This window comes from Cynocephalus volans, chromosome 3, assembly GCF_027409185.1.
Source record: "Cynocephalus volans isolate mCynVol1 chromosome 3, mCynVol1.pri, whole genome shotgun sequence".
Lineage (NCBI taxonomy): Eukaryota > Metazoa > Chordata > Mammalia > Dermoptera > Cynocephalidae > Cynocephalus > Cynocephalus volans.
In genome coordinates, this window is record NC_084462.1 from 127,417,337 (window position 1) to 127,561,515 (window position 144,179).

The window sequence follows — 144,179 nt, forward strand, 5'->3', positions numbered from 1 at the left end:
GTTTTAATCTATTGTGATTACTATGCTCAGTGCAGCTCCTTTTATCAGGGGAAGTACCTTTGAGATGATATCTTAACAGTTCTGACATGACCCTAAAAATATTTCATATTTTTCTTTCTATCTGATATTTTAAGGTATTTAAGATGAATATTCCATATTTATACTTCTAGCTAAATTTATTACTATGGGAGTTTTTCTTATTTTTTTTGTAGTTTTTCTTTTCAAACTGAGTCTCTAATTTTTGAGACAATAAAATACCAGGATTAGAATATCCCACAATTATTATTTTGCTTTTCCTATGTTACACTCATAAGTGTCATGATATATCAATACTAATAGTAGCACTGATAATAATATCACTTAAAAGACATATTTTTGTATACCCCATGTTGTTTAAAAGTCTTGTACGTGTAAAATTCCATAGATAGTAGACATTGCATAATGTACTCTCTATTTTACCATCATTCATTTTTTTAATAAAATGTATAAATTTATTGAGCATTACCAGTTTGTATGCTGATTTTTTAAAAATAATTTTATCCACATTAAGCTCATTTTGGGCAAATTTATCAGGAATTATTCATATTAACGTGACTCCCCAAATATTTGCTTGTTGACATTTTTTCTGCCATTTTTACGTAAAAATCAACTTTCCTTACAAGTAATTTTTTTTCTTTTTTTCTTTTTCTTTTTTATATTGTAACATAGTATATTGTACATATCTGTGGGGCACACAGTTGAATATCAGTACCTGTGTGCAATATGTGATGCTCAAATCAGAATCACTAGTAGATTCAACAATATTCAATGTAATTGTTTTTCATGACCTTTACCAATTCCTCTCTTATCCTGGGCTTATTTCATTAACAAGATTTTCTCTAAGTTCATCCATGTTGCTGTGAATGGCAATATTTCATTCTTTTTTTAAGGCAGGGTAGTATTCCATTGAGTACATATATATCTCATTTTCCTTATCCAGTTGTCAGTCATCAAGTAAATTCTTAACTCACATTTTCATCTAGCACAGGATAATGTTCTTTAAAATTCTGACTGTGATCTAATTTTCTTTGTTTTATAAGAATTTGATCTTTTGGTCTAGATACATAAAGGATTTTTTATGTTTATTCTTTAATTTTCTGAACATGTTCTATAATATCTATTGCACAGTATCCTTAAAATGTGGTGCCATATTTTTCAAAAGTGTTTCTGGAATTATGGTTTTTAGGGTTTGTTCTATTTTATTCTTTCAGTTTTCTTCCTCAGAAGTTTCTAGTAAGTGTATGTTGGACCTTCCTTAACTCTCTTTGGTATATGTCACTGTCCTGAATTTTTGTATCTTTCTTCACTTTATTTTTAAAAATGATTCTCTTTTTTTTACCTCCCTTTCCTCTTAACTCTTCATTTTAGTCTTAATTTCTGATATTATTTCTTTTCTTTTCTTTCTAATTTTTTCCTGGATTCTGTAGCTTCACTTCTGAATTTTTGTAATTCTCATGTATTTGATTTTTCTTATTTTTTATCCTTTTTCTTAATAATTGTTTTGTGGGTATGTCTTTGTGGCAAGATTTCATTGTCTGGAGTGCAAAAGAGAAATGCAGTTTCTGACATTTGGAAACTGGGTTAGTACTACCAGCAAACCAATAGTGTTTTGAGAAATTAGCCTGGCACTCACAGATAAGTTTTAGTACCTATGTTGAACATAAATACTTTCACAGAGCCTCAATATCAGATAAGGCCAATTTTGGCCATGACAAATCAAGATAAAAATAAATGATAAATAAAAAAACCTTTCAGTAATTATGTATCTTAAACACACACACACACACACACACACACACACACACACACACACACACACTTTCAAAACCATAAAAATGATCAAACAGCCATCTATCTTGACTACTGTGAATTCTTGCTACTTCTTTATCAATTAGAACTTTAGGCTTGTTTTAGTTTTCTTTCTTCCTTACAAATTTATTAAGATACTCATCATAAAATTACCCATTTTCTGATAGCTACCCATCTAGAATAAAGCTCCCCTTTGATAAATGCTGCTCTAAAATCACCTAACAAGAATCTAAATACTATTAAGTTATTTATAACATGATCTTACTGAAACTCTACATAGTTTTCCATGGTATGTGGCCTCACTTATTGTAATGAGCAAGAAATCCAACTTGTTCAACTACAGGTGTACTCCTGGTGGTTTCTGGCTTGAAAGCATTGTCACTAAGGATACTATTATGTTCCACAGTCCTTGTTTTTCTTAGTAGGGTACAAGTTTTGGCCTCAATGATTTTCTGATGTTTATTTAAATGTAAAATTATTTTTATTAAACTTTTAGGTAGAAGTATAGTTCATAAACTTTTTAAAACTTAAAACAGTTTCATATTCCATTGTTTTCTTGGAGTGTTTGAAAATATGATGGTTTGTCTTGTGAGAGTTCTTGTCTATATTCCCATGACTTACCTTTATCTAGATTTACCCCTTCCTATATCCATATCATCTTGGTCATTCTAAATTTTGTGTCTACTTGCAGCAGTTTGTCTTACTATGGCACCATATTTTGGAAGGAGCCAAACTGGCTTATAAAAATTCAGAGTATGTAAGCTTTCCAATATAATGTTTAATAAAGGCAAATACTAGACCTCCTTGTCTCATTCTGTTTCAGATAAAAAAAAAAACTTTCCAATATTTTACCTCTGCTGTGGATTGATTGAATTGTGTCCCCCAAAGTTCATATATTAGAAGCTTAATTCCTACTGTAACTGTTGAAGGTGGGAAATCCTATTACAGTAATTGAAAGGTGGGGACTTGAAGAGGTAATTAGATTCTGAGAACCAGGCCCTAGTGAATGGATTATTAATGGTGGTCATGCTCATGGTTCTGAGAGCTTTAAAATGAGAGCATGTGAGAGTCTCTCTCTCTCTCTGCTCTGCCACTCTCGTCATGTGACACCCAGCATTTCTGTACAGTCAACTCACCAGATGTGTTCCCTGGACTGTGGACCTCCCACAGCCTCCAAAGCTGTAAGCAACAAATTTTGTTTTCTGAAGTTGCCTTTTTTTCACATTTTATCAAAGATGTTTTATCATCAATGAATTTTCAATTACATTGAATGATTTGTCTGCATCTGTCAAGATAATTATATGAACATTTTGTCTTTTACCTGTCAACTTTATGAGCAACAATGATAGGTTTTCAGGTATCAATCTCTATTTGCATTCATAGATCTTTCTTCTAAGTAATATATTGTTATTTTTATATATCACCAGATCCATTTGATGATATTTTTAAAATATAATATTTGTATCCATATTATAGCAATTGGTTTGTAAATTTTCTCTCCTTCTAATGTCCTTGTTCAGATTTGTTATCTAACATATGCTGGTAAATAATAAACAAAATTCTAAATAAACATTTAAGTTTTTTTCTTGCTGTTTTCCTTCACAGCATTGGAAACTATTCAGCTAAATACAAGAGGATTTGACTGGCAGGGAGAGACGAATATGTAAAGGAACATGGTAAATATTAGGAAATTATAGCAACTCTACAGCACAATGCATGGTACTAAGGAACCATGGATAAGTTGATCCAAATTGTCAAATGTTAAATTCACAATCACATAAACCCACCACAATCACAGAAAGCCACACGGGCACTTTGTCTACACTAATGCTCTCGAAGCCTTACTAATCACATCTCCATACTTAGCTGTGATAGCCTTTTAGTCTTTGCTTACCAGAAACGAGTTTAGAATAATTGCTGAACAAGACCATTAGCAGCATCAGCCAAAAGAGAGAACAAAGAAATAAACTTAATGATGCATCAGGAGCATCTAGATGGATATATAGAAGCAACATTAATTCTGATGAGAATGACAAAAAGTGTAATAGGTAAAAGCACAAAAAAATAAGATTAATTTTGAACATGTTGATAGTAGGATTCTTATGAAAAAAAATTGACATTTTGACATATAGCATTAACATATGATATAGACATATGATACGAATCCAGTTTTCAGAAAACTTTATATATACAAATAAGCCTTTGTAAGGTGAGAGATCATTGAGAGCGAGAGTGTCTAGATGGAGATAGGGAGGAGAGCATTGGGGAAATGCTTGCTGACTCAGTGTCCTGAAGTTACTTAGGGTAACTTCAGTCATAAAGGAGGAAAATCAGCATTAAAATATGGTGAATGCCCAGAGAAAATTATAAAATTATTTTTTTAAAAAATTTAAATTAGCAACTAATTCTAAATGTATGTGGAAATATAAAAGATGAAGAATAACAAAAAATGTGAAAATAAACAACAAAGTTGGGTGACTTACACTACAGGATTTCAAGTGTCATTATAAAGCAACTAGTTAGTAAGCCAATGAGATATTGGTGTAAAAAAAGACATATAGATTAATGGGAAACAATAGACCCTCAAAAGAAATAGACTCTTAAATGTATAGCCAATTACTTTTAAGAAAGACACAAAGACAATTGAAAAAGAAAAAAGAAATATTGTCAATTATTGGTGCTGAAAAAATTTAACATACATCCATAAGAAAAATGAAACTGTACTCTTGTCTAATACCACATACGAAAATTCAACCTAAGTAAATCATAGAGTTCATTGCAAGCATTAAACTTATAAAACTTTTAGAAAAAATTCTTGGAAGAAAATCTCTGTGACCTTGAGTTTAACAATGATTTTTTGAATATTATCATATAAATTATATAACTTAATCAAAATTAAAATTTGGCTCCTAAAAGATACTCATCAGAAAATAAAAATGCAAGATACAAGATAATAGAAAATATTTGCTAAACAAGTATCTGATAAGTAGTTTTATACAGAATATATTTTAATAACAAGACAAACAACCTAACAAAAATGGTCAAAAGTATTAATTAGATACCTCACAAAAGAAAATGTGCAAATAAATGGCAAATAAGAATATGAAAAGATGGCCAACCTTATTAGTCAACCGAGTAATGATGATAAAAACACAATGAAATACTACTGCTTACCCATTAAATGGCTAAAATTTTTAAAGCTAACAATAGAAAGCATTGGTGAGAAACAACTAAAATTCTCATTCATTCATTGTGAGGATGCAAAATAATATAACCCGTTTGGAATGCAATTTTGTAGCTTCTTATACATTTAAACATAAAATTACCATTGACCCAGCAATTTCTTTCTTTTCTAGGTAATTACCTAAGAAAAATAAGAAGATATATTCACAATAAAGATTTTTTTCTAGGATATTCATCGAAGCATTATTTATAGTTGCCTCAAACTGAAAACAACTCAAATGTCCATAAAACAGTGAATGAATAAAAAAGTCATGACTTAACATACAATGGCATACTGTTCCGTAAAATAGTAACTACTGATACATGCAGGAGTATCAGTAAATCACAATAGCATAATGCTGAGCAAAAGGAAATACATAAAAGATACCATACTACAAGATTCCATTTATTAAAAATGCTATAAAATACAAATTATAGTGAAAGAGAGCAGATCAGTATGTGCCATGGATCACATGGCAGAAGGAAGGGACTGATTGCCTAAAGGCAAAAGGGAACTTTGTGGGTTAACGGGAACAAGTTACATAATGAATATGTGGTGGTTATATGACTACACTTTTGTCAAAACTTATCAAATTGTGCACATAATATTGCTGACAAAAACAAGAAAAAATATTTGGGTAAATCATTAATGGCAAGATATACTGAAAAATCTATCATACCAGTATATCAAATTATATAGTATCCATTGGCATATATAGTTCAAAATATATTTTAACAAAGAGCAATGTAAACCTAGCCCTAATGAATTAGTGTGTAGTTTAAGATAGTAAAATGACGTTTGGTAAGGTTACAGAAATATCTACATAAAATGTACTCTCCAGATCACTCATAGACAAATTACTATGTGAAAGTTTAAAAACAATAATCCATGAAGACCAACAAGAAAACACTGAAGTGGTTAATCTTATGAAGTTCAAGACTGTTCTCATAGAGAGGATTTGTATATTACATAACAAAAAATGACCATAAAAACTTTCATTTCTACTAATCATAGAATACATAGTCTTTAAGCATTGATTTTTATAAAAAGGTATTTTAATTTTGCTATTCTTTTTTCTGAAAATAAATGTCTGTTTGTAGTAACCTACCAGCATATATTTGAGGGCGGAAAAGGCAATTGACACCTTCAAGTTATGGCAGCATTTAATAATGGATGGGAACATTCTGATGCTTTCTGAATCAAATGTTGGCTTTAAAGAGTATATTTTAAATGGTGTTGGGAATTATATTCATCATTTTAGGATTTTATTGTCAAATTTGTATATGGAAGTCACTTCTGATAGCTGTGCATTTAAAATCTTAAATACAAAAATTTTAAGTTGTTAAAAATCTTACAATAAAGATTTCCAACTTTTCTTTTAACCCCACCTGTAAACATTATAAAAAAGTTACTCTATCTGTAATCTAAAACATTGTGGCTGAATGTATTTTGAAATTAAGAATTTTGGGGTATTTGAGAAAGATAGTATATACATATATCATCTATTATGGAGCTCTCTGAGCAGCATCTGTCATAGCATCCAATAATTAAACACAGTAATTTTTCTGCAGCAAAGGATATGAATATGTATCCTAAATGAATTAACAAGGAAAACGTTTTAGTCTCATCTCACATGATATTAGATTTAGCCACCAAATGAACTATGAAAAACATATTGATTTTCAGTGTTTTATTTTTCTGAATTTGGGGCAAGAAACTGCAGATTAGTGGAAGACAGATTTATCTTTGTCTTTCAAGCACATAGCAAGATATTTAAATTATGCTGACATATCATGACCTATATGTAAAGTGATTTTATGATCAAATGATGTAATGGTAGTTTTATATATGAATCAGATAACATATTCCAAGGAGAAAATAAGTCTGAGACTATGATACCTAAAATAAGGACGTTATGTGTAATGCTTGTAATGCTTGTCCATATCACTTTCTTTTTTCGCTATTTAATGTAGGAAAATATTTGCCTAGAATTTTTTGCTCTGCCAATTTTCAGCCTATTTTATGAAGAAAATATCTCTAATATTGAAAGCTTTATGAGATTATTTTCGTCATCATACCGTGGTGACCTTTTCAATATTCTGTGTCTTGATTCAGTCATTCAGTTCATTCATTGAATGCTAGTGTAAACATGGGGGAACCAGTTAATCAGAATGTATTGTTTCAAAGTTCATGGAGCATTTCTCAATACATTGATTTACACTCATTTTTTAAAAAGTAAATAAGAAGGAAATGCTACTATTTATCTTGCTTTGATATAAAATTAGGAAGAAAACTTTAAAAACATTTGTATATATACACACACTAAATAGTAGTACAACCTTGCATATGTGTGCCTGTGTTTTCTATGTGTTGTCTAAATACATAAAACTGAATTAGAAATATAATTCAAAGTTCTATCGAGTATAAATCAAATAATATATAAACCAGAAACTTCTCAACATTTAAAATAAATATTTGAATATGTGATATACATTTAAAAATAGTGTAATGCTAATTCATACTTTATTATAAATTTCTCATTTGCTAAAGACATTTTATTATTCAGGAAAAAAAGGGGTTCTAGACCACTAATGAATGTCAGTTTCAAAATTAATGCATAAGTGGATAAGCCAAACTAGTAAACATTTTTAAGCATCCTGATGTTGCTAATAAGAATTGTGAAATGTGCTGATGATAAAAAATTAAACATAAAAAATCACATATTTTTTGTAGCATTTGTGATGCATTTTCAGGATACTGTCTTAAGGAAAATTGCCCATGAAATTCAGTGATTTGGAAATCTCAGAAAATTTCTTGAAAATTATAGGCAGGATTGGGAAAGGCATCGCATGGTGGGGCAGGTGTATAAAGCCATATTTATTTCTAATGTACCATGGCAAAGCTCATCACCTTTATGTAGGCTAGCTAACTATTGAAAGATTCTAGTGCTAGAAAAGAAAATACCTTCCAAAATATAAACTGCTTTCATAGGCTTTCATTGTATGATAATGTAGATTATCTCCATTAATGTTCCTTCAAGTATATGTTAATTTAGTGATGATTTGATATTCCAGATTCTCTAGACATACGTTCATACTGAATCCAGTTTACAATTAAGAAGATTAAAATATATAGCAAAGGGAAAATGTCAGTAGTAGAATAGTCACATACTTTTTGGAAAAAATGTCATTTAATTGTGATGATCTCTGTTAACATTGTGCTATATATAGAATGTGCACACTTTGGATATTTAAATTACACCAGTATTTCATGTGTTCTCAATGGGTTATTTGAATATATATGCATTCATTATATATCTATTGTTTTCCTTCGGGAGTTTTAGAATCTAATAAAACTGTCAAAGAATTTTCAGCTGAAATAAATAAATAAGTAGATGCTTGAGTTCTTTTTCATTCCATAAATAAGTTAAGAACATTATAACTTTTAAAAATTTCTCTTCACCTTCAAAATAAGCTGAAATTAATTGTAATCCTAATATGATGAGATGATAAAGTTTATGTCAAATCATTAAGACTTGATCTAGAATCACTGAACTATATATCTGCAATTTGTCTTATGTAAAAGAAATAAAACAGATGAGTAAATTAGTCCCAAATGCTTTTATTTCTGCTAAAATGACAATTGCAAAATTAAGACATGAGCCATTAAAGTTATCCGATTAAAGACAGTACCCAACTTTTGATGGCTTGACTTAGAATTTTCCAATGTTATGATAGGTTTATTGGGCTAAAACCCCTCTGTAAGTCAAGAAGTATCTGTACTTTACCTCTTCTTAACAACTTAAATATATCCAGATATAATCAACCGAGAAGCACTTTTGGAGTAGGAAAGTAAAATTTCTTAAAAATCTCCTTCATAAAAGCAAGGAGAACCCTTAGAAAATCTCTCCAAATTAACATTTTCAGAACTCCAGAAATTTCTCAAAGCCTTGCAACATTCCAAGAACCATTCATTTAAGAAAAACTGCTGATTTCCCTATTAGAACAGTGATCTTGGCAGTATTATAATAAGCCCTATCTTCTATCCTCCTTGTCCTCAGCTACATAGCAGCCTTATAAGCCAGCAGCCTAGCAAACACAAGTGGGGAGAAGACAAGTTTGGATTGCCCCCAAAGTGTCATCTTCACAGAATTGTTACTCTTTAATTTGTCTGTAATTTCCCTGGAAGAGCCCCATTCACTGGGCTTATATTTATCTTATCTAACCTCTGACAGAAAGGCCCTATCTTCAGAGCATTTTTCGAAAGCAGTCAGTGGCAAGTGTTTAACATTTCATCTGCCTGTGTTGGTGGTACCAAATGGGGCAAACAAGATGATAGTCAATAACTTAAAAAAAAAAAAAAATCCCAGGGATGAGATGTCATAGGGTCCTTGAAAAAGTTATAACATATTTTTAGGACTCTACAAGTCAATGAACATATGCAGAAAACACTTGGGAAGGCCCTAATCTCTCAACTCTGGTTAATCTTGTAGCTCCATGCAAGCAGACAGTAAAAGTCAAGGCAAAGTCATACATGTCCAGAGGGTTGAAGTTGTGCTCCAAAATACAGAACCCCCTGACAAAGTGTAGAGACAGGGCTAGGTCTCACAGACCCCTTGAGCCCATTGCTCAGACTGGGTCACAAACCCTTCACATGCAGGTCTACAAGCTAGGTAACAGGAAAAAGGTTCCTGGAGCCATAGGTGAAGAAACAATAAGCTTTATTCAGCACACACACATGTCTAAGAGCTAGGCAGTCCAAAGAGAAATTGAGCAGCTGTTGGCAAAGTAAACATGCTCTGTTTTTAGACGTGAGCTCGGCAACCAGCAGTTCAGAGTGGCTGCTTCACACACTGAAGGACACACAAGAATAGCAACAAGCTAAAAATACATGGCGTACATGCTGCTAACTCCACCACCACACAACTTGTTTACAAAGAATGTGCTGCACCACCCCCAACTGGACCTGAGGTGAGAGGGCCTGACTAAATTACTCTATTTTCCTCATACAAAGGTTGGATAATTATTGTTTCAACACATATAAAAAAATCTGCCAGTGTCTAGCTAACCATTAAGCTAATCACACAGAGACTCAAGTGGCCACATAAGACAAAGAATACAGACATCAAAGAATTATTTCAAATTATTCGATATGCAAACTGCAGCAGTACCAACAACAATAATATGCAGTAAAAATAAATCCTGAGAAGGCAGGTGATTTGATTTCCAGATTTGTCACATTATAATACTTAAAATAGAGAATATCAATAAAGAGACAGAATAATAAAAAAAAAAAATGAAGTTAAAAAGTAAAATTATTGGTATAAAAATTTTATTAGATGGACTCAAGAATAGGTTTAAGCTTTCAGAAGAATCAGTAAAGTTGAAGATAGGTCACTTGATATCACCCAGACTGAGGAACAAAAACAAAAAAAAGGTTGATAAATGGACAAAACCTTAGAAAATTGTAGAACACTGTCAACTTTGTCAATACACCCAAACGAGAGGGGACAAAGAAGAAATAGAAGTAATATTTGAAGAAATAATGACTAAAATCTTCTTGAATTTAATGAAAATCATGACTATACACATCCAAGAAGCTCACTGAACTCTAAGTAGGATAAACTCAGAGATCTGTCTAGACACGTTGTAGTCACACTATCAAAAGCCAAAGGCAAAGAGAAAATCTTGAAAGCAACAAGAGAAAACTCATACATAAAGGGATTCCTGAAACGATTAACAGTGGAATCAAATAAAAAAACATAGATGCCAGAAGTCAATGGCATAACATACTAAAAGTGCTGGGGGGGGGGGGAGAGGGGGAGACCATCCACCAAGAATTTTATAGTCATCAATAGTACCCTTTATAAATAAAGGAGAAATAAGACATTTCCAGATAAGCAAAACGTCTGAGAATTTGTTGCTGGCAGTCCTAACCATCACAAAATACTAAAGTTAACTCTTTCAGACTGAAATGAAAATATACTAGAGAGTAATTCAAATAAAGAAATAAATAAAAGGCATGGTACATCTAAATAAATAGGCAAATAAAAATAAAATATAAAAATATATTTTGTTTTTACCCTTGTCTTCCTTTATCTTATTTAAATAATGGCCACATAAAGCAGTAATTATAAGTCTATGTTTATGGGCTTACAATGTATAAAGATGCAATTTGTAGAAAGATAGTAACATGAAAAAGGGGGAGAGATTTGACCTATAATGTAGAAATTATTTTTATATATACTGTTGAAATTAAGTTGGTGTTAATATAAACGACACTGTTTTAAATTAGGATGTTATTTGTAATCCCCAGGGCAACAACTAAGCAAAAACCTAAAAAAATATAGTAAAACAGAGAAAAAGGAAACAAAATGATATACTGGAGAATATCTATTTAAAACAAAAGAAAGCAGTTAATGGTAGAATAGAACAAATATAAGCAATTGGTCAACCTGTTAACATCAATGTGGGGAAAATAGGATAATTTAGTCAGGCTCCTTCCACATTTCTTGTAAACAAGTTGTGTGTGGGTGGAGTTAGTGTGTATGTGCACCCATGTATCTTTCTAGGTAATTGCTTTTGTGTGTTCTGCAGTTTATGAAGCAGGCTGGCAGCAGACAGCTTGTGTCTAAAAATAGAGCATGTTTACTCTGCTGGCAGGTGCTCAGTTTCAGTTTTTCTTTGCACCTTATCCGTAGCACTTGAGTTTCTGAGTTTCTCCTGTGGACTGCTTAGCTCTTAGACGTGTGTGTGCTGAATAAAGACTATTCCTACTTCAACCAAGGCTCCAAGGACCTTTTTGCCAGTTACCTAGCTCGTAGTCCTGCGTGTGAAGGGTCTGCAAATGGCTTGAGGGGTATGTGAGCTCCAGACCCTAGCCTTAGCTCTACAATCCTCCATGTTGTATAAAAATATCTTTTCTTGCTTCACATTTATTAATATGTACTATTGAAAATTGTTTAAACACCTATATTAAGTAATTATAATGCCATGACCTTTGCCCATTCAATTTAAACTAATGTACTTTTTTCCACCTATACCTTAAAACACAATGTACATTTTAGTGATTTTATGATACTTATCCAATGTTTGTACATTTGTAGTATTTTCCTATAAGCAGAACTGAGGTTCAAGGTAAATTTCTAGAATTGAAATTACCGGAACATGGGGTTTGTGCATTTTCCATTTTGTATCTATTGCAATAATTATCCTATTTCAATCCTACTAAAATGTAAAAATGTGCTTTTTTACCAACCCACATTACATTTGGGTAATAAACAATATTGAATATTTTTTCTCTAGCTTATTACAGTCAAATTTAATTTATTAACTGTGTGTTTCTTCCATTATAAGAACTATTAAAATTCATCCAGATATTTAAATTTGTTTCCTTTAAATTCCTTATATTTTTTCATCATAAACCAAAAATATATTATATATAAAAGGTGTTAATATCATATGCATGCACAGTTTGAAAAATAATTTAATTGTGTAAACTCAAGCACCTGATAGAAACAGAGTTAATTAGTACTTCTGAAGATCCTAAGAACAACTATGCTGTTATTTTCCTCTTATATTGACTGCACTCCAGAGATGATCAAAATTTTACATACCGTATTAATAATGCCAGTTTTTCCGATGTACTTTTGCCAATGTTTGTACTGCTAAGTAATATATTGCTTATTATGATTTGTTTTTAATTTTTATATAAATTAAATTACCCTGCTGTATTAGTCTACAATTTACCTTTTTCTTCCAACACATTTTATGAGATCTATGTTGATTTGTATGGCTGTGATTATTTTTACTATTGAATACTGCACAATTATCTGAATATCACAGAATTATCCGTTCTTTTGACAATATTTTAAGTGATTTAAAAATATTTTTCTAGATAAGTTATATTTTTTATTGTAATTATGAAATGTGTTTTTTAATTTTTATGCTGATTTATAGAAATGCTATGGACTTTAATATATCGATTTCCTTTCAAGCAACAATAGTAAAAGCTGTTATTAAGCCAAATAATGTTTCTACTTATTTTTAAATTAGGACTTGGAAAATAATATATGTAAATAACAACATTTTATTTTATTTCCAACCCTTTTAACATTTTTAACATATTTTGCTAATGATGACACCAAAATAAAATTTACTAGGAATAGAACTGCCAAGCATCCTTCTTTTTACTAATTTTTAAAGGAATATCTGTACTGTTTGAATATGAATGTTAACAGTAGAAATATAACGTTTGTTGTAGGTATTTTATAGATGATATTTTTGAGGCAAATGATAAAAATTCCTAATTCAATTAGGTCAATGAGTTATTGCGAAATTTCATCAAAAAGTTTTATACATCTGTTCTGATAATTCTATGGATATACTCCCTTAGTCTCTTAAACAGGTAAAATTTACTAATACAAATTCTAATATGGGACCAATTTTGTATTCAAGGATTATATCCACGTATGTCATGACAGATTACATTCTCTATTGCTTTTTCGAATATCTTTCTCCTAAGTTTTTTTTTTTTCATTAATAAGGTTGACCAGTAATTTTTGTTTCTCATCTTGTTTTTGATGATTTTTAGTATCAAGGTTAAACTGTCTTCATAGCTGATGTTAGGAGCACTCATTTTATAATATATTAAAATTTTGAAATTTTAAAATTCTTAACATATTTTTCTTTCTGGAAAGTTGCTTTATTCTATATTTAGAAATTCGAGTTTCATGCTTCTTAAACAAATTTTATGTATCTATTTATCTGTTCATTTTGCTAAATTGGAATTTCAAATTGATTTACAAAAAGTTGTTTAATTTCCTATATTTATAATTGCTCATGAATCTTAATGTATGCCCTCTTTTCACATTTAAAAATGTATAAGTACAGAAAAACCCTAGTCTTGAAATTCAGCCACTGGGACCCCCACCTACAACTAGGAAAGCAACAGAACCAGCTGCCTGGGGTTCTGAGAGAGATGGGGCCTAGGGCCTCAAGCTTCACCCCTACCCACAACGAAGCAAGCACAAGAGCCAGCCACCCGGGATCCTGAGATGGGAGCCAAGGGCCAGCCCTGTCTCCCCCACAACCCACAAAAACATCTTAGAATGTACTTACTAGCCACATGTGTTTCTTTGGGGCATGTGACTTATCTGCTCATGTCCTTCACCAAATTTCTGCTTAGATTTTTCTAAAAAATTTTTAAGACTTCTTTTTGCATTAAGGATGTTACTCTGAGTGCTAAATTTGTTTCTCATCAATTTGACTTTAAATTTAATTTGTAATGTTTTCCTTCGTTTCTGTGTTGAGAAAATAATTTTCTATCTGAACATTGAATAAAAAGTAAATAAATAAATAAATTCAGCCACTGGAACGTAGTAATAGTGAGTCATCCAAATGCAAATTGACTCTGCCAGTAGAAAATAGCCAAAGGTAGAGATCAAAATTTCACCTAAATTTACTGAATGCAATACTGGCAAGCTCTGTATAACACACACTTTGTCTACCCAAGAGAAAATTGTTCATTAGAGACCAATTCAATCTTGTTCTAATGACAACTCAAGTTTAGACTAAATACAATGTTAAAATTTCATTCTATTATCATTTTCTTAAACTAATTATCTTTGGATGACAGAAGAGTTATGAAATATGACAGGGCATTTGTACTTAGTTGCTTATTGCTACTCTATCAACAGCAAGGTAAATTTCTACCATTCTTTTAGAATGATAGAACACAGAGGAGAAACTCAAGCTATTTTGACTTTAATGTTCTAATTGACTAAGTTATGATATGATGACATGAAGCCTCACTAATAGCTGAACTGCATACAATTTTAAAAAGAGGGTTCCTGAGAAATTACTATCAAGTGAAATGAAAATTAACTAATAAGAGATATAGAAAGGTGTTTAGTGGCTTTATTATTTTCATCTTAGTATTTTCCCAGACTACTTTCCTAATTTCCAGTTTCAGAATTCAATAATTGAACTTTCAGAAGGAGACAAGAAATCTCTGGTTACTAGAGGTGGGAGGTGTGGAGTAAGAGGGGGTTTGGGGAGAGACTAAGGAAAAAATAATTAAGTAATCAAAAAAAGAATTTAATAGTATTATTTAACATCAAAAAAACCCCTGAAATTTCAATAAGCTTTAGCTGGTATCTTAGGCATATTTTGACAATATTCTTTAAACCTTTGCTTTTTATTATATTGATTAGTTGACAAGTTTTTAGGTTACTCTCACTTTATATTATAATATAGAAGTAATATTTATGTAATTTAAAAAAGGTAATGTTATGCTGTTTCAATGCATAGCCTCTATCTGCTATTAGCATATATAACTGACATTTAATATTATTTTCTATATTGCACTCAATGTAGTCCTAGAGGCTAAAAAAGATACTATTCTGAACTACATAACTTTGTGTCACTTTCTGGATAAGGCTTATTTTGGATGTTTGGTGATTCATCCCTATATTATCCTTATTGTGCTTCATTTACTATCCTTAAGTATATAATTAGAGAGACTATAGAAAATCTTATCTTTAATAGAAAATTTTAAAATATTTTAGAAATTATCACAGTACTGTAAATATTTTTATATTGCTAATGCAAAACTTAGTTGATAACCTTGGGAGTCAAATCTCAAATAAGTTTAACTTCCATTTTAAATTAGTAAACTTAATTTTAATTAAATTGTTGAACACATCACTGAAACTAAAGACAGCATGTTGACAAACACATGTATCTTTGTCCCAGAATAAATTACATTATTTAAGTACCTTAATCAAACCTTTTCTTATAAAAAGCTTTCCTGTAAATCAAATATTTTGAAGGAGAAAAAAATAAAAGATTTGTTTACTGAATGTAACCTAAGTATAGAACTCAAAATGCCAAAACTGGATGTATACATGAATGACTTCGTGTATATGCAATGTAACATATTAAATAGTCAGAATTCTTTATATTTTTCCATCAGAAATATGATTTTTTCATTAATTTTTGGAGAATTTGTTTAAACTATTAATTATAAAAAATGTTTACATTTGCTTTTTACTCTGTATTATATTAATAGACTCTATTAACCAATTTTACACATTATATTTCACTTCCACAGCCATTTTAAAAAATATGAATATTTTATAGTAGTTTCATATTATTTACAAAAGCAATGATACTCCATGTATCTTCTCAGACCACAATGGATTAAAACTAGAAATTAATAACAAACAAAACTCTGGAAACTATACAAACACATGGAAATTAAACAGCATTCTACTTAATGACATATGGGTCCAAGAAGAAATCAAGCAGGAAATCAAAAAGTTTATTGAAACTAATGAAAACAATGATACATCATACCAAAACCTGTGGGATACTGCAAAAGCAGTATTGAGGGGAAAATTTATTGCATTAAATGCTCACTTCAGAAGAATGGAAAGATGGCAAGTGAACAACCTAACACTTCACCTTAAAGAACTAGAAAAACAAGAACAATCGAATTCTAAAGTTAGCAGACGGAAAGAAATCATTAAGATCAGAGCAGAACTGAATGAAATTGAAAACCAAAAAACAATTCAAAAGATCAATGAATCAAAAAGTTGGTTTTTTGAAACGATAAATAAAATTGACAAACCATTAGCATGGCTAACAAAAAAAAGAAGAGAGAAGACTCAAATAACAAAAATTAGAAATGAAAAAGGCGATATTACAACTGATTCATCTGAAATACAAGGAATCATTCGAGACTACTATAAACAACTATACGCCAACAAATTTGAAAATCTGGAGGAAATGGATAAATTTCTGGACACACACAAGCTCCCAAAACTGAACGGTGAAGACATAGAAAATTTGAACAGACCAATAACAATAAAGGAGATTGAAGCTATTATCAGAAGGCTCCCAACAAAGAAAAGCCCAGGACCAGATGGATTCACAGCAGAATTTTACCAAACATTCAAAGAGGAATTGACACCGATTCTTTACAAACTATTCCAAAAGATTGAAACGGATGCAAATCTCCCAAACTCATTCTATGAAGCAAACATCATCCTGATACCAAAACCAGGTAAAGATATAACCAAAAAAGAAAACTACAGGCCGATATCCTTGATGAATATAGATGCAAAAATCCTCACTAAAATACTAGCAAACAGAATACAGCAACACATACGAAAAATTATTCATCACGATCAAGTGGGATTCATCCCAGGGATGCAAGGTTGGTTCAACATACGCAAATCAATAAATGTGATACACCATATTAATAAACTCAAACACAAGGACCATATGATCATCTCTATAGATGCTGAAAAAGCATTTGATAAAGTTCAGCACTCATTCATGACAAAGACCCTCTATAAGTTAGGTATAGAGGGAAAGTATCTCAACATAATTAAAGCCATATATGACAAACCCACTGCCAATATCATCCTGAATGGGGAAAAGCTGAAAGCTTTTCCTTTAAGAACAGGCACCAGACAAGGATGCCCACTCTCACCACTCCTATTCAACATAGTGTTGGAAGTACTAGCCAGAGCAATCAGAGAAGAGAAGGAAATAAAGGGCATCCAGATTAGAAAAGATGAAGTCAAACTGTCCCTGTTTGCAGATGACATGATCCTATATATCGAACAGCCTAAAACCTCTACAAAAAAACTCTTGGAATTGATAAATGATTTCAGCACAGTAGCAGGATACAAAATCAACACACAAAAATCAGTAGCATTTCTTTTCTCCAATAGTGAACATGCAGAAGGAGAAATCAAGAAAGCCTGCCCATTTACAATAGCCACCAAAAAAATAAAATACTTAGGAATTGAGTTAACCAAGGAGGTGAAAAATCTCTATAATGAGAACTACAAACCACTGCTGAGAGAAATTAGAGAGGATACAAGAAGATGGAAAGATATTCCATGCTCTTGGATTGGAAGAATCAACATAGTGAAAATGTCCATACTACCCAAAGTGATATACAAATTCAATGCAATCCCCATCAAAATTCCAAAGACATTTTTCTCAGCAATGGAAAAAACTATTCAGACATTTATATGGAACAATAAAAGACCACGAATAGCCAAAGCAATGCTCAGCAAAAAAAATAAAGCTGGAGGCATAACACTACCTGACTTTAAGCTATACTACAAAGCTATAATAACCAAAACAGTATGGTACTGGCATAAAAACAGACACACTGACCAATGGAATAGAATAGAGAATCCAGAAATCAACCCACACAGTTACTGCCATCTGATCTTTGACAAAGGCACCAAGCCTATTCACTGGGGAAGGGACTGCCTCTTCAGCAAGTGGTGCTGGGATAACTGGATATCGATATGCAGGAGAATGAAACTAGATCCATACCTCTCACCGTATACTAAAATCAACTCAAAATGGATTAAGGATTTAAATATACACCCTGAGACAATAAAACTTCTTAAAGAAAACATAGGGGAAACACTTCAGGAAATAGGACTGGGCACAGACTTCATGAATACGACCCCAAAAGCACGGGCAACCAAAGGAAAAATAAACAAATGGGATTATATCAAACTAAAAAGCTTCTGCACAGCAAAAGAAACAATTAAAAGAGTTAAAAGACAACCAACAGAGTGGGAGAAAATATTTGCAAAATATACATCTGACAAAGGATTAATATCCAGAATATATAAGGAACTCAAACAACTTTACAAGAAGAAAACAAGCAACCCAATTAAAAAATGGGCAAAAGAGCTAAGTAGGCATTTCTCTAAGGAAGATATCCAAATGGCCAACAGACATATGAAAAAATGCTCAACATCACTCAGCATCCGGGAAATGCAAATCAAAACCACATTGAGATACCATCTAACCCCAGTTAGGATGGCTAAAATCCAAAAGACTATGAACGATAAATGCTGGCGAGGCTGCGGAGAAAAAGGAACTCTCATACATTGTTGGTGGGACTGCAAAATGGTGCAGCCTCTATGGAAAATGGTATGGAGGTTCCTTAAACAATTGCAAATAGATCTACCATACGACCCAGCCATCCCAGTGTTGGGAATATACCCAGAGGAATGGAAATCATCAAGTCGAAGGTATACCTGTTCCCCAATGTTCATCACAGCACTCTTTACAATAGCCAAGAGTTGGAACCAGCCCAAATGCCCATCATCAGATGAGTGGATACGGAAAATGTGGTACATCTACACAATGGAATACTACTCAGCTATAAAAACGAATGAAATACTGCCATTTGCAACAACATGGATGGACCTCGAGAGAATTATATTAAGTGAAACAAGTCAGGCACAGAAAGAGAAATACCACATGTTCTCACTTATTGGTGGGAGCTAAAAATTAATATATAAATTCACACACACACATACACACACAAACCGGGGGGGGGGGGAAGAAGATATAACAACCACAATTATTTGAAGTTGATACAACAAACAAACAGAAAGGACATGGTTGGGGGGGAGGGGGGGAGGGAGAAGGGAGGGAGGTTTTGGTGATGGGGAGCATTAATCAGCTACAATGTATATCGACAAAATAAAATTAAATAAAAGAAAAAAAAATAAAAAAATAAAAAAATAAAAATAAAAAAGGAAAAAAAAAAAAAAAAAAAGCAATGATACTGAAGAAACATTTTAATGATTAAACTTCATATGTAATTTTAAAAACCCTATAAAGATACACATTAACATAAATTCATTAAACGGTAAAATAAAGAACTATACCATATTTACTATTCTGTTTAGAATTAGAAAATGATGCCTTTTATAATTATTTCAATTGAATAGATTTCTAGACTTTCTGTCTAAGGTAATAAGGTATTAAATAACTATTGAGAGGGCATTTCTTTATGTGCAAATAAGTAGCTGACAGAATATTTGGATAAAAGAAACAGGTAAAATTAAGCAATTGCTTTACTTTGAGGATTGTGTAATCATTAAAAGTGTGCTCAGTAAAGATTGCTTAAATATAAAACATACATTTTAATAAATTTTAATTATTTAAAACAATTAAAATGTAATAAAATAGAGTAAAATTTTCAAATTTAGTGGTAGTAGTTTACTCTAAGAAAAAAAATATATATATATACACATGTATGTATATACATACACACCCCCATATACATATGTGAGTATATATAGCTACCTATATCTATGTCAATCTATACTGGAGAATTTATTATTAAATTTATGGTTAAATTCTTTATTATCATAATTTTATATTTTCTGTTTTTTCTATATAAGTCAAAGTAAAGATACCTAACTTATAGGTATTACTAATGCTGTGGTAAATTGAAACAAATTAAAATCAAGATTCAAACTGAAAGTCCAACCAATGTCAAACTTTTATTTATTTATTTATTTATTTATTTTTTTTCCCGTGAGTGCACCGGTCATTCCTATATAGGATCCGAACCCGCTGCGGGAGCATTGCTGCGCTCCCAGCGCAGCACTCTACCGAGTGCGCCACGGGCTCGGCTCCAGTGTCAAACTTTTAATATAATTTCATTTATTTATCACTAGATTAGTATTTTGACAGCAGAATAGCAAAAATGCTAAAGGTATGTCCATCAGTTTTTATAATTATCGATACAGGAAAAACTAAATAAATAAAACTATCCTTGTCTCATGTTTGGGTTTCCTCAGAAGTATACTCTCACCTGATTTTGAGTGAGTAGTTTATTAAATAGGGTGAAGGAAACACTGGTAGGGAAGAAGAGCCCTGAATCGTGGGAGGAGACTCAGTCAATAAAGGATGTGTTATCAAGCCAACTACCTTGCTGGGTGACTGGAGACATGAAAAAATGTTCAAGATCTCTAATAATCAGAAAAATGCAAATTAAAACCACAATTAGATATCACTTCATACCTTTTAAGTTGGCAATTATCAAAAAGACGAAAGATAAGAGTTGATGAGGTTGTGGAGAAAAAGGAACCCTCACACACTGTTGAATGTAAATTAGTACAATCATTTTGAAAACCGGCATGGAAGTTCCTCAAAAAATCAAAATTAGACTACCACATAACCCAACAATTCCATTAAAGGTATATAGCCAAAATAATAAAGATCAGTATGTGGAAGTGATGTCTGCACTAAATAATCCTGTCGGCATTATTTGCAATAGCCAAGATATGGGAAAAAATGAAGATCCTACCAAGAGATGAATGAATTTTTAAAATGTGGCATGTTTACACACTATGGGATACTAGTATTCAGCCTTTTTTAAAAAAGCAAGAAAATTTGTCATTTGCAGCACATGAATGAACCTAGAGGATATTATGCTAAAAGTAATAATCCAGACACAGATATACAAATACTGTATGATCTCACCTGTATGTAGGATGTCAGGTCAGCCACTGGCCGACCGGAACAGCCCTAGCCTCATTCCTTTTGGTGGGCCAGCGAATGGCCCGGATTCCTCTTTCCCTCCGGTTCCCGTTGGGAGGAGACAGGGGAAGAGAGCCATGAAGAGAGGTGAGCACAGCTGCCGGCGCCAACCAGCCCGTTAAAGGACACTCAGACGCAGCGGGGGTTCTGTCGTGCAGTTCCGTTTATTATCACACAAGCACTTGCTTTTATTGGCAGATGGGGAGGGGAGGTTTTAACATAATCCTATCAGCTTAAAGGTCAAGAGCACGCATCCTGTCTCAGTGCCTAACTATTGCAATCATGCAGTGTTCAGGACCGGGATTTGGCCAATAAGGGCTAAGGCAAGGTTCCCACAGACACTCCCACCCTACTTCCTCCTGGCACCGGCGCCGTCTTAGGCTGCCAAGTTAATACGTCCTTGTGGGCCCATAATGGCGCCGCTTGTAATGTCACTTAAGGTGGCCGTTAATTTTTAAGGCCCGACAGTAGGATATAAAAGAAGTTGAACTCATAAGAAGTAGAGAGTAGAATGGTGGTTGTCAGAGGCTAGAAGGCAAGTGTGGGTTGGTGGGGGGCAGCTACAGGGAAAGGAGATACATTGATCTAAGTGTATAAAGTTTCAGTTAGACAGGAGGAATAAGCTTTGATGATCTATTGAAAAGCATAATGTCTAATGTTAATAATAATCATGTATTGTATATTTCAAAATTGCTAACAGAGTAATTTTATAATGTCTCACCATAAAGAAATAAGTATTTTGGATGATGAACATGTTAATTAACCTGATTTAATCATTCCATAGTGTGTACATGTATGTAAACATCACATTGTACAACATAAATATATACAATTACTGTTTGTTAATTAAAAATAAAATAAAACTTAAAAAAAATAATTCCAGGAGCAACTGTAGAATACAGCTGTCACATTTACTCCGCCCAAGAGGCAAAAGAACTGAGAGGAATTGTGTCCGTTACTGGTTGTGGCTGTCCCCAGAAATTGTTATATTCCTAGTGAATGTGGTCTACTATGCCAATAGCACAAAAATGTCTTAGTGAAAGAAAAGCAAATGCTGCCAATAGTCAGGCTGCTGGTGTTACTGGTGGAGACAAGAACTGTCTTCTACAGTTCTCTCATAGCAATCAATATGACACACAGAAGCAATATCACCTTTGAATATATATAAATGATTTTGGCAGAATGTGAGCACTAAAATTTCAATAAAAATGATGTGACTAGTTACTATTAAGAAATGTAAAGTCTGTTGTCTTAGTTTTCTCAAGCTGCTATATCAAAATAGCATGGACTGTGTAGCTTATAAATAACACAAATTTATTTTTCACAGTTCTGGAATCTGAGATGTCCAGGATGAAGGGACATCTTATGGTTTACAGAAACCATGCCTTCTTTGTCCTCCCTTGGTAGAAGGGCTTGGCGACTCTCTGTGCCTCTTTTTTAAGGGCACTAGTCCCATACAAAAGGATCACCTCACAAAAGGTGCACCTCCTAATACATCACTTTGGGGATTATAATTTAAACACATGAATCTGGGGGGACACAAACATTGAGACCATAGCATCTACAAATGCATGGAAGGCTATATATATATATATATATATATATATATATATATACACACACACACATATGTATATATATATTTATATTTATATTTATTTATTTATTTGTTTATTTATAAGGCTATATTATATATATATAATTGCTTTCAAGATATTTGTCCTTTCCTTCAAATTATCATGAGTTTTATGATGTACTTATATTGGGTTTTCTCTAAATCTATCCTGCTTAAGCTTGCAACGTTTCTTGCATATGTGGCTAGGTACCTCATCCTCTTTTGAAATTTATCTGCCTGCTATCACCTAAAACTTTGCTTCTCCTCATTTATTTTCTCCTTTTATTCTGGTACCTCAATATTAAATTGTTTCTCTGTCTTTTTTTAAATTTTTTTATTTTTTCTATGAGATTTCTCCTAATGTTTCCTAATGTTCTAGTTTGGATATTTGTCTGGTCTATGCGTCAGCTCATTAGGACTCTTCCAACTTTGTGTAAAACTGATAAAACTATCTACTGAGTTCTCGATTTCTATAATGCCGTCACAGCATTCTGATTACCCAGTGTTCATTGGGAAAAAAAAAAAAAACTAGCATAAGAAATTATAATTACAATAAGATACCAAAAATATGGCACATATTTATAAACATGTTCTCCAGTTACATTCAAAAAGTTAATAAACTCTTATTAATTTAAAATATTCCACTGCAGTGAGAAGAACATTTTCTTTCTCAAATAACTTCAAAATAGGTAATAGGTATCAGAACTTGCTAAGAAAAGGTAATATGTAAATTGGCTTCTTCACAACTAAAATCAATATTAATAATTTTAATAAATAATAGATAAGGTAAAATATGTTAAAATAAGTGAGAGTGATGAGAAGCTGAAAAACACTGTGCTATTTATTCCAGTTGAATTTTCAATGACATCATGTTACAAATCCATTTTAAATATTATACGTCATCTAAACTGTATAAATTATTGTCTTAACTTTATTTGTATTATAACTTTACTATTGAGTAGTTAAAGCCTATATATGTAACTGTATACATGTGTGTATACATATATACATTTTAGATAAATGCTAAACTATTTCTTCAAATATTACATGACAAAGCATTCTTAGAAACAAACAAAACACTATTTCCATTTTTTTCCCCCTGTTTTTAACAGGTGAAAATGACAGCAAAATCAATAAAGAGAATTGTAAGGTCAGGATAAAGAACATTTCCAGTTCAGATCTTAATTTCAGGAACAATTTGCCATGACATCTGTGTAGTCTCTTCATGGAAGTTTAGCAGATCTGACAGCTAATTAATTATAAAGCAAGATTAGAGACTGGACAGAAGTGCTGGCAGAAGAGAATTCATCTTTTGTGTCAACACGCTTCAGTATATTCATTTTCTTAGGCCTGAAAGACATACCCCTAGTAAATCATTGTTTATCTTTAAGCTCAAAAAGGAAATTGAACATGACATGAACAATTACCAAGATACTCTCAGAGAAATGCATTCTCAAAAGAGAAACATGAAAACAAATTAAAACTATGTGACATCTGAGATTTCCCTATGTTTTTCATCTAAATTATATGCAGCAGCTAAAATTACTTTATTCTAAAACCATAAGAGGCAAAAATACAAAACTACCAATAGAAATCAAAGCATATGTATTACTTTGCATATATAAATATATATAAACAATAGTCATGAATTAACTATGAATATATAAATATAGATTATAATTTAAGAATTTAAATTCAAAGTAATGACATCAGTTAAATAGAAAAACTGTACTGATAAGAAATTAATACTGTCATTTGTAAATAAATCAGTAATGTATAGCATTCCAGTTAATACTCTATTTTTATATATCTATACACAAACTAAAACTAAGTAAATAAAAAATTGCTATGCCCAGTAGAATGTTTTTCAATAGTATGTTCTACTAAAAATAAATGCAGAGACTTTCAGTTTTCAGTACAGAGTGTAAGCAACTTTAAAAGTTGCCACTCTGTTCTGACAACAAAAGTTGAACTAAAAATTTAAATTTTCTTAGACACCTTGGAGTAGAGTCACAGGAAAATCTGCTACTCACTATGTTAGAGAGGCAATCGGTTGAACACAGAAAATCACAATTTACTTCAACAAAACTGACCAGCAGAAACCTTCTTGGGAACCAGTGCCAGGGCAGAAGAACCTGAATTATAACTGGTGAATATCTAGAGGTTCAGTACGAACAAGTGTGAAAGATAAAATCTCCAAGGGGACTCAGACATGGGTTGGTGGAGGACACCAACACTTTCATGGTTTTGCCTCCAAGAGCTCTACTAAGTTCTCACGGTGAATATTGAAGAAAAGTCCTGTCATGCTTCTGTTAGGGGCAGGGGAACAGGAACCATGCTGAAACAAGCCACAAGCCACAACTTTTTAACAAAGTCTGGGGGCTTCCAGTCAAGATGGAGGAATAGACAGTCCCCAGCATCGCTCTCTCCCACAAATCAACCGATTTATAACTATTAAAAAGCAACGACAACCAAGGTGGGGCTGCTAGAGTTCAGAGGAAGAGGAGGAGAGTCCTACAGAGTTTGTGAAAGCAGAAGAAGCCACAATGAGAGAAAGAAAGAACTGCTCCAACCATTTCATGTTCTGGATGCTTTCAGGATGGAGCTGGTGAGCACATGGAACAAGAACTGGCAAAAGCCGCAGCTGTTCCCTCTGTATGATGACGCTTGGAGGCGGCAGAGGAGAAGAGGGCCTTGGTGGCCTCCAGACCAGCAGGACCACTAACAGGGCTCCAATGGGCCCACATAGGAGTGAGGAGCCAGAACAACTGAAAAAGGAGCCACTCAGAGGCCGGTGAGTCATCTTAAGGGACCAAAACATGGCCCATTCTAGGGGAAGTGTTTGGAGTGTGAGTGGTGGGGAGACAGGTCACTGGGGGAACACTTGGGCACAGCATGGACAGCTGATCTGTCCTCCAATCAGCACAGGACTGCTCAGTGGAGACTAGTAAGGAATATAGAACTGCAGGGGTTACAGTTTGCTGAAAAGACTGAGGTCCAGATCAGAGTTACCACACCACCCAGGTGCACCAGACCTCACAAGACCTGGAAGTGCTTACAAGGTCAACAGTTAAAACCTGAGCTGCACAAAAAGCCTTCCCCAGGGAATCAGCAGCAATTTAGCTCAACCAAAGGGTTCAAGTGCTGGTCCCCACAGGAAGTTCCCCCATTTTAGAAATAACCAAAGGATAACAAATTAATTCCAGTGCAGAGTTTAAGTGGTGAGAATAGCAAATAATCCAACACAGAACTGAAAGAAAAAATACCCACATACCAGAGACAATGTTTTGCATTAGCCAGTAAAGTTCTAACACCACCAAAGGACACCACTAAAGTCTAGAAGGACCAGAAGGCCCCTGGGCTCCCAAACTGGGGAGGGGAGAGAGCCATGGGCCTCAGCCATGACCCCTGATGACTGCACCCAGCCCAGCAATGATCTCATGGCTACCTCAGGAAGTGTCCCAGGGCCCCAAGTTGGGGCAGTGGGGGGCCAAGGGCCTCAGCCCCACCCCTTTGATATCCACAGCCAGCCCAATGACAACCACTGAACTGCCACTGGAAGTGCCCTGGGCTCCCAAGCTGGGCGGTTAGGGAGGCCATGGGTCTCAGCCATGCCCCCCTGACATCTGCAACCAGTTCATCAATGACCACCAAGCCACTGCCAGAAATGCCCTGGGCTCCAAAGCTAGGGTAGTGGGAGCTGAGGGCCTCAGCCATGCCCCCTCGATGTCTGCACCAAGCCCAGTGATACCATCCAGCCACTTCCAGAAATGCCCTGGGCTCCCAAGCCAGGGTAGAGGAAGACCAAGAGCCTTAACCATGCCCCCCAACAATGACCAGCCAGCCCAGCAATGACCACTGAGACACCACCAGAAACACCTTGGGATTCCCAGCGGGTGTGGTGTGGGGCTGAGTGCTTCTGCCACACTCCCCTGACATCTGCATCAGCCCAGAAATGTCGGCAATGCCTCTGGAAGCCCCCTGCTTTCCCCTGCTGGAATTAGGGGGGTGCCTTGGGCTCAACCATACCCCCCTATTTTTCTCCCTCTCCCCCTAACTGCTCTGCAACAACATCTTAGAATGTAAAAAAATATAAATAAATACATTAAATAAAAAAACAAAAACAAAGTCTGCCCTCAGGAGGAAATATTTAACCAGATCCTAACCTCATGGACATTTACTGGAGCCTAACTGACCTGGAGGAAAGGAACAATCCAGCTCTAGCCAGCTGTAGGCTTCCATGTGAAGAAAAGAAATGGCAATCTCTAGCCCACTCTAGCCATCCTGTTCTACCCAAGAGGGAGGGAAGGAACTAGGAAGCATGGGGATGTTCAGTCCAGAGACAAAGGCTCACTAAAACACTGAGCTCTAATCAAAGAACTACAGAATATTCCCCCAACCCCATTACCACTACATTACTAAAGCCCTGTTTACAACAATACCTTTTTACCTTTTACCCTGTACTTGTCTGGCTATCAAGAATTAAACAAAACAAAACAAGGCATACTAAAAGGCAAAATGCACAATTTAAAAGGACAGAGCAAGCATCAGAACCAGACTCAGACATGGCAGGGATGTTGGAATCATCAGACTGGTTTATAATTATGATTATATGCTAAGAACTCTAATGGGTAATGCAGAGAGCATGCAAGAATAGATGGGCAATGTAAGTAAAGAAATGAAAATTCTAAGAAAAAAATAAAAAAGACACACTGGAGATCAAAAACAGTGTAATAGAAATAAAGAATGCCTTTGATGGGCTTATCAGTAGATTGGACACAGTAGAGAAAGAATCTCTTTAGAGAGATATCTCAATAAAAACTTCCGAAACTGAAAAGCAAAGAGGAAAAAGACTGAAAAAACAAACAAACAAACAAACAAACAAAAAACCAGAATATCCAATAACTGCAGGACAACTACAACAGTTATAATATACGCATCACTGGAATACCAGAAACAGAAGAATTTATTCAAATTAATATGAGACATCAAACCATTGATCCAAGAAGCTCAGAGAATTCCAAGCAGGATAAACATCAAAAGAACTACATGTAGACATATCATATTAAAACTTTAGAAAGATGAAGATAACGAAAAAATCTTGAAAGAAGCCATAGTGGGTAGAAGATCTTTTCATTTAAAAAAGGAAAAATACTCATTATATCCAGCTACTTTTCAGAAATCATGCAAGCCAAAAGAAAGTGGAGTAAAATAAAGTGCTGGAAAAAAAAGAAAAAAAATCCACTAACCTAAACTCTTATAGCTTGTGAAATTATCCATTAGAAATGAAGGGAAAATAAAGACTGTCTCAGACCAACAACATTGTGAAAAAATTTTCTCAGTAAACCTGTTTCCAAAAAAAATATTTTAAAAAGTTCTTTAGAGAAATAACATAGTAATAATCAGTCAAGTGTCACTCAGTGATAGAAATAAGTTCTGAGAAATACGTTGTTAGGCAATTTAGTTATTGTGCAAACATCACAGAGTGTACTTACACAATCCTAGATGACATAGCCTACTGTACACCTAGGCCATATGACATAGCCTATTGCTTCAACCACCACCATATATGCAGTTGGTTGCTGACTAAAGTGTTTTTATGCAGCACATGACTGTAGGTCAGAAATTTGAATCCAAATAAAGAAAAGAACTTCAGAGAAAGAATAAATAAAGGTAAAATGAAAACTTTTAATTTTCTTCTTAAGTGATTTAACAGTTAACAGCTTGTTCAAAATAATAATAGCAATAATATATTTGATTATGTATGCTTTGTGTGTGTGTGTTTATATATGTGTGTATAAATATGCTAATGTATAAGTGAAGTGAATGACAGCAATAATATAAGGAATGAGAGAAAACAATGAATTATTGTGTTAATATAAGGTAACCACAGTACCCATGAAGTGATATCATGTTATTTGAAAGTATATATGAATTATTTGTAAATGTATATTGCAAAATTTAGGGCAACTACTAAAAAAAGGTTTTTTTTGTTTGTTTGTTTTTTAAAAGCCATAACTGATATGCTAAGAAAGAAGTGAAAATGGAATCATAAAATGCTCAATTAAAACAACACACACACAAAAAGACTGGAAGACAAAAAACAAAAAACAAACAAAAAAACAAAGAACAAGGGCAACGAATATAAAAAAGGAAAAAATATGGTATGTATGAACCCAATTATATCAATAATAATTTTAAACACTTGTGGTCTAAATACAAAATTTAAAAGACAGAGATTGCCAGAATGGATCTAAAACATGTACCCAACTACATGTTTTCTACAATAAACTCATTTGAAACATAAAGTTACGTATAAATTAAAAGTAAAGAGATAAAGAAAGATATATTATGTGAACACTAATTAAAAGAGCACAGATGTAGCTGTATTAATTATAGACAAAGCAGATTCCAGAAAAAGAAAATTTACCAGGGTTAGAGAAGGCATACATAATGATAAAGGGATACGTTCTCAAAGAGGGCATAGCAATTCTTAATATGCATGTGCCTAACAACACAACATAAAAAATCTGTGAGGCAATAGATAAATCCACTAAGAGTTGGAGAATTCAAGACCGCTATGTCAGAAATGGACAAATCCAAGAGGCAAAAATCAGTAAGGACACAGTTAAACTCAATACCACCATCAATCACTAGATATAATAGACATCCATATATTACTTCATAAAATAACTGCAGAAAACATATTCTTCTCAAGCTCACATAAAACATTAACCAAAATAGATCACATTTGGGGCAATAAAATACATCTTAACAAAATTTTAAAAGTAAAAATCATGTAATGCAAACTCTCAGACAACAATGTAATTAAAGTAGAAATTGAAAATAAAAAAGATAGCTGGAAAATCCCGAAATACTTGGATATTAAACAATATATTTCTAAATAACACATGAGTCAAAAAAGGTATCTCAAAGGAAATCAAAAAATACTCTTATTAAATAAAAGTGCTTACAGGGAAATTTACAGCATTGAGAGCACATATTACAAAAGAAAAAAGATCTATATTTAGTAATCTAAGCATTCACTTTAGAAAACCAGGAATAAAAAGAAAATTAAGCCCAAAGTTAGAAGATAAAAATAAATAATAAAAATTAGAGAATTAATCAATGAAGTTAAATGGCGGGCCTTAAAAACTAACGCCACCTTAAGTGACATTACAAGCGGTGCCATTATGGGCCCACAAGGGCATATTAACGTGGCAGCCTAAGATGGCGCCAGTAGGAAGTAGGGTGGAAGTGATTGCGGGAACCTTGCCTTAGCCCTTATTGACCAAGTACGCGCTTCCGTGCTCGTGAACACTGCGTGATTGCAATAGCTAGGCATTGAGACAGGATGCATGCTCTCGTAACCTTTAAGCTGATTGGAGGATGTAAAAACCTCCCTTCCCCATTTGCCTTTAAAAGCAAGTGCTTGTGTGATAATAAACAGAACTGCTTGACAGAACCCCCACCCCGTCTGAGTGTCCTTTAATGGGCTGGTTGGGGCCGGCGGCTATGCTCACCTCTCTTCACGGCTCTCTTCCCCATCTCCTTCCAACGGGGAGCAGAGGGAAAGAGGAATCCGGGCAATTTGCTCACCCACCAGAAGGAACACCAAGGGAGAGACTGATAGCGAGGCAAGGGCTGTTCGGGTCGGCCGGCGGGGGACCCGAGAGTTAAAAACAGGAAATCAATAGAAAAAAAATCAATAAATATAAAAGCTGGTTTTGTAAAAATATCAATAAAGTTAATAAACCTTTAGTCAAGTTAACTAAAAAAAAGAGAGGTGATAAATTACTAATATCAGAAATGAAAGAAGGAACATCACTACAGATGCCATGTACATTAAAAGGACAATAAAGGAAAAATTTGAACAACTCTTTGCCCACAAATTTGCTAAATGAGATAAAATGTGCCTATTCCTTGAAATACACAATTTGCCAAAACTCACACAAGAAAAAGAAAATATATTTATTTTAAAAAACTAAATGAAATTAATATCTTTACAAAAGAGAAACTATCAGGCACAGATGGGTTTGCTGATGAATTCATCCAAACATTTAAGAAAGAAATTATGCCAATTGTCTATGCTGTGTTTCAGAAGATGGATCAGGGAGAATACATCCTAACTTATTTATGAGGACAGAATTACCCTAATACAAAACCAGGCAAAGACATTCCAAGTAAAGAAAACTATAGACCAATGTCTTTTTGAACACAGAAGCAGAAATCAACAACAAAATACTAGAAGGTAGAATCAAACAATCTATAGAAATATTATACACTACAACTAAGTGGGATTTATCCCAGGTAAGAAAGGCTAGTGAAAAATTCAAAAATCAATTAATGTAATCCATCACACAAACAGGCTAAAGAAGAAAAAAAATCGCATAATTGCATCAATATATGAAGAAGAAAAATTTTCCAATATATCAAATAATCTTTTATAATACAAACTCAACTGATCTTTGATATAGGAGTAAAGGCAATTCAATGGAGAAAAAAACTTTTCAAAGTATGATGCCTGATCAGCTAGGTATCAAGGTGGAAAAAATAAGATAAAGTAAATCTAGACAGAACTTCTTACCCCCTCCACAAAAATTAACTCAAAATGGGTCATAAACCCAAGCAGAAAATTTAAAATTGTTTAACTCCTAGAAGATAACGTAGTAGAAAATTTTAATGACCTTGAGACAGGTGATTACTTTTTAGATAAAAGGGCAAAGGCATGACTTATGAAAGAGAGTACTGATAAACTGGACTTCATTAAGATGAAAAAAATTTCTGCTCTGTGAAAGACAATACCCAAAAAATTAAAATACAAGCCACAGACTTGTAGAAAATATTTGTAAAATATATATCTGATAAAGAAATGTTATTCACAATATACAAAGAAATCTTAACTGCAGTAATAAGAAAGAAAAAAAAAAAAACAAATTAATAAATGGGTCAAAGATCTTAACAAACACCTCACCAAAGATTTATAGGTGATAAATAAGCATATGAAATGAGGCTTTATGTCATATGTCATCAGGAGAATGCAAATTAAGACAGCAGTAAGATACCAATACCACACCTATAAGAAAGACCAAAATCCAGAACATTAACACTACCAAATGCCCACCTAGCTGAGTAGCTGCAGAACACCCCAGCATCTCTCTTGAGGGCACAGGATCCTGCCTATACCTTTTCGGGCGGGGCACAGGGCCCAACCCCAAACATCAGTAACCCCACCCAGAGTTGTCTGCTTCAGTTCATGGACTGCTGAGCAGTTCATGGTCTCCTTCAAAGTAAAAGGTCCTAATCTTGACTCTACCAATACTTCCAAGGATCTCCCATTTAAGCTGAGCAGGTTCGGAGCACCTCGGTTCAGCTATAAGGGGCAAAATAATCCTAGCCGGGGCACCATGGAGCCTGTCTAGGGCTGACCACTCCAGCTGAACAGCAGCAGAGCACCACAGCATTTTTCCCAAAAGCTCGAGGCCATGTCAACTACCCCTGTGATCCAGTTTAGTGTTGCCCACTTCAGCAAGGAGCTTCCAAGCACCCCAGTGTCTAGGCCACAGAGATACTCTCAGACAAATCCAATGTTAAATAAAATCAAAGAAATTACACAAGACTATACTATTGCATTCACCTGGTACTAAATCTAAAACATCCAACCTGATGGTGACTATATAACACATCTACAGGAAACAGTCTCTCCCTTCAAAAGCTACTACAGATTATTACAAGAAAAAACTATTCCACCAAATGCTCATATATCACCACTGGGATACAAAAATCTTGATAAAATAAGGAAACATGATACTCCCAAAGGAATACAATAATTCTCTATTATAAGGTGCTAAAGGAAAGGAAATCTGTGAAATGTGTGAAAAGGAATTCCAAACAATAGACTTAAAGAAACTCAATAAGATGCAAGAAAATACAGATAGTCAATGCATCGGAATAATAAAAACAATTCAGGATCTGAAAGAGAGATTCAAAAAAGACATAGGTATAATAAAAAAGAACCAATCAGAAATATTGGAACTGAACAATTCACTCAATGAAATAAAGCATACCACCAAGAGCTTAAGCAATAGTCTAGATAATGCAAAAGAAAGAATTTCTAAACTTGACGATAAGTTTTTTGAAATAATCCAGTTGGACAAAAAAAAAAAAAAAAAAAAAAGGAAGATGCAGCAGCAGCTATAGTAACCAAAACAGCATGGCACTGGCATACAAACAGGCACAAAAAGCAATAGAACAGAATAGAGAATCCAGAAATCAGCCCAGGTACTTACAGCCAACTGATCTTTGACAAAGGTTCCAAGAACAAACATTGGGGAAACAATAGACTCTTCAATAAATGGGTGGGGGAAACTGGATATTCCTCCACAGAAGAATGAAACTAGACCCAAGCCTCTCATCATATACCAAAATTAACTCAAAGTGGATTGAAGACTGAAGTATAAGACATGAAACTATAAAACTCGTAGAAGAAAACCTAGAGGAAACACTTCGGGACATAGGACTGGGCAAAGACTTTAAGAATAAGATCTCAAAAGCACAAGCAACAAAAGATAAAGTGAACAAATGGGATTATATCGAACTAAAAAGCTTCTGCACAGCAGAAGAAACAATCAACAGAGTAAAATAGCAATCTACTGAATGGAAGAAAATATTTGCAAATCATACATCTGACAAGGGATTAATATCCAGAATATACAAGGAACTCAAAGAACTTAGTAAAAATACAAATAATCCAATTAAAAAATGGGCAAGGGAGCTGAATAGATATTTTTCAAAGGAAGACACCCAATTGACCAACAGGTACATGAAAAAATGCTCAACATCACTAATCATCAGGGAAATGTGAGTCAAAACCATACTGAGATATGACCTTACCCCAGCTAGACTGGCTATTATCAAAAAGACTGAGAATAAGTAACACTGGTGAGGATTAGGAGGAAAGGCAACTCTTCTACAGTGTTGGTAAGACTGTAAATTAGTACTGCCACTATGGAAAACAGTATTGAGGTTTCTCTAATGACAAATAGAACTACCACACTGTCCAGCAATCCCACTTCTGGGCATATATCCAAAGGAATGGAAATCGTCAGGTTGAAGGGATACATACACTCCCATGTTTATCACAGCTCTATGTACAGTAGCCAAGATATAAAACCAACCTAAATGTCCATCAATAGGTAACTGGACAAGGAAAACATGATATATATACACCACAGAATACTACCCAGCCATAAAAAGAATGGAATTCTGCCATTCACAGCAACATGGATGAGCTTGGAGAAAATTATGTTAAGTGAAATAAGCCAGGCACAGAAAGAAATATCACATGTCCTCACTCATAAGTGAGAGCTAAGAAACAAAGAAAGAAAGAAATACCACAATAAAACACTGAATTTTCAGAAGGAGAGAATGGACCTATTGTTACTAGAGGTGTGAGAAAGGGAGGTGGAGGGGGCATAAGGAGCACCTGGGTAAGGGACAAAGAAAGTAATTATGATTTGTAATGATGAATGTGCTAATAATATTGATTTCATCATCACATACTTTGCACAATACTGATAGTCAACTCTGTACCCCATAAATGTGCATAAATTAAAACAATTTTTAAAAAGAATTGTAAAAAATGAAGAAAACCTATGAGATCTGTAGGACAACTTTAAGTCTATAAACATCCATATTATGGGAGTTCCAGAATACAAAGAGAAGGGAAAATATTTTTACACTGAAAAGCTATTCAACAATATAATAGCTGAAAATTTCCCAAGTATTCTGAGATAGGGACTTCCTGATTCAAGAGACTCAAAGATCCCCAAACAGATTTTACCCAAAAAGATCCTCTCCAAGATACACTGTAGTTGTCAGGAGCCATTTTTAACAATAGCCACCATTTTAACAAATAACAGCCATTTTATGTAAGCCTTTCTCTTCCTCCTCAGAAAAGCCCGCGCGTGCCAAGCCAACACCTCCCCCACCTCCTCTTCTCATACCACGCCACTATCACCCCACTGCTTTTCCGCCTATCATAAGCTGCCACACTCTGTGACAGCCCGCCCCTTCTTCACTATGTATATAAGCAATCGCCTGACAATAAAATTTTGAGGCTTGATCAGAATCTTGTCTTGCCTCCATTCTGCGTGTCTCCTGTCTCTTCCTCTTTTCACCAGCTACAGGTAGTCCTCCTCGAGCCCACGTTCTTACCTGTCCCGCAGGACGGGACATGTAGTCACATTGTCAAAAGTCAAAGACAAAGAGAAAATTCTAAAAACAGGGAAAGGAAATTGTCAAGTTTCTCATGAGTGTATCCACATGTGACCAACAGCAGCTTTTTCAGCAGAAACCTCACAGGCCAGGAGAGAGTAGGATGATACATTCAAAGGGTTGAAAGAAAAAAAAAATGCCAGCCAAGAATATTATACTCAGCAAAGCTAAAACATATTGGACCCTGCAAAAGAGAGAAGTTTATTGCAATAAATGCTTACATTAAAAGAATAGAAAGACTTCAAATAAACAACCTAATGTTACACCTCAAAGAATTAGAAAAATGAGAACAATTGAATCCCCAAGTTAGTAGGTGGAAAGAAAAAATAAAGCATAGACCAGAATTAAATAAAGTAGAGACCAAAAAAGATACAAAAAATTAATGAAACAAAAGTTGATTTTTGAGATGATAAACAAAATTGATAAAACATTAACTAGAATAATAAGAAAAAAATAGAGAAAACTCAAATAATAAAAATCAAAAATGAAAAAGACAATACAACTGATACCACAGAAATAGAAAGAATCATTAGTGACTATTATGAATAACTATGTGCTAACGAATTTGAAAATCTGGAGGAAATTGATAAATTTCTGGATACATATAACCTACAAAGACTGAACCAAGAAGAAATAGAAAACCTGAACAGCCCAATAGTGAGCAATGACATTGGATCAATAATCAGCAGTCTTCCAACAAAGAAAAGCCCATGACTGAATGGGTTCACTGCTGAATTCTACCAAACTTTTAAAGAAATATTAATACCAATTCTGTTCAAACTATTCAAAAAGGTAGAAGCAGAAGCAATTCTGCTAAAATTATTCTAGGAAACTAGCATCACCCTGATATCAAAATCAGAGAAAGACTCAACAAAAATACAAAACTACAGGCCAATATCTTTGATGAGCATAGATGCAAAACTTCTCAACATAATACAGGCAAACAGAATTCAACAGCTCACAAAAATGATTATACACCTTAATCAAGTATGAATTATCCCAGGGGTGCAAGAATGGTTTAACATACACAAATCAATGAATGTGATACACTGCACTAACAAATTGAATTACAAAGAGCATATGATCATCTCAATACATACAGAAAAAACTTTTGATTAAATTCAACATGCCTTCATGATAAAGACTCTTCACAAATTAGGTATGAAAAGAATATCTCAACACAGTAAAAGCCATATATGACAAACCCTCAGCTAACATTATCCTGAATGGGGAAAAGTGGAAAGTTATTCCTCTAAGAACAGGAATAAGACAAGGATGACCACTCTCACCACTCTAATATCATACTGGCAGTTCTAGCCAGAACAAATAGACACAAGAAAGGAATAAAGTGTATCCAAATTGGAAAAGAGAAAGTCAAATTGTCCTCGTTTGCAGATGACATGGTCTTATACATACAGAAAAACCTAAAAAAAAAAAAAAACCCTCTTTGAGCTGAAAAGCAATTTCAGTAAAGCTGAAGAATATAAAATCAATATACCAAAATCAGAAGTATTTCTATATACCAACAACAAACTAGCAGAAAAAGAAATCAAGACATCAATCCCATTTATAATATCTACAAATGAAAATAAAATACCTAGGAATAAATTTAATCAAGGAGGTGAAATATCTGTACAATGAAAACTACAAAACACTAATGAACAAAATTAGACTTATAAAGAAAGGAAAGATATTCCATATTCATGGATTGAAGAACTCATATAGTGAAAATGACCACACTGCCAAAAGCAATCTACAGATTCAATCTAATCCTTATCAAAGTATCAGTAACACTCTTCACAGAAATAGAAAAAACAATCTTAATGTTCATATGTTACCTGAAAAGACCTCAAATACCCAAAGCAACCTTGAACAAAAGAAAAGTGCTGGAGGCATAAAAACAGACACATAGATGAATGGAACAGAATAGAGGATCCAGAAAACACACACACACACACACACACACACACACACACACACACACACACGCCAGCTGACCTTTGATAAAACACTGAGAACATACTTTGGGGAAGGGACAGCTTCATCAATAAATTGTACTGGGAAAACTAGATATCCACATGTAGAAAAATGAAACTAGACCTCTATCTCTCACCATTTACAAAAATCATCTGAAAATCGATTAGGGACTTTAATGTAAGACCTGAAACTACAAGATTTCCAGAAGAAAACACAGGGGAAATGCTTCAGGTCATAGAACTAGGCAAAGATTTTATAAATAAGACTTCAAAAGCACAGGCAATAAAAGCAAAAATAAACAAATGGGATGATATCAAGCTAAAAAGCAGCTGCAAAACAAGGAAAACAATCAATAGAGCAAACAGACAACCTATAGAATGGTAGAAAATATTTGCAAGCTATACTTTTGACAAGGGATTAATATTCAGAATATCAACTAACTCAAACAACTCAGTAGGAAAAAATAATCTGATTAAAAAAATAAACCTGTTAAAAAACTAACTAAAGAAGCTGAATAGACATTTCTCTAAAGAAGGCATACAAATGACCAGAAGGTATATTTTAAAAATGCTCAATATCACTTATCATTAGAGAAATTCAAATTGAAACCACATTGAGATATCATCTTACCCCAGTCAAATTGGAAATTACCAAAAAGACAGAAAATAATATTGCCTAGGATGTGAAGAAAGGGGAACTCTTGTACACTGTTGGTGGTATTGTAAGTTATTACGGCCATTACAGAAAACAGTATTTTTCAAACAGCTAGAGAAAAAGCTACCATATGATCCAGCAATCCTACTACTGGATAGGAAAGAAAGTACTCCTTGAATACCCAAAGGAAAGGAAATCAATATGTCAAAGGCATACCTTCATTCCCATGTTTCCTGTAGCTCTATTCACAATACCCAAGTACTGGAACCAAACTAAATGTACATCAATGGATGATTGAATAAAGAAAATGTGGCATATATACACAATGGAATACTACTCCGCCATAAGAAATGATAAAATTCTGCCATTCACAGCAGCATGGATGAACATAAAGAAAATTATGTTAAATGAAATAAGCCAGGTACAGAAAGAGAAATACCCTATGTTTTCACTCATATGTGATAGCCAAAACTAAATAAATAAATAAACATATATATATATAAACAATAGTAAGTTGATATTTTAGAAGTAGAGAGTAGAACTGTGGTTACTAGAGGTGAAAAAGAGAGGAGTAAAGGTGTGTAATGAGTGAGAGGTTGGTTAATAGACACAAAACTATAGCTAATAGGAAAAATAAGTTGTATTGGTGTACAGTAGCTCTAGGCATCTATATTTAACAATAATTTATTGTATGTTGACAGCGCAACAGAGAGGAACCTAAATGTTTCCGTCACAAAGAAACAATAAAGTTTTGTGATAATGATATTGCTAACTACCCTGATTTGATCACTGCACGTTGTATATAGGTATTAAAATAATAACTATATGTATAAATATGTACAATAACACATTTCCATTAAATAAATAAATAAATACTGTGGTGGTTTGCCAACAAGAAAGAACATTGCCCATCGAAACTCAGTAGCAGAAAATAAAGCAAGAGTCCAAACCATCACCCCAAAGTATTTTTGCTGTTTATTGCTTTTCATTTTTTAATTCCTTATTTTAGCTTACTTAGTTAAGTGTCTGTAATCAAAGTTTCCTAAATTGCTTTGCCATCTTATTTGTTTTGCTATTGTATGTGTTTTCATTTCAATGTTTATTATTATGCTATCTCTATCAAACATAAAAAAAATATTTTCTATTAATATAGTAAATTATGACTCAGGAAATTAAATACATCCTTACACAAAATTTAATATTCATATACAACTCTCAGAAAAAAAATTTAGAATGCTTTTACTGAAAACCCTCTTCCAAGTCCTGAGTTGTCATCAGTTCTTTTATAGCAGCTATAACACATCATTATTATATTGCTATTAATTATAATTCCTTTGCTTAATTATAAATTTCATACAAAATTCAAGACTCATATCACGATCCATTTCAACTTTAATAAACTTGCCAGAATATCAACTTCTCTTCGTTTTTATTCTTTTAATATTTTCTCTCTATTTTCTTGGCACCCCTATTCTGATTAAATTGCCACTTGGTCAGGTGCATTGCTACAAGGCTTTATTTTTCCTTCATATATATATAGATATCCTCTAGTACCTTTTGTAAAATAGTAAAATAAAAAAGATATATTTATTTTGCCCTAACAAAACACAGCACAACTGTTATATGGTTAGGCAGAGGATTCTTAAAGGCAGGACTTTTCTCAACAGAGCACATACATGCTTGTCCTCTGTGTGCTGACTTTTTGTTACAGATGAGAGGCATAAACATATCATTATTCTTGCCCTATATGTAATCTATACTTTATCTCTGAAAACTTATAATAGTTTTTCTTTATCCCTGACATTTAGCGATTTTCAGCAAAATATATTATTTATATCTTATTCAAAACATCTTGCCAGATTTCAATTAAAATATTCACTTTGAAGAAACAGATCTTTCTTAATTTTTGTGATATTTAATTCTATTATTTGTTTTAACTTACTAATTTTGGTTTTCATTCGAAGTTTTTTGTTTTTTATTCATTCTGAAATGGACTATTTTTTTGTGTTGTTGGTGACAAAAACTCTCTCTCTCCTCGGCTAGTGCTTAGTCAGGCTCCTCTGCGCCCTCTTCATGGCTCCCCATCCTTGATAGGCCTGAGTAGCCTAGTTGTAGCAAAAATCTTCCCACCATTGATATCTGATCACTCTTGATATCTAATCAAATTCCTCATCCAGCCAGCCACTCGATATCTGATCACTTTGGCCTGCCTTCAGCAAGAATCCTACTAAGGCAGTTTGTCAAGAATCCCCTTACCTTTGACGTTTCCTCTTAGTAATTTTCTATCCATTGACCTTCGCATCCTGCTGATTGGCTCTAAATCCCCACTTGTCCTTATTGCATTTGAACTTGAGCCTGATCTCTCTCCCCTATTGTGATAGTCTTGATACCTGTCAAGATAGTTCTGAAAAAGTCTTCTTATCATCTTAGCAAGTGTCAGAATATTTTTTTTATTCAACAAAGGCTGCCGTTTACTTCTATGGGTCTTATACTATCACTCATATCTGCCATAAACTTTCTTATAAATTCTATGTATATGAAGTATTCCAGGATCTAAGTGTGAATTATTCTCTTTCCACTTTATCTGTTGTCAATTCCGGTTCTAAAGATTATATTTTTATAATAGTATATTTAAAGCTCAGAAAGGTTTTCTATGATATGAGAAACTTTCTGTGAGAAAGGTATTTTAAAATATCTCCATGAAAGTTATCACTTTTAAAATTCCCTTTTGCCTTCTTCAAGCTTTTGATTTAAATGAAAGAGCTTCTTAGGTTACTAAGTCCACCTTGAAGGAATTCTAACTTTTCTTTCATATTCGAGGTGGTTAAATTCCTCAGCGTTGGCAGAGTATTGGTTTCTGCTGGGTAACGGTAAGAAAAGAAACCAGATGAGAATCCTACATTTGTGTAGTTGGGAGTCAAGGGACAAAAAGTTGGCAAACAATTATAGTTCTGCTGAGTTGCTGAGATGTTAGGGGCAGGGGTTGGGGTTCTCTCTACTTTCAGAGACCTCCAGCTATAAGTAGCAATTTTCTAATATTTCTAATGAACGGGATAAATTCACTCTGCCACTGTAAACACTTTAATTAGAAAAAATTTTTTTTGAAAAATGTAGAAGCCCTACTAAGGCTCACTGGCAATAAACAATGGGTGCATCCCTACTCTAAATCATTTTAAGTGAGAAAATATGTGTAAATCTATTAGAACTATGTCTGGCACTCAACAAAGTTTAGCTATTTTTAAGAGAATCCACAGACTCCTATGGGCCAAGCTTCCTCTGGGAGTTGGATAATCATCTGTCTTCAATACAGTTTATTAGAAGTTCATTTATTCAGATTACCTCAGAATTACATTATAAAGGCACCCTCCAGACAGAAACAACATGCTCTTTATTGCTGTATTATCCTAGAGAGGGAGTAGTTAAGCGAAGGATATGCAAAAATCTTTGCCACCTTCTTAGGATTTTGCAGCTAATTCTTTTTTTTTTTTTTAGAAATTTTAATTAAATTATTGCATACATATTGTAAGGTTTGCACATCATAAGCTTAGAAGTTGGTAAATTCTTACAAGTTCAGGACTCCTGTGCAACTACTACTCAAAATGAGAAAAATAAATTACCATCACCATATAAACCTCCCTCACCTGACCTAATCATTACACTTCCCCAAAGATTACCATTATTCTCACTCCTCTCTCCAAAGATTGCATGTGATGTATTTTGTTTTTAACTTTATAGGAATGAAATCAGCACATACTTTTTGTTCCTGGATTTTTTTGTTGTTAACATTATATTGGTGATATTCTCCATCCACACTTGTTTTCGGTGTCAGTAGATCATTTGTTTTTATTTCCGTACAATATTATTTTATGAGAATATACACAATATATTTGTTCATTTTCCTGTCAAATTACTTCTAATATTAGCTCCTAAAAATTAGATTGCTATGAATACTATAGTCCTTCTCTTTGGTGCAAATATACACTTATGTTTGTTGGTAATATCTCTAGAACAGAGCTGCCAGGTGACAGGACATGCATACGTTCAACTTTAGAATACGCTACCAGTTTTTCAAAATTCCAGTTTCACCTCCAGCTTCCAAGCAGTATACAATGACTACCATTGTTCCACACCCTTGCCCAACCTCAGTTAGCTCATTCTTTTTCATTTGATCTATCCCAATGGGTATGTAGTTACTTCACATTTTTTGTTTTAATATGCGTTTTTGTTTTAATATGCGTTTTCCTCATCATTACTGAAGCTATGCTATATTTTCTTTTTTTGGGGGGGGGCAATTGCATACACTCTTGAGTTGTCTTTTTTATCATTTATTTTAGGAGTAATTTACATTGTTTCATGTTAAGAAACGTAGATGTCCTAATAAGAATCTAAAATAAAGTTGAACTTATTGTCTGGCAAGGGAGAACCATATAATTTATGCACAACTTCAGCGGGTTCTCTGAATAGAAATTATAAGAGCTATATAAAAAAAGAGCATATATACCAAATGAAGTAATGCTATAAATGCAAGTCTCTCTGCTCACGAAGTGGACTGTAATTTCTTCGTGATTGATTGGACACCTTCAGTTTTCACATCATCACAGATGTTAGGAAATCTGGTTTGAAACAGGTCTGCTATGAGTTGCTTAAGAGCAGCAGGCCCAAGATTCCTTAGGAAAGTGCACATGGGTGAAGCCTAGATGAGTTTTTGTTATTAATATATTTTGGCAATGTAACCTTTCCAGTTATGTGTATTTGTACTATAGCATCATTTTGACTTGCCTTTTCACATCATTGAAGGTGTTTTTTTGTTGTTTTGATCAATGAAACTATCTTTAATGTAGCCAAATTCTCCTTCATTTCCTCAATGATTAGGACTTTCTGGGCTTTTTTGTTTCTGGTCCTGATTTAAAAAAAAAAAAAAAAAATTCTTAACCCAAAGTCAAGAAAATTTTCTTCTCTGTTTTATTTTCTCGTTTGGATTGGCAGTCCACCTAAAGTTAAATATTATGTAAGGGTGAAGTAAGATAAATGACACTTTGTCCATTTGGATATCTATTGGACCTAGCACTTTTTATCAAAAAGAATGAACTTCTTCAGTGCTCTGAAGTGCCACATTTGTCTAAAATCAAGCAAACTTTGATTTGTGAGTCCTTTCCTAAACTTCTTTTCTTTGTCCATCATTGTTTCAATTCCAAACTGTTTTCCAAATTGTAGTTTTGTAATTTCTTAGAATCTGATAATGCAAATCCTAATGTATGAACAGACACTGTATATAGCATAAATGTGTTAAAGAGTGTTAAAATTCTTAAATTGGTGTAACATTGTCCAAATTCCAAAGCATTGTAGCAGATCTCAAATTATTTATTCATTTTTAAAAGACTTTTTGTCATAGGAAGTCTCTGGTATAGAATGGCCTGCTTCTCTGTATTCTTCACAACAGTTGTGACGATATGACCACTTAATGGTCAATCAGCAGGTTTCCCCCCGATCCTTGTCTGGGCTCATTAATTGTAAATCAGGAACATGATTTGCTATAAAAAGGAGAAAGTAATTATTTAATACAAGCAAAAAAACCCCAAATTTTAAAAATACATAAGGAGCATTTAAGAAATACCTATTATAATATTACATTAAATCCTCTCAGTAAGTCAGAAAGCTTTTGTAACATTTGTTTATGTTTTGTATTTTAGTTAGTTTCATTTTGCTTTATTTTGTATAAATTTCTTCTCTCTTACCCAATCACTTCCACCCTCCGACCCCCATAACATTAAGCTTCTATAGGTGAGGATTATGTTGGCAATTAAAGTACACAGTCTCATGGCATTCTGGAGTCAAAAATACCTGTATTTACATCTCAGTTCAACAATTGATACATATGCAACATTAGACAAATTGAAACTATGCCTATAAAATGGGAACAAAATACCATGGTAATGTCTGAATTCCCAGAAATAAAGGTGTATTTTTCTTATGATTGAAATCCAACAAATGCTTGTTAAAGATTGAGTTATTGTAGAATTGCCATTAAAGAGATGGGAGATATTTTTTAAAGTCCTCTAGGGGTCATTTAAGGCATTACTTTTCAAGAAGAGATTTCAACAAAGCTCAGAGAATAACTAAAGAAGATTGCTTAATCTCAGAGACACACTTTCAAGCACAACCTTAAATGAACTTTACTCTCATGAATTTATTCCCTCTTAACAAATAAAACTGAGGCATGGGAATCCCCATGTATTCTGAATGATATATTTGTGTTAATTTTAATTATTTATAGGTAGACTTTTGCAACCCTCTTGTGGATAAATAGGTTAAACATCATCTAGCATAAGGCACTCGGACAAGAAGTAAGCGCTCTGATCCCCTTCCAGGACAACTTCCTCCTCATTCTGCCCAGTGGATAGAAGACTTTCAGCATGTAGACTCTTGGAATGGAAAGCTTATGGTACTCATGTTTAACTCTTCTCCTGGATCATGGGCGGACATTGCTCCATCTCTCCCATCCTAGGAGAGCTGTAGGAACAAGGCTAAGGCTCAGAATATCAGGCTAATGGAGAAGATTTAATACCAGTGTAGTGATCCCATTCTGAGGCTCAGATACTTCAGTAATTGCTCATCTTGCTCCAGCTCCTTTATATCTGTCCTTCTAAGTTGCACACATTTTTTCACTAACATCTGTAGTTCTTGCCTGAGAAATTAAGTCAAAGGGCAGTTTCTCCCCTTGCCTTATTTGGTTTTAAGAATCAGAGGAAAAGAGATGATCTAAATATGTTTAGCTCAACTATTTCATATCATTTGAAGATACTGATTTAATACATTTAAAAAAAAGTTCTTCGGTCTGGGTCATCTTGACTAGCATGACATTATTTTTGATTCGTGACATATATTGAGCAAAAATATACTTGCTATAAGAATGATAAACATTAAAATGACCTGGGCTCTTCTTTTTCTAAGGAAACCATCTGTGGAGGAAAATTGCCATATGCATACTGTAATAAGCGTTAACACCTTTTCCTTTCCCGAATTCAAATTTAGAATATCACAAACAAACCTTAAAGAAAAATATGTTACACTCACCAAATTCCTTAAAACCATCATTCATTTGAGGCATAATTGAGCTCCTTCTATGTACCAGCCTAAATATTTCCCACACAACATTCAGCCATTTTGTTCAGTTACAAACTTTACACATCATATTTTATTGAGTGTAAGAACTAAAAATATGCCCAAATAACAAAATAAATACAACTTATTCATATGTTAGTCTAATTAACTTTGGGTGGTAATACCTTCCCAGTGTGGAAGACTATAATTATTAAATAAGCATAACATGTTACTCTGAGTTTAACATGATTATGAAAATGTTGCTACCAAATTATAGAACCCAGGCATATTTCCTCACAGACCCTTTGATTCTTATTATGATAGTCTGTTGGGTGTCTCCCATGGCTGCACAGGACCCCAACAGGTTTTTCCTTTCCCTAGATGGTTGGGGCCAAAGGGATTGCCCTTTTCTCCCCCACAGGACACGGGGTGAAAAGAGATTCCAAGAGATGGGTGAGCATGCTGCTGCTCTCCCAGATAGGGAACAAACACATACACACACAGCGGGGGTTCTGTCAGGCAGTTCCGTTTATTGTAACACAAAAGATCATATTTATATGCTTAGCAGGCGGGGATTTCCAAGCTTAGGCCAATCCTTGAAAAGGTCAAATGTGCACGTGCCTTGCCTCTCTATGCTTAGCCCTCCCCCTTAATTTCCCCTGGGCGCCACCTTTTATCCCTTTAGGCCATCTGTTGTTTTTGCTTAGAAAAAAGGTGCGGTCCCATTATAGTCCTCTTGAGTAGAATTCTCAGAGGGAGTCAAACAGATGTCAAGCTCATAGTTTCCTGCTGACTATTATTGAGAGAAAATGTGTATTGTGTTTGCAATGTGAAATCATACCTCTTGTTTCAGAAACTTGGATGTATCGTTTCCTTTGATATCTAAGCAAAAGGAGAAAACATACCTCCTAGTTTTAAGAAACATTTTTAATCAATTATACTAGAACATATACTTCTTGTTAAAATATTGAAAATGTAAGGGAATTAAAACAATAAAATCTGCATATCTAAAATTGCAAGTAATTATATTCACAGAGGACAGGGAATTTTAAATGATTTTTTTAAATGTCAGATATTTAGTTTTAGACTGAGTTAGCTAATTCTAAGGATTTATGCTGCAATAATTAAATAACATGATAACTCTTTAAAGTAAATGTTTACTATTATTTTAATAGAAGATGTACCAGTTAGAATCCAGTGAGTAAAACAGATATTTCACTAGTTATTTTAACAGAAAAAAAGTAATATAAGGATATGGTAATAAATTTGTCGGAGGTAGGCAGAGGTACCAGATAACTCTGAGATAACACTGAAATGCTAACTGTAGAGAGCAATTCCCACCTATAATGTGGAGAACAAGGGGAGAAATTGGAGGTTATTAGAATTTAGGAGCTCAGAGGAGTGGTTCTCTGGAAGTGGACATAAACCGTTGAGAAATAAGTGCTGTGTAGCTGTTTCAGGTGCCTCTGAAGAAGTATAATGTGCTTAGTTCTTCAAATGCTAGTAAACAACTGGAGATGAAAACCAACCAATACTGGAGCCACCTGCTGCTGCCAATAAGCAATCTAAGAGGAAAGAGTATGTCCTTTTTTAACCTTTCTTTCTTCCATTCTCCTTCTGACACCCCATTTTGAAAGAACCTAACAGAGAGCCAACGGGAAAAGCATAAATATAATTCACAGAGTCCTAGCCCCCAGCCTCACAAATTAGTGTAGAAAAGGGTGGTTTTGGAGTTTTCTTCAGAGCACGAGTTCAACAATCTTCACAAAATCTGTCAGGAATAAAGCACATACTTCATTGTAGTGGTTTTCTATAAATTTAATCTTCTTCCCTCCTTGCCCACTGTGACTGTACTAGTTCAATCTTCATCATCACTTTTCTGAAAAATGTAAAAGTCGAATTGGTTTTCCTTTTTCCCATCTTCATTTCACCATTTCAGTCTCTTCCATTCTATATTCTAGCCACGTCAACTAACTTACCATTCCTTGATTGATCCCTGCTCTCTCATGACCTCCCCCTTTTCTACGTGTTCTTTCTGAAACACTCTTTTCCTCCTCCTTTCTGTGGCTTATAACTTAGAGGCTTCGGGCCTCTTCTTAAGAGTCAGCTCCATTACCAAGTCTAACTAGATATGTCAGATTACATCTAGTACTCTCCTTGTCTTAGTCAGCTTCGGCAGTTGTAACAAAATACCATAGACTGGGTGGTTTTAATAATAGACATTTATTTCTCAAAGTTCTGGAGTCTGGGAAGTCCAAGATCAAGGAGCCAGCTGATTCAGTTCCTGGTGATAGCCCTCTTCTTGGCTTGCAGATAGCTTCTCCTTGTGAGAAAGAGAAAGAAAGAAAAAGAAAGAAAGCAGAAAGAAAAGAAAATAAATGAATAAAAAGTTCTGGTCTCTCTTCCTCTCCTTAAAAGTACAGTAATCCTATTGTGGTGACCCCCACCCTCATGACTTCATGTAAACCTTATTATCTTTCAAAGGCCCCATATTCAAATACAATTGCATTGGGAATTACACTTTGACATGTGAATTTGGCAGGGGTGGGGGTGCAAAAATATTCGGTTTGTAATATTATCTTTGGCCTTTTGGTCTTTATTCATTTAAATCTATCCCTACTTGTCTCTCTAAGGCAGATATATTTGCAAATAACCTCTAGTCACACTTCGGCAACCATGAAATAGCTTTGAACTTATTGCATTCCAACATCAACTTCCATCCATCATAAAAAAAAAAAATAATAATAATAATATAATGGCTGTTACACATTTCCTGTTGAGAAAGACTATTTCTTCTAGAGTTATGCATGTCACCCTTTTATGACAACATATAGGGCTGGTTCTACTCTATTTTTTCATGCTGTGATATCACCAGATGTTCTGATTCTTTTGTCAAACGTAGGGAGCTACCTTTGGAAAGTGGAGTATAGATCACAGATCCACTTTATACTCTGTCTTTTAAATTTATATTGAGGTGTTCTATGCTCATGTAACAGAATTTGGCCCAACGTAGACCTAATTATTCTCCCAATTCAAAGTCACATAATGATTTTGCCTTTTCTCAGTCTTTCTATCTACATTTGACTTAATCCTTTCAAGTAAAATAGTTTCAGCAGATGGGGGTGTAGGAGTGGAAAGATGTAATACCTTTTCTTACATAAGAATCACAGTTGACACTCCTATAACAAAAGACAGATTAACAAGAAAAAAAAAATATATATAACAAATTTATTTAACAAAAGTTTTATGTAACATGGGAGCCTGCAGAAATAAGGACCCAAAGACTCAGGGAAAATTATTGTTATTACTATTACTATTATTATTATTATTATTATTATTTTTGCTTAAGTTTGATGAAGAATAGACAGCCATGTAGAAATATGATTAGACAGAAAAGGATATGACAAAAATGGTAATAAATGAGTGGGGAAACCCAGAAAGGACTGTTTGGGTTCTTCCTGGCCTGTGAAGCATCCTTCCTCCCAAGTGTAGGGCAGAACCCTTTCTGCAATGAAATTTTCATGATTTATTTTCTAAATTCTAGAGAATTTTTTTAATGGCCAGCTCCTTTCCATAAAGGTAGGAGAAGGCTAGAGTAAAATTTCTAAGTTTTATGACTGGCTTTGGGGGAGTGGGGTTCTGGTTTTTATGCCCCTTCTTGGGGAAGAGGAATTCCAGTTTCTATGGCCTGCCTGGGGGAGGGAGAAGAATAAGAGAAAGAAGGGCAGGAAAAGGTCAGAGAGAGTTTGCTTCTGAGACCCTTGCAATGTCCTCTACTTCAAAGTAGTAAGCATGACAAAACAATACACTTTGAGGTATTGTTTTTTGAGCCCCAACAGGGGAAAAAATGACTCGGCCAGTATTACTAAAATATGAACTGTCTTATTTTCATGCTTTATATTTTATACCTGCAAGCTCAAGAAAACAATTGTTTTATTCTCTTTTTGTTTCAATAACAGGCCTTCCTGAGGTAATACCTGCTTTTTATCCTTGAAGAAGAGAGAAACTTTGTGTGAAATACCTATTTCCTTCCTTATTTCTTCATGAGAGAGAGAATCTTAATCTGAAAACGAAAATGAGATTGGACTTCTCAGCCCCTTCCTCAATCTTTTTTTGCTAGAAAGGAGCTTGTTGTAAAATTGCTAAAGGAAATTGTATTCTGTTTCTTCCCTCCTTAATTTCAAAGACACAACTTTGTTTTGGTTCAGTGTTACTTATGACTGGGTGGACAATTTTATCCTATTCTGTGGATCAATATAAGAGTCTGGACATGGTAGGTGCTCAGTAAATGTTGATGAATGTTTGGCATATAGTTTTTAAAAATCTGTGTATTGTTTTGTATACACAGATGTATATGTGAATATTTATTTTTCCAGAAAGTGCTCGGTTTTTGCTTACTAAATGGAGTGTAGCTTCAAGTTAGATGGTAATAATTTTTACTAGTAAGCAGAAATACGTCAGATTGAAAGAGCAGCTTAGAGACATATAACACAAAGAAAATATGAACTCAACTTCATAATATTTTTTCTAGTTGGTGTTACATTTGCTGTTTCTGTTCTGATTCATAATATTGCAATAACAGAGTTGTATTGGAAAATAAGGTCAAACAGTTCCAATTCAACACCTCTCCAACTACATTTCAAAAAGAAGCATGCAAATTGAAGATCAGGAAATTTAGTCTTTCCACTAGGATGCAGACATCCAGAATGGGTTCCAAGAATCAAAAAATGTTTCAATTAGCCAGTGAGAACTAATCATCTTCGAGTGAGATTAGCCTTTTCCAAGAGAGCGGCATTAATTTTATTTCATAGAACATAAAAATAATTTGAAATGACTGTATTTTAATGATAACATGGAAATAAAGCAGTACAATTTGTGTACAGACTTGTTGTATATCTTTTCTAAATTCACTTGTTTTAATCATCAAATTTATCCATGTTCATTTTTAAAATTTTCATCAGTATAAAACTACTAAGAAGAAAGAGGATGTAAAATAAGAGGAAAAAATGTTTAATTTCATTTAACTTTTGTTCAGTAACACTTCCTCCCCCAGAAGTAAACACTATTAATTTTCCAGAAAAATTGCCATATATTTATAAGCATAGAAGCATGAACACACACACACACACACACACACACACACACACACACACACACACACACAAACACTACTTATTTTAGTTAGTGTGTGTACTTGTTTAATTTTTATTTTATTTTACTTTAAATGTATCATGATTTACATATTTTTGAAAGAATAATTGCCAGTTCTAATTATGTAACATTTTACTATAAAATATCCAACAATGGAAATATTCCATAGTAATGTATAATACATTTATTTCTATTACTTAATTCTGACTTAAATGTTCTGATGAATATACTCGTACATACATTCTGTGTGAGTGTTTGTACATGCATGTGTGTGTGTGTTGCACCTGAGGGAAAATTCACCGATGAATAATTCTTGGACAAATTGTATGCAATTTTAAACTTTATAATTATTTTCAAATTTCATTATTTTAAAGTTTTACTACTTTGCACCAACAAAAATTATATAAGGGTACTGGTTTCACAAAACCCTTATGATATTGGTTAATATCCATAGCCGTAAATACTTTTTGGAAATCTTATAATGGCATATGTTTCAATTTGCATTTCCATCATTTTAAAGAATTTTTACAATAATGTTTCAATTATTGTACATAATACAATTTAACATATATTAGAGTGGAGCTTTTCTATACTTTTAAAAGAAATTCCTACTTTCAAACAGCTCAGGGTCTGTCAGATGGAATAAAAGTGGTCCTCAAATCTTCCAGTTCCTGTTTATTCCTGCTGGTCATCAATCCCCCATGCCTGGCAAGAGGCAAGAGTCACACATGAGGCCTAGGCAGGAGGTGAGGGCAGCGCCACATGCCCAGCAGGGGACAAGAGCATGCTGAAAACACCACTTCCACATGGGTGGCCTGTCACCACAGCCACAGCTACCACAAAAGCAGATCACTACCACAATAGTAGCCACAACCACTGTGCAAGCAGCTAACTAGCCACTTGACTGCATTGACACAAGAGTCGCCAGTGGAGACTACAAAAAGAACAGGAATTCTCTTTCCTCAAAGCCCACTCCAGATAACAAAAGAAGCAACAGTGCTACCAGATGACCAGACATCAATACAGAGATACTAGAAATACAAAAATCCAAGAAATGTACCATGACCCAAAGAGTAGAGTAATTATCAAATACCAGACCCTATAGAGCATGAAACTCTTGAAATGACTGAAGAGGAATTCTGAACTACAATCTTAAGGAAACTCAATAAGATACAAGAAGACTCAGTTAGACAATATAATGAAATGAGAAAAAAAAAACTGGCTGTGAAGGAGAAAACTTACAATGAGATTAATACATTTAAAAAGAATGTAGCAGAACTCACGGAACTGAAAGATTCATTCAACAAAATAAAACTCAACCAAGAACTTAAGCATCAGACTAGAAAAAGCAAAAGAAAGAATTTCTGATCATGAAAATACTGTTTTTGAAATAACCCAGGTAAATAAAAAGAAAAAAATAATTTTAAAAATTAAGAAAATCTAAGACAGCTAGCAGACAGCCTTCAGCACACAAACATTTGAATCATAGGCGTTCCAGAAGGGGAGGAGAAAGAAAGAGATATTGAACAACTATTCAGTGAAATAATGGAAAAGTTCCCAGATATATAGAGACACATGAACTTTCAGATCCAGGAGGATCAAAGATCCCCAGACAGATTGAATCCAAAAAGATAGTCTCCAAGACACATTATAGTCAAACTGGCAAATCTCAAAGACAATGAGAGAGTCCTAAAAGTAGCAAGAGAAAGATATCAAGTCACCTATAGCAAAGACCCTATCAGACTAACAGCAGATGTCTCAACAGAAATTCTATAGGCCAGAAGAAAATAGGAAGATAAGCACTAAAAGAAAAATAAATAAATAAATAAAAATAAAATAAAACCTGCCTGCCAGCCAAGAATACTATACTCAGCAAGGCTATCCTTCAGAAATGAGGAATAAATACTGTAAGTTCCAGACAAACAAAAACTGGAGTTCACTACCACCTGACCAGCCCTGCAAGAAATCCTTAAGGGAGTCTGCATCTGGAATCCAAAAAACAGTAATTACTACCACAAATACACAAGAAAGAACAAAACCCACCGGTAGACCAAAATGCAAATGAGGAAGAGAAAAAAAATCATTTAACCATCTTAAAAAACCAACAAACACAGAAGACCAACAATAAAAGGGAAAGAAAGGAACAAAAGATGTTTAAAACATCCAAACAAAAATTGATAAATTACCAGAAGTAAGATAATACCCTTCAGTAACCACCCCAAATGTAAATGGATTAAACTTCCAACTCAAAAGACACAGACTGACTAATTGTATTAAAAAGCTGGACCCAACTATATGCTGTCTACAAGAGACTCACCTCACCTGTAAAGACACACAAAGCCTAATAGTAAAGGATGGAAAAAGAAATACCACACAAATGGAAACCATAAATGAGCAAAAGTAGCTATTCTTACATTAGATAAAATAGACTTTAAACCAAAAACCATAAAAGGAGATAAAGAAGCCACTATATAATGATAAAGGTATCTATCCACCAAGAAGACATAAGAATCACAAATATATATGCAACCAACTGCAGGACACCCAGATATATAGAGCAAATGCTATTCAGCCTAAAGAAAGAGATAGACCCAAATATAATAATAGTAGGGCACATGAACACCCCTTTCTCAGCACTGGACAGATTATCTAGACAACAAATCAGCAGAGAAACTCTGTATTTAAACTATGCTTTAGAATAAGTGGACCTAGGAGATATGCACAGAACGTTTCCCTCCAAAACTTCAGAATATACATTCTTCTCACCAGCACATGGAACATTTTCTAGGATAGACCATATGTTAGGTCACACATCAAGTCTCAAGAAGTTTAAAAAATCTGAAATCATTTCAAGTAGTTCTTCAGACCACAAAGGATTAAAACTAAAGATCAATAACAAGTGAAACTCAGGAAACTATACAAATACATGGAAATAAACAACATGCTCCTGAATGACCTATGGGTCCAAGAAGAAACTAAACAGTAAACAAAATTTCTTGAGGCTAATGAAAATAAAGACACATCATACAAAACCAGTGTGATACTGAAAAAGTACTTCTAAGAGGGAAATTTATTAAAATAAATGCTTACATCAAAAGGATAGAAATATTTCAAATAAACAACCTAATGCAACATCTGAAAGAACTAGATAAACATAAACAATCCAGTCTCAAAAATTAGTACACAGAAATAAATAATTAAAATCAGACCAGAACTAAATGAAACAGACATAAAAATGATATAGCAAATGAATGAAACAAAAGTTGATTTTTTGAGAATATAAACAAATAGACAATCCATTAGCAAGGCTAATGAAAAAAAGAGAAGACCTAAATAACAAAGGTAAGAACTGAAAAAGGAGACATCACAATTGATACCACAGAAATACAAAGAATCATTAGAGACTATTAGAAACAACTGCACAGTAACAAAGTTGAAAATATGGGGGAAATGGATAAAGATTTAGACATAAACAAACTGCCAAGTCTGAACCAAGAAGAAATAGAAAATCTGAACATACCAATAGCAAGCAACAAGACAGTAGCAATAATCAGCATTTTCCCAGAGGAGAAAAGCCCAGGACTGGATGGATTTACTCTGAATTCTACCAGACTTTTAAAGAGGAATTAATACCAATTCTCTTCAAACTATTCCAAGAAATTGAAACAGACCATTCTCCTAAACTCATTCTATGTGGCCAGTATCAATCTGATATTAAAAGCAAAGATACAACAAAAAAAAAGAAAACTACAGGCCAATATCTCTGATGAACATAGATTCAAAAATCCTCAACCAAATATTGGCAATCAGTATGATAATCTCAATAGATGAAGAAAAAGCATTTGACAAAATTCAATATCTCTTCATGATAAAGACTCAGCACATTAGGCAGAGAAGCAAAGTATCTCAACACAATAAAAACCATATATGATAAAACCAACACCAATATCATCCTGAAAGGAGAAATACTGTTAGCTTTTCTCTTAAGAAAGGAAACAAGACAAAGATGCCCACTTTCATCACTACGATCTAACAAAGTATTGGAATTATAAGTCAGAGCAATCAGGAAAGTGAATGAAATAAAGGGTATCCTAAAGACTCTACCAAAAACGTTTTAGAGTTGACAAACAATTTTGGTAAATTTGCAGGATACATAAGCAACACCCACAAACCAGTAGCTTTTTAATACTCCAATAATGAACTAGCAGAAAAATAAATCAAGAAAGTAAGTCCATTTACAATAGTCAGCAATAAAATAAACTACATAGGAATAAATTTAACCAAGGATGTGAAAGATCTCTATAATGAGAACTACAAATCACTACTGAAAGAAATTAAAGAGAACACAAAAACATGAAGACATTCCATGCTTTTGGATTGGAAGAATTAAGGTTGTGAAAATGTACATACTCCCCCAAATGATCTACAGATTCAATGCAATCCCCATCAAAATATCGATGACATTCTTCACAGAAATAGGAAAAACAACCCTAACATTCAAATGAAATCAATGGGTCTTTTGAACAACCAAAGGCCCTGAATAGACAAAAGCATTCCTGATCAAAAAAAGTAAAGCTGGAGGCATTACCCTACCTGACTTCAAATTATACTACAAAGCTATGGTAACCAACACAGCATGGTCTAGCTTAAAAACTCAGACCAATGGAACAGAATAAAGAACCCAGAAATCAATCCATTTACTTACAGCCAAATGATCTTTTACAAGGGCAACTGGAGCATACACTGGGAAAAGAACTGCCTCTTCAACAAATAGTTCTGGGGAAACTGAACACCCATAAGTAGAAGAATGAAATGACCTCTCCCCATATATCAAAATCTACTCAAAGTGGGTTAAAGATTTAAATATAAGACCCCAAACTATAAAACTTCTTAAAAAAAAAAAAAAAAAAAAAAAAAAAAACCCACAGGGGAAACACATCAGGATGTAGGACTAGGCAAAAACTTTATGAACATAACCTCCAAAGCATCGGCAAGAAAAGAAAAGAAAAAACAAAAAACAAACAAAAAAAACCAAATGGGATTATACCAAACTAAAAAGCTTCTGTACAGCAAAAGAAACAGTTAACAGAGTAAAAAAAAAAAACCAAAAAAAACCCCCACAAAATGGGAGAAAATATTTGCAAACTATGCATCTGACAAAGGATTAATATAAAGAGTATACATGGAACTCAAAAAACTTAACATTAAAAAAACAAGTTACCTGATTAAAAAATAGGAAAGGACCTGAATAGGCATTTCTCAAAGGAAGATACACAAATGGCCTATAGACACATGAAAAATGTTCAACATATGTAAGTATCAGGGAAATGCAAATCAAAACCACACTGAAATATTATCTCATGCCAGTTAGACCAGCCAGTATGAAAAAAACAGCCTAACAAATGTTGGCAAGGATGTATAGAAAGGAGAAACTTCCTACACTGTTGGTGGGACTGTAAATTGGTTTGGCCATTATGGAAAACAGTGTGGAGTTTCCTCAAACTACTGATAAAACTGACATATGATCCAACAATCCTGCTTCTGGGTCTATACCGAAAGAAATGGAAGTCATCATGTTGAAGGGACACCCGCACTCCCATGTTTATTGCAACTCTGTTTACAATAGCTAAGATTTGGAACCAAACTAAATGTCCATCAACTGAGGACTGAATAAGAAAAAGAAATATGTATATATATACACAATGGAATACTACTCTGCCATAGAAATGAATGAAATTCTGCCATTTGCAACAACAGGTATGAACTTAAAGAAATTATGTTAAGTAAAATAAGCCAGGCATTAAAAGATAAATACCACGTCCTCACTCATAAGAGGGAGCTAAAAAAAACAAAAACAAAAACAAAAGAAAGAAAGAAAGAAAGAAAGATACATCACAATAATTCCTTGAATGTTTAAAAGGAGAGAATGGAACTGAGGCCATCAGAGGTGGGGAAAGGAGGGATTAGGGAGAAATTAGTAAAGGGCCAAAAGAAGTGTTTACATTGTTTAATAACAAAATTTAAAAAATAATAAGAAAATAAAAAAAACCGAAAAAAACCCTAAAAAAAGAATCCTGTTGTCGTCTTATTTCAAAACGAACTTTAGAAAAAGTACATTCATTACAAAGGAAAAAGTATACTGCTGATTTTTAAGATAAAATCACTTGAGTTACCAGATTATATAGAAACAACTCACATTTTTACAAATTAATCTTTGTACTAAGTTATAATGGAGTATCAGTTTGATTCAGTATTTATTTAATTCAAATAATAGAACTTCAATGGCATGTTAATATTTTATATGTGCAGGTAAAACATGTCCATTGTTACATTTCCTTTGGAATAGTGCAAGTTTTCATATGGGACTTTTATATTATAACTTTTCATTGTAAAGTGAATACTTTATAATATGTTTTACTGGCTTATGTTTGTATATGAAAAAACCATTGATTCATTAATTTTACTTAGATTTTTAAATATTTGTAATTAAATTGAACTTTTAAAAATTATGTTATTAGAATCTTCATGATATCAAAATCAATTTTTTAAAATTTTCTTCTTGTTCTATTCTCCATCCCCCATATTTTCCTTCCTCTTTTCTGTTTTTTTCTCTTAAACATAATTAAATATGTTTTATTATTCTTTACTAAAAATGGCTTAGAGTTCAATTAATATAGGCTATCATTATTGTTAATGGTTTTTGTTATGCATTATAAATTTATAACAATTTTTGTTATTAATCACTTTCTTTTTCAGTATAATTTTGCTATTCTTTCCTACTTTTTGAGTTAAATACTTTTCACATATTTTCATCATTTTTTGTTTGTTGTGTTTTGTTTTGTTTTTGCTGGCCAGTACAGGGATAAAACCCGGGACCTTGCTGTTATCAACATCATGCTCTAACCAAATGAGCTAACTGACCAGCTTAGTTTTCTAGTGATATTTTTAATACAATTTGGCCTAGTCAACCAGATTTTGGATACGATGATATTCTATTTTTTAAGAGATGTTTAAGAGATATTTAGAGATATTTAAGAGATATTTAAGTCTTCTGTTGGATATATTTTTCTGTTACAATTGTTTAATAAATTAATTTATGCATATGGATAAGAAACAAAACTATAACTTCTTTTTACCCTAGAACTCTATTATCCTTTGAAGGGCAACATCTTAACAAGTCTTGGTTATCTCTCCTTAAATAAGCAAAAAACAAATAAATAAACAAAAACCTCAAGACTATAGAGATGGAGTTGCCAGGTAAAAAGGCATATGCATTTTTAACTACAGTAGGTATTTTCAAATTGTCATTCAAGGAGATTTTGAAAAATTATCATTCCACCTATCCCTATGAGAGTGCTTAGTTACACCAGAAATCATGTTTTTAAAATTTCCAAATGGATAAGGTTTTGTTGCTGTTGGTTGTTGGTGGTGGTGATGGTATTTTCTTTTTTATTACCTTTTGATTTTCTTGTCTTTGCATATTTTATGTATTGATTTCTACCTCTCCAAATGTATTGCAAATAGTGAATCGTCAATATTAAAAAATGTTTTTCTGTCTATTATAATATTAACATTATTTTAGCTATTTCCCTTTGATTTACACTGATTGTATGTCTGTTTCCATTCTTTCCAGTTTGAATTTTCTGTGTCAATTTGCATTAGGGCTTGGCTTAAAAGAACATCAAGCTGTTTACAATGCAATATTTACAATACAATTAAAATTCTACATTTTAATTCAGAATTTTAACTTGTCATGTTTTCTGGAATAAATGACTTTTGCTTTCTTGTTTCTTCTCTTTCCTTTCATGTCTTTTGTTGAATTGACACAGTTTTGTTCTGCTCCATTTTGTCTATAATTTTATAAATTTATACTTATTTCTATACTTTCAGTGGTTTCTTAAATTTGAACATTTATATACAAACTTGTTTCTTTCAAATTTCAGAGTTAAGGTAGAATAATAATCTCAGAATGATATTTGCCCTTTTAACTCATCCCTTGGTAAAATTATCCAGAAATAATGTTCATTACATTATGCACAATAGCCAAGATAAGGAAAACAACCTGTCTATCAATAGATGAATAAGTAAAAAATTGGGGTATATAAATAAAACGGAATATTATTCAGCCTTACAAGAGAAGGAGATACTGCCCTTTGTGACAAGATGAATGAACGTGGAGGATATTGTAAATGTAGAAGATCCCCACACTCAAATATAACTGTGGAAATAACTTTCCTTCCCCTTTGTAGCTAGACCTTAATGAGTAACTAAGATTTTAGCACAAGCAGAATCATGTGCACCCCAGTAATTTGAAAATAAGATGGAGCCATGTGGGACTTAATGATAGCATCCCAGAACAGAAACCAGATAAGACCTTGGCACCACAGATAACTTCAGAAAGCAGCTGAACTTCACACTTGAAGACCCTAATCCTGTTTCCTTGCATGTAGCCACCGACACATCTACATATATAAACTGCAGCCCTCAGTTAATAGAGGAGGATGTGGGACTTTATCCTCTGTCTCCCAGTTCACATACTCTGTAATAAAGATCTTGATAAAATTCAATCTATTATTTTTCCTTTATAGATTTTGCTTCTAGTCGCTTGTCTTTTCTTTGTGCTAGTTTTTGATTACTGATTCAGTCTGGTTATTTGTCTTACTTCTGTTCAGATTTTCTATTTCTTCTTGAATCAGGTACTAATTTGTGTCTTTATAGAAGTTTTCCACTGCATCTATGTTATTTAATATATTGTCATATTGTTGTTCAGAGAATTTCCTTATAATCATTTCTATTTCTGTTTGATTGATAATGATGTCTCCACAATCATTTCTGATTTTAGTAATTTGAGCTTTCTTTATTTTTGCCTGGTCAATCTAGCTGAAAGTTTGCTAATTTTGCTGATTTTTTAACCAAATTTTGGTTTTACTGATTTTCTCTATTGGTTTTTATTCTTTACTTAACATTCTAATATTTATTCCTCTCTTGTGCTTGTTTTAGGTTTAATTTTCTCTTTCTTTCTTTTATTTTTTTAAGTTTCTAACCTGCAAGTTTAGATTATTGATCTAAGACATTTCTTGCTTAATGTAGGCATTTACGTCTATACATTTCCCTGTTATTACTGTTTAAGTTGCATCCAGAAGTTTAGGTATAATGTATGTTTCTTTTTATGTATCTCAAAGGATTTTCTAATTTCCATTTTGATTTCTCTTTCACCCATTTTAAATGTTGTTTAATTCCCACATATTTGCCAATTTCTCAAATTTATTTGTTTTTTATTTCCAATTTCATTGCGTTGTAGTCAGAGAAAAGGATATTTATTACTTTGATCTTAAATTTCCTGAGGCTTATTTCATGTCCCAGCATGTGGCCTAACTTCAAAAATGTTCCATGTGCACTTGGTTGTTAATTTATAGTAATATAATTTAAATTTGTATATTGATATTTTATTTTGCAGCACTGCTAAAATTTAGTTGTTTAATTCTAGTGGCCCTTTTATAGTGTCCATGGGATTTTCTAAATTAAAAACTATATTTGTCTGTGATTAAAGACATTTTTCTTCATACGTCTCAATTTGGAGGTATATTAATTTTTTTTCCTGCCTTGTTTCACTTGCTAGACTCTCCCGTATTGTGTTGAATAGAGTCATGAGAATGAAAATATTGAATTGTTCTTAACAATAGGAGCAAAATATTCACTCTTTCACTATCAAGTATGATGGTAACTGTAGCTTTCTGGAAGATGACCTTTACCACATTGAGACATTTGCTGTTCTTACTTTAGCGAGACTTTTACTCGAAATGGATGGTGGGATTTTTAAATTGCTTCGTATGCATCTACAGAGATGATCCTAAATTTTTACTTTTTTAGTCTATCAATATGTTGAGTTACATTTATTGATTTTAAAATGTTGAATCAACCATTTTATCCATTTATATATTGTTGGTAAAATTGTGCTAAGAATCTTTCCATCTATGTTCATAAGATGCACTGGTTTATAGTTTGCTCATACTATTAACATTTAATATACATATTAATAAATTTTGTTTTATATATTATCTCTCTGTTTCCTATTTGTCCCATCTGTTCCTTTCTCTTTTCCTCTTTTTGTTTTCCTCTTCTGAATTAATTGAGCATTTTTAATTATTTTCTTTTATTTCTCAGTTGGATTCCTATCAATAGGTCTTTGTTATGTTATTATCTTAAGATTTATATTATACACCTTAACTTATCACCATTATTTTGAAGTGATATTAATCTGCTTCATACGTAGTATAAGCATTTTTCCTGCTATCTTTCATTCTACTGTTGTAGCACATTAGTTTTCCTGGTTTTTGTTTCAGAAAAATGGTGGACTCATAGAAATTAGTGGATAGCATTTATACTACATCAGCTTGCTAGAAAAAGTATATAAAGAACTGGTAGAATTATCCCATAAATTTATCTGAACCTGAAGATACCTTTTGGGGAATAATTTTAACTACAAATTCAAGTACTTTAATAAGTCCAGAAACATCAAAACCACTTTGAGATATCATCTCACTCCACTTAGACTGGGTAATATCAAGGAGACTGAGAACAACAAATGCTGGTAAGGATACAGAGAAAGGGGAATCCTCTTACACTATTGGTGGGAGTGTAAAATGGTGCAGACATTATGGAAAATGGTATGGAGGTTCCTCAGACAACTACAGATGGAACTGCCAGATGACCCAACTATCCCACTGCTGGGTATATACCCAAAGGAATGGAAATCAACATGTTAAAGGGACGCCTGTTCTCCCATGTTTATTGCAGCTCTATTTACAATAGCTAAGAGTTGGAATTAGATGAAATGCTCATCATCAGATGAGTAGGTAAGGAGAATGTGGTACATTTACACAATAGAATACTACTCTGCTATAAAAAAGAATGAAATACTGCCATTTACTGCAACATGGATGGAGTTAGAGAAAATTATGTTAAGTGAAATAAACCAGGCACGGAAAGAGAAATACCACATGTTCTCACATACTTGGGAGCTGATAAAAATAAATAGATAGATAGATAGATAGATAGATAGATAGATAGATAGATAGATAGATAGATAGATAACCAACCGAAAAAATATAGCAGTCACAATAATTTGTTGAACTTTTTAAGAGAAGAGAACAGAACTGAGGTTACCAGGGGTATAAAGGGGTAGAGGGAGGCAGGGAAAGGGCCACAAAAATCAATTACATTGAATAATGACAAATCTTTCAGATTAAAGTGCTCCCTTTAGCATTTTTTTGTAGGACGGGTCTATTGTTGATGAATTCCCTTAGCTTTTGCTTGTCTAGGAGATACTTTATTTTTCTTTCATATTTGAATGTTAGTTTTGCTAGATACAGAATTCTTGACTGACAGTCTTTTTCCTTCAGCATTTTGAATATATCATCCCATTTTCTTCTGGCCTGCAGGGCTTCTACTGAGAAATCTGCAGAGAGATGTACAGGGGATTCGTTCAACACTATGTGTTTCTTTTCTCTTGTTGCTTTGAGTATTTTCTCTCAGACTTCGGTTTTTAATAATTTGATTACGATATGCTTGAGGTGTTTCTCTCGGAATTGAATGTGATTGGCAACCTCTGAGCTTCTGATGCTGTCATCTTTCTCCACACTTGAGAAATTTTCAGTTATTATTTCCTTGATTATGCTTTCTAGGTCTCTTCCTTTTTCTTCTCCTTTGCATATGCCAGTTATGTGGAGGTTATGTTGCTTGAGGGAGTCCCATATTTGCTGTATTTCTGTTTCATTTTTTCTCATTCTTTTTTCGTTTTGCACTTCTGTTTGATAATTACATGTGCTTTATCTTCAAGCTCACCAATTCTTTCCTGTTTGATTAAGTGTGCTGTTGAAGCCTTCTATTGAGTTTTCAATTCAGAAAATAAACTCTTTATTTCTAGAATTTCTATTTTTTTAAAATTGATTCTATTCCTTTCTCAAGTTTCTCACATTGCTTGTGAATTTTTTTCCAGATATCATTTAATTTTCTATCTGTTTTTTCTTGTGACTATTTGAACATCCTTAAGAGGGTTATTCTGAATTTTCTTTCAGACATTTCATAGATCTGCTGTTCCTATGCATCATTGCTGGTTCTTCATTAGTTCCCTTTGGTGGTAGCATATTTTTCTGTTCTTTCTCCTTCTTTGTGTTTTTATGTTGTTGCGTGGGCTTTTGAGGAGAACTGCTATCTCTTCTATGTTTTATAGGTGGTTATTGGAGCTTTGTCTCTGCTCTGTTTCTTGGGTGTTTTGTTGTTATTGCTCTGTGGTGGATTAATAGTTGCTGTCACCACTTAGACTCTGCACAGGACCTAATGTATTGTTCTGCGGTTAGTTCTTGAGTGGGGTAACTTATTGTGGGGACCATACCATGAGTTCTGTGCTTGAGATAAATTGCTGCTTTGCTGCTGATTCTTTGTGGAGGGTTTTTTTGTGCAGATTTTTAATCACTTTCAGGTCTAGGATGTGTGGAAATTCTGGCCTAGAACTGAGTATTTCCTGCAGATTGTACCCCCTGCAGTACCATCACCCTGACTGATTTCTACTGAGACTGGCTGCCTTTCCTGTGCCCAATTTTTCCCTTGAAGACCAGCTTTTCTCCTGAACCTCAACCACTTCCAGTGGGGTAGGCTGTATATGCATCCCTTCCAATAGTTTACTGGCTTCTGGGCAGCTCCTATGGGGGTACGAGGGAATCCTTCCTGTGGTCTTTATGGCCTGTGGGCTTGTACAGTGCACTCTGAAGCCCTTCTCTCTCCCCCCTGCACACTCCAAGCAGGTTTACACAAAGGGTGCCACTACATCTTTTTCTAGCTTTCTTCTTTGTGCAGCAGCCTCTCCCCACCCCCTACCAGGGTAGCTCAGAGGCAACCAGGGTGTCTCAGAAGCTTCTAGGGCTCAAACGATAGGCACCATCCCTATACCATCTCACCACGGTGATGTTTGTTACTCTACAAATGATTATTTTCAAATTTAATGAGACTTTTTATTATGGCCCAGAATATAGTTTGCCTTGGTAAATTTTCATGTGTACTTGGTAAGAATATTCTGCCATTGTTATGTAGAGTGTTTTAAAATGTAAATTACCTTAATTTAATTAATAGTATTGATCAAATCTTCTATATACTTTCAGAATTTTTTCTCCACTTGTTTTATCAATTAATAATTGATAAAATTGAGACAGGTGTTTAAATCCTCAACTGCAAACTTGAATTTGTTTTATAAATATGTGTGTGTGTGTGTAACATTGTTGGTTGATACCTTTATCTTTATTAAATGATCCTCTTGTCCCTGTTAACATTCTTTACTTTAAAATCTATTGTGGTTAATATGAATTCAGCTATCTTGGCCTTTTTTGTTTTGTTTGGTTGAGTACTGGCATGGCATATCTTTTTTCATTTTTTATATTTTAACGCATTTGTGCTTTTATATTTAAATTATGTTACTTATAGGCATGGTGGACTTAGATTTTTGCCTTTTCATCTATCCTGACAATCTCTGCTTTTAATTGATTGATTTATTTTTTAATTTAGAACATTTACATTTAATGTGATTATTTACACATTTGGATGTAATGGGCTGGAGCTGTATCTTCTATCAAGAGAATAATGGCCAGGGCCGGCCCGTGGCTCACTCGGTAGAGTGCGGTGCTGATAACACCAAGGCCCTGGGTTCGGATCCCATATACGGATGGCCGGTTCGCTCACTGGCTGAGCGTGGTGCTGACACCAAGTCAAGGGTTAAGATCCCCTTACCGGTCATCTTTTAAAAAAAAAAAAAAAAAGAGAATAATGGCCAAACCTTTATTGTGGAGGAGATAATTAGAAGCAGTGTCAAAGAAAAAAGGAAAAAAAAAAAGATAGCTTAGCTAAAATGCCTGCCCTTGATTTTACGTGTGAAATATCTTTTTCTTATTATTTCGCTTCTCTTATTCTGTGAATCTGTTACTTACAGCTGAACATAAATCTAACTAATATAGCATTACTCTAGCACTAGGAAGATAAAGCAAATTTTTCTATTTTATATCTTTTTTATCATTTTAGTGAAAATTAGATTAGAGAGAGTCAGACAGAGCTATGACAAATTATCAAGAATTATTATAAAAATGGAAAGTAGCATTATGCATCTTTTTTTTTGTAAGTTTCTAAAAGAAATTTATTCAAACATATAAAATAATACTATATGCTACTTAAGGAGTTATAATGACAGATATTTTATATAAACATGCCAATTAATGTTGCCTATAAGATTAACATTAACATTAACATTAACATTAAAAATTTTGTACTAAGATTTAGGATTAGAAATTATATTTTCAAATGTTTTTCTCTGGAAGGTAATTTGCATGCATTTTTGATGGGGTGCATTTTTCAGAGCTAGGCCTTACATTTTATGGAATACTGACATTAAATAAACAATACTGCTTCCAGTTTAACTATATAACAACAAAATATTATTCATTTTCATCTTACAGTTTATAACAATATAAATATTATATACTATTTAAATGATGCTGGAATAAGACAGTCCTCTTTTATGGTTTTAAATAAAATAAATCATTTAAAGATTTTCTCTTTTGGCTACATTGTTTTCTAAAATCGGCTTAACTCTAAATACTACTTACATTTTCAAGTGCATATTTTAAATACTTAAGGGCACATTAACTAGCTATTAACTAAAAATGCCAAAACGTACAGTAAATACGCCTCACTGTCTTTCCATGGTAAAATGTCCCAAAACGTATGAAGGTACTTCAAAAAGTTTGTAGAAAAATGGAACTAAAAGATAATACAAATCTTTCCATGAACTTTCTGAAGTCCCTCATATGTAACACCTTGTGTGAATTTTCTGATCTACTTCTGTTATACTACATAAATTTTGTCCATCTTTGACTATTATCTATATTATGCATGTTTTGTTATTAGTAGTAAATATTGAAAATATGTTTGAGCTCTATTTTATTTATAATGTGTGTGTTACCTATCCACTTAACTATAAATTGACGTACTATCAGGTATTATTTAATATATTTTTCAAGTATTTCAGAAAGTCAGCTTTCTGAACACATGCATGTCAAGGGAAACACTATTTAGGCATTTAGAAAATTTATAAAGAAGCAAAACTTAAAATTCATTTCCTTTCAACAAAACAAATTTCTTTAATTCATTTAATTTTAATAGAAACTTTAATTTTAATTTCCAACTTCTTTATTGAAACATAATTGATTATAAATATATGGAGGGTACAAAGTTGACTATTCATCCTTGTGTAGGATATGCGATGGTCAAATCAGGATAGTTTATTCATCTTTACAATACACAATCATTCTTTGTGTACATTAACCAGCTTCTCAGTAATCACCCCCCTTTTCACTTCTAGTAACCACATTCTGTTCTCTTTTTCTGAAAGTTCAACATGTTATTGTAATTGTTGTTTCTTTCTCTTTCTTGTTTGTTTGTTTGTTTTAGCTCCCACTTATGAGGACATGCAATATTTCTCTCTGTTCTTGGCTTGTTTCACTTAAAATAATTTTCTCCAAGCTCATCCACGTTGCTGTGAATGGCAGAATTTCATTCTTTTTTTATTTTTATGGTTGAGTAGTATTCCATTATGTATATGTATATTTGTTACGCTTTCCTTATCCGGTCATCCACTGATGGACATTTAGGTTGGTTCCATAGCCTTGCTACTGTAAACAGAGCTGTGATAAACATGGGAGTGCAGGTATCTTTTCAACATGATGATTTCCATTATTTTGGGTATATACTAGATCGTATGGTAGTTCTATCTGTAGTTGTTTGAGGAACCTCCATGCTGTTCTCTGTAATAGCTGTACTAATTTACAATTCCAACAACAGTCTATAATGTTTCCTTTCTCCATATCCTCGCCAGCATTTTTTATGCTCTGTCTTTTTGATAATAGCCTGTCTAACTGAGGTGAGATGGCATCTAAATGTGGTTTTCATTTGCATTTCCCTAATGATTAGTGATGTTGAGTGTTTTTTCATATACCTGTTGGCCATTTGTATATCTTCCTTTGAGAGATGTCTATTCATTCCTTTGCCCATTTTTAATTGGATTTTTTTTACTAAGTTTTTTGAGTTCCTCGTATATTGTGAATTCTAATCCGTTGTCAGATGTATAGTTTTCAAATATTCTATTCTACAGTCTTTTCACTCTGTTGATTGTTTCCTTTCCTGTGCAGAAGCTCTTTAGTTTGATATAATCCATTTGTTTGTTTTTGTATCTTGTTGTCTATGTTTTTGGGTTCTTATTCATAAAGTCTTTGACCAGCTCAACCTTCTGGAGTGCTTACCCTATATTTTTTCCTAGCAATTGAATAGTTTCAGGCCAGAGATTTAACTCTTTAATCCATTTGAGTTGATTTTGGTATATGGTGAGAGGTATGCATCCAGATTCATTATTCTATGTATGGATATCCAGTTTTCCCAGCACCATTTATTGAAGAGGGTGTCCTTTCCCCTGTGTATGTTCTTGGTGTCTTTGTCAAAGATACGTTGGCTATAAATTCATGAATTGATTTCTGGGTTCTCTATTCTGTTCCATGGTCTGTGTGTCTGTTTTTATGTCAGCATGTTTATCATGCTGTTTTTGTTACTGTAGCTTCATAATATAATTTGAATTTAGGAAGTATAATGCCTCCATCTTTATTATTATTGTTGTTATTATTAGTATTTGCTCAGGATTGCTTTGGCTGTTCAGTGTCTTTTTTTGCTCCATATGAATGTTAAAGTTGTTTTTTCTATATCTATGAAGAAAGTCATTCGGATGGGGATTGCTAGAATTTGTAGAGGGCTTTGGGCAGTATGGACATTTTCAATTGATTCTCCAACTTTGATTTCAACATATGGATTAGGTGCAGGTTAAGTAACTTAGAAGACCAGAAACAAACAAACAAAAAACTGCTTTGGACTAGTCAGTTTGCTCACTTGGTTAGAGCTGTAAGTTCTGGCAACACCAAGGTCAAGGGTTCAGATCCCCTTGCTGGCCAGCTGCCATAAATTAAACAAACAAACAAACAAACAAATAAATAAATAAATAAATGACTGAAAGAAAAATGTAGAACATTAAGAATGAGGTTTGAAACACAAAAATGCATCACCTGCATTTCCTTTCACTATCATGTGATTCTACCATTCTAGCCACCAATAATATATATTTTATGGATAAAATGCCTGTAATGAAAAGGAGGAAAATATAATCCTAAAGGCCACATACTTTTCTGATGAAATGGATTAAGCATTATTATTATATTTTAGTACCACACTCTTCTTTTATATGAAAACAAATACTCCTTGGACTCTTTTTGAGATTATTAATAGTTTTATTCTCTGATCACATTTTATTTTTACACTACATTTCTTTTTATCTGCACACAGATTTCCAAAATTCTTTCTTACAAAATATCAATCTAGCATGTTAAATATGCCACACAGAAACTTAAAGTATTTTTGCCTGTTTCTTTGCAATGACAGTTGCTGACTTTACTATTTTAGTTTTGACAGCCAAAGTATAAATTCTTCTGAGAACATTTGCTTGAAGAGGGAACAAAATTTTCTGTTCTTAGAATATGCTCTGTTGGTAAGATTCATGTTGTTCCTCTCTTTGATGATCTTTTTATGGATCATCACATCTTTCAAGTTACCTCTTCTTTGAAGATTTGCTTTTCTGAAAATATTCCCTACTTTCTGAAACAAAATTCATTACTGGAAACCTTAGGTAAAACTAAAATTATGTAACACTAACTCTAAGGAAAACCTGTTTCTCTGCTACCTTTACCAACATCTGAATGCTTCTTTTTACACCCTTACTAGGTTATTAATTAATATTTTTTTTATTCCAAAAACATATATTGAGAACTGTGATTGGCACTAGGAAAATATGATAACTGTATTAACATAATTCAGATCCTGAGTTTTGCTATGAAGATACCTTAAATCTCGCTAAAGGCATCAATTTTACAGCCTAGAGTAACATCAATATTTCATTTGAAACTTTGATAATTTGATTTTTTTCTTTATATATTTTCTATAACTATTGCAAACTCTAATATTGTATACCTTTTCATAATGCTTTGCTTTTGCTTTCATCTTCATTATAGTGGGCAATATTCTCTTGATGAGAATTGCATCCAGGCAATTATTCAATTATATTTTGCTTCTCCAGTCTCTGAGTAATTATAATAAAAGTGATAATATATTCCAGATAATATTCAGGATTATAAAAACAATTGAAGAACAAAGTAAGTAATTCTCAGAAGCAAATACACGCTAGATGAATGTGTATAAAGTAAGTCTGGAAAAGGGAAGAGAGAAATTAAATGAACATTTATTGAAAAACCTCCCAACCTCCCATGTAAATTGCATTATACAATGTAATTTAAACCCATTTAAATTTATCCTCACAAATTCTATGAGGCAGGTTTATCTCTTAATCTTTGAATGTTTTCATACATATAATGCTCTTCTCATACCTCAGCAAGTCAACTTCTTTTCACCTTTCACATCTCAGATCAAGTTAAAACAAATATATTAAAAAGGTCTTCTTCACTGATATTACAATCTAAATTAAATAAATGTTTTATTCTGCCTTCTGAAGCCTATTTTGTTCTTCCCAGCAAATAGAAGGGTTTTTTAAAAAAGTCTTTATACTCTTAGGAACAGTCAGAATTAGCCAGTCTAACATATTATCCCCTTTGTTCTGCATTCCCTCCACAATAGTCTATCAGAACAACTATTGACATTACTAAAGGCTTGCCTTTGATAGGTACCTCATCCCAGGAGTACATAAGCACTCATTAAGTGACTACATTGTCATAGACCCACCTTCAAACCCAGTAGATTAAACAATTAAAATCATATTCCCAACATATATATATTCTGAAGCTACTTCCAGTGCCAAATACTGAATCAGTTATGATTTAGTGTAGAATACAGAAATTACTCTGGATATTTTAACAAAATAAGGTTTATTCAGCATGAAAAATCAGTGCTTACAAATATGTTGAATCGGCCAGGGGAGTGGTTTCTGGGCTATGTCTCCAGAAATTTCTCCCCAAATTGACGTTGTTGCTCCCACTTCTGAAATTTCTACTGGAAATAATGTGAACACAATACCCCTGCTACTACTGCCACTATGAATGTATCTCGACACCCATTAACATGTGAATTAAGATCCCCTGATATTTTCATTTAATAGATCTGAAAACATCCACATAACTAGAAAATTGGTTATTAGAACATGGGAGTGTGACCCACTCCACCTAAACTGCCTCTTTATACCAAGAAACACAGAGAATATGCAAAAAAATGCTGCTGCAGAAAAGCCTCCCATGTCCATAACTTTTCTAGCCAGCAGAATCATAACTAAAAGGTAGGATATTAACTTCTGGCCCGTTCCTCCTTTCTAAATCTTATGTCACTGCATTTGCCTGATGCAAGTTAAGTCATAAGCGGGATTAAGAAAAATGAGGAAACAGGAATGTGATGTTTTTAGCTTCCCAAACTCTTCAGTATGTTAAGGCACAATAAAAAAAAAATGGCAATATGAAGATAATCAGTTCACAGAGTGTTCCCTGCGGTAAAGATACTGTAAACAGTGATTTAAAATGATCATTGTCTAATGTTATTAAACATATATCTGGGAATATAAAAAATCATAACTGAAATAAATTTTGTGTAGAAAAGAAAGCCTACCAATTCTACATGAATAACTGAGTGGAATGAATAATAGAAAATAGACCCAGTTTAGTTGAAAACTGAAATACAATGGTTCACATAAACTGTACAAAATTATGCTTTACCTTGATGAAAGAGTAGAAAAACATTTTAATAGTAAAAATCTATAAAAAACATGATGATATAACTGAACTCTATATTTAAAAAGCAATATGTTTAAAGAGCCTCAAAATATTAAAATAGCAATAACATGGAGAAATGAAAAAATCTAAAATAAACTCTTAAAAACTAAAGAATAAAGTACATACAAAGTATGTATAAAGTAAACATAGAGATATAGGGTATAAATACAATGTGATGTTAATAAACTAGAGCTTAGGTAAAGATATAGAATGAATATAGATATAAACGGATATAAATGGAACTGTGCATTCAAGAGCAAATGGATACTTAACTTTTAAGCATCTATGGAACACTGACAAATATTTAACATTTAATAGTCACAAATCTCAAATGTGAATTTTTAATTAAATTTAGAATTTTAAAATGTTACAGACTTCATTAACAAACACAATAAAAACATAAAAGTGTAATAAACAATTACAAATAAGTAATTGATTGGAAATATTGGATATACCAAATAATTAGCAGTAAGTTTAGAAAATTCATCAGTAAATATGGGGATTATGCTAGAAAAAAGTTTAAAACATTCAAAGCATCTATTAATACAAAAAATTAAAATAAAATGATTTTTCAACTAAAATACATAAAAGATAGAAAGGCAAATGTGAAAAGAATAAAACTAAAAAGAAACAATAAATTAAAACCAGAAAATAATAAATAGAAACCAGAATTAAAAAATAGATATGATATACAAAACCTGATCAAGTATTTTGATAAGACTAAGGAAATAACACAAATATGTGAAGGATTAATGAACAAAAAAAGAAAAAAGACGTAAACATACCATTAAAAATAAAAAGTGAAATGAATATGTGGACCTCACAAAAATATTCAAGAGATTACTATGCAAAAAATTAAGCTACTTTGAAAACTGATATGAAATCAAAGCATTTTTGAAAAAATGTAAATAAACAGGGTTAAATAACAAGAAATATAGGAAGGAGCAGACTGTGGATTGGTAATCAAAAGTATTCCCTCATAAAATTGCCAAGCCAGATGGTTTTGCAGGTAATATTTCAGCAACTTTTATGAAGCAAATAATTCCTATTCTTATACAAAATTTTAGCAATTAATAAAAATTATGTAATGTGTTATGAAGTTTTTGTACCTTAATATGAAAACTAGGAAAAGCAGTGAAATAAAATAAATAATAGATCAATTTTACTTATGAACATGCAGAGAAATATTTTTAAAATTAAAAAAATCAAACAAAAAACATGTTAAAATAATATACCATGATCATCTTCAAATTTTAAAGAAAGTCTAATATTAAAAACAAACAAACAAACAAAAAAACCTTCAGTTTACATATATAAAAGAACTAAGGTTTAGAATGAACATATTTAAGCTGGAAATTACATAATTTCAATATATTTAGGAAAATGATAATTAACTAATAATTAAAAATTTAAGAAAATTAGAAATAGGATAGATATCTATATAATAACAGCAACACTAAAAACCTCCTATAATGTATCTCAAAATAACTCTGTAACCATTATCCTTAAAGAGAAATGTGACAAACAGTCCTAATTATTTTGGAGAAAGGGCAAGATTGTCCATCATCACAACCTTTATTTAAATATTTTCTACAATTCATAGCAACACAACGAGACACACACAAGCAACTACAGAGTTATATGAAAATAATTTTCTAGATTTATTTGTCATCCTAGGAAATGTACATATCTGAAAATTAAGTGCATCAACAAAAAATGCTTAGAAATAAAAGTTTTGCATCAAGTTTGCCTATTATTAAATATCTATCCAAATATCAAGGTATTCTAATATATCACAGATAATTTACATTATACACAAAGTATCATAACTAATAATTAAAAATTTAAGAAAATTAGAAGTAGGATAGATACCTAAATAATAACAGCAACACTAAAAACCTCCTATAATGTATCTTAAAATAATTCTATAACCATTATCCTTAAAGAGAAATGTTATAAACAGTCCTAATTATTGTCATAAGTAGATTCAAAGTACATTCATTCAAGCAAGGATCTTATCCAGTATAAAGTTTAACTAATAATCTTAAGGATAATCACAAGGTACTAGAAAAATCGGAAGAGGTCAGAGAGCATCAGTACAACTCACCAGATCCTTTAAAACCACATCAATAGTAGTGTAAGATCAGATAAGCATATTAGTACGTGCAAGTAGATCACTTCCTCTGAAGGAATCATTTTGATAATAAAACTCACAGTACATTGTTTATGTGACATTTTGTGAGGAGCCATGCCAACAAAGCCGTATTTTCAGGTTTGTTATTATAAATAATCCAGACAAGCAAGAAAATTCTACTAAAAGCATGTCATCTGTATAGACTCTCCCATGAGCAAATATCATTAATTTGTTGGCCAGAAGTGATTCTATTATTGGCATATAGTAGATCACCTTCTTTCCCTCCCATTGATGAAGGGAAAGAAAAGATGTTAGACAGACTGCTTTAACATTACTTTCCACCATTAGAGAATACAATACTCAATTACAACACAAATTTTAAAGCATTTAGTGATAAATTTGAGAAATATTTGATAAAATCATTTTGGAAAAGAAGGTTTATATAATTAAAATAATATACCATGTTATTAGACATCAAAAGCTAGTATCATAAAAAATTTAATTTTTCACATACACATTTTTAAATAAAAATAATGTTAATCATAATCAAAACAAGAAGTTTTTATGTAATTTGAAAAAACAAATTTAAGGTTTATCTAAAAGTGTAAAAATTCAGACCAGCTGAGGCAGTGTTTCACAAAGAAAAGCAAGGAGGAAGAATTAAGCATAGCAAACAAACATTTTATATTCACTCACAGGGCAAAATAGATTTGTGACCAGGACAGAGAATTCAGCAACTGATGCATGGAGATATGGATATTTACTATATTGTTGAGATGACATTACATATCAGTAGTGCAAAGCTCTACTCTCCAAAATAACAAAACACAAAAGACTAAGAATAATTTACACTTCTATGTTGAAAATAGCAGCATTATTTATATCATTCCCAAAACTAAATCCAAATTTGAATTAAAAATCTAATTTTGAAAAGAGAATTTTGATGCTTTCATTTTATTTAGTATAACTGACTCATTAAACAATATATCAAAAAGTTTTTGAAAGTATGAAAAATTGATTAAATGCAACAACAATATTATGACAAATGTATGTATATGGATACATATTTAAAGTACAAAAGGCATATTGGTGGAAGATATGTCCAACATACACGTAGCTGTTTGTTAAAATACAGACCTTTTCCAGTTTTAACAGGAGTTTTCAACTGTTTCCCATTCCAAAGTGAGAGTCTAGACTTTCTGTGCCAAGGAGAAAGCTCAAAAGGAATTTTGGTCTCTGGTTCAGTTCTTTTCTGATCACATGAGGATACGGGATTTCTTTGAAGATACTGTCCTGTGAAACCCAGCTCTTATAGAAAAAGACTGCTGGTTCTGCAGAACCTAGAGCCTAGAGGGAGACCATTGGGCAGTTTTAGAATTTCTTCCTGGAGTCTGGAAACACAGTGGATTGAAAGTCTGGATAACACTTAAGGGAGAAAGAAAAAGGAGGGAAAGTATCTAGCTGAAATTCCCTGTAACAATAAAGAAGATCTGGAGTTTTAGAAGACTGTTTACCAATAGTTGATGTGTAAGAGCTATTTCCCCCAAACCAGATGTGGCCAAAAGTTAATTCAAGAGTTAACCAAGAGTCCACTGGAAGGGTATTAGGATTTCACAAAATGTGTGGCAATAATTTTTGGAGAATCATAGGCAAAGTGATCAGCAAGAGAGTCAGACAAATCCAGCTCAGAGATCTTCGTGGATGGGAGGAAGTTTTTGAAAAATTCATTGAGCATGCCAAAATACAGCCATTTTAGCCATTTGCAAAGGAAAAAAGAATCAAATACACTCTATACCAGTGCCAGCAGAGAAAAACACTTCCTATCCTTTTATGTTCCCTTCTTCCTCACTTCCACATTAAAAAAGTTGAAGTTGTCTAGGGAATGGGGAGGAAGAGTGAAAGTGCTAGTCCAAGAAATAGGAAAAAAATAAAAAAATAATTAAAAAAATAATCGGTGCACAACCGGGATCCAGACCAAGCTTGGAGAGATGGAACCTTTAAGTAAATTAGAGTTTCCAATAGCATGGGACTACACATACTAGGAAATGCCAGAAGACTATTTAGAGGAGTAAGTTGATCAGAGAATTTATCATTCGTTTTTGTTTTTTTTTTATTTCGTTGTCAGAAAGTGCATAAATAAGTACTGTGACTCATTTTAGATTTGACTTAAGGACGGTCCAAAAACAATTCCCGTGTAGGTGACTCGAAAGGAAAGGTGCGAGTAGAAGACGGCGGGGAACAACATAAATCCATTTTACATTTCACTGGTTCAAGTGTATTGTTCAACTACGAAAGATTGTTATTCAGATGAAGTAAATAATTTATATCCATCCATAGGAATGTAACAAACAATATTATAGAATAAAATAAGTGGGAAAAAATATGACAAGGCAAATCACTGAACTAGAAGAGGAAATGGACGTTAACATACTTCAATCTCACTTTTAATTAGAGAAATACCGATGAAAATAAATGTGTGTATGTCACTTGTACTTCCAGTCTAATTGTATCTCCTACAATCAGGCTCATACACCACCTGCCTATTAAAAACCAGCCCCTGGATACCTCACAGCTACCTCATCACATGGTCTATATAATCATCCTTTTTTTTTTAATCTCAGTAATAGTAACGGGGAACAATATCTTCACAGTTGCCGATGCTAGAACATTTATGTCAAATCTGTTCCCAGCCCCCTTTATTCACAGTCAAGCTCCACAAATCTCCTGTGGCCATGACTGCTACTCTCTAGTTTTCACACGACAGTAGAAATGTAGACTTTTACTTGTTAATTACATTCAGATAATGTCACTCTGGATCTCTGGATTATGGTTAAAAATTTTCACAGCTTTCCACCTGTCTTCAAGGTATGCCCCATACACCTTAACACGGTGTCAGCGCCACCTGATTTACCTGTGCTTCCCTCTTAAGGCGCAACCTATTCTCTTTTTCATTCTCTTGATTGCATTTTCTTTCTCTACCAGTAAAATTTTACACAATCTACTACTTTTTATAATACTCATCACTATCTACTTTACTTTTTATTTTTTATTTTTTTATTTTTTTTTTTTTTGTCGTTTTTTCGTGACCGGCACTCAGCCAGTGAGTGCACCGGTCATTCCTATATAGGATCCGAACCCACGCGGCGGGAGCGTCGCTGCGCTCCCAGAGCCGCACTCTACCGAGTGCGCCACAGGCTCGGCCCTCTACTTTACTTTTTAAATGCCATTTTAAATGTGATTTCTTCTGGGAGTCTTTCATATTTTGTAGACCAGGTTACAAACTACCTGCTGCCACTCATAGCATTTGCCTTAAGACAACACTCATTACACTCCTCCGTAATGAAGTACGAAAACATTTGACTTCTCTCACAGAAGCATTGTGACAGCAGAAGTAAGTATTGTTGGGTGGCAGGGCAAATTACCTCTCGTTCATAACTGTCTCCACCAAGCTTCCATATTTTCAGACTCATCACAGAAAAAACATTAATATAATGTTAAGCCATAAAAGATTCTGGAAGAAAATAGTGATTAATTTTTATGTAGTTTCAAGTCAAAAAGGGAATTTCCTTTTATACATGGATTTCAGAAATGTCATTAAGATGTTTTAAACACAATGATTGAACAGATTTTTATTCAGTATTTACTATGTTTGAGAAACTGTGCTAAGTACTTGAATAAAATACTGAATAAAACGACGTTTTCTACACTCACGGGAAGTATACCTTGCTAGGAAAGAAAACTATTGATAAAAAAATTTCGTAGGAGACAGCAGTGATGAACATATTTATATACATAGTGGTACTTGGTATAATGAAAGCCAATAATGAGAGGATTTAACCTAGAAAAAGGAATCTGGGATGGAAAATCTGGGGATTTCTTTGGAAAATAATGCTTGAGTTATGTTAGGAAAGATGACTATAGGGGAATGAGGAGAAACAAAAAGCTTGTACAAATGCATCAGGGAAGGAAGAGCCAGGGAAGTATGAGGTATTAGAGGGTGGAAGTGTGTCGAGCTTGTAAGAAGCATGTTATGAAATGAAATAAGAAATTTAGGTAGAAATTGAAATATGTAGTGACTTCCAAGCCATGTTAAAGAGTGTCAACTTTATGTTAGGGGTAATAGGAAGATGATAAAGGGTTTTAAACTCTGAATTAGAGAACATGTTTAGATACGCAGTTTTAAAAGGTAACTCTGGCTATTTTTATGAACAGTGCATGCTGTCTTTAGGTGAGGTGATTTTACATTATCTCTGATAGACTCTTAGTGGGCAAGGATGGTGACTGGGGGAGAGAGAGGAGAATCTGCAAAACATTCAGTGTGCATACTACAAATAAATGGGAAAATATAAGGTAATAAGCCCTTCGTAAGAAAAGATATTTAGACTCTGCTGCTTTTATAGCAGCTGAGATCTATTGCCAAAGCACATAAACATAAACACAAAGATGTAAAAGGACCTGAAACTGCAGAAAAGCAAATCTGTACTACTGACCTAAGACCAGCAATAGAACCTAATGGTGAATGAGAAACTGGTCCAAACATAGCAGGTTATTAAATCTGGCAGCCTCTCCACCTTAAGAGGAATGATCCAGAATGGCAGTCAACTCTCTGTCACTGTAGTTAAACTGTAGCCTTCAAAGGCAAAGGTCAAAAGGAGAATAAATGCAGAGCAAAACAAAGCAACATATGACACTGTAGGACATGCGTTTGACATAGGTACTGCGTGAGACAACCCCTGAATCAAGAGCAGTTTAGATATAGATTTCTTTGCCCGATTTTGGAAGCAGGACTGACACATTTAGATTAGTTTAGCGTAATTAAAGATTACTAGGTCAGGACTATTAACAATTGGGAAGAAGAAATTCAAGAAAGTAATGGTGGACTTTTTACTAATTTGGCCACTTGCTGGTGTGAGCTATCAAATGGAAAAATATATACATGGAAAAAACATGTGGTATATTACTACGTGATGCAAAACCAGTACTTCGTTAGTGATTAGTCTGTGCAATTTCATTTTATGTGCTTTATATTTTATTGTTTTTACCTGTCTATAATTTCTAAAATAAATATGTATTGCTATTTTTGTTAAATCAAAGATAATCAGTGATTACCATTCAGGCAATGACTACTTATGTTGTTTGAATCTACTTCTCCTGCTGAGAACAATTAAAAAACCCAGAAAAAAAAAAAGAATAAAACAGACAGACAAAAACCAGAAACATTTGTCTGAAGGCACTGGAGAGCTATCAAGGCAGTGAGCTTTCCTGGAATGAGATAAAGAGGTGAACCAAGAGAGCTAAACCCAATAGTTGGATATATTTTTTTCCTTGAGGCAATTATGAATCTTAAAGTTAAAGTGTTGGTGTAAAAGCTGAGAGGCAAGCAGACTTACAAAAGCTGGAGAGGAAAAAAAATGACCTTACAGGACGTCAAGGATGAGTCCTGATAAATAGCCAAGGATCTATTTGGAGCACAAAATGCTATACCCTAGATGTAAAGGAGAGTAGGAAAGAAACAGTTCTCAAAAGGAATAAAGATCAGCTTTGACTCAAGCAAAAGGAAAGTGATTCCAGATGTACGAAGACACAGAAAATAACTTTTTGAGAAAACTAAATAATAGGAGAGATAAGTCATACTCATGGATCAAAAGATCCACTGTGATAAAAATGCTATTTTTCTCCAAATAAATATGTACATTCAATCTCAGCAAACGTCTCACCAGTATTTTAGAGTATGTGCATGTAAGTGTGTGTCAGGTGTGTCTATTGGTCTTTAAACTGAATCTAGACTTCGTATAAATATACAAAGGTCCAAGAATATCCAAGATGATATTGAAGAATATTAAGAGTTTTTCGTATGCACTATCAATGCTAACCGTAAAACTATGGTAAGACAGTCTGATATTACTAGGACAAACAAATAGACTAACAGTTCAAAGTAAAGAGTCAATAAACTGACCCACACATTTATGTACACATGATTTATTCAAAATGTCCCCGTGTCAGTACATGGAAACAAAATAGTCTTGCCACATAGTTCATACCAAATATTAATTTCAATTCAAGATGTATTATATATCTACATGTGAGAAGAAAACAGCAAGTTCGGGAGAATATCTTTATGACTGTGGTAGGTAGAGTACTTAAGCAAAACACAAAAACAGTAAGAGAATAAAGCAGGTAAACCAATTAAACATTGTTAAATGACTTGAACAAACACTTCCACAAAGATTCTGTCTAAATGGTCAATACACATATAAAATGGGCTCAATCTCATTAGTTATCAGAAACAATGCAAAGGAAACACAAGAGTTTAAGAAAAAGGTAAAATTTAAGAAGCAGAAAAATGTCACAGCTTGGCAAAAATATGAAAAAACTACAATTCATATATTGCTAGTGAGAGTACGAACAGGGACAGCTATTTTTGTATCGGGCAGTAAAACTATTGTTGAATGAACACACATACTCTATAATCTAGAACTTCAACTTATACTATATAAACAACAGAATGCATATATGTGTACACCAAAAGATATTTATAAAAAGGGTCACAGCGGCATTCTTTATAATAGCCCCAAACTGGAAGCTACCAAAAAAATGAATAAACAAACTCTGTTAAATTTTATACTGTAAAATTTTATAGCAATGAAGAGAACACATATCTAATACTTAAACCATCATGGATAAATCTCAGAGCAAAATAATTAGTAAAAGACGTCAAACACAACATACATGTCGTTTAATTGCATTCCTACTAAATTCAAGAATATGCAAAACGAATCTTTAGTATTAGAAATCAAACAGCAACTACCTCTCGTGAATGTGAGTGCTTACTGGGAAGGAGCCCTTGGGGGCTTGTGTTAGTTAATGTGCTATTTCACGATTTTGTTAGTCATTATACTATGTATGCACTTTGATAATTCATCATGTTCGTTCATATGTTGGCAATTTTTTGTGTATGTCATTTTTTCATTAAAAAGTTTTCTAAAATTTTACCTAGAGAAAATATTACATATAATCACTGATATCTGATCTATATGTTAGATAAGGTATACATATGTATCAAAAATTAGATGGGCTATAATATTAAACTAAAATTTAAAACACAACATTAAATGTATGGTATCAGTGCTGTTTTAAAAAGTGAAGGAAATAAAAGAAGACACCTTGGTACAGGTGAACTATGAATATGTGAACAAACATTATAGACTCGTTTCTTCCTCTGTGCTGTGTCATACACATAACTAATACAGTCATTACACCAATTCGCTTCACCCAGTGGAGATTTGTGTTTTTTTGCCAACATTGCTCTAAAATAAGCATGCATATAGCTATTTTATTCAGGTAGCAAGAATTCACACAAAATTACCCAAAACTTCTACTCTATATTTTAAAATGTTTTCTAGAATGAAAAAAGTCTGCCTGTTAAATTAAAGGGGTTATTAACTATTATCAAAATAATTTTAAATATATTAATTCTTAATAAAAATTCAGCTCAATTCATTCAAATCTTGCTTTTTTATAAAAATGTTCACTTTAACCGGGAGTTAATTTTTCAGTCTATATCGTTTTAAAAAATCCTATTCTGAACTTAACATCTTTTACCTTTATACATTTTTTACATCATAGTTTCACACTTATTCATGCAAACTTGAAATGGGCCTATACTAAAATACAGTTGACATTTTGTCCCTTCTAGCCAATACAACATATAGTCAGTGTCAGCTGGATTTCTAAATATAGCATTCACTCATAAAGAAAAAGCCCCCAAAGCCTTCACTCAGCAACTGCCTCTTGTCACTTATGTCCAAGTTACAGATGGGAAGCTGAGGTACATAAAGAAAATATTTGTCTTGTACATAACTGGGCATTTGAAATCAGCCAATGCGAAGATTATTACATTTGAATTTACTTTTACTTAAAAAATGCATGTGTAAGATAGAAAGTTTAAACTTTATAGAAAGTTGAAAAATAAAGTCATAAAAAGGAAATATCCCTTCCCCAAAGCATCTAGTAATAATACTATGTTGTTTGAGTGCCCAAAAGATTTATAGTAGATAGAATAATGGCCCCCCAAAGACATCCCTTCCCTAATTTCTGGAATCTCTGAATGTGTTAGCCTACATGGGAAGGGGGAATTAGATTTCAGATGCAATCAAGGGTGCTAGTAAGCTGACCTTGAAATGGTGAGATTATCTTGATTATCTGGGTGGTCTTGAAGTCATCACAAGAGTTCTTTCAAGTGGAAGAAGGAGACAGAAGAGCAAGAACCAAAGGGATGACAGCAGAGGCACTTCACCCGTTGCTGTTGCTGGCTCCTGAACATGGAGGAAGAAGGTCACAGACCAAAAAAATTCAGGTGGCCTCTAAAACCTGGGTACGACAAGGAAAATGATATTCTTTTAGAGCCTCCAGCCTTATTTTAGCCTAGTGAGACCCATTTTGGAATTCTCTCCCTAGAACTGTAGGGTAATAAATTTGTGTTGTTTTAAGCCACTAATTCTTTGGTAATTTGTTACAGTGGCAAAAGAAAACTGATCCCGACCTATTTAACCATAAGTTAAAGCTATGGAAATAGAAAGCCTGTCATCATGTGCATAACCAGTGAAACTCATAATTAATACCTATTGAAATATATTTAAGTTGTTCTCAGTATTAATTATTGAAAATGATACAATTACTCTCCTTTATGCAATATACTGGTTCAATTTTAAAACTGTTATCTGTAGACTAAATTCCTGAGTTGCAGGATATAGCTTTCATTTCATATATATGGCCAAATGACCCTGCACTAGACATTGTGAAAACAGCTTACATGGTATTTTGTTGTTGTTGTTGTTTAATCCCAACAATAGCCCCCTACAGTGAAATGTAGGTAACTTTGTTATTGTTTTACACTAGAGGAAACTAAAGCTAAAAGCATACTAAGACATTTTAATATGTTGTTAAGTGTTTGAACAAAGTTAATAGCTCTTGAACACAGTGCCCTTTAATGATATGGCACTTTTGCACCTAAGATTTTTAATTTTGGAAACTCATGAATGTCAAAGCATCTTGGTAACTTAGCTTGTCTGAATTATTTTCAGGTGATTACAGACAAATTATAAAGTATAGCAAAGGTGATCTAACACAATGATACAATAATTTTTAATGCTTTTGTTGAAGCAAAGAAAACACATAATAAAAATGGTTTTCAATAGAAATAACCATAACTATATATATAGTACATAAGATGTTTAGATATATATATATATATATAGTGTTTATATATATAGTTCTATACATTTAAAATCGTAGAGTAATAAAGGAGATAATATAATTTTTTTACAAACTGATCTTTAATAAAATAATAACTCATAATGAATACAATGTTTGTGTGCATAATAACAAATTTTCAAAGCCTAAAATGTTTATTAGCCCTTGCACAGAGAGTGCTATAAATGAACTCTGTGAAATAGGCTCTGATAGCACCTCGAACCCTATAAATATTTTTTTAAGCTTTCATTTATGTCAGTACAATTAAGGTGATTTTGTTTCTGCACAGAATTACATCTGTTTTAATTCTCTTACATTAGGACTGAACCTTTTGACCCATTCTCTCCAAAAACATTGAGATTAGTTAGTAATGGGCATGTTATTTTTAGTACAAATAGAAGAATACATATATTAAAAATGTGACTAATGTTATTGTTTTATAATGGGTCAATAAAATTTCAATGATGCAGTTATAGCCTCTGAAAGCCACTTGGTTCAAGTCACACCTACATGCAGATTTAACATTAAATTTTAGTTGAAAATATGTCTCATAAACATTCACATCCACATAAATCATGAACCATAGACTTTAATGTTTATCTTCTTTACATGTAAAATGTAACAGGCACATGGGAACTCTTATCATAAGGAAGCCACTACATTCAAAATGGTGGGAGGAAAGAGCAAAGGCTGTAATTCCAAAGGATAAAACAGGAATAAAAATATAAGTGTGAAATGAGGTAGAAAAAATGGAAGTGGGAATGGAAATGATGATAAACATCAATAATAAAGAAGGGGGAAAAAAAAGAATTACAAGACCTAAACCTCTGTTTTAGACTTAAAAAATTGCTGATATATGCTCAGTTCTTGTTTCAGACTTCTTTAAATTTCAGGAGCAAAAACACTTCATATTTCATTTACTTGCTTAAAATAAACCTTAATATAACGTCTTAATTTCACATAACTATATATGTGTGTAGTCTGATTTAAATATGTTCAGGAAAAAGATGAGTTTTTCCTTCCATCTAAAATGGTCAGATGATGATGATGATGATGATTTGCCTTTGCTATATGTTTTACTGAGAGAACAAACTCTATTTTACTTATTTCCCATCCTCATCCATTCTCATAAACTCTGCCTCTGGCTTGTCTTCAGGATTTTAATATAACCTAATCCTAGGACAAATTGTATAGCTGCACAAGAATAATATTCTAAATACGTACTATGTAATAATAGTTCTAATATCTAAAGGGATCTAAGCTGGTCATTTTTAAATTAGTTATTAAAACAAAATTGCATTAATAGTTAAAACATTTCAGACTGGAAAAGTCTTTCTTGCTGGATTAATATTGCCACTGTATATATTAAGGTGAAACTTTTTATTTATAGGGATGAATAGTCCTTTAGTTTTTCTCAGTTCTCTCAGGAATAAACAGCTTTTGGAATTATCCACTATTGATGTGAATGAGCACAGGATTGGGAAATCATATGTATTGATAATAAGACCCTTGTAATCCTTGGGGAGATTAATCTGTCAATTTAAATAAACATGCCGTAAGAAAATCCCAGGGCTAAACCAAACTAGGTTCAGGATGACACTGAGCTCAAATCCAAGGCCATAGTTACCATTCTCAGAATTATATTGCAACAGGGATTCTGGGTGTTCAGGAATCTGTAATACTGTTTTTCTGGCCATTTGCTGAACATCTCAGTTTCAAAACAGAACAGCACAAAACATGTGAAGTGATACAGATGTTACAGATTAATTTACTTTAAGGAGAACTTCAATAAATTGTTAATCCTCTGATAAATAATTGGTTTACTAAAGAAAATAGCTATGCATTGTGTTGTCATTATTCTCATTTTATTATGTTTATATATATTTTTAAATCAATATTAGCATGTGTGGGATTTTATAAATCAATAAAATTATATGATGCATCTTATTTTAGTTTATAAATATTTTGTGACTAAATGAAATGAGACATTTATTTTACACCACTGTAATTTGTAGTTTTAAGGACATTAAACATAAAAAGTTAATTGCAGATCATTAATAAGCAATGGGGATATAGTTGCACTCCTAGAATTAAAGAGATTGAGTTTAACACAATGTTTCATGTAATCAAAGGGATAATTGTATATTTATAATCCCTCTCAAATTTGCAAGAGGAATGTAATGTAATGAAAAGCAACAGGGTACCATCTACACATAAAGAAACTGAGGAATAAAAAATGGAGATGTATTGAGGAAATAAAGACTTGTTGGAAGTCATTCCTTAATTTTTGAGCAGTGCATAAAATTTTATTAGTTCAAGCAATTGTATGACTTTTGTTTCAACACGTAGTCTTACCTTGTGTTATTTTCCTCCTCTATCACTTACTGACTTTGAGTTGTCAGGAATTTTTATATTATTTTTCAGCACTGGAACTATTGTAGCTAACTACACTATGTTAGCTTTGAAGCCTCTTAAATGATACTTGAAATCTTAGTTGTTTCTACGTCTATTCTATTTATTCACTTGGTTGCTTGTCTAATGTTTTCATGTCTTTCCCCATTTTTGATAATTTAACTTCTATCATTAAACATGAAGGAGTTATTCTTTATTTTATTTTTGGCATATGCTTCTCTTTTTAGTCTATGTTAAATGCATATTTTTTGTATTACAATAAATTGTTTTGAAGAAATGTCCTTAATTAAGTAGATTTTAATTACTAATTTCGGGGTTTTATTATTTTTTAAATGTTTCAATTTTGGTATAATGTATTTTTTTCAGCTCTTACAACAATTGTAATTTTGCCATTATATAAGCTCATTTTTTTCCACTTTTCTAAGCTCCACGAGCAAAGACTTGGTCTTTTCTTGACTTACTATTGTACCCTATGCACCTAGCACATACCTTGTCAATAATATGTATGAAAGAAATGAACAAATCAGTGACCTTTACTAATACTGTCATCATATGGAGAATGCTTGTATGACTTTCATCTCCCCAATAATGTTTAAGAAAATTAAACCTCATAGGCAGCATTACACTACAGTTGAGAGCAAGGACTCTTTCTTGAGCCAGAAACCTGGATCTACACACTGGCTATGCTGTGTGACCTCAGAAAAATTACTTCAACATTTTGTACTTTGGTTTTCTCATTTGTGAAATGGACATATGAACAGTATCTAAAGTTGTTATAAAGATTAGATGTGTTAATATTTGTTAAACAGACAATAGTGCCTGACACCGAGTAAGCACAACATAAGTTCTTACTTAATAAATAGGTTTTCTTCAAGTTATTTTATTACTTAGAATAAAGTAAAATATATTTCCTTTCTTCTTTATTTAGTACCTTAAAATTGCATGTAGTCAGCAGCTAGCTATGCTTTCTGCTATCTAAATATACTTTAATAGAATTATTTTCTCCCTCTTGTCTGCCTATTAATGTTCTAATATAAGTAAAATATGGCACCACTATAATTAATTTCTACCCTTTTTCATATATTTTACAGATAACAATTTCATCAGAGTCCTCACTTGCCACTAAACACTCTGATTTTCCCATTTTGATTATTTGGTGTCTAGAATTTGAGTTATAAATTGTTGTGCCCTGATTTGAGATTTCTAGACAGTTCTGATCAATTATGTATTAAAAAGTAAAATTATTTCTATCCAATTTTACAAACATTTTCTATTTATGATTTTTGTGAGACTTTTGTTTTTCAAGGTCTTAGGCCATTCTCCATACCCTTAAAAATTTCTCAGCGTATTAATTTAATAACCATATAGTTATAAATATAGTTACAAATTACATAATTTATATAGTTGTAAAAATAATAAATTGACAAGATAATCAAACCTTGTACAGGCAGAAACCTGATGTGTTTTTCTGTTTTGTTTTTTCTTGTTAGGGGGTTGGCTGGCCAGTATGGGAAACTGAACCCTTGAACTTGGTATTATCTGGTGCTTTTTTGTTGTTATTCCTCTTATTATTTTTACTTTAGTTGGAACCCATAGTTTCATCTTATGTCCCAAGATAATCCTCTCAGTTCACAGTAAGTTCAGTTTTATTTATTTACTGTTTTCATTGATAAATAGGGTGAATCAATTTTTCTGCATATATATGAGTACACTTAACATTCATTTAAAAGTTTGGCATATTTTAACATTTTAAAATATTTAAATTGAGAAGTAAGCTAAAAGATTAACCTCACATTTTCTAACAGCATCTGAATGTGAGAAAAAAAGAAAGAGTATAGAAACAAATATCTAAAAATATTTAAAGAATCGAAGAGTGATTTACTAGAATGAAAAGAGGAAACTAAGCAAACAAAAAGATTTGGCCCCAGACAGACATATTTTCTAACATCAAAAGACTGTGAAAACTAAGATACTTCAAAAAGTTTATGAAAATATTTTATTATCTTTTAATTCTGTTTTTTTATGAACTTTTTGAAGTACCCTCGAATGTGGAGACAGATTATGTAAAATATTTAAAGGACAGAAGAATGTCTAACTAGATCAGAAGTTGCACTCTTAGGAAGATTAGGTAAGTAGGATGGTTAATTTTAGGTGTTAACTTGACTGGATTTAAGGAATACCTAGAGAACTGATAAAGCATTATTTTGGGGTATGTCTGTGAGGGTATTTCCGTAGGAGATTAGTGTGTTAGTTGGTAGACTGAGTGAAGGTCACCCTCATATGTGGGCAGGCACCGTACAATCTGTTGAGAGCCATGATAGAACAAAAAAGACAGAGGAAAGGTGACTGACTTCCTCTCTCTCTCCTAGTGCTAGGACACTTTTCTTCTCCTGCTTTCTAACATCAGGCCTCCAAGTCCTACAGCCTTTGGACTCCAGGACTTACATCAGGCCCCCTGCCTCCAGGTTCTCAGGCCCCCTGCCTCCAGGTTCTCAGGCCTTCAGCCTTGGACTGAGAAATTACACCATCGGCTTCCCTGGTTCTGAGGCCTTCAGACTCAGACTGAGCCACACTACCTAGTGTCTCCAGCTTGCAAATGGCCTGTCATACGACTTCTTAGCCTACATAATCACATGAGCCAATTTCCCTAATAAATCCTCTCTCATATATCTGTGTCTCTCTGTCTATATATCCTACTACTTCTTTCTCTCTGGAGAAAGAGAGTTACTATTATCTGGGTACAGTAAATTACCCAGATAATAGTTTCCTCATTTTTGTTTGCTCGTTTTTTTCTTTTCTTTTCTTTTTTTTTTTTTTAAAGAAAACAGCAATAGGAAATGGCAAAGGTAAAAGGCATAGTAAGTTAATATCTGAAGAAAAGAATACTATAATTAGTTTAGAGGGACACTGTTTTTGCCAAAAATAATCTAAAAGTAGAGTTTAAATGTGTAGCAGTTTAATCATCAGATTACTTTCTAGGATGATGGCAAGTGTATTTTTAGAGTTGTGCAATATGTAGGGCATAGAGAGTTGGTCAAGATCTCCTTAGTTTCAGAACTTAGTGAACATAAGACAAACAGTCCCTGCTCTCAACTAGGTAACAATCTAGCTGCAATGTAGCATAGTGTTGAATAATATGGACTCTGGACTTAAAATGCCTAGATTCAAATCCCAGTTTTTTAAATTACTGTATTATAACTTTAAGGCTAACTACTCACTGAGTTCTTTGAAATTCTCATATGGGAAAGAAGATCATAATAGTGCCAATCTCATAGAATGGCTATGATGAGTAAATGAGTTAACATATGTAAAACAATTAGAACAATGTCTGGTATCAAGTACCCGACAAATACTAGCTGTTAGTGAGAGATATATGAATTTATTTAATTTCCATTATAATAAGATAATAATGAAAGGCCTTTAAAGGGTCTTATACAGAGGAATGACATAAGATGCTATGTTTTACATCTTATTAGGAGTGACATAGTATAAACAATGACTTTTTCTGGCTATATATTAAGTTATCTAGCTACCAATAAGAAGATCTGGAAAATGGAAAAGGTCTTAGAAAACCTAATATCTTAATTATAATATCTGGCTTGTGTTACTCTCATTTTAAAAGTCTTCCTGAAATTTCTGCCTGGGAATGTCTGGGCTTTAGTATCATTCATTTATTCATAACCATATTCTTTGAGCTTCAGCTTCATACTGAGTACTGTGCTAGGTGCTGGGAATACAGCAAGGAATACAGCAAACTGTGCTGAAAAAGTTTGCTTTTATTGGTAATAAAATTAACTGAACTTGTGAAAGCTAAATTAGTAGATGACCTACTCATTTATATTATGCCTAGTAAATGTGTATTCCCATTGCAAATACGGCAAAGCAGTGGCTTATGGTAAATTTTGCTTGCCTGGAATTACCTAGAGACAGAAATGTTTATATAAATAATTTTGAAATGTACTTTACAGTTGGGGGAATTCTGACTCCTCAATTACATGTGGAATTAACATTAGAACCTCTCATAATCATTTCATGAAAATTCCAGTCTTTCCTACACTCCTAGTATGCCTAATAGACTCAGGTGCTTATTAATGAAGTTCTTGACCTTATATTTGCCTCAAGACTATATAGCAGGACCTCAAAATTAAGGCGTGTTCGGTTGAGATAATCATGTTTTTCTGATGTAGGCTGTTACATTCTGAAATAGACTACTTTTCAAATGTTAAAATAATCTTGCATTTCTTAGATAAACCCCTTTTGATAATATATTATCCTTTTTTCATGTATTTGATTCATTTTGCTAAAATTTTGTTAAGAACTTATGGGTTTATATTTAAGGACACTGAACTGTCTTGTTCTTTTTCTGTAGTGTCATTGTCCCATTTTTTTTTAAAGGTAATACTGATTTTTTAGAACCAGTTGGGGCATGTCTTTCTCTTCACTTTTTTGAGTAAAGAACTTGCATTATTTTTTCTTAAACGTTTGTCAGATTTTACTACTAAAGCCATCTGGGCTTGAAGGTTTCTTTGTAGGAAAATTTTTAACCTAAAATTAGATTTCTTTAATAGCTATATGGCTATGCAGTTTATATATTTCTTCTTGTGTTAGTTTTTGTAGCATTTCTTTTCTTTAAAGAACTTGTCCTTTTCATCTAACTTATTGAATATTTTGACATAGAGTTGTTTATGTTATCCACTGGTTCTATTCAGTATTTTAAAGAAAATTATTTTCCAGTCATTGTCTGCTCTGTGGGCCAAGTAGACTTTGTCCCAGGCCATTATGTGTTCTCCAGGCCCATTGCATCCCTCTAAGAATAATTTACTCCTGCATCCCATCTCTCTATGGGAGAAGGTTATATAAGCTCTGTACCCCAATGAAAATTGGGACATTACTCTCTTGTAATTTCCCTGTGCTTTGCTTCTTTCCCAACACACTAAATAATAAGATAAGTTGCACCTTTTCTTCATGTTGATCTAAATTTATCAGTGATTCTTATAAATTAACCTTCAGGGGTGAAAAGGAAGTTTTTCTTTGACCCCTACACTAACCTATTTGTTTCTTTATACTTGAAATGGCTTTTTGTGAGAAGAATATAATTTGATTTTGCTTTTCTACTCAATATATATTTTATTTGGGGTGTTTAAATTAAAAATTTCTCTAATACATATTTTGCTGTTTGTTTTCCTTAGTTTTCTTCTTTTATGTTAATCAACTATTTTGTCTGATTTTATTTAATCTCCTTTGTAGGATTATCAGCTGTTAAGTCTTTTGTGTGTGAACATATGTGTTTGATTTAAAGTTTGTATATGTATTTACTTATAGTAATCTACCTTCAAGCATATTTTATTGCTCCACATATAAAAACCTTAAAATAGTATATTTTTATTTCAACTCTCCTGGTCTTTGTGCTTTTGTTTTATAAATTTTACTTCAATAATGGATATAAAACCCACAGTTCATTCTTATAATGTTTGGTTTAATGAGTCAATTATATTTTAATATTTTTAAAATAAGAAATAATTTTTTTTTTCCAATGTTCTTCATTCCTTTGTGAAAATCCAGGTTTGTATCTAGAATTATTGCCCTTCTGCCAGAAAGAATTTCTTTAACATTTCCCTTAGTGCCTATTTGCTGGTGATGAATTCTTCTAGATTTAGTATGTCATTAAAAAATATTTTTATGTCCTTTTCTAAAATATTTTTTTATTTTTGCTCAGTATAAAATTCTAGCTAGACAATGTTTTCGTCAGTATTTTAAAGCTCTACTCTATTTCAACTTGCTTTGATTCTGACAAAAAAACCAAAACTGCTCTATTTGTTCCTCTGTTTTTATTGTCTGCTCTGTTTTAGTTTTGCTTTTGTTTTTTGCTGTATGCTTTTAAGGTTTTCTCATTATTGGTTTTCAGAGATTTCTATTTTGATATACCTTGGTATAATTTTCTTCATTTTGTTTGTTTGTTTGTTTGGGGGGATAGTTAAACTTCTTGGATCTGTGTGAACTCAGATTTGTGCTTTATGGTTTTAATCAAATTTGGGAATTTTTCTGTCATTATCTTTTCAAAATTATTTCCCTTCATTCCTTTTCATCTCATATTTTTTATGGACTTTGATTCATTTACAATAGGTCATATTACATTTGTCCACATACCATTGATTCTATTAATTTTTTTTTTTTTTACTATTTTTGTCTCTTCATTTTGTCTTGTGTTAAAATTTTAGACAAAAATAAGTTTTTAAAAAAAAAAATTTACTTGAGTAGGCAGCACTCAGAACCAGAAGAGGTTCAGAGAGCTCCACTCCGCAAGTGGGTAGTGAATACAGTCATGTATCACATAAAAACAGTTCTACTGACAACAGACCACATATACAATGGTAGCTGTACTATACAGCTGAGGTGTGTAGTAAACTGTATCATCTAGGTTTGGATAAGTACACTCTATGTTGTGTGCACAATGATGAAATTACCTATACACGTTTCTCAGAACACATCATTTTTTTTTTTTTTTTTTAAGTTTTATTTTGTCGATATACATTGTGGCTGATTATTGCTCCCCATCACCAAAACCTCCCTCCCTTTTCCCTCCCCCCCTCCCCCCCAACAATGTCCTTTCTGTTTGCTTGTCGTATCAACTTCAAGTAATTGTGGTTGTTATATCTTCTCCCCACCACCGGTATTTGTGTGTGTGTGTGTGTGTGTGTGTGTGTGTGTGTGTGTGTGTGTGTGTGTGTGTGTGTGTGTGAATTTATATATTAATTTTTAGCTTCCACCAATAAGTGAGAACATGTGGTATTTCTCTTTCTGTGCCTGACTTGTTTCACTTAATATAATTCTCTCAAGGTCCATCCATGTTGTTGCAAATGGCAGTATTTCATTCGTTTTTATAGCTGAGTAGTATTCCATTGTGTAGATGTACCACATTTTCCGTATCCACTCATCTGATGATGGACATTTGGGCTGGTTCCAACTATTGGCTATTGTAAAGAGTGCTGCGATAAACATTGGGGAACACGTATACCTTCGACTTGATGATTTCCATTCCTCTGGGTATATTCCCAACAGTGGGATAGCTGGGTCGTATGGTAGATCTATCTGCAATTGTTTGAGGAACCTCCATACCATTTTCCATAGAGGCTGCACCATTTTGCAGTCCCACCAACAATGTATGAGAGTTCCTTTTTCTCCGCAGCCTCGCCAGCATTTATCGTTCAGGGTCTTTTGGATTTTAGCCATCCTAACTGGGGTTAGATGGTATCTCAATGTGGTTTTGATTTGCATTTCCCGGATGCTGAGTGATGTTGAGCATTTTTTCATATGTCTGTTGGCCATTTGTATATGTTCCTTAGAGAAATGCCTACTTAGCTCTTTTGCCCATTTTTTAATTGGGTTGCTTGTTTTCTTCTTGTAAAGTTGTTTGAGTTCCTTATATATTCTGGATATTAATCCTTTGTCAGATGTATATTTTGCAAATATTTTCTCCCACTCTGTTGGTTGTCTTTTAACTCTTTTAATTGTTTCTTTTGCTGTGCAGAAGCTTTTTAGTTTGATATAATCCCATTTGTTTATTTTTCCTTTGTTTGCCCGTGCTTTTGGGGTCGTATTCATGAAGTCTGTGCCCAGTCCTATTTCCTGAAGTGTTTCTCCTATGTTTTCTTTAAGAAGTTTTATTGTTTCAGGGTGTATATTTAAATCCTTAATCCATTTTGAGTTGTTTTTAGTATACGGTGAGAGGTATGGATCTAGTTTCATTCTCCTGCATATGGCTATCCAGTTATCCCAGCACCATTTGCTGAAGAGGCAGTCCCTTCCCCAGTGAATAGGCTTGGTGCCTTTGTCAAAGATCAGATGGCAGTAAGTGTGTGGGTTGATTTCTGGATTCTCTATTCTATTCCCTTGGTCAGTGTGTCTGTTTTTATGCCAGTACCATACTGTTTTGGTTATTATAGCTTTGTAGTATAGCTTAAAGTCAGGTAGTGTTATGCCTCCAGCTTTATTTTTTTTGCTCAGCATTGCTTTGGCTATGCGTGGTCTTTTATTGTTCCATATAAATGTCTGGATAGTTTTTTCCATTTCTGAGAAAAATGTCTTTGGAATTTTGATGGGGATTGCATTGAATTTGTATATCACTTTGGGTAGTATGGACATTTTCACTATGTTGATTCTTCCAATCCAAGAGCATGGGATATCTTTCCATCTTCTTGTATCCTCTCTAATTTCTCTCAGCAGTGGTTTGTAGTTCTCATGATAGAGATTTTTCACCTCCTTAGTTAACTCAATTCCTAAGTATTTTATTTTTTTGGTGGCTATTGTAAATGGGCAGGCTTTCTACATTTCTCGTTCTGCATGTTCACTATTGGGGAAAAGAAATGCTACTGATTTTTGTGTGTTGATTTTGTATCCTGCTACTGTGCTGAAATCATTTATCAATTCCAACAGTTTTTTTGTAGAGGTTTTAGGCTGTTCGATATATAGGATCATGTCATCTGCAAACAGGGACAGTTTGACTTCATCTTTTCCAATCTGGATACCCTTTATTTCCTTCTCTTCTCTGATTGCTCTGGCTAGTACTTCCAACACTTTGTTGAATAGGAGTGGTGAGAGTGGGCATCCTTGTCTAGTTCCTGTTCTTAAAGGAAAAGCTTTCAGCTTTTCCCCATTCAGGATGATATTGGCAGTGGGTTTGGCATACATGGCTTTAAATATGTTGATATATTTTCCCTGTATACCTAACTTATAGAGGGTCTTTGTCATGAATGAGTGCTGAACTTTGTCAAATGCTTTTTCAGCATCTATAGAGATGATCATATGGTCCTTGTGTTTGAGTTTATTAATATGGTGTATCACATTTATTGATTTGCGTATGTTGAACCAACCTTGCATCCCTGGGATGAATCCCACTTGATCGTGATGAATAATTTTTCGTATGTGTTGCTGTATTCTGTTTGCTAGTATTTTAGTGAGGATTTTTGCATCTATATTCATCAAGGATATCAGCCTGTAGTTTTCTTTTTTGGTTATATCTTTACCTGGTTTTGGTATCAGGATGATGTTTGCTTCATAGAATGAGTTTGGGAGATTTGCGTCCGTTCCAATCTTTTGGAATAGATTGTAAAGAATCGGTGTCAATTCCTCTTTGAATGTTTGGTAAAATTCTGCTGTGAATCCATCTGGTCCTGGGCTTTTCTTTGTTGGGAGCCTTCTGATATCAGCTTCAATCTCCTTTATTGTTATTGGTCTGTTCAGATTTTATACATCTTCATGGCTCAGTTTTGGGAGCTTGTGTGTGTCCAGAAATTTATCCATTTCCTCCAGATTTTCAAATTTGTTGGCGTATAGTTGTTTATAGTAGTCTCGAATGATTCCTTGTATATCAGATGAATCAGTTGTAATATCGCCTTTTTCATTTCTAATTTTTGTTATTTGAGTCTTCTCTCTTCTTTTTTTTGTTAGCCATGCTAATGGTTTGTCAATTTTATTTATCTTTTCAAAAAACCAACTTTTTGATTCGTTGATCTTTTGAATTGTTTTTTGGTTTTCAATTTCATTCAGTTCTGCTCTGATCTTAATGATTTCTTTCCGTCTGCTAACTTTAGGTTTGGATTGTTCTTGTTTTTCTAGTTCTTTAAGGTGAAGTGTTAGGTTGTTCACTTGCCATCTTTCTATTCTTCTGAAGTGAGCGTTTAATGCAATAAATTTTCCCCTCAATACTGCTTTTGCAGTATCCCACAGGTTTTGGTATGATGTATCATTGTTTTCATTAGTTTCAAGAAATTTTTTGATTTCCTGCTTGATTTCTTCTTGGACCCATACGTCATTAAGTAGAATGCTGTTTAATTTCCATGTGTTTGTATAGTTTCCAGAGTTTCGTTTGTTATTAATTTCTAGTTTTAATCCATTGTGGTCTGAGAAGATACATGGGATAATTCCAATTTTTTTGAATTTATTGAGACTTGATTTGTGACCTAATATGTGATCTATCCTGGAGAATGATCCATGTGCTGATGAGGAGAATGAATATTCTGAGGTTGTTGGGTGGAATGTTCTGTAGATATCTGCCAATTCCAATTGGTCTAGAGTCTTGTTTAGATCTTGTGTTTCTCTACTGATTCTTTGCCTAGATGATCTGTCTAATATTGACGGTGGCGTGTTCAGGTCCCCTGCTATTATGGTATTGGTGTCTATTTCCTTCTTTAGGTCTAATAGAGTTTGTTTTATAAATCTGGCTGCTCCAACATTGGGTGCGTACATATTTATGATTGTTATGTCTTCTTGATGGATCAGTCCTTTTATCATTAAGTAGTTTCCCTCTTTGTCTCTTTTTATGGTTTTTAAAGTCTATTTTGTCAGATATAAGAATAGCTACTCCTGCTCATTTTTCTTTTCTGTTTGCATGGTAAATCTTTTTCCATCCTTTCACTCTTAGTCTGTGTGAATCTTTTTTATTTATTTATTTATTTATTTATTTATTTATTTATTTTTTTAATTTTATTTTGTTGATATACATTGTAGCTGATTAATGCTCCCCATCACCAAAACCTCCCTCCCTTCTCCCTCCCCCCCTCCCCCCAACAATGTACTTTCTGTTTGCTTGTTGTATCAACTTCAAATAATTGTGGTTGTTATATCTTCTTCCCTCCCCCCCCCGATTTGTGTGTGTGTGTGTGTGTATGTGTGTGTGTGAATTTATATATTAATGTTTAGCTCCCTCCAATAAGTGAGAACATGTGGTATTTCTCTTTCTGTGCCTGACTTGTTTCACTTAATATAATTCTCTCAAGGTCCATCCATGTTGTTGCAAATGGCAGTATTTCATTCGTTTTTATAGCTGAGTAGTATTCCATTGTGTAGATGTACCACATTTTCCGTATCCACTCATCTGATGATGGGCATTTGGGCTGGTTCCAACTCTTGGCTATTGTAAAGAGTGCTGCGATGAACATTGGGGAACAGGTATACCTTCGACTTGATGATTTCCATTCCTCTGGGTATATTCCCAACAGTGGGATGGCTGGGTCGTATGGTAGATCTATTTGCAATTGTTTAAGGAACCTCCATACCATTTTCCATAGAGGCTGCACCATTTTGCAGTCCCACCAACAATGTATGAGAGTTCCTTTTTCTCCGCAGCCTCGCCAGCATTTATCGTTCATAGTCTTTTGGATTTTAGCCATCCTAACTGGGGTTAGATGGAATCTCAATGTGGTTTTGATTTGCATTTCCCGGATGCTGAGTGATGTTGAGCATTTTTTCATATGTCTGTTGGCCATTTGGATATCTTCCTTAGAGAAATGCCTACTTAGCTCTTTTGCCCATTTTTTAATTGGGTTGCTTGTTTTCTTCTTGTACAGTTGTTTGAGTTCCTTATATATTCTGGATATTAATCCTTTGTCAGATGTATATTTTGCAAATATTTTCTCCCACTCTGTTGGTTGTCTTTTAACTCTTTTAATTGTTTCTTTTGCTGTGCAGAAGCTTTTTAGTTTGATATAATCCCATTTGTTTATTTTTCCTTTGGTTGCCCGTGCTTTTGGGGTCGTATTCATGAAGTCTGTGCCCAGTCCTATTTCCTGAAGTGTTTCCCCTATGTTTTCTTTAAGAAGTTTTATTGTCTCAGGGTGGATATTTAAATCCTTAATCCATTTTGAGTTGATTTTAGTATACGGTGAGAGGTATGGATCTAGTTTCATTCTCCTGCATATCGATATCCAGTTATCCCAACACCACTTGCTGAAGAGGCAGTCCCTTCCCCAGTGAATAGGCTTGGTGCCTTTGTCAAAGATCAGATGGCAGTAAGTGTGTGGGTTGATTTCTGGATTCTCTATTCTATTCCATTGGTCAGTGTGTCTGTTTTTATGCCAGTACCATACTGTTTTGGTTATTATAGCTTTGTAGTATAGCTTAAAGTCAGGTAGTGTTATGCCTCCAGCTTTATTTTTTTTGCTCAGCATTGCTTTGGCTATTCGTGGTCTTTTATTGTTCCATATAAATGTCTGAATAGTTTTTTCCATTTCTGAGAAAAATGTCTTTGGAATTTTGATGGGGATTGCATTGAATTTGTATATCACTTTGGGTAGTATGGACATTTTCACTATGTTGATTCTTCCAATCCAAGAGCATGGGATATCTTTCCATCTTCTTGTATCCTCTCTAATTTCTCTCAGCAGTGGTTTGTAGTTCTCATTATAGAGATTTTTCACCTCCTTGGTTAACTCAATTCCTAAGTATTTTATTTTTTTGGTGGCTATTGTAAATGGGCAGGCTTTCTTGATTTCTCCTTCTGCATGTTCACTATTGGAGAAAAGAAATGCTACTGATTTTTGTGTGTTGATTTTGTATCCTGCTACTGTGCTGAAATCATTTATCAATTCCAACAGTTTTTTTGTAGAGGTTTTAGGCTGTTCGATATATAGGATCATGTCATCTGCAAACAGGGACAGTTTGACTTCATCTTTTCCAATCTGGATGCCCTTTATTTCCTTCTCTTCTCTGATTGCTCTGGCTAGTACTTCCAACACTATGTTGAATAGGAGTGGTGAGAGTGGGCATCCTTGTCTAGTGCCTGTTCTTAAAGGAAAAGCTTTCAGCTTTTCCCCATTCAGGATGATATTGGCAGTGGGTTTGGCATATATGGCTTTAATTATGTTGAGATACTTTCCCTCTATACCTAACTTATAGAGGGTCTTTGTCATGAATGAGTGCTGAACTTTATCAAATGCTTTTTCAGCATCTATAGAGATGATCATATGGTCCTGGTGTTTGAGTTTATTAATATGGTGTATCACATTTATTGATTTGCCTATGTTGAACCAACCTTGCATCCCTGGGATGAATCCCACTTGATCATGATGAATAATTTTTCGTATGTGTTGCTGTATTCTGTTTGCTAGTATTTTAGTGAGGATTTTTGCATCTATATTCATCAAGGATATCGGCCTGTAGTTTTCTTTTTTGGTTATATCTTTACCTGGTTTTGGTATCAGGATGATGTTTGCTTCATAGAATGAGTTTGGGAGATTTGCGTCCGTTTCAATCTTTTGGAATAGTTTGTAAAGAATCGGTTTCAATTCCTCTTTGAATGTTTGGTAAAATTCTGCTGTGAATCCATCTGGTCCTGGGCTTTTCTTTGTTGGGAGCCTTCTGATAACAGCTTCAATCTCCTTTATTGTTATTGGTCTGTTCAAATTTTCTACGTCTTCATGGTTCAGTTTTGGGAGCTTGTGTGTGTCCAGAAATTTATCCATTTCCTCCAGATTTTCAAATTTGTTGGCGTATAGTTGTTTATAGTAGTCTCGAATGATTCCTTGTATTTCAGATGAATCAGTTGTAATATCGCCTTTTTCATTTCTAATTTTTGTTATTTGAGTCTTCTCTCTTCTTTTTTTTGTTAGCCATGCTAATGGTTTGTCAATTTTATTTATCTTTTCAAAAAACCAACTTTTTGATTCGTTGATCTTTTGAATTGTTTTTTGGTTTTCAATTTCATTCAGTTCTGCTCTGATCTTAATGATTTCTTTCCGTCTGCTAACTTTAGGATTGGATTGTTCTTGTTTTTCTAGCTCTTTAAGGTGAAGTGTTAGGTTGTTCACTTGCCATCTTTCCATTCTTCTGAAGTGAGCATTTAATGCAATAAATTTTCCCCTCAATACTGCTTTTGCAGTATCCCACAGGTTTTGGTATGATGTATCATTGTTTTCATTAGTTTCAAGAAATTTTTTGATTTCCTGCTTGATTTCTTCTTGGACCCATACGTCATTAAGTAGAATGCTGTTTAATTTCCATGTGTTTGTATAGTTTCCAGAGTTTCGTTTGTTATTAATTTCTAGTTTTAATCCATTGTGGTCTGAGAAGATACATGGGATAATTCCAATTTTTTTGAATTTATTGAGACTTGATTTGTGACCTAATATGTGATCTATCCTGGAGAATGATCCATGTGCTGATGAGGAGAATGAATATTCTGAGGTTGTTGGGTGGAATGTTCTGTAGATATCTGCCAATTCCAATTGGTCTAGAGTCTTGTTTAGATCTTGTGTTTCTCTACTGATTCTTTGCCTAGATGATCTGTCTAATATTGACGGTGGCGTGTTCAGGTCCCCTGCTATTATGGTATTGGTGTCTATTTCCTTCTTTAGGTCTAATAGAGTTTGTTTTATAAATCTGGCTGCTCCAACATTGGGTGCGTACATATTTATGATTGTTATGTCTTCTTGATGGATCAGTCCTTTTATCATTAAGTAGTTTCCCTCTTTGTCTCTTTTTATGGTTTTTAAAGTCTATTTTGTCAGATATAAGAATAGCTACTCCTGCTCATTTTTCTTTTCTGTTTGCATGGTAAATCTTTTTCCATCCTTTCACTCTTAGTCTGTGTGAATCTTTTTTATTTATTTATTTATTTATTTATTTATTTATTTATTTTTTTAATTTTATTTTGTTGATATACATTGTAGCTGATTAATGCTCCCCATCACCAAAACCTCCCTCCCTTCTCCCTCCCCCCCTCCCCCCAACAATGTACTTTCTGTTTGCTTGTTGTATCAACTTCAAATAATTGTGGTTGTTATATCTTCTTCCCTCCCCCCCCGATTTGTGTGTGTGTGTGTGTGTATGTGTGTGTGTGAATTTATATATTAATGTTTAGCTCCCTCCAATAAGTGAGAACATGTGGTATTTCTCTTTCTGTGCCTGACTTGTTTCACTTAATATAATTCTCTCAAGGTCCATCCATGTTGTTGCAAATGGCAGTATTTCATTCGTTTTTATAGCTGAGTAGTATTCCATTGTGTAGATGTACCACATTTTCCGTATCCACTCATCTGATGATGGGCATTTGGGCTGGTTCCAACTCTTGGCTATTGTAAAGAGTGCTGCGATGAACATTGGGGAACAGGTATACCTTCGACTTGATGATTTCCATTCCTCTGGGTATATTCCCAACAGTGGGATGGCTGGGTCGTATGGTAGATCTATTTGCAATTGTTTAAGGAACCTCCATACCATTTTCCATAGAGGCTGCACCATTTTGCAGTCCCACCAACAATGTATGAGAGTTCCTTTTTCTCCGCAGCCTCGCCAGCATTTATCGTTCATAGTCTTTTGGATTTTAGCCATCCTAACTGGGGTTAGATGGAATCTCAATGTGGTTTTGATTTGCATTTCCCGGATGCTGAGTGATGTTGAGCATTTTTTCATATGTCTGTTGGCCATTTGGATATCTTCCTTAGAGAAATGCCTACTTAGCTCTTTTGCCCATTTTTTAATTGGGTTGCTTGTTTTCTTCTTGTACAGTTGTTTGAGTTCCTTATATATTCTGGATATTAATCCTTTGTCAGATGTATATTTTGCAAATATTTTCTCCCACTCTGTTGGTTGTCTTTTAACTCTTTTAATTGTTTCTTTTGCTGTGCAGAAGCTTTTTAGTTTGATATAATCCCATTTGTTTATTTTTCCTTTGGTTGCCCGTGCTTTTGGGGTCGTATTCATGAAGTCTGTGCCCAGTCCTATTTCCTGAAGTGTTTCCCCTATGTTTTCTTTAAGAAGTTTTATTGTCTCAGGGTGGATATTTAAATCCTTAATCCATTTTGAGTTGATTTTAGTATACGGTGAGAGGTATGGATCTAGTTTCATTCTCCTGCATATCGATATCCAGTTATCCCAACACCACTTGCTGAAGAGGCAGTCCCTTCCCCAGTGAATAGGCTTGGTGCCTTTGTCAAAGATCAGATGGCAGTAAGTGTGTGGGTTGATTTCTGGATTCTCTATTCTATTCCATTGGTCAGTGTGTCTGTTTTTATGCCAGTACCATACTGTTTTGGTTATTATAGCTTTGTAGTATAGCTTAAAGTCAGGTAGTGTTATGCCTCCAGCTTTATTTTTTTTGCTCAGCATTGCTTTGGCTATTCGTGGTCTTTTATTGTTCCATATAAATGTCTGAATAGTTTTTTCCATTTCTGAGAAAAATGTCTTTGGAATTTTGATGGGGATTGCATTGAATTTGTATATCACTTTGGGTAGTATGGACATTTTCACTATGTTGATTCTTCCAATCCAAGAGCATGGAATATCTTTCCATCTTCTTGTATCCTCTCTAATTTCTCTCAGCAGTGGTTTGTAGTTCTCATTATAGAGATTTTTCACCTCCTTGGTTAACTCAATTCCTAAGTATTTTATTTTTTTGGTGGCTATTGTAAATGGGCAGGCTTTCTTGATTTCTCCTTCTGCATGTTCACTATTGGAGAAAAGAAATGCTACTGATTTTTGTGTGTTGATTTTGTATCCTGCTACTGTGCTGAAATCATTTATCAATTCCAACAGTTTTTTTGTAGAGGTTTTAGGCTGTTCGATATATAGGATCATGTCATCTGCAAACAGGGACAGTTTGACTTCATCTTTTCCAATCTGGATGCCCTTTATTTCCTTCTCTTCTCTGATTGCTCTGGCTAGTACTTCCAACACTATGTTGAATAGGAGTGGTGAGAGTGGGCATCCTTGTCTAGTGCCTGTTCTTAAAGGAAAAGCTTTCAGCTTTTCCCCATTCAGGATGATATTGGCAGTGGGTTTGGCATATATGGCTTTAATTATGTTGAGATACTTTCCCTCTATACCTAACTTATAGAGGGTCTTTGTCATGAATGAGTGCTGAACTTTATCAAATGCTTTTTCAGCATCTATAGAGATGATCATATGGTCCTGGTGTTTGAGTTTATTAATATGGTGTATCACATTTATTGATTTGCCTATGTTGAACCAACCTTGCATCCCTGGGATGAATCCCACTTGATCATGATGAATAATTTTTCGTATGTGTTGCTGTATTCTGTTTGCTAGTATTTTAGTGAGGATTTTTGCATCTATATTCATCAAGGATATCGGCCTGTAGTTTTCTTTTTTGGTTATATCTTTACCTGGTTTTGGTATCAGGATGATGTTTGCTTCATAGAATGAGTTTGGGAGATTTGCGTCCGTTTCAATCTTTTGGAATAGTTTGTAAAGAATCGGTTTCAATTCCTCTTTGAATGTTTGGTAAAATTCTGCTGTGAATCCATCTGGTCCTGGGCTTTTCTTTGTTGGGAGCCTTCTGATAACAGCTTCAATCTCCTTTATTGTTATTGGTCTGTTCAAATTTTCTACGTCTTCATGGTTCAGTTTTGGGAGCTTGTGTGTGTCCAGAAATTTATCCATTTCCTCCAGATTTTCAAATTTGTTGGCGTATAGTTGTTTATAGTAGTCTCGAATGATTCCTTGTATTTCAGATGAATCAGTTGTAATATCGCCTTTTTCATTTCTAATTTTTGTTATTTGAGTCTTCTCTCTTCTTTTTTTTGTTAGCCATGCTAATGGTTTGTCAATTTTATTTATCTTTTCAAAAAACCAACTTTTTGATTCGTTGATCTTTTGAATTGTTTTTTGGTTTTCAATTTCATTCAGTTCTGCTCTGATCTTAATGATTTCTTTCCGTCTGCTAACTTTAGGATTGGATTGTTCTTGTTTTTCTAGCTCTTTAAGGTGAAGTGTTAGGTTGTTCACTTGCCATCTTTCCATTCTTCTGAAGTGAGCATTTAATGCAATAAATTTTCCCCTCAATACTGCTTTTGCAGTATCCCACAGGTTTTGGTATGATGTATCATTGTTTTCATTAGTTTCAAGAAATTTTTTGATTTCCTGCTTGATTTCTTCTTGGACCCATACGTCATTAAGTAGAATGCTGTTTAATTTCCATGTGTTTGTATAGTTTCCAGAGTTTCGTTTGTTATTAATTTCTAGTTTTAATCCATTGTGGTCTGAGAAGATACATGGGATAATTCCAATTTTTTTGAATTTATTGAGACTTGATTTGTGACCTAATATGTGATCTATCCTGGAGAATGATCCATGTGCTGATGAGGAGAATGAATATTCTGAGGTTGTTGGGTGGAATGTTCTGTAGATATCTGCCAATTCCAATTGGTCTAGAGTCTTGTTTAGATCTTGTGTTTCTCTACTGATTCTTTGCCTAGATGATCTGTCTAATATTGACAGTGGCGTGTTCAGGTCCCCTGCTATTATGGTATTGGTGTCTATTTCCTTCTTTAGGTCTAATAGAGTTTGTTTTATAAATCTGGCTGCTCCAACATTGGGTGCGTACATATTTATGATTGTTATGTCTTCTTGATGGATCAGTCCTTTTATCATTAAGTAGTTTCCCTCTTTGTCTCTTTTTATGGTTTTTAAAGTCTATTTTGTCAGATATAAGAATAGCTACTCCTGCTCATTTTTCTTTTCTGTTTGCATGGTAAATCTTTTTCCATCCTTTCACTCTTAGTCTGTGTGAATCTTTATGGGTGAGGTGGGTCTCTTGTAGGCAGCATATAGTTGGGTCCTCCTTTTTGATCCAGTCAGCCAATCTGTGTCTTTTGATTGGGGAATTTAAGCCTTTTACGTTAAGAGTTGTTATTGAAAGGTGTTGATTTATTCCTAGCATTTTATTGGTTGTTTGGTTGTCTTAAGTGTCTTTTGTTCCTTGCTTTCTGATTTACTGTTTGGTTTCTGTGTTTGTTGGTTCCTTAGGTTGTAGATAGTGTTTTTGTTTGTTTGTTTTCTCTTCATGGATGCCATTTTTATTATACTAGTGGGTATTGATTTTTCTTGGGTTTTTATGGCAGTGGTAGTTATTTTTCAAGATCCAAACCCAATACTCCCTTGAGAATTTCTTGTAAGGGTGGTCGTGTGGTAGTGAACTCCCGCAGTTTTTGTTTGTCTGAGAAATATACTATTTGCCCTTCATTTCGGAAGGATAGCCTTACAGGGTAGAGTATTCTTGGCTGGCAATCTTTGTCTTTTAGTATTTTGAAAATATCACCCCATTCCTTTGTAGCTTTTAGGGTTTGTGATGAGAAGTCTGATGTTAGCCTGATTGGGGCTCCCTTATAGGTGATTTGATGCTTCTCTCTTGCAGCTTTTAAGATTCTCTCTTTGTCTCTGAGTTTTGCCAATTTGACTATGACATGTCTTGGAGAAGGCCTTTTTGGGTTGAATACGTTTGGAGATCGTTGAGCTTCCTAGATCTGAAGATCTGTGATTTTTCCTATACCTGGGAAGTTTTCTGCCACTATTTTGTTGAATATGTTTTCAATGGAATCTCCATTTTCCTCCCCTTCTGGAATACCCATGACTCGGATATTTGAGCGCTTGAGGTTGTCTGATATCTCTCTCAGATTTTCTTCAATGTCCTTGATTCTTTTCTATTTCTTCTTGTCTGCTTGTGTTATTTCAAACAGCCCATCTTCAAGTTCAGAGGTTCTCTCTTCAACTTCGACAAGCCTGCTGGTTAAACTCTCCATTGTGTTTTTTATTTTGCTGAATAACTTCTTCAGTTCAGCAAGTTCTGCTACATTTTTTTTCAGGACATTGATTTCCTTGTACATTTCCTCTTTCAGATCCTGTATACTTTTCCTCGTTTCATCATTATGTCTAGCTGAGTTTTCTTGTATCTCATTCAGTTTCCTTAGAATTATCACTCGAAATTCCTTGTCAGTCATTTCAAGGGCTTCTTGTTCTATAGGATCTAGAGTTTGAGATTTATTAACTTTTGGTGGTATAGTTTCTTGATTTTTTGTATTTCTGGTATCCTTTTTTTGGTGTTTATTCATTGTGGCAGGGGGTTTCACAGACCACTGGTTTGAGACTGATGATTAACTAGGATGTTGCTGTGGTTGCCAATTTCGTATGGCTCCCTCCGTGACTGCTCAGGTGGCCTCTAGTGCCTTGTGTGTGTGGTTGCCTCGGGTCTTGGGCTTCTCTGGGGAGCCACCTTTCTGGTCAGCTTGGACTCTGCTAGGCTGGTGGATCACGTACCACAGGGTGTGTGATCTCTGTTGAGCTTTCACTTCTTGTGCAGGACTTCTCCCTGTTCCCTGTGCTCAGGCCCAGGCTGTTGGATAATGCAGTGGCGCCCTCACTGGGTGTGTGTTTTATGTCAAATCTCCGCCTCCCAGGTCGCACGTCTCCCCACTCTGTGCGCACTGTGCTGGGCTGGGGCGTGTCTTCTGCAACCTTTGTCTATCAGCTAGACCTTCAAGACCCTGCTCGGCACCACCTCGCCCAGGAAGTCTACCAGGTTTCTGCTAGGCACAGACGACTGGTCTCTCTGGGTGCCTTTGTAGCACTGTGTAGATCTCTCTCGGGGCTTGTTCACCTTTGTATCCCCCCAGCATAGACCAAATCTAGTGCCCACCTGCAGCCTGCTTTCTGGCAGGTTCAAGTGGTCCTGGGAACTCTCCTACCACGCTATTCCCAACCAGAAATTGGTTAGGCTTTTTTCCGAACTGGTGGCTGCAGAGATGGTATCTGCCTCCCAGTAACAGGAAGTTTACTGGGGGCCGGAGTCCAGGGTGTGGTGGAGTGACAGTCAGCTCGCCTGTATTTCCTTGCCCTCCCGACACTGGCTGGGGACTCCCCCCGCCACCAGCCCCGCCAGAGAACCGCGCGGAGGGAGTGGGAGGAGAGGCTGGTCCGCAGGCTCCGGAAGGCCCCGCGCCAGGCCAAGCAAGTGGGAGGGCTCAGTGATGTCCGAGCCGGGCGGGGCTGCGAGCACCTGGGAAAATGGAGGCAGCTCCGGGGCGGTGAGTGGCCTGGTCATGCAGGCGGGAGTCAGGTGGGGGTAATCCCCCCGTACAGATCTGAGCCCAGGGTCACTCACAGGGTTGTGCGAGGTCGGGTGCTCGCTCTCTGTCTCTGGTTTGTCGTCTTCCCTGTTCTCGGCCGCTGCTGCCTCAGGCTGTTCAGTCACGGCGTGGCTCGGGCGCTCCCAGGATTCTTCTTTAATGCCGGCCTGAAACCTCGAATCCTGCGTAGGGCAGCTGGCCGCCTTCAGCGCGGCCCTGGCCTCCGGGATCCTGGCTGCATCCACAGCACCCCTGGTGCCGTGTTCCCTGTTTCGAGACTCGCTTTTGCAGCTAAGAAACAGTTCTTTTCCTGCTCCACACTTCAAAGCTGTTGCCTGTAAATGAGGCAGCCTCTGCTGCCGGGGGCAAAGTGACGGTCACCCCCCACGACCAGCCAGCAGCAGTGGTCCTCCCTTAAGAGATGGCAAGAGGAAGGTCCACAAGTTTCCCGGCTGCCTGAGGCCCAGTGGCCGCCTTTTCCACCTCAGCTACTCCGCACCAACCGCCGCAGCCACCGCCATCTTGAAACTTGTCTTAACTTTTTTTCAGAACACATCTTTATCATTAAGTGTCGGGTCTGCCGCTGGCCGACCCAAACAGGCCTTAGCCTCGTTTCTTTCGGTCGGCGAGCAAACGGCCTGGCCCGGGATTCCTCTTTCCCTCCTGTCCACTTTGGAAGGAGATGGGGGAAGAGATCCGTGAAGAGAGGTGAGCACACCGCCAGCCCCAACCAGCCCAGTTAAAGGACACTCAGACGTGGCGGGGGGTTCTGTCGAGCAGTTCCGTTTATTAGCACACAAGCACTTCCTTTTAAAGGCAAATGGGGAAGGCAGGTTTTTTACATCCTCCAATCAGCTTAAGGGTTACAAGAGCATGCATCCTGTCTCAATGCCTAGCTATTGCAATCATGCAGTGTTCACGAGTGCGGCCAATTAAGGGCTAAGGCAAGGTTCCTGCAGACACTCCCACACTACTTCTTCCCGGTGCCATCTTAGGCTGCCACGTTAATCCATTTGTAATGTCACTTAAGGTGGCGTTAGTTTTTAAAGCCCGACATCTCCCCCTTTTTGTTTTAATAAGGCAGCTGGAGGCAGCTAACCTTCCCAGCCTCGCCTCCATTCCCTCTGGTGGCTGTGCCTGTCTTAGGTTGTTTCCCTCTGGAAATCTTACCCGACATTGACTATCCAGCCAAGTGGGGGTGGGGCGGAGCCTTAGAGATTGGCATTGATTTCTTGAAAGGCCATATTGACCCAAGGGCTGTCAGGGCTTTCTTTATGGGCCACGTCCTCTACCACCTGTGTGAGCATTACGAGAGAAGTGGTGTTGTGCCTTATAAGGGACCCAACCTGGCGAATGGCGTAAGGCCCCAAGATGCTAGGGGGCCTGCCAGGGAGGACAGCAGGGTGGTGAGCCACGGGCAACTTGAAAGCCAGCTTTGGAACCAATTACTATTGGCTTCTCACTCTTTTTTTTTTTTTTTTTTTTTTTTTTTTGCGCTTTTCTAGCCCTTCTCTAAGCTTGGCTAGGGAATCTTTGACCACTCCAGAGTGGTTGGCATAGAAGCAGCACTTTTCTTTGAGGGCAGCGCATAAAGCAAGCTTTATCAAGCTTCGGTCACTCACAGGCAACCAATTGATCAGATTATGTCTAATCAATTGCGGGAAGGTGAGTCCGGGGTTGGTGGCATTGGGCAATGCTACTGCTTGATTTTTCTCTGCCTGCACATGGCACTCTTCTTTAAAGAAGGCGCGGAACTTGATAAACAAGCTTGGAAGGAGGACAGCTTACAGAGCATTTTATGTTTTTCTAGCCTCCTCCACTTCTTCAGGTGCTGCTTTTTCTCCTTCAGCTAAACTTTGGCAGGGTGAGTATGCCGGGAGAGGAGGGTAAAGGGGAGGGGCATAGGTATCACTCAAAGGCTCAGGGCCTTGCATTGGCAGCTTTGTTTCCTTTTCTCTCTCCTCATCGAACTGTGCCCAATCCCTTTCTGCCCCTTCCTGATGCTCGGGACGGAAGCAAAGCTTTAACAGAGATGGAGAACCCAAGGGGGGGTCTAGCCCGTGACTAATCTCATTCTTTCTGGCCAGGGTCTGAACCCAGTCCCAAGTCTCATACGAGAACTAGTTGGACAAAGGTGCCCAAGGGGCCACCTTCACCACATGATGCCAGGCATTGGTGGCTGTGGAGTCAGATATTTCTAGGCCTCTGACACCTCCCATGTTGCTTTTAAAAATGTACTTTAGAGGCTTGCAGGCTGTCTCATCACTCTTTCCACACACACCTCCCATGTTGCCCCGAAGGGACAAAGGGAAGCAACAGGGCAGAGAAGTGCAGGGACTTCCCCGTTATGGTACTCACCCCGACACGCAGGCGGATTGCTTCACGGTGACTACCGAGGTTGCGGGGGCCACTCCGCTGGTTGATCACCCTTTGTCGACCTTCTTTCAGGACCGAGCAGCTGGGGGTCTCACTCACTTGCCTTTCACCCACGAGTTTAAAAAACGCCTCACATGGGGCACCACTCTGTCAGGTCCGCCGCCGGCCGACCGGAACAGCGCTTAACCTCGTTCCTTTCAGTGGGCGAGCGAACAGCCCAGGATTCCTCTTTCCGTCCTGTTCCCTTTGGAAGGAGATGGGGGAAGAGAGCCGTGAAGAGAGGTGAGCACACCGCTGGCCCCAACCAGCCCAGTTAAAGGACACTCAGACGCCACGGGGGTTCTGTCGAGCAGTTCCGTTTATTATCACACAAGCACTTGCTTTTAAAGGCAAATGGAGAAGGCAGGTTTTTTACATCCTCCAATCAGCTTAAGGGTTACAAGAGCATGCATCCTGTCTCAATGCCTAGCTATTGCAATCACGCAGTGTTCACGAGTGCGGCCAATTAAGGGCTAAGGCAAGGTTCCCGCAGACACTCCCACACTACTTCCTCCCGATGCCCTCTTAGGCTGCCACGTTAATCCACTTGTATTGTCACTTAAGGTGGCGTTAGTTTTTAAAGCCCAACAATTAAGTTACACATACTGTATTTATAGACAGAACACAGAAGTACAGAAATAGCTTAATTGGTTACAGTTAGATGTTACCTTACTTAGACATAATCTGATCAATTGATTGCCTATGAGTGACCGAAGCTTGTCTGCTTGTGATTGCTTAGATCTGGCTATCTGTTCAGTTTTGCTTTGTTTATACACTAGGTTAGATTGCAGTTTATTAAATAGAAACTCAAAGTACAGAGACAACCTCAAGCCAAATTTAATTTAACACTTGTTTCTACTGTTACATGTTTAAATCTAATAATCTTTTCTTCTGCAGTTTTTAATATGCTTTTGATTATACCCAGTGTAATATTTTTTTATTTCACATATTGGATTTTCAGTGTCTATATTATGACTAGCATATTTTTATGTCTTCCACATTTCTTCTTTATGTTCTGTTTTTCTCCATTTTTGAACATAAGAATAAATTGTAATAATTATTTCAATTGCCTTGTTTATTAAGTATGACACCCATGTTAAAATTGGATCTATTTGGATTTATTGATCTTTTCTTCATTGCAGGTTGTATTTTCTTTCTTCTCTGCATGAATAGAATATTTTCACTGGAAACCAGACATTGTGATTTTACCTTGTTGGGTGCCAGATAATCTTGTATTTCTTTACATATTCTCAATCTTTGATCCGCAACAGGTAAGTTACTTTCAAATGCCTTGATTCTTTTATGACTGGTTTTTAAGTTCTGTTAGATGCAAACAAAACCTACTTTAGTCTTGTGCTAATTATACCATGTTACTGTGGTATATCTTTTTGAGCACTTTTCTCAATGTCCTAGGTAATATAAGGTTGCCTATTCTAGCTGATAGGAAGGTGTGTTTGTTTGTTTTGCTGCTTATAACAAAACACCTGGAACTGGGTGATTTATAAAGAAATGAAATTTATTACTTACAATTTCTGAGGCTCAGAAGTCTAAAGTCCAGGGAACAGATCTGGTGAAGGCCTTGGTGGTGGCAACAGTGACACAAGAGTCTGACCTGGCAATAAATGGCAGAGCAGAGAGAGACTAACCTCTCATGTGCTCTTCTTTTAAAACCCTCAGAACCATGCCTCAGACTACTACTACTGTATTAGGCCTCACTGTCAGCTTAACATAAGAACATCTGCTACGGCCTCATCCTGTCCCCCTCCCCCTCCCTTTCCCTCAAGGCAGGTACTTTCTGATAAGGACGTCTGGTACAACTCACTCTGTCCCCCTACCTTCTCCCTTTCTCTCAGGCTGGTGCGTTCTGATAAAAACATCTTGTACTAAACAAACAGCAAAGCTGTTATGGAATGCCGGGTGCTCAGAATAGTTACCCAACCCCCTCCCAGACAAACCCTACAAAGCCTTGCTAGTCTGTACAAGGGTGGAACACTTATCTTTCAGTTTCCCCTCCAGATTTGCTGGAGTAAACTCCCTTGCTTGATACTGTTTGACTCAGAGTCTTTTATTCTGTTTGTTTCATGGACCTAACAACTAAGACTAATAGTCCACTCACTATGGCATGGTCCTACAATCTAATCACCTCTTCAAGGCCTCACCTTTCAATTACCATAATAGGATTTCCCACCTTCAACAGTTAGCAGTGAAGATTAAGCCTTAGTGAGGTTGGGGGTGGGGGGGGTTATCCAATCTACAGCAGAAGGCAAACTACTAATCCCAGTCCTCTGTGTACATTGAGCATTGTTTTGGCCGCCTCTTTCTAGTAGTTATTTGCTCTGCAGTTTCCTCAAATAAGCACACTGATCAATATTTAAGCCTAAAACTGCCTGCAGCTCTCCAGATCTTTCTCTCTCTCTCTTTCACTCTGTAGCTTGTTCTCTCTGTTCTTCTCCCTTCCTCTCTCTCTTTATTCCCCGCAAACAATCTTCTACCTTTTTTTCTACTTCCTCTCTCCTATTCCCTATGAATTCTAACTGTTTTTGCTGCCCCAAATTCTCTTTAACTCAAGACCTCCGAGTTCTGGCTTTCTCCTTTCTTAGTTGACCCCTTTAGTAGTCACCTTTTGTTTGTTTGTTTTGGGACTCCTAGGGATTACTGTCCTGTGCTGCCTGCTGCCTACTGTCCAATATCTAAAGAGCATTTATTGTAAAAATGTACATATAATCTCATTGCTCCATTCCATCATGGCCAGATGTGGAAACCTCTATGTTATAAATCAACGCTATGCTGTTCTTAGATTCTTCAAATTTTATTTTATTTTACTAATTTGTCAGGCATCATTTATGTCTATGCTATAATTCCCTGAACAGAAATTCTTCATATCAAATCTATGTAATCAAATGACTAATCAATATGCATTATTTTTATACTTATGCCCAATAGCTAAATCGCAAAGCTATTGTCATTAATTATGATTAGCATGAATTTATAATTTTATTTTTTCTATTTAGTATTTTAATACATTTGGTATCTTTTCATATGGTATTACTAAGAAACTAATTTTTCATTTTTATATAATGAGAAGTTTTTTCTTTTTACTATCTCCAAAATGCTGCTTTCTTTCCATTGCCTTACTTGTTCTTCTATCATTTCTACATGAATTTTTAATTATTGATATGATGTAGTATTTGTCCTTTTTTCTTTTTTTGGAAGTAGCACTATGTGTAAACAAAAGAGCTCACATATAAGTGTATAGCTTGATTAATTTCACAAACCAAATATGCTTCTGTTACCTGCACTGAGAGCAAAGACAAAAAAATTACCCTTATCCAAAAAGCAATCCTCTTGTTCCATTCCACCTACTAACCACCATGATAAGGACTACTCTTATTTCTAATAAAATAGATTAATTTGGAATTTTTACACTTCGAAGATAAGTAGAATTACACAAAATGTATTATATTAAATTAGGCTTTCTTCCATTAGTATTATGTTTCTGAGACATATCCATATTATTTTGCGAAATTGTGGTTTACTTATTTTCACAGCTGTATATTATCTATTATATAAATATACTTCAGTGTATTCATCTGTTTTATTTGTTGATGTGCATTTGGTGCATTTCAGAATGTAATCTATTAAAAATAGTACTAGTAAGAACAATATATATATATATATACACACATATATACATATACACATATATATATATTGTTTGTTTGTTTGTTTTTTATCAAACGTACCTTTAGGTATGTAGTTGTTCAATCATATACTATACAAATGCCCAGTTTAGCAAATATTGAAAAATAGTTTTCTAAAGTGTTCGTATCAATTAAACCCCCATCAGAAAAATATGAAGCCTCTAGTTCTTTCACATTCTTTTAAACACTTGAAGTTGTCTTCCATTTTTTCATTTTAGTCATTCAGGTGTGCTGTGGTAGAGAACTATGATTTGGCTTTGTATTTTCTTTAAAGACGAACATAGTTCAACATTATTTCATGATTGAGAGTATTCGTTATCAACTGACAGTATAATCATCCCTCCCTTTGCTATTGTTTTTAAAAGAGAAGTAAGTTATTTGAGGAGCTTTATTTCTTCTATACACATTTTAAATCTTTCAAGATGTCCAGTATAAAATTTGATGTTACTGCATTTATTCTATCTGTAGATTCAATTGAGGATTGATATCTGTATTCTGTTTTTTAAAATGTGGCATTGTTTTCTAATTTTGGTATATTTCGGACATATGGAAAAGTACATACAGACATATACAGAGAATATTTTAAAATAATATATGATTATATAATAGAAAATACAAAAACCCATAATTACTTCTGAGATTTAGTAAATTCTTAACATTCTGCCATACTTAGTTCCCATGTTTAAAAATAATATTATTATTAATGGTCCATCACAACTATCTTTGTGTTTCCTAGTAGAACTCACATGTATTAACAGGTTAGATCCTATACTTAGTTTTTGAACTTATATATGTATATCAAGTATAAGATCAGCAACAGCAGAGTTTTTTAAAATTTTTGTCTTTGTCTCATACAGTATGCAGCATAGAAAAATTACTCCACAAATAATCGTTAGATGAGCAATTAAATCATATGTCCAGTTTCCATAAAGTAAAGTAAACTTCTTCAGAGATGGACAGCCTTGTTTTTCACAAAATTAATGAAAACAGGTTGTTCTCCTTCTGTAAATTCCTGTGATTGGGCTTATACTTTATGTGTTCCAACAAATTCTCAGCTCTAGTCTTTTAACTTCTGTCATAAACTGTGTGAAACTGGCTCTTAGCAACTGCAGCTCTTTCTAATTTATTGACATAAAAGAATGCCAACTAGACATTTTAATTGCTTGTAAGTTAGGAATAAAGATAGTTTTCAGGAAAGTTTAGGGATCTTTCTAAATTTGATTAATTAAGTATAGTTAATGAATTTTGATATCTAGATCGGTTGTTTATTTAGATATCTTTTGGATTTACATCCTTTTAGTTGACCAATTAAGAGAGATTATCAGGCATTCAAAACAACAAAAGGGAGATGATTTTGTAAAAGACTAAAATTAAGTTTTTCCAAAAGTTTAGAACATTCGGCTGGAGGGGATCTTATGATATTTTCATCTGTTCCTTTTTTTTTTTTTTTAATTTATGTTTAAGGCTGTTACCTAATTATGGAAATGGTATGTGCTATTTTCTCTCCAAATACCTGTTTTTCAAAACCATAAATATTTCCATTAAACATGAAATAATCTTTCTACTTCAATATTTTATGTTGTAAGTTTCTGGCTTGAAAAGAAAATGGATAAATATACTTAAGCAGAGGAGTGGTGTCAAAAAATGGACTCCCTGTGTAGTTTTCTAAGGCACATGAAGCAGATTGCATTGGTACAGTATGCTCTTCAGATAACCAAAGCACTTGTGAAACATCTACTTTGTTTAATTTGGATGTTTAAAAGAAAAGTTAAAATACTTCACATATTTCTTGAACTGAGATTAAAGATTTCAGTCTGGGTAGTAGTTACACAGGTGTCTGAATATGTACAAATTAATCAACTGTATAAATTAAGATTATTGAACTCTCTCTATATTATTGTCTATATGTTGACCCTCAGTAAAAAAAGAAAAAAAAATAAAGTTAAAAATGTACACATGTATATTGAAGCACTTCTACAAATTTCATATTCTTCTTTTCTTTTTTAGAGTATTTGGTTGCTAAATATTTTCTAAAAGATATATGAATAGTGTTACAGTGTTTCCACATCTCTCACTCCATAAGAGAAATTGACATTTTGTATAAAGAATATAATCTTAGAATTGATTGTTTTAAAATGGCAAATAAACCCTAGCATGAGGAAAAACATTTTAAAACACAGAATTTCATTGAATCACATAGTATGGACAAAACTGTGTTCTCCCAAAATTTATATGTTCAAGCCCTAACCCCCAATATGAATGTATTTGGATATAGGGTCTTTAAGAAAATAATTTTGGTTAAATGAGATTGTAAGGGTGGGGTCCTAATCTAATAGAACTGGTATACTCATAAGAAGAGGAAGAAACACTAGGGATGTTCACACAGGGAGAAAACATACCAGAAAAGCAGCTATCTGCAAGCCAAGGAAAGAGGTCTCAGGAGAAACCAAAGTTGCCCACACCTTGATCTCGGGCTTAGAGCCTCCAACACTGTGAGAACATAAATTTCTGTTGTTTGAGTCACCCAGCCTACAGTACTTTGTTATGGTAGAACTAGCTAATGAATACACTAACCATCTTAAGATTCATGATAAATAATGTCACCTTTCTTTCTCCTTTTACATATAACATGTTTACAATGCTTCTTCTTGTGTTTATACTAGCTCACAGTTAGGAATTTTTTTTATTTTTTTATTTTTTTATTAAGGAATGTGGAGGATATTTTACATTTCTCATTGCCTTTCCATTTGTAAATAAGCCTCAAAAAAGAAATGCAGAAATATATTAGATTATGTGTGCCATATTATATGAAATAAGATTGCTATCAAAACTCTGGGCTGTGTTTATCTTTTTAACAGAGACCACAACTTTCTAATTTTGACATCTCACAAATTAGCTGTTGGGCTGCAACTGCTCCACTTGCTATAGCAATTGCTAGGGTGAAAGGAGGCCACACCAAATGGTAGCTGTTTAAGTTCCTCACCAGCATGGTCCACACAAGATGGCACCTAGAGGAAGCAAAGGGGGAGTGTCACTTTTAGTTCCGCAAAAATTTTTATTGGTAGTTGCGCTTTTCCGCGCTCGTGATCAGCGCATGATCAGTAGGCTAAGCATAGGAAAGTAAGGCGCATGCACATGTGACCTTTCCAGTGATTGGCTCTCAATGTGGAAATCCCTGCTTGCTTAGATATAAATACAAGTGCTTAAGAGACAATAAACGGAACTGCTTGACGGAACCCCGCGGCATCTGAGTGTTCCTTTGCGGGCTGAATAGGCAGGCGGTGCACTCACCCACCTTCGGGGATCCTTCTTTGGCTTACGCTGAAGAAGGCAACTTATCTGGTCCTGCCTGGGGAGGATAGGGAGTCTGCCGGGGATCACTTGGTGGCCACGGCCAGGGAAATCCGGAGCCCGGGCTTGGCTGACCGAGAGAGCACCCCAACAATTAGCATGATGACTAATTTGCAGATTAACACATATAGACTGCACAAATATGTATTGGTGAAACACCAAACAAAGCTAATTCACAAAGAAAAAAGATGGCCCATGTTTTGGAACACATAATTCTATACCCAAGATATTTAAAATGGCCTGTTTCCAAATATAAATCTCTGAACAAATTGTATGACTATAATTAATATAAAAGAAAAACTATAGAATTATATTTATTTTAAAGACAACTAAATAATTGAAAACAAAAGCAAAATAATAAAATATTAATCTCAGGCTCAAAGTTATAACCACAATTTAAATAAGTAAATTAGTGTATCATTTACATTTAAGATCTAAAGAAGTGTAAGTTTCTCACATTTGATGACAAAGAATTGAAATATTATAAATGTAATAAAATAAATTAAATTTTAAGAAGACCTAAGATTTTGAGAATAAATAGTTACAGACTTACAAAAGAAAGTAACTAAGATGGTAATTGAGTTATTCTAAAAATATTGTTACACTTAAAATAGGAAGATATAATATGTTTCGATTATAATTATATTTTTGGTATACATTTCATCAAGTCTAAATGAATCTTTTTTTTAACAAGAAGCTTTTCTTTTTGAAGTAAAATATGCTCAATGTATATCTATATCATCACTGCTAAGCTCTAAATCAATACTGTACCAATGGCTGAGGCATGAGTGAGGCAGTAAATATTATGTAGTTTTAAATTTTTGAAAATAATTTAAGGTCACTAGGTTATCTAATGAGTTTAATTTTAAAAATGCACATTTTCAGTTCTTATGTTAAGTAAAAAGTCTGAGGATAAAAAAGAAAATCAGAATTCCTTGATTTTGTTACTCACTATCTGAAAGTTATTTAGCATTGATACATGAAAATATTGAAATGTCTGGATTTTGCTATCACTATTTTAGGAATGCTCTGTAGAAATTATAAATCTGACATTACATATTTATGAGGCAAAAGGTGTCATATTTTCATTTTATTTTATATATCGAAGTTTGTGTAGTTGGCTCAGTTTCTTATGGCTCCATAGAGACTGAAAAATGTGATAAAAGAAATAAGATGCCTTGGCTCAGGAAGAAAGACAAAGTATGAAAACGAAGATTCAAAGTTTCTCATAGTAACAGCACAGAACATGAAAGGAAGAAAACTGTATTGGTGAGTGAAGCAAAAGAAGAGAAATTTTAAAAAATGATAAATTTGTTGACCTGTAAGAAGAGAATAAAGAGGAAAAAATTTAAAAAGTCAAGATAACTTTTTATGTTTTAGACTTTTGCAATCACATTTTAGTTTTAAAAGTTTTAACTGACATATTTTCTGTAGGTTTCCTGTCCTAAAAGAAAAAAAGAGAATCCCTGGAAAAGCAGTATTTTTGAGGTACAGTGGTACTGACCAGCATTTAAACTAGACTTTAATTTTTGTTGAAAATATCACAGTACACTTGAAATTATTTGGACATTTATACAAAATATTCTCAACGGTGATTGATTATCTCTTTATATTCCTTGAGGGTAGAATTTTGAGTGATTTCAATTTATTTGCTTGCATGTATAATTTTTCTGCCAAATTCTGCAAAATAAGCATATTTCCTTTTTTTCGGTCATGGTTTAAAACAGAAAATTTATTTTATCAACTAGGAAACCACTGTGTTTTGTTTGTTTGTTTGTTTTGTTTTGTTTTGTTTAACCTGAGCACATAAATCTTTCCAATGTCAAAGGAATCAACTTTTAGGCTGGAATTTTAGGAATGTTACCCCAAGCTACAGAAAATTGATCCATCAGGAGACATACTGCTTCTGCAGTAACTGATGTAATTATGTGCCCCAGCTTCACAGCCATGGGAAAAGAATCAGAAAATCAGAATAAAGAAGCCTTTTCTGCTGCCCAACTGACTCTCGTCAATAGCTTGGTGGTGCTCATTTGTCTTCTACATCTGTTACAATCTAGTACAACTTTGATATCCTTTATCCCAGAAACTAAATGTTCACATTGAGTACCACTAACATAGAAAATAAGAGACAAAAAGATGTATATAACAAGAAAAAAAATACGAATAGTGTCATAGTCTACTTGGGCTGCCATAAAAAAATACCATAGACTGGGTGGCTTAAACAACAGAAACTTATTTTCTTATAGTTCTGGAAGCTACAAATCTGAGATCTGCATGCCTGCATGTGAAGGTCAATTCTAGATGTCAACTTGGTTAGATGAAGGAATGCTGAGAAACCTGGTAAAGCAATCTTTTCAGGTGTGTCCATGAGGGTGTTTCCAGCAGAGATTAGTATGAGAGTCTGAGTGTCCTGGGTGGGAAAGACCCACCCTCAGTGTGGGTGGGAACCATCTAATCCACTGGGGGTTCAGAGAGAACAAAAGACAGAGGAAAGAGGTGAAGCTCTCTCTCTTGATCTGCTGGAGCTGGGATACACTGTTCTTTCCTGTCCATGGACATCAGAGCGCGAGACTCTTCAGCTTTTGGGTTCCAGAACTCACACTAAAGACACCATCAGCTTCCCTGTTTCTGAGGCCTTTGGACTTGGACTGAGCCACGCTACCAGCATCCAGTTTATAGATGGCCTATTATAGGGCTTTTCTTCATAGCCATGTGAGCTAATTCCCCTAATAAATCCCTCTCACATAATTATAACATATCCTATTGATTCTGTCTCTCTGGAGAACCCTGACTAATACACCGGCATGTCAGGTTCCAGTGAGGTCTCTCTTCCTGGCTCATAGATGGCCTCCACCTCTCTGTGTCCTTACATGGCAGAGAGAGAGAGCAAGCTAGCTCTCTGGTGTTTTTGTCTATGAGAACATTAATCCCAGCATGAAGGCCCCACATGATGACTTCAATAAACGTAATTACCTCCTAAAGGCACCATCTGCAATTACCAACGCATTGGAGGTTAGGGGTTTAACATATAAATCTGTGTGTGTGTGTGGTGGGGGTTTGGGTGTACAATTTGGTTTATAGCACCTGGGAATGAAGATTCCTGAACCATCAAAGCTCAGTGTTTTGTGGAAAGGAGTAAAAGTGATTTATGAGTGGATTACTAGATATGAAAAAATGCCATGCCTATCTCGTTTCTTGGTACCTACACTCCACGGTCTTCAGAAGGTCGTGTTAACATTCCAGAAGGCCTGCTGCTACTGGTAGTTGGGACGTATAGTAAAAGCAGTAAAATCCACATTCATCAGCCCATCGCTTCCCCTTTTTCACTATAAATTCAGATCTTTATTCTCATGAATAAGATTTTAATGCTGTAGTTTTCAGGCTCCAGCTGGTGTTAGTTTATCATGCGGAAGTATCTGTAATCCAGAATAAAATGTTGTCTTCTTCAGTTAACTGGTCACAGCAAACTCACCATGAAGCCATGGTGGTGGACTGAGGTGAAGGACAGCGTAACAGGAGTAGATGCACTGGAAGTATGATCCACTAGCTTGGGCAACTTGTGCTTCACGGACAGACTTGAGACCATTCTCCTCTATAGCATTTTCACTCCATGGTACAGGAGTGTGTCTCACCCATTTATAACTTGGTGGGTTACATACTGCCCATTCATTGACCAGCTCAATTTGCATACTTACTTGTAGACCAATAGTATCTGGTCTCCCCTAGGTCTAAGAAGGAATTTTCTCTCAATCCTAGGGCCAAGTCATATGTGGCAGATCTATATTCATCTCAGCTTGGGCCCCTTTTAGAGCCAATGTGAAGTGTGGACTCCCAATTCAAAATCTTGTAGCTTTACAAGTTTATTGGAAAAAGAAAACACATTCAACTTGTTGCATGTTTCCTTTCAAGTCAGAGGAGGTCAAATGAGCCTGTGTCCCTTTCTTAGTCCTAGAGAATACATTTAGCATCAATTCTGCCTTTCACTGCAAAGGGGAAATTCTAATATGAGCCAGGTCAGAAACACCAACAATCATGACTGAAGTGGAAAACTCTGGATGTTTGATGTTTTGTTTCTCTTTAGCAAATATGTTTCTTGCCAGATGTTACAGGGTATCAGCTATTTCTGCCTCTTCATGTCCTATCAGCATGTAGACATCAAGCTGGTGGGCCAGCATAATGCCTTTTGGGATATTGAGTTAGTCTAGAATGCTGAAAACTAAATTATGAGAGGGAACAGTAAAGGGAAAAGAGACAGTAGAGGTTTAGTGTTGTCATTACAAGTTGAAAGCCAACTGTCTCTGGTGTTTTCTACTTATTGGTAGAGAGTAAACTCTTTTGGCAGTTTGATAGCTCCATAATAGGTGCCCGTGCGATGCTAATTACTCCTATAAAGAGACTACATCTGGAACAGCAATTGGAGTCATCATCGGATTTTATGTGCTTTGTCTCCCACTCCTGCCATGTTTCATCTGCACAGGCCAAACAGACACATCAAATGGAGTTGTGATAGCAGTAACCACCCTGAATCTCAGCATTTTCCCCAGGAATTCAGTAGTTACTGCATTTCTTTTTCTTTTTTTCATAGGGAGGGTCAGGTTTCAGGGCTAATCCTCATCTCTTCCTAACCAGTGAATCCACTGTGAAAATTACTCATGCCAAAACTCTGTCACTTGACTATAAGCCCTACCTCTGGTAGAAGTCAGTGGCACTATGGATCTCAAAGGTAAACATGGACTCAGAACCAGTAACCAGTTACACCTCTAAATTATACCACAAAATGTCTACTGTATCTTATTCATTCAGTGTGGGCCACCTCTAACTTTAAGAGTGGGTTTTAGTCAAGCATCTGAATCCACTGTTAGAACCATTCCTGGCTGCTCTGGGTAGCACATTACATTTCAAGTTTCAGGTGAACATTGCCATAAGTTGCCATAATACAACCTCTTATTTCCTTCCCTTTCTGGCACATTTAGAATACATTCTCACAAAAATTGTACAGGTTTGGGCCAATATAAATGGTTAAATAATATAATATTTGGTATCTATGTATTTATCTTGATCTAAATTTACTTGTCCCCTGCAACGAACTGTTTTCATAATCTACTTAGCCTAGAGGCTGTGGGGTAGTAGGAGTGGTGCCGTAAGGGTAATTGGCACTCGGTTCCAGAGCAATCATCTCAGCGAATGATTAAAAGGTCTCTACCAAGGCATGAACAGCTGTCAAGGGGGCCTCAGGGGTCTGGGATACACAGAACTCATATCTAGATAAATCCACCTAAATGACCCCATTTCAATTCTCAAGCACCACTCTTTCCCAATCAATGATGTAGGCTCCACAGGAGAGACCAACAAATTTACAAACACAACTACATTTTAATTCAATAACCCACAGTATAAAACTGCATCTGATTCCTGACTTTATTAGCCCTGACACTACTAAATACACACACACACACACAGACACACACACACACACACTACTATATGTGTGTGTGTGTATAGTGTCTGAATTTAGCTGTGAATTGAAAGTGCAGGTTTGCAATTGCCCTTCTTTAAACTTTCTTTCCAGTGTTGACAGAGGCTGCTACCCCACCTCCCATTTTTTGAATTCCTTGTATTCACCATAATACTGTAAAGTAGTATGTCACTCTAGTCATGGAAAGCGTGGCTTCCTTAGTGCTTTTTTTTACCACTGCTTTTCATGGTCTAAACAATTGTCATCCTCCAATTGTCACTACCCAGTCACATCAAATTTAAGTTGGCCAGTATCTGTCCCTAAAATCAAATCTAAGTCACATCAAATCTAAGTTGGCCAGTATTGAGTATCTATTTTCTGCTTCTACTTCTAGTATCAGCCAAGTTCAGTACATAAATTGGAGTCATGATTTCAAGCATAAACCCTTAATGATGAAATTCAGGGAATAAAAAACAAGAAGCTGTCACCGCTGTTTCTGCAGCAGTCTTTTAACACATTGGAAGCTGGATGAAGAGCACTGACTGGAAGCTGCTGAAAATCTTCACAAAGTCTACAACCCTATTTGTCACCAAAAATGACAAAAATATCCAGAAAGTTGGCCTCAGCTTCACTTTCATCTTCTTTTTTTTTTTTTTTTTTGCGTCCAGAACACAAGCTATAAGGTAATATGGGAAGTAAAGTTGTAGCTCCTCTAAGAAGAAGAGGATATTAACAGGCATATGAGTTTTACATTAATTTGAAAATATAAATAATCAAAAATGCACAGAGAACCACATTGTCCAAGGACTATTTAAAATTAGATTATTTTAATAATTGGAATTTTCAAAAATAATTCAGGAAACTTTCTAGAATGGTGACTTAGAGACTTAGTTTTATTTCTGTTTAGTTTGCACTGGAGGAAACAGCAATCCAATTGATAAAGTTATCAGACTTTACATTTAGAATCACATTTCACAATTTGGCTTTTTACACACATTTCCATGTCTGATCCTCTGCACCATCTTTTTACGTTTACATTTTATTCATCATTATCATTCTATACCTCTGAACGTTATATCTATATATATTATATAGATATAGATATAGATAGATAGATAGACATAGATTTAAGATGCCGTGGTATTTTTTTCTGAAGTCACAAAGTGAAAACACATTGGGCTAAACCCAATGTAGAGTCAAATACAGTATGAGGATAATAGGTCAAGTTTTTAATCACAAATAACATTTATGCCATCAAGTTCAACTCTCAACTATTTAAAATATATTTTAAAAATCAGTATTACATATTTCACAGTTGAGCCTCAAAAATTGCCCAGAGTAGAATTTATTGAACTCCATTTTACAGAGAGAAATAAAAAGATAATCAAGGCTCTACAGCTTATAAACAATGTTAGGAATCAAACCCTATTCAAAGTAAATGTTTTCCCACTAAACTACAATGGGAACAGTAACTAAATTACATCTTTAAAGATTTAAATTTACCTTGCTATTTTGGTGTGTTTTAACTGTATCTTTCAACATGTATTTTCCTTTACCTTAGATATTTATTTTCTTTTGCTCTAATACTCATGATTTTAATCATAATACAGAATGCTACTTGAAAAGGAGGGAAGAAGGAAGAAATGAAGGAAAGAAAGAAAGAAAAGTCCACAATATTTGATATGTTGAGCTTTCAGAAGGAGAGAATAAACCAAAGGATACTAGCAATAGGGGAGGGGGGTTTGGGAAGTGATAGGTCGGGCAAAGGACATAAAGAAATAACATGATTTGTAAGAATGAATATATGCTAATAATAAATAAAAATTTTAAATTAAAAAAAAATTTAAACACTCTAATATTTTTTTTAAAAAGAAAGAAAAAAGAGCACAGACTTTAAGGCGAGATGGAATCGGGTTCCAAACTCAAATCCACCTGTTCCGGATAGTATGATCTTAGAGGAGTGCTTTTATCTCTCCAAGCATCTCCTCTACTTCTGCTATAAATGGATAATTAGAGCCATTGTGAGAAGTGGATGAGAGGATGTTTGTAATTTAACTCAGAATATTATCTGGCTTGGAGTAAATAGTTAATCTGGAAGTTGTTTTATGTTTGCTATTATTGATCGAAATACTGGTTTTTAAATTTCACACAGACTCATTTACTGTATATTATTAATTGGGAATCCATCTGTCACCTCACAAATAGCTTGAGCAGAAAATATTTTTAATTATGAATTTATATATTAGCCAGGATATATTGCTTACATACTGTGAACCAGGAATTGTATGAGGCAATGAGCAATCATCATCAGAGAGGTTTACTCTAACCATACTATCTAAGTTAGACCCCCTTTCTCTTCAAAGAATATAATGGTTCTATTGCCTTCTTAGCACTTGCACTATCTAAAAATATCTTATTTTTTTCATTCAATTATTGTCTTTTCTTTTCTAAAGAAATGTAAATTCTGTGAGATTTAGTACATTGTGGGCCTGTCGCACCATTTCTTTTTGAGTCTATGAAAGACCCCTGCCCAATAAATACAGGCTAAATAAACTGAATAGAAAGAGACTTACACTTATTAAATTTAGAGACCTGTGCCTACAGGTGTCAGATACCTAAAATACAGTGGAGTTGAAGTAAGGGCAATAAGAGCACCTGAGGTAGTTACCAACAATGCAGAGAGAAATTGTCTTCCTATCTAAGAACCAAATAATTGCCACAAACCTTGAAAAATTGAAGAGAGAACATGACGAATGAGAAATGGAAAGCGGTTCAATGTGACCAAACTGCAAAATTTATGGGTTCAGATGGGACAAGCTTAACAGTACAAATATGAGCAAAGCAAGAAAAATTTTAAAGAAAAAAATCCAAATTTTTACATTTACTTCATGCTAGAAATTTTAAGGAGTGTTTTAAATAGGAGACTTGCAAGACCAGATTTTTATTAAAAATAACAAAACAAAACAAACAAAACAACACAAACACCAAAAAAATACTGCTTGGACCAAAATGCGGAGAATGAAAATGAATTAGATGAGGAACGGATTTAGGAAGACCATTTAGGTAGCTATTGCAATAATCTGGTGTGATATCATGATAGCTTAGAATAATATGATGATTATAGCAATAGAGAAAATTGGATGGATTTGACAACCATTTAGAAGATACAGTTAACATTTCTCAATGATTGACGAGATTAGAATGAGCAAAATTGATTAAACATGATGCTTCTTTCTTGCACACTTGGGTCAGAGGTGATTGCATTAAATGAGATCAGAAACAGGTACAAGTAGATAAGATATCATGTTTGCATTTTGACATGTTGGGTTTGAGGTATTTGTGGTACATATAATGGAGATGTCTAGTTGAATACCCATGCCTGGGGAAAGAGATATATTTGATTAAGCACGATTCATTCATCTTGGTAAGATAACCAGTGTTTTCTGTTTTATACACTTCACACAATATATATCTATTTGAAACACAGAATACTGAATTAGAACATTAATTTGCTATGTACTTGGGAGATTTATTCCTATGAATGTAAATCTTATAGGAAGTTTTGGGGAAAATAATTAAAAAGAAAATCTCCCAACTCAGAAAAGCTCTCCACAAAGATAGGATAGAATGAAAACAATTTTATTATTGAACAAGCATTAGATCAGGATGTGATGGGAATCACAATCTGCTAAGATATGGCAAAGATAGAAAGAAATCCCTTTTATATGGACAAGCAGATCAAACCTATTACAGTACACATATGTTCTTAAGATTAGCAATAACTAGTGTCCAAGTGAGAAAATTTGACAGCACCATTTATCAAACATAGTTCAGTGTAGATTCACCTGGTAAATTTGGGTAACCATCTGTATTAAGTAATAGGCTTTATCCAGAGGAAAAACAAACTTCTCATATCTTTATTACAGGAAGTGGTTTTGCAACTTGGAACAAAGTGCCCACCGAAGTTAGGCCTCTACCCTGTCAAAGAAACTGGGAGATAGTGGTGCTATCTTCCTGGACTTTTACATTTCAAGGAAATGATCCCAGGTCTTTGAGAAAGACATTTCTGGGTTACAAAGTTGGCAAAAAGCTTACCTAGTTTTCAAAAGAGAGGAGAAAGTACTTACAATTACAGAATAAATGTCCTAAAGTAAATGCTCTGAGAAAAAAAGTGGGAAAACTCTTATTTTCAATGCGGAGAATTAGGCTTCCTATTTCTAATATGTATTTGTTCTTACAGAAGTCAAACAGCTGTAAAGAAATAGAGTTCACTGGTGATCTTTGGGTTATTGATTTTTTATTGTCACTATGAATAAAACACACATACACAGTTTAACTAAGTAAGCAGATGAAAACAAAAACATCCAAAATAATACAACATGGTTATAGAAATTCGGTTATCATCAAAAGGATCCCACTTTTACATCCTAGATCACTCACTATTCCTGTCTCCAGTTGAGGCAGTGGTGAATAAATTTAGTGACTGTTGGATCAGTTGTTGGATTATTTTTCCTGCTTTTTAGATCTACACATACTTTGATGTGGATCCAAACCTCTGAAGAAGATTGAAAGAGCAGTTGAACATGTTAAAGATTTGTTCTGCTAATTATTCCCTATTATTTCTTCCTTCTATTAGCAGCTAGAGTAAGGCCTACTGATTTGCCTTTATACTGACATATTGGAAATTTTAATATAAACCATAATAAATTTAACATTTTTCTTCATGATCAATATTTCACAAATTCACCATATCTGTACAAGAAAATAAATAGATATTAAAATGTGATATATTAAAATTCACTGGATATGTTCTAAAGAAAGAGTGAGTTTGGTATATATTAACAAGTCAATATGAAGTAATTAAATAATGTCTATGTGTATGTGTGTTCATGTGTATACTCTTTGTGGAGCCAGAAATTATACATATTGAAAAGTTTGCCTATAACCATACAAATTTTCATACACCATAATTAAATCATCTGTATTTACCTTTAATAAATTATTGCATGGAGTAATAAAATGATGCATATTTATTTGGAAACTTCTAAGTCACAAAACTTTTGTATTTTAAAATAATATTTAAAGAAGAAACACTGAAAAAAATTAGAGCGTGTTATTGCTAGAATCTATTTTTAGCTTAAATTAAAAAATAATCATAAGGTTATTCTCAAATTAAATTTTCCCCTAAATAATTAACACTTTGTTTTTCTTTCTTTTTTTTTTTTTTCCATTGGCTCAGCTTCACTATTGAAACAATTTGTTACTTGAGAATATTTTCACTTGATTAGGAGTCATTCTTAATAATAATAATCCTAATGATGTTAGTGTTCCAAAGAATTTGAAATAAATGTTCATTCAAAGAGGGGAATAATTATATTTTTCATATTCTTTTAAAATTTTATATAGTCAACTTGCCAGAATAAATTGTCATTAGGCTATACTTGCATTATTAATACTCTAATATCTATTTAAATTATAGTTGTTTCTAACACATTATTTTTATGTGTGCATATTGCCAATTAGTATAATTCCTTAGTCAGACAGTCTTCCTTTCACACACAATTACCAGAAGCTGAAGTACAAAATATAAAAGTTTTTTTACATTTAACTTTTTCCTGTGTGATTTTGTCATTTCAAGTTAAACAAAAGGCTGCTTCTTCACAAATAAAAATATAATCCCAAAATTTTATAATAAATTCATGTTGAATTTTAAAAAATAAATTTAGACATGTATTAAAATAATCAATGTATCAATGTAGTAATTATCCATCATCATATTAATATGATGTATTAACATTTTATATAAAATATATGTTATATACAAACACAAATAAATATATAAATATATACATACACATACAAATATAATTTTATGTTATGTATATTTGGATGTTAAACCAGCCTTGATTTCCTGAGATAAATCCCATTATGTCATAGTGTATATGTTTTTATATGTTGTTAAATTTGGTTCAGTGATTTTTTGTGAAGGAGTTTATCATCGTATATCCATGATGTGTATTAATCTTTAGTTTTCTTAACATGACATTATATGACATGAATATCACGGTAACATTGGCCTCAGAAGAATTGGGAAGTGTTCCTTCTTTATTTTTTCAATGTGGAAGTTTGTGGAAGAGATAATTTTTCATTTGTTCTTGATTTCATTTTGTTATCCTGTTTCTTTCTGGGTATTTTCTGAAGTCAACTAAACTGACTAATTTATTGGCATAAAGTTGTTTATAACTTTCCCCTATAATTTTTTATAATTCTATGAGTCTGTAATCATGCCCTCTTTTCTTTCCTGATTTTGTAAAACTGTATCTTTTCTTTCACTTTTTCGATCTAGCTAGTTTGTCAACTTTGTTGATATTTTCAGAGAACTAACTTTTGTTTTCATTGATTTTTCTATTGTTTTTCTGTTACAATTTCATCAATTACTGCTCTAATCTTTATTACTTTTTTCTCTGCTTAATTTGCTTTAGTTTGATTTTTTTTTCTAGTTTCTTAAGGTGAAACTTAAGTTATTGATGTAGGTCTTTTCTTATTTTTTATGTAGGTATTAAAAGCTATATGTTTTTCATTTGTAGTTTTTGGGTAACTGTTGTATGACTGTCAATTAGGTCAAGTTTCTTGAGGATATTGTTTGAATATTCTGTAGACTTGTTGATTTTCTGCCTAGTTTTTCTCTTGATTATTAAAATTGGGGCATTGCAATGTTCACCTGTGGCTGATGAATTATCTAGCTCTTTCAATTTGTCAATTTCTTATTTATGAATATTGGGGATACTCTGTTAGGTGTATATGCATTTTAATGAGTAAAATGTACCATTCCTGACATATTGAACATTTTATCATTACAAAATGCCTCTCTCTTTGTTTCTAGTAATATTTCTTGTCTTAAAATCTATTTTTTCTGATATTAATGTAACTGCCTAAGCTCTACTATGAGTACTCTTTATATGGTAATTTCCTCCATCCTTTTACTTTAAACTTCTTACTTTCAACCTCAAATCTAAGATTTGTGTTTTGTAAGCAGCATGAGATAAGGTCTTGTATAATTACTTAGTCTGAAAATCTCTGCCTATTGATGGGGAATTTAATATAGTCACATATAATAATCTTATTGATGTGGTTGCATTTTTATCTGCTATTTTTCTGTTTGTCTCATGTCTTTCCTTCTGTTCCTCCTTTGCTGGTTTATTTAAATATTTATTTTAGTGTATAATTTTCATTTTTCTGTTGTTTTTTTTTCAAGTTCGTTAAATTATTTTCTAAGTAGTTGCAGTAGGTATTATAACACACAACTTAACTTATCATAATATACTTCAGAATAATCGGTACATAATTATGGTAAAATATAGAAAGTTTACACCCATATACTTCCTTTTCCTTCTGTTTTATGGGAGTTCCAATTGTTCTATAAATTCAATAAAACTCCTACCATACATGCTAATACAAGAAAAAAATGGCATAATATTTTTAAAAAAATGTTTGGAAGTAAGCAGTAAACCTGAACATACATATTCCCTATAATTCCATCTTAGTTATGCAACTCCTAGAAATATGTATTGTGCACATCAGGATTCATGTATGCCAGAATGTTCATGGTAGGCCTTTTTATTTATTTATTTATTTCCCAAAATCTAAACTGGGAATAATTCAATTGGCCACCAGGTAAAATTGAGAAACTATATATGGTATATTCATAATATAAAAATTATTTAACAAGGAAAATGAATGAATCGAAGATAAATCTATTGAAATGAATATATCTTAAAGTCATAATATGATGCAAAAAAAATATAAAGAGGACAGAATCCAAACTGTATGATTCATTTCTATGAAGTCTAGAGTTATGTAAAGTTAAATTGCATTTTTAAGGTGTGTTTTATTTGGTAATAAAATTTAAGAAAAAGTGAGAAAGTGAATATGTAAAAATTATCTACGTGGTCACTACAGTATGATATGTCACAATTAGGAAGTCTCATGGAGTGTTTTCAGGTTTGTTTGTTTTTAAGGTTATAGGCCTTGAGAGAGAAGAGATATTTGCTTTACATTAAATTTAAGGTCAACATTTATGCTTAGGAAAATTTGGATACTGCTTATATTTTCCAATTTTTAAATCAATGAAGGAAATTATAAAACTAAATAAAAGTTTAATCAAAAATTTTATTTAAGTTGTTCATCTTTAGGTATCAAAATATTTAACATCTTAAGTATGTATTGAAATGTCTATAGCTATTGCATTCAGATTATATTTGTGATAGATTTATTAATTATTGATTACTAAAACTTACCTAGAATCTCCAAATATAAATTATTTTAAAATAGTTATTATTGCCATCTTATCAGTTTGCTTTTATTTATTATTATTAATTGAGATAAATATCTGACATACTAAGAAGTTAGTGGTCTAATAGTTTGACGTAGCATCTTCCTAGCATCAATCATATTGTAAATACAGATGCTTCTTGACTTACTGATGGCTTATAATTTTTTGACTTTATGAAGGGTTAAGTCCTGATAAACCCATCACAAAGTCAAAAAATTATAAGTCAAACCATCATAAGGTGAGGATCATCTGTCGTTGATAAGCTCTGAATTTTGTGTATAAAATATTTTTGTGGTATAGAAAATAATGAGAAAGAAAAGAGTTATAATTATTTGCACTAATATACTAAGGAAAAAAAGAGAAGCAACAAGTTTAGTGGTGAAGAATCTGAAGTTAAACTACCTCAGTTCACATGTTGTAAAATATTTCAACTGCTTCATCTATAAAATGGGGATCACAATAGTATTTATTTCCTGGGATTGCTATGAGCAATAAATTAGTTATGCTATGGAAAACTTAGTCTCTTTACACATTGTAACTTGTGAAGGAACTAGTTTAAATAAAATAAAAAGAAAAGAAAAATATCTTAGCACCAAAACTAAAGTTAAAAGCAAAACCAAACCAGCCAATGAACAAAAATGAAAATCATACATTTGTGAGAATAGGAATGTGTCAGCAGACATGGGTAATTCAGAATATCAAGCACAGTATTATCTCATCATTATTATTTATGAGGCCAAAGTTACAGTGTTGTGATAGTTTAAGAAGCATATTAAAAGAGGTACAAACTCTCTTCACGTACTGTAAATCATAATCATTAATTTTGGGGTAACCACCATAAACTCTGTGAATATAGATTCTTTCCCAAGAGAGTTACAGAAAACACATGGAAAATTTTAGTTCAAATCTGAGGGTTCACAGATGACTTGACACGAATACATCAACAATGCTATGGACTGAATTTTGTGTTTTAAATTCGTATGTTAAATCCCAAATCTGCAATGTGATGATGTTAGGAGGTGGGGCCTTTGGGAGGAAGTTAGTGTCCTTATGAAAAGAGACAGGACAGACAGATGATTTCTCTGACCAGAATGTAAAGACACAATGAAAAGACATCCATCTGCAAACAAGGAAGGGTCCCTCATTCGTAACCAAATCAGCCAGCACCTAGATCTTGTAATCTCTAGTCTTCAGAACTGTGAGAAATAAAATTTTGTTGTTTATGCTACCCAGTCTACAGTATTTTTTATGGAAGCCTAAGAGACTAAGACAGAAACAAAGTTTTTTAAAACATTGAATGAATGAGAGATTTTTATTTATCTAAAATTATTTTTCCTGTACCAAATTATATAATTCCTGCCATTTGCAAAATTTGTAACTGTAAATGGCTTATGACCATTGAAGAGATATTGTTTCTCAGTTATATGCTCTCTTTAGTCACAATTTATAATAACCTAAAGAACCAAACTCCTTTGAAAGAGTTTTATAGAAGGAGTAAAAAAGAAAAATGCTTTTATTTTTATTCAATAGGCAAATTAAAAAGCAGAACATTGGCATACATCAGCCTTACCTCCTTTCTATATATATTCTAACATCATTAAAAATACTCCTCACTAATTTCCAATTCTTTTCAACCAGTAGAAGGGCAATTAGCCTACTCAAAATACAATATAACTGACTTAAAATATCGACAACTTGAAAATGTGAATGTACTAGAAACATAATAATTTGACTACTACAATGTGCTTGCAAAATTTTATAAACCTAAATCCAGAATTTTCATTACCCTGTTAATATTAAATTAATATTAAATACAAGCTTTTGTTAGTTATAAGATGTTTCACTGATGATTACCATTACTAGCCTAGAAATTGCTTGGCATTTTGAAAAGATTTTTATTAAAAATACCTATACTAATAGCCAAAATATATGAGCATTTGTACTAACCCTCATTATAAGTGCTTTCCTTAGATTGTTTCAATAACTTCAACATAAAAGAAAATATTTTTTATAACTGAATAGTATTCCATTGTACAACATGGTGACTACAGTTAACAATATATTGTATTCTTAAAAAATGCTACAAGAGTATGTAAAGTGTTCTCACCACACACAAAAAGATAACTATATAAGTTAATGCATATGTTAATTAGATTTAGTCATTCCACAATGTATATATACAGTCATATGCTTTAGTTAATGACAGACCCCATATCCAATGGAGGTCCCATAAGATTTTAATGAAGCTGAAAAATTCCTATAACTTAGTGACATTGTAGACATCATAACACTGCAGCACAATGTATTACTCATGTTTGAGGTGATGCTGGTGTAAACAAAGCCTAGCTTACCCACAGGGTGACCCTTCGCAATGAAGCTCAGACCTTTAAGATAAAAAGCCAAGCATTTCACACTAGCTTTCTTCACAAAGCTCATGGAAAGATTTTTATTATCTTTTTTTTTTTTTTTTTTTGGACAGTTGGCCGGTCTGGGGAACCAAACCCTTGTCCTTGGTATTATAACCCCATGCTCTAATCAACTGAGCTAACCAGCCAGTCTGTGTTATCTTTTGATTCCATTTTTTCACGAACTTTAAAAGTACCCTAGAACGTCAGATCTGACCCCAAGTGAAAAGTTGTTGTCTACGTTATACTTTTTGTTGAATTGTATTGATCATAAATATTTGTGGGGTACAGGGTTATATTTCAATACATATTCAATACATGTATTCAATACATATGTATACATGTTAGAACTCTTGCATATTTGAATGATTTCCATTCATCCCCATAGCAAAATAATAGTTAATAACAGTTATCTCACGTTTACTGAGTGCTTACTAAGTGCCAGAAACAATCTCTACCTGTAATTTAAACTTCATAACTTTCTTAGAATGGTATTGTTCTAACGCCCATTTAACAGATGAGGAAATTGAGGAACAGAGACAATTAATAACATCATTAAAGGGCCCATGCTCATACAACTAAAGGGCACTGTAGATAAAAATTCACAGCTGTTCACTTTCATAATATACTTTTGCAGAAATATAAAATCACCTAACAACTTGTTTCTCAGAATGTATTTCTATCATTAAGAAATGTATGAATGTACTATGAAAAGATATATTGTACATGGTAAATACATACATTTTTATCTCTCAGTTTAAAAAAAAATAATGAGAACAAATTGTCTGTCTAAAAGTGTGATTGAATGTCATTTATAGATGAGGACAATGTGGGTTACTGAGGCTAAGTAACCTTCCCAAATTCATTTATTTAGTGATTTGTAGAATTGGGATTGAAATAGGAAATCTGGCTCAGAAAACTGAAGCAATAAAATGTTTTAAGAAAGACTTCCAACAGGGCCGAGACATTTATAGAACACTTCATACAACAGCTATAGAATGCACATTCTTCACAGCAGCACATGGAACATTCTTGAGAATAAACCATACGTCAGGTCACAAAACAAATCTCAACAAGTTTTAAAAACTTGAAATCATATCAACTACATTGTCCAAACACAACAGAATAAAACTAGAAACCAGTAACAGAAGGGACAGTGGAAATTGGTCAAATACATGGAAATGAAACAACATGCTTCTAAACAATGAATGGGTCAAAGAATAAATTTTAAAAGAAATTAAAAATTTCTCGAGACAAATGAAAATGCAAACACAAAGTACTAGAAACTATGGGATACAGCAAAACAGTTCTTAGAGGGAAATTTACAGCAATATTTGCCTACATCAAGAAAGTAGAGAGATTTCAAATAACCAACCTAACATTATACCTCAAGGAATTTGAAAACAAGAGCAAACCAAATCCAAAGCTAGAAGAAGGAGAGAAATAACAAAGATTAGAGCAGAAATAAATGAATTAGAGATTTTTTCAAAATAATACAAAAGATCAATGGAAACAAAGTTTTTTTAAAAGATAAAATTAATAAAACTTTATCTAAACTAATGAAGGAAAAAAGAGAAGACTCAAATAAATAAAATCAGAAATAAAAAAGAAAACATTACAACTGATACCAAAGAAATACAAAGTATTATGAGAACTTTATGAACAATTATACACTAACAAACTGGAACACCTAAAAAAATAGATAAGTTCCTGGACACATACAACTTACCAAGGTTGAATCATGAGGAATTTGAAAACATAAATTGACCAATAACAACTAATGAAATTGAGGCAGCAACAAAAAGTTATCACAATAAAGAAAACCCCAGGACCAGACAGTTTCACTGCAGAATTCTTCCAAACATTTAAAGAACTAGTATGAATTCTTTTCAAAAACTTGAAGAGGAAAGAATACATTCAAACTCATTCTATGAGACCAGCATAACTTTCATATTAACCCCCCCCAAAAACAAAACAACAACAACAACAACAAAACACTATAGATCAATATTCCTAATGAACACAGATGCAAAAATTCTCAGTAAAATAGAAACAGACCAAATCAACAATACAGTGAAATGGTCACTCATCAAGATCAAGTGAGATTCATCTCAGTGATGCAAGGATGGTTCAACTTACACAAATTAATAAATATGATACATCACATCAACAGAATGAAGAATAAAAATAATATGATCTTTGCAATAGACACAGGCCAACTAATTTTCAACAAAGCTGCCAAGAATATACAATAGAGAAAGCACAGCCTCTTTAGTAAATCATGCTGGGAAAACTAGATATACATATGCAAAAGATCAAAACTAGACCCTTATCTCTCATCATGCACACAAATCAATTCAAAATAAATTAAAGACCTGAATTTAAAACCTGAAACTGTGGAACTACTACAAGGAAAAAAAAAAAAAGGAAAATGCTACATGAAATTGGATTGTGAAGTCCTTTTTGAACAAGACTACAAAGGCACAGGTAACTAAAGCAAAAATAGACAAATGGGACTACATGAAACTAAAATGCTCCTGCATGGCAAAAGAAACAATCAACAAAGTGAAGCAACAACTTAAAGAATGGAAGAAAGTGTTTGCAAATGACATATCTGACAAAGGGGCTAATATCCAGAATATGTAAAGAGCTCAAACAACTCAACAGCAAAAAATGAAATAATCCAGTTTAAAAATGGGCAAATAATCTGAACATGCATTCTCAAAAGAAGACACACAAATGACCACAGGCACATGAAAAAAATGTTCAACATCACTAATCATCCGGAAATGCAAATCAAAACCTCAATGAGATAACATTTCATTCCAGTTAGAATGTCTATTATCAAAACAATAGAAAATAGTAAATGCTGTCGAGAATACAGAGAAAAGGGAACTCTCATATATTGTTGTGGAAATGTAAATTAATATAGCCACTCTGAAAAATAGTATGGTGGTTTCTCAAAAAACTAAAAATACAACTACCCTATGACCCAGAAATCCCACTACCAGGTATATACCCAAAGCAAATGAACTCAGGAAGTCAAGAAATGCAGCTGGTGAGGAGGGGGGCAATGGAGGTGAAGAGGTGATTTAAGAGTGCAAAGCTACAGGGAGTTAGGAAGAATAAGTTGCAGTGTTCTAGGCTGACTACAGCTAATATTATATTATCTATTTGTAATATAGCTAGGAAAGAGGATCTTGACCATAACCACCACAAAGTAAAGATAAATGTTCACATGATGGATATGCTATCTACCCTAAGCGAACTATTGTACAATATATGCATGTACTGAAACAACACACTGTATCCCACAAATATGTATAATTAAATTTTAAAAGTTTGACAGAAAAAAATAGAGTAATTTATATTATAATTACTTGATATATTATGTCTTGATGTGTTATAAAAAAAATTTACAAAAGTTGATTTTATAACTACTTTTGTTAAACAAATGAACAAAACCTTACAGTGTAATGCAATGTGATATCTGAATCATTGAAAATCTAGTCATAAGGTAAATTTTTCTTTTAATCCATATCACATCTTAAGCTTAGAACTTCAGTAATTTTTATGAAGGAACAATTCGAGAACAGTTCTCCTTATAATACCCAAAAGAATACAGCAAAAGTTCTCATAATACAATAACTGAATGCAAGAGCAGACAGTTTTAAATACAGCAATAGGGATAAATAAAATAATTAAATTACTCTGTTTATGTGTGTACACATATGTTTGTGTATATAATCTTCATTTTATAATTTAATCATTAAACACTATAATTTAAATTTTATTTAATGTTAAACAATGAGATATAAAGACAAGCCATATTATTTTTTGATATTCTTTTTATGAAAGCAAATATATAATCTATTAAATCAGGACTCTGGCTTACATGAAAAGCATCATTGTATAATGTTTAAAACAATGAACTACATGGCTTCTACAACCGATTAGCTATGTCACTTTGTTTAGTGTGGTAAAATGTTTGCAAAAATAACTCCTCTCTTCCTATTTGCACATTCCCTTGGAATGTGGCTTTACCACTCCTTCATAATGAGGTGTAATCTATATGCCCACTTCTTTTATCTGGACTTGCATTTTAATTTGCTTTAAACAAAAGAACATAGAATATGTGGTGTTGCTCAAGTTACAGAGCCTGAGCCTCAAGAGACTTTCTATTTCTACTTCCTACTCTCATCCTTTAGAAACACTTTCATGTGACCACCTTGTAGAAAACCTAGAACTAGCTAGCTAGGGATAAGTGGCCCTGCTGAGAAGAACAAAGGAGCTGCAGTTGACAGCCAGAATCAATGGACAGTTATGTATTTACAACCTCGAAGACAGTCCTGCCCCAGTAGAGCTGCCAAGTGTCTGAAGTTGCATGACTGACCCCAGATAAAACTAGCAGAACCTTCCAGTTGAGCCCAAACAAAAGTGCTGACCCGCAGAATCACAGGCAAATGAACAGTTGTCCTTTTATGTTTTGGGTGTTCTGTTATGCAGCAATAGATAACTGAAAAAGGCAGATGTCTTAAACTCTCTGACTTTTAGTTTTCTTATCCATAAAGTTGGAGAAATAGTAATATGTACCTCATAAGTTGGTTTTGGATTAATATTTGTAAAATGCCTTGGTTTAGTGCCTGGTACATATCTAATATTCTAGATGTGATTTTCAAATACATAAATGAACAGAAAACATATGGGGAAATTTAGGCAAAATGGAAAACTATTGACTTACATAACATATTAAGGACTGAGTGTGGTTGGTCCTAAGAGATAACTGGACACAAAAAATTAAAAGCCTTCATAAATCCATGTTTCCCGTATCTGCTTCTTGGCATCATATTCTCCCAACAGTTGGTTCCACATAGCTTCATCGATGGTTGCCAGCATGATTTTCATGGAACAAAAATCTCTGCTATTTTTAAACATTTCCTGAGTATTCTCTTTACCTGACATTTAAAGGTACTACAACAAAGCATTTTAGAAACTGTGAAAAATTAAAACATCGAATGTTAGCCTACAAGAATGACTAACATTATATGTGCAATGCATTAATATTATGAACTTGTATGCAACATTAAATATTATATAATGAATATAGTTAAAAATTGAGTATAATCAAAGATAATTTCATCTAGACATATAACCACACTAAAACACTAGAAGAATTAACTGCACTAGAATTAGAGAATTTGTAAGTAAAATTGTAAGTATGTAACATATTACTGTACCAATGTTACTGAAAGAAAATTATAATCAAATAATTATATCCGTACAACATTAATTTAATAGATGATGTGACTAAATTATTGAATTCTAAAGAAACTTTACTACCAATGACACAGTAGGAATAAACATTAACACTAAAAAAATGGTGTAAATTATAGACTATAGATATTTTTGTAATCCTAATGATCAGATAAGCAAAAAATGCAGTTTACGTTCAAAAGTGTAGAACAAAGATTTGGATATGACTACAAAACAAATTTTATGATTATAAAATTTCTAATTTTTCTGTTTCTGGTCCTCTTTTTCTGCTAATATTATATTGTGAAAAATTTATGCAAGAACACTTTTCATAAAGAAACATGCTTAAATGGCCAAAAAGCACATGGAAAAGTTGATTAACATCATTAATTATCTGAAATGAAAAGTTAAAACCACAATGATATAACACTACACACATAACTAGAATGGTAATTGAAAACAATTGACAACACTAAGATAAGATTGAAGAGCAACTGAAACTTTCATAAATTGCTGAAAGAAGCATATATCTACTATGAAAAACTTGATAATTTCTTAAAACTGTGACCCATGAATTATACTTCTAATTATTTATTGAAGATAAGTAAAAACATGACCACAGAAAACCACAAACAGTAATTTCATAGTAGCTTTATGTTTAATAGACAAAATCTGGACATGTTCAACAAAGGTATTCATCAACAGGGGAATGGATAAACAAACTGGCATATTCATAAAATAGAGTACTACTCAACAACAGAAAGAATCAAACTATTGATAAGTGCAGTGATACAGATGCCAAGATTTTGCTGAGAGTCCTTTTGATGTGAAATAGAAATGGAACAAAAGAAAGCACAGACTATCTGATTCCATTTCATGAAACCCTAGAGGAGGCAATACAAATTTATGATGATGGAAATAACATCTGGCAGTAGGAAGTGGGAAGGATTGACCAGAGGAAGCATAAGTGAACAATAGTAACTCTACATCTTGATGAGTGTGGTTACGTGGCCTCACGCATTTTCAAAACATTAAACTGCAGAATAATCTATGCATTTTATCATATTTATAGTTCATTAAAATAAATATTTTAAAAACTCAAGATAAAAGCATAAAAAATAAACCTTCTTTAATTAAAATAAAGAATAAAACTAGTACTAGATTAGACTTTGGCTTTAAATTGGTGTTAATTTTTGGAAACTATGTTAGCCATCAATCAAAGTGACTAGCTTGGTTGTAACCATGAATTGTGATTCTATGTTGCTTCCTCAGACCTTTTAGGTGCCCCCACTTCTTAGAAGGAAGTTCTCGAGGGTGAAGGAGTAGACACTCTCTGTGTCTACAAATAAATCAGTACAAATGCAATTTCATTAACATTATTCTTTTCTGTATTCAGAATGTTCAGGCAATTAAACATTGAAAAGATTTATAGATGATTGTTTATTTGAACCATTATAATGACAATTGGCTAGACAAACTATGAGGTGTCTTTTCTGCTTAAAGCTTGTCCAGGATGCTATAAGATTATATACTCATCAGTCTGTTCAATTAGTCTATGGTGTAACCAATTAATAATTTCAAATACCTCTCATAATTACTGTTCAAGTTTATATCGTAATCATACAATTTCCTTAAATGTTATAGTATTACTACTTGTTAAACTACTGTATCTCCTAACACTAATCAAACACTGTAAATATCATGATATTCAGTAATTATTAAGTTTATTTTAAATATAAATGGTTGGTTCATAAGTATATAGATATGTGGCAGTCTGACCATTGACAGATACAGTTAGGATATTTTATATATGTCATTTGAAATGTTGACAAAAATCGGGTGTGTTTTGCTTATGATACCTGGGAGCCAAAAACAGGTGTAGATTTTGTTATATGGGAGATAAAGAGGAAAATCTGCTGTATTTCAAGTGGTGCATTAAGCCCACCTCTAGACTTCAAATTGAAAATGGCATCAGTGAGCAATCACCTGAAGAAAATGATCTGAAATCCATGATAGCAAAGACAACAGGTCAATAAATTCATAATAAAGGCATGGGAAAATAAACTAAAAGCAACAGAGGTAAACTACAGGATAATTTGTCCTTATAGGTACTTGCTCAACATTTTACCATTTTACAAAAAGCATGATTCAAAGTGATCCTATTTCAAGTTCTAGGAGAGTCTATAAGGCATTACTTTCATCTCTTAAAACATACAGTTATATAAGTTGTTTCTTTGTCATTATAATTTTTATTTCTATTTATAAATATAGTGTTTTATCCAAAAGGGTGCTATAAATACACAATAGAGAAAATAAAACTCTTGCTTTTATCTGTTCTCTGAAGTTCTACTTTTTGGAAGTTGTATTTTAATGTATGTTTCAAGTTAGTATCTAGATTTTAAATGCATGGAATAATTGTGTGTGCATGTATGGTTGAACCGTGCATAACATGGGTTTGAACTGTGTGGGTCCACTTATACACAAACTTTTTTCAGTAAAGCTTTAGATCAAAATACAGAATTCACTGAATGCAGAACCTGTGTATACAGAGTGCTGACTTTTCATAACTGCAGGTTATGCAGAACTGACTGCAGCACTTGAGTATCCGCAGATTTTGGTATAGACAGGGGAGTCCTGGAACCAATCCCCCATCATTACCGAGGCATGACTGTATATCTATACTAATGCAACTACATATCCATGTGTATATTTTCAAATGTGTGTCAGACTGTCCACTGTGGATGGACTTACTTTTCTTTGCATGAAAAACATATTGGCATGTTAATAATTGTGGAGAAACAGTGGAGACATTTATTTACGAAGAGCCAAGATGCCTTCCTAGAGGACAAGGGCAAACACTTCAATATCTTTCTCCTGAAATTTGCATTTTTTAAACGTGAGTATGAACTACAACTGCTCAGTAGAGCAATGAGTTCCATGATATAAAGTCAAGATGGAAAGACAAAAGAAATAAAACCAGTAAGTAGATTTGATCCTGTAAAGAGAAACTAACATGTTGAATATGAATCTACATCAACCTTGTGATTGACACTGAAATTTAGCATAGTCCAAGTTTCCCATGACAGTTTAAACTCAAATAGTTACTAGGTTGAAATGTTAGTGCAGATGTTATATGAAACATTCTTGGCTGATTACACCACTATATATGGATAATGGAAAAAAAATTGTTTCTTTGTTTTGCACTTTGAAAGACTATAAAGGTGGTAATGGTTTATAGTAGTTGCTTTTCAGCTCAAAGGCAGGAGAAAGCATGACTGATTTTTTTGGACAGGAGTCAGAATTCAACTGTCCTATTGAATTATCATAAGAAGGAGAAAGCCAGGCAGAAGAGGAAAACATTATAGAATAAACAAAACTGAGAATCAAGCCATGTAATTCTAGTAAGAAAACCATAAGCAAACATCCTTTGGAATTCACAATGGTATAGTAGAATACATCGATTACTAATAAATTAATAGAAGCTTCCTAAGGTCCTAAAGTACATATTCAATGCAGGTAACTATCTTCTCCAACTGATGGATAGTAAAACTCGGATATTTTCATAATTCAAAAAAAATCTGCTGATTACAGAGCATCGTAAACTTTGATATACTCGTCAACCAAGCACTGAGTTTGATGAAGACCATGTCATAACCAAATAAAGGGAAGCTGCCTTTCTAGAATAAAACACAGTTACTGAAATATAGAGTGCTAATAATATTTACCACTAGTTAGTTGAACTCACAGAAGTTTACTGTAACAGAAAAATAAAGGAGTTAAAAATGAGTTTTAAAAGTTAACCTCAAAGTCATTGGAAATGAAAGCTGTTATACTTAATTGAGAAAAAAAATTCTTGCCATATAAAAGCCTATCTTTCTTTAGCTACATGATATGTGCACTAATTAATAATCAAAGTGCAGCCTGAAGGAAGTTTGGTACAGCAATTTGTAAAAGTAAAAGTGGAATTTAAAATATGCTGTCAGTTCTAATTGAGTTATGACAAAATCCCCAGGAAGAAGATTTTTTGAAAATAACAGTTAATATATTTTTTTTAAAAAAGAAACTTTTCAGAAAGCAGAACTGACTGGAGAGTAGGTTTATAAAATGTATTCCAGAACTTTAGATTCCTAAGATATTGTGATCAACAGAAAATGATGTTTTTTTAGGAAAATCACCATTAGTTAACGGCAGTTAATAGAATAATATAGGCTAAAACCATATAAAGAGTGATAGCAGCAGTAATCATTCATCCAAAGAGTCTGTCTTTTCCTCAAGGGTCAGGTAAATTGGACTAATTTTTGGCACAGAGCATTACCTGAGATGCTGTTGACAGTTACCTTTGTTTACATAATTCAACGGCATAAATACTTTGTACTTACATTGTGTTCAAGATTATCCTAAGTAATGTAATGAATAGTAAAAAAAAAAAAAAAAGAAAAACGCATATATAATATTCATTCAGGAAGATTATATTCTTCTTGAGAAAAAACACCTTACAAATTGAAGTTATTTGCTAATAAAGAGACATGTTATGTGTCCAAATTGGTGATTCAGATCATTAGAGTAGATCAGAATTTTGGGTTTTGGTTTATTTAGTCAATAAGTAAGACATGAGTGGGGCCTGGAAAGATGGAAATTATTCAAATGTCAGAAGAGTAATCAGAAATAGTAAATAGAAACATTCATCACAAAGGAGAAAATGAGTAAAGCATGTGAAATAACTCCCCTGATGTAGTGAACCATTTTTATTAGTAAAAATTGGAACGAACTTTTGAAAGGGTATTTTTGCAATTCTTTATAAGCCAATTTCAGCAGCTTCCCAATAGAATACCTTCTAGAAAAAGTATGTGTCCTTAAAATAGCAATAATTTGGAATATTTCCAACCTTTGTCGATATCACTTTAAAATTAAGTATTGAATGTAGCTATGGACACTAATAAACCCTGGCCCCTGGTATTCAAGTCCCTATACAAACTCTTCCCACATCAAATTGAGCTGATCTGTGTAACCAATACTATGATGTGTGATTTTGAGACCAGGTCACCAGAGGCATTGTGGTTGCTTTGTAACTGTAAAGAATCAGTCACTCTATGATTGCTAAAGATGGAAAAGGGGGTGGGGGAGGAGCTAGCTAGAAATTGGTTAATGGAAACAAGGAATGATTATGTTCTGTGATGATGAACATTCTGATTATCCTGATTTGATCATCACACACTGTACACAGGTATTGATATTCAATTCTGTACCCCCAAAATGTTTAATCAATTATTTTTCAGTAAAAAAATAATAATAACAAAGAATCCCTCACTCTGAAAGGTATCATACAGATACTCTAGTAGTTCTGTGAAGAGGCTTACATGATGTGGAATTGTCACTGTGTAGCAAGAGCCAGTGAGGAGTGGAGGCTTTCTCTTAGCCATTTGAAAAACCCTCTTAGAAGAGGATTTTCTAGCCCAGTAAAGCCCTCAGTTAACTACAGCCCCAGTTGATATCTTGATTTCAACCTCATAAGAGACCATGAGATAGAACAACCCAGCTAAATCACTTCCAAAAACCTGACTCTAAGAAATGGTGAGATAGTAAGTGCATATTGCTTAAGCTGCTAATTGTGGGGTAATACATCACGTAGTAATAGGTAACAAATACAAAAGTCTGAATCTTAAACACTAGTATTAAATGAATGCAGAAAGGAAATAATGTACTGCCAACCCTCTATGTTTGGTCTACTAAATACTTTCTGGTAACCAATGACTTTTTTCCTCACTGAAATTTTTTATTCTTAGGGTTGATGGATTTAGACAAGTGAATTCATATTTTGGGAGGGGTTGTTGTTGTTGTTCTTTTTATTTTATATATATATATGTGTGTGTGTGTGTGAGGTACAATGTTGATTTTCAATAATTGTGTAGAATGTGTGGTGGTTAGATCAGTATAGTTAGGTTACTCATCATTACAATATGCAATCATTCTTTGTGTCCATTGACCAATTCCTCATTAAATTCCTCATCTTCTCAAAATGTTCCTCTTAAACAGATTCAGTGAAGAGATTAAGCAAGGATTTATTATGGAGAATTATCTAACATCAAAATCAGAGATATCAGTGGTTCACCATGAATATGATCAGCATATATTCTCAGAGCACCTGAGTCACTCCTTTATGCTATTTTCACTGCGTTAAACTTTGTTGTTCTGGGCCGACCCCGTGGCTCACTCGGGAGAGTGTGGCGTTGGGGAGTGCCGAGGCCACGGGTTCGGATCCTATGTAGGGATGGCCCGTGTGCTCACTGGCTGAGCGCAGTGTGGACGGCACCAAGCCAAGGGTTACGATCCCCTTACTGGTCACAAAAACAAAAAAAAACAAAAACAAAAACAAACTTTGTTGTTCTTAGGTGAATGCTAACCTGATGTTTTAAACAACTCTAATACTAAGGTAGCTCAGTTGTCAACACTGGAGAAATAAAACTATTCATTATTCTAAGACAGAGTTATATGCTTCTTGGGCAGGCAGTGAGTTCTGGAGGGGATGAAAATATCCTTAACTCAGAAACTATTTTACTTATTAAAATTCTCCTTCACTGACATTTATTGTAATTTCATCAGACTAACTGCAGTGCTGACGAGTTTTAAATAGCATGGAATCGCTATTAGAAGTTTTGAAATTCTGAATAGAGAATTAAAACATTTCTAGTTTTACCAGGAGTTTTCATGTTTTACTTCAAAGTCTTATTCATTTAATCAACCTGAGTCTCACTTGTCAGGGAGGAGAGCTGCTTTCAATTATACATTAGTTTTGATTACACGCTTTCATGTAGAAAGATGAAAAGAATAGTAAAATAATCTCCCCTCAAATATGGAGAGAATATCCACTCTTCTTGGCCTGCACAGAAAAAAAAAAAAAAACAAATTTATCTAAGAAAGATTAAGAGAGCTATCAGTATCCCTTTTCCTATGTTACAGCTTCTCACATTTCATATAAAAATAAATTTAGTTATTTTTTTCGAATGGTCTCAGTTATATTCCTCTAGATTATTCCACTTCTGTTTATAATAAAAATTGGGATTGCCTAATATTTTAGAATCCACAATATTTAGTCTTCCAAGTGTAAGAGTGAAAACAGAAGAGGCAGAAAATTACTCTGATCCCATCTTTCTTTAATCTGAAATCCTTTGCTCCAAGAGGTTCTTACGTATGTGCCTGGTTGCAAAGAGTATATAAACTTAACAATTAAAGCTCAAGTAGAAATGGACACATTTAGGACTATACCTATTTAAAGTCAAGAGAAAGCATCGGTCTATGCATGTTTAACATACCTTTAAATGAGATATGTATGCTAGTGAGTGAGTTGGTATATATATATATCCCATTTGGAATTTGGCATACATTTCAAAATTTGTATATAAAATGCATGGAGAAATGCATATATTTAATATACATATCTAGCATGGATAAGCACACATAAAAGAATGTAGATATTATATTATAAATGTTTACAATATCTTTTTATGTACAGTTAAGAAAAATAAGCAGCATTAAATTAATTATTAAGTAGATTCAAATTTAAGTAGATTCAAATTTTATTTTAATAAATATCTTGGATTATGTAAGGATCAATTGCTTAGTCTGAGAAAAATATAGATCTCATAGTCATGCACTAAATGATAATTTTGGAAAAACAGCTAATTAAGTCAAATCATTGTCTTACTTATACATGACAAGGATAATAAAACTTTGAAGAGAAAATGTAAATTACACAAGAAAACAAAAAGATTTCATCAGAGATGAAAATATTATGTAAATCAAATTGTCATTACAAACTATAAGTACTACATACTTTGTTGCCTTCTTGCTCAGTATATTTTTATTTTAGTAGAGCTTTCATTGTAATTGTAATTTAATGAAATTGCATTCTACAATAAGCAGAAAATGTGTGCAAGTTTATTAACATTTTGTTATATATTGGGTATGTGTTTTTATTCTTCAACAAGAAATCCAAAAACTGTCATCAGTAGAAATGAAATGAAATATATGTTCACCTGAGCTCCCCCAAATGAACAACAGTACCATCTATTTGGTTATAGTTTAACAAGCAGAAGAAGAGCATGAGGGAGTGATGTATGTGTTATACTTTAAAAATGATCCATCTCAGGGTCTAGTAAATAGCTTCATTGGTTACATCTATACTAAACGATGGGATGAAATGTTACATGGGCCAGTAACATTTTTTTAAAATTAATTTTTTGAATTGAAACATACTTGATTATACATATTTATGGGGTGCAGAGTTGACTGTCAGTATTTGTGTAGAGTATGTGATGATCAAATCAATATTATTAGAGTGTTCGTCATTACAAATTGTAACTATTCTTTGCATCCTTTACCAAATTATTGCCAACCCCCCTTCCCCTCCCCTTTTCCCACCTCTAGTAACTATTCTCTCCTTCTGAAAGTTTAACATTTTATTGTGGTCTTTCTTTCTTTCAGTGATATTTGTTTGCATAATTATTTACATAACGTTTATTTAAATCTATGAGTATACAGACAAATTTAGAAAATAAATTTCCACATTTCAAATGTTTTTATGTAGTTGAAAAGGTAGTAGATGAAAGCAATAAACATTTTATAATGGAAAAAAGTGTCATTCATTATTGAAAGGCAATTTCATCCCACAAAGGGGGAGAAGAGAGAGAATGTCATCATTAAAT